The sequence below is a fragment of the Mytilus edulis genome, chromosome 7, assembly GCF_963676685.1.
Source record: "Mytilus edulis chromosome 7, xbMytEdul2.2, whole genome shotgun sequence".
Taxonomy (NCBI): domain Eukaryota; kingdom Metazoa; phylum Mollusca; class Bivalvia; order Mytilida; family Mytilidae; genus Mytilus; species Mytilus edulis.
The window spans coordinates 5,672,940-5,806,494 of record NC_092350.1 but is presented as its reverse complement, the minus strand read 5'-3'; the positions used below and the strand labels follow the sequence as shown (position 1 = coordinate 5,806,494).

General features: G+C 33.2%; 7 protein-coding genes across 11 annotated transcripts; 4 read left to right on the top strand and 3 right to left on the bottom strand.

Moving 5' to 3' along the window:
- The first annotated feature begins 13,607 nt into the window (after positions 1-13,607).
- On the top strand, positions 13,608-14,903 carry LOC139482917 (toll-like receptor 3). The gene has a single exon (XM_071266943.1). It carries the CDS (start codon positions 13,608-13,610, stop codon positions 14,901-14,903), a length of 1,296 nt encoding a protein of 431 aa, XP_071123044.1.
- Positions 14,904-27,882: 12,979 nt separating this feature from the next.
- Positions 27,883-30,532, bottom strand: LOC139529795 (toll-like receptor 3). The gene has a single exon (XM_071325695.1). It carries the CDS (start codon positions 30,520-30,522, stop codon positions 28,018-28,020), a length of 2,505 nt encoding a protein of 834 aa, XP_071181796.1. The 5' UTR covers positions 30,523-30,532; the 3' UTR covers positions 27,883-28,017.
- A 3,837-nt stretch (positions 30,533-34,369) lies between these two features.
- On the top strand, positions 34,370-46,074 carry LOC139482754 (peroxidase-like protein). Of its 2 annotated transcripts, none has more exons than XM_071266823.1 (13): positions 34,370-34,562; positions 35,981-36,228; positions 37,604-37,748; positions 38,754-38,971; positions 39,414-39,602; positions 40,131-40,182; positions 40,726-40,826; positions 41,607-41,708; positions 42,014-42,100; positions 42,827-43,547; positions 44,190-44,362; positions 45,398-45,500; positions 45,962-46,074. In XM_071266823.1, exons 2-13 carry the CDS (start codon positions 36,078-36,080, stop codon positions 46,029-46,031), a joined length of 2,112 nt encoding a protein of 703 aa, XP_071122924.1. In that variant the 5' UTR covers positions 34,370-34,562; positions 35,981-36,077; the 3' UTR covers positions 46,032-46,074. The 2 variants fall into 2 exon arrangements, with proteins under 2 accessions (XP_071122924.1, XP_071122925.1); XM_071266824.1 differs by having other exon boundaries at positions 34,403-34,562; positions 36,036-36,228.
- Positions 46,075-52,260: 6,186 nt separating this feature from the next.
- On the bottom strand, positions 52,261-77,823 carry LOC139529804 (salivary peroxidase/catechol oxidase-like). Of its 3 annotated transcripts, XM_071325719.1 has the most exons (14): positions 77,714-77,771; positions 75,139-75,280; positions 74,377-74,400; positions 74,160-74,334; positions 71,737-71,957; positions 70,573-70,761; positions 69,283-69,334; positions 64,341-64,441; positions 63,718-63,822; positions 62,825-62,917; positions 56,655-57,378; positions 54,937-55,118; positions 54,480-54,582; positions 52,261-52,591 (listed from the first exon to the last, which is right to left on the bottom strand). In XM_071325719.1, the coding sequence occupies exons 2-14, from the start codon at positions 75,272-75,274 to the stop codon at positions 52,528-52,530; spliced, it is 2,169 nt and encodes a 722-aa protein (XP_071181820.1). In that variant the 5' UTR covers positions 75,275-75,280; positions 77,714-77,771; the 3' UTR covers positions 52,261-52,527. The 3 variants fall into 3 exon arrangements, with proteins under 3 accessions (XP_071181820.1, XP_071181818.1, XP_071181819.1); XM_071325717.1 differs by having other exon boundaries at positions 74,160-74,400; positions 77,714-77,823; XM_071325718.1 differs by having other exon boundaries at positions 62,825-62,918; positions 63,722-63,822; positions 74,160-74,400.
- An 8,234-nt stretch (positions 77,824-86,057) lies between these two features.
- Positions 86,058-91,940, bottom strand: LOC139529793 (pyridoxal 5'-phosphate synthase subunit SNZERR-like). Its single transcript, XM_071325692.1, has 6 exons — positions 91,787-91,940; positions 89,753-89,812; positions 89,051-89,232; positions 88,353-88,473; positions 86,994-87,323; positions 86,058-86,435 (listed from the first exon to the last, which is right to left on the bottom strand). The coding sequence occupies exons 1-6, from the start codon at positions 91,800-91,802 to the stop codon at positions 86,128-86,130; spliced, it is 1,017 nt and encodes a 338-aa protein (XP_071181793.1). The 5' UTR covers positions 91,803-91,940; the 3' UTR covers positions 86,058-86,127.
- An 84-nt stretch (positions 91,941-92,024) lies between these two features.
- Positions 92,025-97,255, top strand: LOC139529794 (pyridoxal 5'-phosphate synthase subunit PdxT-like). Of its 2 annotated transcripts, none has more exons than XM_071325693.1 (3): positions 92,025-92,139; positions 96,015-96,378; positions 96,833-97,255. In XM_071325693.1, exons 2-3 carry the CDS (start codon positions 96,016-96,018, stop codon positions 97,193-97,195), a joined length of 726 nt encoding a protein of 241 aa, XP_071181794.1. In that variant the 5' UTR covers positions 92,025-92,139; position 96,015; the 3' UTR covers positions 97,196-97,255. The 2 variants fall into 2 exon arrangements, with proteins under 2 accessions (XP_071181794.1, XP_071181795.1); XM_071325694.1 differs by having other exon boundaries at positions 92,127-92,377.
- A 30,541-nt stretch (positions 97,256-127,796) lies between these two features.
- Positions 127,797-128,528, top strand: LOC139482916 (uncharacterized). The gene has a single exon (XM_071266941.1). The coding sequence runs from the start codon at positions 127,797-127,799 to the stop codon at positions 128,526-128,528; it is 732 nt and encodes a 243-aa protein (XP_071123042.1).
- The last annotated feature ends 5,027 nt before the right edge of the window (positions 128,529-133,555 follow it).

Genomic DNA, 133,555 nt, shown 5'->3' with positions numbered 1-133,555 from the left:
AATATGAAGAAAAGATTAACCCATTTTAAATTTCAATTTCACAAGCTTCATATGCAATTATCTTTATAAGCATCGTGTATTCTCATGTATATTTCTAATACCGCAGTTACAAACTGTTTCTTTGAAATGTGCGAATTGTGTTTAGAAATAACTTTTGATCATTCGACTTTTTTCAAAAGAAGAGTGACTTTGCTTTTGTTCTCGATCGTCGGTTTTTCCACTGGTTAATCACTGATTAATTACAGACCAATCAATGAAAGTTTACGTTTGGTATAATAAAAATCACACAAGAACAGGTAAAAAGCTAATGTCATTTTCCCCGGAGTTCTTTTAATTCGATTATATAGGAAAATCTTGGTCTTGCAGTGGCATCGACCCAGTGGTGTAAATAGTTATCAAAAGTACCAGGATTATAATTTAGTACGCCAGACGCGCGTTTCGTCTACATAAAACTCATCAGTGACGCTCATATCAAAATATTTATAAAGCGAAACAAGTACAAAGTTGAAGAGCATTGAGGATCCAAAATTCAAAAAAAGTTGTGTCAAATACGGCTTAGGTTACCTATGACTGGGATAAGAAAATCCGTAGTGTTTTGTAAACAGGAAATTTATAAAAATGACCACATTATTAATATTCATGTCAATATACTTCTGGCAACAATAGTAATAAATATTTATTTACTCCTAAGAACATTCCAAATGTTAAATATCATATTATGAATACCCGTCATAAACGGCCACTCGCCGCCCAGGAAAACCCAACTTATATAGTTTAGAAACCTGTGTCACGGAGCAATGCACGAACCGTTTCTTGGTAATGATGCCGTACTTCATCATGATCATAGTTATCATGGTTATATAAAAAGACCATATCCAACTATATGAGTCCTATTCAGGACCGCTAACTCTGTCGATAGATATTAGAATGTAGGAAAAAAAGTCACAGGAAAAAAAGTCACGGAAAAAAAGTCATGGAAAAAAAGTCACAGGAAAAAAGGTCACAGGAAAAAAAGTCACAGGAAAAAAAGTCACAAAATATAATTTTTGTATGAAATAGTCATATGGTCTGCACATACATGTTTGAATAGGAGAAACTTTCCAAATATTTTTTTTTATGGAAATGGTCATATGGTCGCACATACATGACATATATATATATAAATATATTGGAAAACATTCCCAATAAATATTTTGTATGGAAATGGACATTTTTTAATTCATTTTATACGACTGGCTTTGGAAATTGAGATATAAATCGCAAAACATTAAAATGAAACGTGTACATGCTGGTGTACCATTGATACATGCATGTTTTCAAGGATTTGTTATCTACGATAGTAGAGGGGCATTATGTTTTCTGGTATGTGCGTCCGTTCGTTCGTATGTCTGTCTGTCCGTTCGTTCGTTCGTCCGTCTGTCCCGCTTCAGGTTAAAGTTTTTGGTCAAGGTAGTTTTTGATGAAGCTGAAGTCCAATCAACTTGAAACTTAGTACACATGTTCCTTTTGATATGATCTTTCTTATTTTAAAGCCAAATTAGACTTTTGACCCCAATTTCACGGTCCACTGAACATAGAAAACGAAAGTGTTAGTTTCAGGTTAAAGTTTTTGGTCAAGGTAGTTTTTGATGATGTTGAAGTCCAATCAACTTGAAACTTAGTACACATGTTCCCTATGGTATGATCTTTCTAATTTTAATGCCACATTAGACTTTTTACCCAATTTCACGGTCCAATGAACATGGAAAATTATAGTGCGAGTGGGGCATCCGTGTACTTTGGACACATTCTTGTTGTAATTATTTTTGTTTTATATCTCTTATGAAATGAAAGAGATGTGAGTTAAACAGCAACAATATTGTGACTTTTTGTCCCGTGACTTTTTTTCTTGTGACTTTTTTTTCCTGTGACTTTTTTTCCTAGTAATTTTGTGACTTTTTTTCCTGTGACTTTTTTTCCGTTTACCAGATATTATAGGGTATACAATATTGTTGAAATCAGAGCAATCGTATTATACGACGTCTCTGTTTTAATGTAGACAATAACATTTGTTTACACGAGTTAAACTTTATACCGATTCACTGAATGCAGGGATTTAGCTTAAAATATTGAATTAAAAATAATAATAATAAAATCTCGTTGAATTTCCTATAAAATAATTTAAAAAAAATCCATTTATATTGAATTTAAATTAGAATTATAATATTTCTTTAAAATTATGAAAACATAAATATTTGAATATCTTTTATATGTTCTTAAAGTTTATTATGATACATACGTCTTCTGATTTGACACGGGAAATTAAAAGAAGGTATTTATTTGTACATTTATTAAAACTTTTGTATATCACAAAATTTAAACTCTGGTAATACATGTATACACACTGACAGGATGTTTAATGTCACCTGGTTGCTTTTGGTTTGCACGTCTACCTGACAATATATTGTTACGTAACATTATAACCCAAGTCCGAGTTCACCTGTTCTGTAAAGGGATGGAATTTTAAAGGTATAGAATATTTATCTATAATAATTGTTGGGCATTGGGTTTTTTTCTCATCGGATGAAAACATTTTTTTTGTTCTATAAGGAATGTATAAATATATTTCTACAGAAAGATGAAATATACAGAAAACAGGAAAAACACCTTTAAAAAAAGAAGAGAAAAAATGTATTATGAATTTTATTTTAAAATATTTTCCGGTAACAGTAAATACTGAAAATCTGTCAAAATAGATGTTCCCGTGTCACATTTAAATAATATTTTCTTTATCAAGGCATTTTGAAATCAATCATATCGAAATGTCACCAAAGAAAACAACAGAAATATCAGAGATTCTGAATGAAAATTTAAATATAATCTAGAAAAGTCTTACTATATAAATCCTTTATTTGATGCAACATTTCCATAAACATCACCCGCCACTTTGAAAAATCCCGAAAATTTCCCTTTTTTAAATCGATGTTTGACCGAATTTGCCCTAAATTTAAGTAGTATTCCCCGCCAGATATATGTTTCAATATACTATGTAATTGCAGTAATTCCGAATATATTTATGGACCCATTTCCCATGTTATAACAGGAGATCTTAACATCGTTAAAGAGGCAGCAGTCTGTTTGCGCCAATTACTGTTTTTCAGGGGTATCATTTGCGCCAAAAGTTTTTTTCCAAATGTATCAATTGCGCCAATATTCGGAACTCATTTGCGCCAGTTTACCTGTACACATTTCTATCATAAATATTAATGATGAATGTGTATTCTTATTTTTGGCTTAAAAAATATCATATGTTCGGAGATATTTCAGCATTGAAGATGAACATCTGGAGAGAAATGACTTGACATGCATTATACAGATTGCTGAGTATGTTTTAGCCACATACATGTATGTTGATGACACAGTGCTTTGTTATTGGCTGAAACTCTATCTACCGCAAGACGTACCAGTAATGGAGCAGAAGCATTCCACGGGAATTATTATGATCTGTTTTCTGCATTTCATCCTTCAATCTTTGTCTTTTTGACAATAAAGTGAAGTTACAAGCTACTACATACATTAAATTTGGAAGTACCCATGCAGCAGTAGTAAGAAGAAAGTATGTTTCAGAAAAGGAAAAATTTGCCGTGTAAACTGCTAGTTCCAAGCCCAAATAAAGCGAGAGGAGGGAAGTCATTTTTCTTCGAATTGGCACATTCGTATGTTTTATTTTTGGCGCAAATGATACCATGTAATTTTAAAACAGGTGGCGCAAACGTAGCATTAGAGAAAAAAAGTTGTGGCGCAAAAGGACGCATTTTTGGCGCAAACGGATCTCTCCCGTTAAAGACCGAGAGTTAAAATCATTCCTCAGTAAAGGACCTACATATCGTCCCCCGTCTATTATTAATTGGAATGAGTGTCGTAATATCATCCACGACTCACTCCATACTTACTGTATGAAATGGATAAAACGGGAAAAAGCTGACACAAAATCTTTGGACTCTTTTTTTAATTCAGTAATGAAGATAGTTGATATACGTATTCAACATTTTAAAGAACATTTTACTATTAACAATAACCACAATAAACCTATTTCTCGTATCAAACATAAACTAAAAGAACTAGCCAAGGAATTTGTTTTTGTCCCGGCCGATAAAGCTGCTAATAATATTATTATTGTTTGACGTAAATTTTACATTGAGGTTCTGAAAAAAGAAATCACCAATTCACCAACATTCCAACTGACTCCATTTTCAGAAAACGAAATCTGTAACAAACATAAACTTTTAGCCACCGCTTTACACGCAGAGCCAAATACAATGAAAGTCCCAACTATGTATTGGCTTCCGAAGCTACACAAAACCCCTTACAAATATAGATTTATTTCGTCTTCAAGCCATTGTTCAACTACTAAATTGTCTATTCTTCTTACCAGCACACTTGGTACAATTAAAAACCTGATAATAAATTGTTCAAATAAGGCCTTCGAAAATAGTGGAATAAATTACTTTCGGAGTGTCAAGAACTCGTTGGAAGTACTTGATAAATTGCATGCATATATTGGTGATTTTGAATCTGTTCAAAGTTTTGATTTTTCTACCCTGTATACCACATTGCCTCACATTCTCATTAAGAAAAAATTCACACACCTAATTAAATGGGCATTCAAAAAATCAGAATGTGAATATATATGTTCAAACTCTTTTAGGTCATTTTTTAGTAGCAATAAACAAAAAAACTATGTTAGTTGGACATGCTTTGATACTATATATGCCCTTGAATTTTTACTAGATAACATTTTTGTTCGCTTTTGGGATTCCGTATATCGTCAGATTGTCGGAATTCCAATGGGGACTAACTGTGCACCACTTATTGCGGACCTGTTTTTGTATTGTTATGAGTTACAATTTATGACAAAAATCAGCAAAGACCCATCGAAACAACATCTGATAAACAAATTTAATAATACTTTTAGATATTTGGATGATATTTTGGCTCTCAATAATGACGACTTCAGTATGTATATTAATGAAATTTATCCTGTTGAACTTACTTTAAATAAAGCTAGTACTAACAATGACCACTGCCCTTTTCTCGATCTTGATATCTATATCACTAATGGAAAGCTTAATACTAAAATTTATGATAAAAGGGATGATTTTTCATTTCCTATCGTTAATTATCCGTTTTTAAATGGTGACGTTCCCTTGTCGCCATCTTACGGTGTTTATATATCTCAACTTGTACGATTCGCTCGTGTATGTAACAATGTTTTAGATTTTAAAGAGAGAAATTTATGTATTACTGAAAAATTATTACACCAGGGTTTTCGATATCACAAACTAGTCAAAACATTTACTAAATTTTATCATCGGTATAAAGACATCATTCGTAAATATACCTCAACATGCAGACTTCTAATACGTTCAGGTATTTCACATCCAATTTTTTATGGAAATATTCTTTATAAAGCACAAAGGTGTCAGTATTCACCTCAGAAACTTACAAAACCTTTGAATAGACTTATTAAGAAGGGATATAATTACGATACTGTTGTCAAGTCATTAAAGATTGCATATTTTGGTGTTAATATTGAGTCACTGATAGGGTCTTTGCATCGGAACTAAACACATTTATTCTAAAAACAGTTGTTGGCATGACACGGGTTATGTTCTTCTCATATATGTTATGATGGTATGCATGATACTAAACTCCTAACGGGAAGGATTGTGCCTGATGTTCATATGATGAAATCATAATCTTTCAGTCAGTTTAATTGAAGTCTGGAGCTGGCATGTCAGTTAACTGCTAGTAGTCTGTTGTTATTTATGTATTATTGTCATTTTGTTTATTTTCTTTGGTTACATCATCAGACTCGGACTTCTCTTGAACTGAATTTTAATGTGCGTATTGTTATGCGTTTACTTTTCTACATTGGTTAGAGGTATAGGGGGAGGGTTGAGATCTCACAAACATGTTTAACCCCGCCGCATTTTTGCGTCTGTCCCAAGTCAGGAGCCTCTGGCCTTTGTTAGTCTTGTATTATTTTAATTTTAGTTTCTTGTGTACAATTTGGAAATTAGTATGGCGTTCATTATCACTGGACTAGTATATATTTGTTTAGGGGCCAGCTGAAGGACGCCTCCGGGTGCGGGAATTTCTCGCTACATTGAAGACCTGTTGGTGACCCTCTGCTGTTGTTTTTTATTTGGTCGGGTTGTTGTCTCTTTGACACATTCCCCATTTCCATTCTTAATTTTATTAATCGATTTGCAAAGTTTGTTTTTTATTTACGGAATGTCTTTATTTGTTGTACATGTAGACATGGGTATCGGTAATTTAGCATTGAGTCAACAGAGAAATGACGAGAAAAAGTGCATGTTTTACAACTCTAAAATGACTGACTTTAATAAAAAATTAAACTGTAAAGAACCAAAATTGATAGAAATATGTTTGAATATCAAGGATTGATTTGCAAAATTTAGAAAACGGGTCAGGTTTATGAGAAAATTGAACTTTATTGAAGCATCTATACATTTTATATGGGGAAATAAAAAATGGCGGCTAGTATACATCACAGAAGTCGAGTGATGTCTAACTCAGTTGGATATGCAATTTCTATACAAAAAGAAAGTTTTAACTGTACGATGTCTACGGCTAGAATGACTAACTAGACAATTTTTTCACGAACCCGCGAAAAACAAATAAGCATAACAAAACACATCTTCGCTAGCCAAGGGTTACGATCCACTCCCGCTCTCTTCACCCTTGGCAGGTTGAGGCAACATTTGTGATATCAATGTTACGCCATCGATCGTAAGATTAAAGTCACGCCCATTCCGAATACATTATTCTTGACCAATGGTAGCACTTGAACTCTTCAATTTGGAGATAAAAACACGGTAGCGTCTAGATTCTACCCACTTGGTAAAGCCGGAAACGAAAATATACGTCAACATTCATGCATTTGTGCATGAAACATACACAGGAACTTCTATTAGTTGATTAAAAACATTCCAGTTGCCACTAAATATAGTCGTATGTTTAGTGATGTAAAAACTTGTTGCACAATAAACACGTGGCAATTGTTTACAAACACTTTCTACATTTACACGTGATCATGTTATAGGACCTTTTTGATTGGATGCAGCGAGTTTCTACTGCAACCAATAAAAATCCTTACCTTGTGTCTCCAAAATATTATCTCAATCTGCCAAGGGTGAAGAGAGCAGGAGTGAATCGTTACCCTTGGCTAACGAAGATGAACAAAACATTATGTCAACTGACCTATCAAATCATACATCATTGACCCATACAAAATATTATAGAAACTTTAAGACAGTATTTTTCCGCTATACTGCGAAACGCTGAAAAATATATGTCATAACTACACAATAATTTTGGCCAACAAAATTAATCTCAACTCAAATATGCATGTTGCCGTGCAAACAGACTAGAAAAAACAAAGAACGGGCGTGAAAAATGCAATATGAATACAATGCAAGATATTAATCAAATCATAAATCATAACAAAGAATAAAATTCAAACCCTAAACATTCACAAGCCAAAGTTTTCGTAACCTGAAGCCGATGATCAAGTGAATCAGCCACGTAACCATCTTTAGCAGTGTCGCTTTTCCTACGACAGTGTCGTTTCCAACAACGTTCGTTTACATCTGAATTGGCGGCTGCAGTAGCCCAATATGCTCTTAAAGAACGCAAACTAATGTTTAAATCAGGACAAATACTGTTTAACCTAGAAACTATTCATTCTCTAGCTCCGGTATAGCTAACCGTTTATTTTTATATATTAATGAACACACTTTGTTTTGATCTGAAAATTAGTCTAAATATAAAATTATCTGATTCAGAATTAATCTTAGCTAATTGAAAATACTATTTCAATAATAAATATAGACAGACTCCTTTACAGATGACAATTTCGTCACCTAATCTATATAGATCAGTTTTACTCTTAAATATATTGATTGAAAATGATCATCCTTGAAGACTATATCCTTACAACGAATAGCGCTTGCTTCGTCATAACGAAGAAAACCAGCAAAACATAAAATTATCAAAATTAAATCCCGTATAACAAGTAAATCATTACAATCTTTGTAATTAGAACATAACTTTATCAAAACATCTACTGTAATGTGATCTTTTTCACTTTCGGTCTGTGTGGTTGTCGTTTTGCAGCTTCCGTTAAATTCACAACGAAAGAATTTGTTGTGGGATCTTGAGTTCCTTGAATATTATGCACCCACTTGATCCGTTAACGGCAGATTGAACTACACTTTTAGTCGCGCAACGTGAATTGGAGAAGCGTGAATAGATTGTTCTCCTTCTTTGGATGAAACGTAAAAAGAATAAAAATATTTACTATTGGTGTTGCTGCTATGTGAATGTATCAAAAATTCATCCATTTTCTCACCAAGTTTATTGAAATTTTTTGAAATCGCTTCACACTGTGAAATCTCTTTCTGAATGGTACATGTTACCCCGATCACTAAAAAAATTTAAAACAATAAATATCGTACAGCTAATTTTAAGCGCCAACATAGTGAAATTTGTATCTTTCTTTCCTCCCTCTTCCTTTTATAACTACACTTGATGACAATAATCTGCTGTGTCCTACAAAACTCACAAATGTTTGCGAACCTACAACACCAACGTTTATAATTGGCCAAAAAAGAGCCGACCTCCAGTAAAGAATAATTAGTGTACCGATAGATTTTTCTTGTTTCATTTTTTGAATACATTTGGATACAAGTGACGGTGGTGGTACAATCTAATTAATTTCGCTTTTCCAATGTTGATCGAGAGCATTAATATCAGAAGTATTAGGACACCAGTGCTCAGAGTTGAAGACCAGACATTTTGTATTATAATCTGACGCAAATCGATCTACCGTACGAGGACCCCACAAATTATCTAGAACTGAATACACTTCTGGGTCTATTCCACAGTCATCAAAGTCTACACTTTTACTGATCTGATCAGCCTTAACGTTTTTGTCTCTTGGTACCCACTGTGGTAACAATACAATATTGTTAAGCTTACATACATTGGCTGATTGAACGATTAATTGTAGATCGCCCTTTCTACTACCTTGCTAAATAATGTAAACGATATTTTGATTATCAGTATACCATTTAATAGTTTCACATGTAATGTTACTAGTAATGACAGCAAAACTCTATATACAACTTTTTTCATGTGGAGCTTTTTAAACTTTCTACAGAGTTCCAACTACCCATAACATCAGTGTCACTGATACTGACAGCATACCCTCAAAAACCTATACCGGAGGCATCACTGGAAACAATGCAAGAGTACTGTTCCACTATACTCAAATCTCTGTCATTCAGTATGGCTACGTTTTCCTTCCAGAAAACAATTTCATCTAATGCTTTGATATTCAGAAGCACAAGAGCGTTGCTTTATACAATAAACAACCGTACACCCTCCTTGTACGCAACCGTACTACTGTGCCCATTGCCCCTTGCATAGAAATAATATGTCCAACAATGGACGCCAAAAACCTGGCTGTTACTTTTATTTCACCTTTTCCCAACCTGTGAATAATCACATTCAGCGTATCTTTCAACTTATTCAATCTAGTTTCTGTAACAGAAACAATACCATTTTTCATGTCCCACACCAAACCTAGTCAAGTAACTGATTGACTTAGTTCTCAACTACACTTTACTTCGGCAATTAAAAAACCAGCGGATCTTAAAGCATAACGTACAGTTAAGCTACAGAAATAACCCTTACTAATTTCACTTGCCACACCTATGCCATCATCAAGATACATTATAATCTGTAATTCTTGATCTCTTAAATATTTTACAATGCAATTACAACCTTAGTAAATATGTATCCTCCTGTACTTATACCAAAAGGTAATACGCTAAAAACGTAGTATTTTGTTATTTTTTCATGTTCATGAAACCCACCGAAACCTAAGTAGGTTTTGTGATATTCGAATATTTCAATACGATGATATGCTTAGCGAAGACCGTATGCAAATAGATAGTCCCCATTTTCGAACATATGACTAGCTTCAACAAAATATTCATATTTGAACCTAAATTTGTATATGTGGGGGTTTATATGCCTGCACTCAAGAACTTATCTGACTTTTCTTTATTCCTCGCAACTGTGAGAGGATTGACTACTTTAGGTAACTCAGGTACTTGAGATATACACCCGACTAATTAACTGAGTGATCTCGGATTTAACAAACTCTGAATTATCAAATTCTGCCTTATTGTTACTTAAGTTACAGCTTTCAGGTTATGTATAAAACGGAATAACGGCTGCATTTCTTTCTAACACAAACGATGCAAACGACCAAGCGCGCACATGTTTTGATCATTTGTCAAACTATGCACTCGCTAAAAATGCGTTTACAGTTTGTCGTTCGTTGTTTGTTAGTACAAACGCTACATTTGTTTCTAACTTGAACTTGAGTAAACGATATTTGTTGTCTACGTTTGTAAAAAGTCTGTTAATCAACAACATGTGCATGCATTATTGAAAGTTAAGAAAAGGTCAGAAAAGGCTTATTAAACGATGTATTTGTTTTTACTTTTATTGCGTTTAGAAAACAACAACAAACACGACACACCGTTTACAAAATATTGGTTAGAAAGAAATGCGGCAATAGTAACCATTTCTAATAATACTTAGAATATAGTCGTTTGCATTTATACTTTGCCAATAAGTGTACGCGTTGCCTGTTTACCGGTGAATGGTTAAACTTCACCTCCCTACCTGTACTTTTAAATGTGTTATCAAGCTTAACGAACTGTGAATGTGTCTCTTTTGCAAATGTGCTTTTGTCAAAACTATCAAAGTTTTCAACAGTTTTATCAAAACTATTTACATTTTTACTTATCTCGTCATTCTTGTTTCTTTGCATTGTTGCACCAAATGCACCAGTTGATGGTCGACCCTCCAGTGTCGGGGAATACCACATTCATAACATTTCCCTGGGCGTTGAACTGGAACATTATTTCCAGGTGCGTTGGAATTAAATCTCGACGATTGAGAGGTACTGTAAGAGGTTGATCTATGCTGTGTACTTTGTTTCTCGTTTTTGATTTTCCGTGCAGCTTTGTTTTCGGCTCTGATGATTCGTTTTTTCTCTTACAATCGTCGGCCAGACTATGCGTTTCGCATTCTGTCACTATTTTCCAGCCACCCTCGGATTGATCTGCTAGTTTAACTATTTTTTGTCTATGACGTAATATATCCAAACCTTCACTGATACTTTGTGCTGCCTTTTGTGTCTGTTCGGTTTGCTTATGGTCTTCCTTCAGAAAACATCTACCTTTCTTCATCTTGTTGGCAACTTTGGAATTAACTTTAAATTGTTCTTCATCCCCCTTTCTCTTGAACACGTAATTGTCCGAATTCATCTTTTCAATCTTGGCAAATTGTGTTTTTGATGATTGTCGTTAATTTTCGTTCGTCCACTTTCGGAACGCGTCAAAACTGCTATCAATAATCCTGTCCATGTAATGTACGATATCATTCTGCGCGGTTAGAACAACTTCTTGCAAACGTTGTTTTATCAAAGAATCTAACTGTACCGGCTCCGACATTTTAACTGTACGATGTCTACGGCTAGAATGACAAACTAGACAATTTTTTTCACGAATCCGCGAAAAATAAATTAGCGTAACAAAACATTAGGTCACCTGACCTATCAAATCATACATAATTTACCCATACAAAATATATTAGAACTATAAGACAGAATTTTTCCACTATACTGTGGAACGCTGAAAAATCTATTTTTAAATAGCCTGATAGATGTTTAGGACATGAAAATACGTCACATCATCTATTTTTCTTTCCTTGAACAGTGTGGAGTTTCCCGTGTAAACCTTAAATATCTGTCAAATGATTTATTATTTAAATGCAATTTAGACGGATCTTTACTGAGTTTTATCATAAAATGTGATTCATAACAAAATAAAGTCTGCTATTAAAGGGTCGCAATTAGTGGTCTTTTGACTGTGACGCATGAGGTCAAGTTAGTCATGTATGTAGATTAGATGGGGTGTTAACTTAAAAATTAATGTTATCTGAAAGGAAATATAGTGTTACATAATAACCATCAAACCATAGTTGTCACTGCAAATAAAACTGTAACCAGATCTGCTGTTTTATGTTACAATAAATAAAATATATGTAGTTTTGTAGGTTATTTTTTTGCTTATTCATTCGGCTTATTGTATTCCGCTGCAACAATATACTAGGATACTGCTCTAGATACAGTGTAAACTCGTGACATAAAATTCCGATAATGTTTTATGTGACAACTTGAGAAAAGAAATTGTACTTAAGTAAACACTTTTATGTATTCCTTACAAGTCCATACAATGAAGCTTTATGTTAGAATATTGTTTAGTTATTCATTTATTTACCATCTTATATCGGTTTTGTGTTCAACACATTGCAAGATAAAAGAGACAAATAGTGGAAAACATGCGATTATAACGGCAGACTGTACAAATATGGGACTAGTACATGTTCCTCAAAATTTACCGCGAAACATTACTGCACTGGATCTTAGTAGGAACGACATAACAAGTGTTACAAATTATGCATTCGTCAATTACAAAAACTTATTGGAACTTAATCTGAATTCAAACAAAATAAGTCATATATCAAACTCGTCATTTAAAGGATTAGGAAATCTTCAATCGTTGGAAATGGCTGATAATTGTCTTGATCTTTCAAAAGTGTATATCATAGATTTGTTCGTACCCCTGAAGAAATTAAATATTCTAAACATCATGAGAAACATGGATCAGCCGACTAACTTTTCCACCATAATGACGTATCCAGACAAGGCATTAGGTGTTTTACATCAATTGACAAACTTATCGATTGACTTAATGCCAAAACCAAAGTTTGGACAAGACTTTAAACAATTAAAAAGTCTCAAGAGGATAGAATTCCAGTCCTGTTATGTTGTAAGCCTTACAAACGAAACATTTAAGTTTATCTCGTCTAGTGTTGAAACACTTATAATGCAAAATTGTAGATTGAATTTTGTTTATGCTGAAACAGGTACTCTATTGCCGTTTCCAGAGCTAAAAGTGGTCGATTTTTCTGACACATTCATGCATTTAAAGCAGGCACTGTTTTTGCTTAATCCATACACAAATAAAAACATGTCAATTATAAATTTTCATCACGTGAGCGACGCTGTTATTGACAGCAAGGAATTTCCTTATTCTTTTATCGTAACAACTGAGATGACAAAGTATTTACAGACTATTTGCGTTGAAAACTTGGATTTGTCACAAAATGGTATTGTTGATTATGAACCTGGATCTTTATTTACATTTCGTTATCCTGAATGTATACAACATCTGTCGGTAAGGGCAAATAGGTTTACTATAATATCTAATAAAATACAACTGCAATATCTTAACAACTTTACCCGGGATGCCAGTCGTTTTAAGACGTGGGATATTTCCTATAACGTTGTAAGCTATCCCGTGTCTAAAGAAAATACCGTTTCTGCAGGTTTCGATAATCCTTCCAATTTTATTTTAAATTTTTCAAAATCTGTAGAAAGATTGGATGCTAGTTACGTGATGGCAAATGATTTACCTATTATATATCTTGTGCCTATTAATAATAGATTGAAGTATATTGACTTGTCATACTCGATATCGTCGGGGATTATACTTTTCGAATCTGATTCTCTGCATCATCCCCCAAATTTGGAAACACTGATTGATAGTGGAGGAGATTATTCCTTTATTTGGCAGGAATTTGGTAGATTTTCTCACAACAATCTGAAAACAGTTGTTTGGAAGAATCGCAATTTGAATGAGGGCATACAAGCGCATCCGAAAAACCTTTTCAGAAACTTGAATTCAGTGGAAACCCTTGATATATCGGAAAACAACATTTGGTACTTCTCAGACAATTTGTTAGACCCAATGAAAAATCTATCTCGATTAAATTTATCAAAAAATTTACTGCATAGTATCCCGATACAGATGATTAATCATTTAAAGATTAAAACACTTGATGTTCGAAATAATCTTTTAACAGGAATCAGTTTAGAAATAAGGAATTGGCTCGATCATATGCAAAACATGCATTCAATGTCACTGTTCTTAGCAGGAAATGCATTTGAATGTTCGTGTTATAATATTGACCTGATAAGATGGCTGCAGACAACAGATGTAAAGTTAGACAGTCGCTCGTATAAATGTGTTCTACCTAACGGAAGTAACAGCAATACATTAGATGCATATAACTCTTTATCCGATCTGTTTGCTCATTGTGAAAATTTTATGTGGTTAACATTAGCAACAACATTACTGTCAACTGCCTTTATAATAGCGATATTGCTAGTGTTGTATAATAAACGTTGGAAAATCATATTTACCCTCCAGGGAATAATAAATCGTGTAGTTGAACAGAAAATCAAAAGGCAGTACACTTACGATGTGTATATTTCTTATGAAGGTAATGCGGTTTATTGGATCAAAGAAACGCTTGTCTCAAAACTGGAAGGGGAATGGGGTTTAAACATGTGTATAAGGGAGAGGGATTTCCTTGCCGGGATTTCTCACGCTGATAACGAGGCAGAAGCTATTAAAGAAAGTAGATGCATTATATTTGTGATAACTCCAGGGTATAGACTATCACCTGATCGTACATTCGAGATAGACAGGGCTCAATACGAGAGAACTAGGAGCAATTTAGAAACAGTGATAGTTCTTACAAAGGACATCAAAATTACAGATGTACCTCGTAAATTTTCTTATATCTGGAACTATGTGTACTTGATAGAATGGGTGGATCACAAACAGTTTAATTCGGATAATATTTGGGAGAAATTGAAATTGTTGCTCACACAAAAGAGGTTTTATTAAAAAGCCGCCTTGCTCAAACAAACTCGCTTCAATGAAAGAGGAAATTAATAGGGTTTTGTTTTAATAAGTGAAAATGTAGTTGTATAGTTATAATAAATACCAATACCTAAATGGGAAATACTTTAGATCAACTAAGTCTGTATAGCTGGTTTGTACACGACCGGCAAAATTACCGAAAATCATAAATGAATATCATATGATATGCCAAATCACAAATAGACCTATTCAGTATATTAAGTCCCGTGTATAGATATCAATCATTTCTGATCTATGTGTGTGTTGTCTTTAATTTCCATTCATTTATTATTCATATCTGTTGCCGTGTTTTTTGTTTCTTTTCGGCGGATTGACATAAAGTAGCCGATAAAGAATTCATACATAAACGAAGGCAATGTAGGATGCATGACATCCATGGCAGTTGTTTTTCAATTTATGTGCTTTGTCTATATGCCATTTTGATTATCTTTCTTGATAGATTTGTCTGAATAGTGATTAAGATTATAACATGATGTCGTCTGTTGTATCCCTGTTTTGGTCAATTTAACTTATTATGCCTGTTTGTTTTGTTAAAACATTGTTGCCAATATAATTAAATATATGCAACTGTCATACAAATTAGAGTTTGAGCTTGATATGAAACGACGTTTGGTGGGGTTCGTGTTGCTTATTGTTTTCTTTTATATATTGTGTCATGTGTACTATTGTTTGTCTGTTAGTCTGTTTGTCTTTTTCATTTTGAGCCATGACTTTGCCAGCTTATTTTCGATTTATGAGTTTGACTGTCCCTCTGTGATCTTTCGTCTCTCTTTTAATGCATCGTTTTCAAATAAGGAAATATCTTTATCAAGTCTTGAATATGACAGTTGTTTCCAGTCTTTTACTGTGTTTGAGATTTTGATTTTACCATTTTACCAAGGAACGTTAACATTCCGATTTGAATTTTACATTTATTTATATTATTAAATTTACATAATATTTATACATTTTCCTGACTTGGTGCAGAAGAAAAAAATGGTGGGTTGAACCTGGTTTTGTGGCATGCGAAACCTACCGCTTTTATGGCAATGTTAATTATAAAATTAAAATGACAATATTACATAACAGGACTACAATAAAAATAAATTGTAGAACATATGGAACAGAGAAACACACAATAATAGCTAACAAATAGGCTACAATAGGTTCCAAATTTAAAATTCAACACGCCAGACGTGCGCCTCGTACACTCAATACCAACCAGTGACAATCAGATGAGCAAAGTTCGAAAAAGTAAAAAGTTGAAGAGCACAGAGGACCAAAAAGCTCAAAAACGTTACGACCAATACGGCTATGGATTTCTGCCTGGGTTTAGAACATCCTCATTATTTAGAATAATTTATACTTATGCAAAAAATTAATTTTATAAAATGACTATATAATAGATATACATGATAAAGCTGAAGCGTTGACTAACGACAGAATAAAAACGGATACATTACATAAAACAACCTAAACTAGCACAGGAAAATATCAGTCGAGTTAGCCAAAGTTATCAACGCAATGACGTCACATTTAAATTTCTAAAAGTTTCCCAAAAATTACAATACTAATTAATATCAAATTGTGGTAGTAACTACAAACGTTAAGACATTTAACAAAATCCGATGAGAATAACAAATATAACATCAAAACTAAGTACATGAATTTGGGATAGAAAAGTACCGTGACACATCCTATAGCAATGCGAATTCACACTCTGCAAAACAGTCACAATCGGGAATAAGTGACGTTAGGTAATTAAAAGATGAGATGACATAATGACAAACCACAATCTAACAATTGGTAAAAATGTCCTTAGTTAGTTTGGACAAAGACACATCGTATGGATCAATCAGTTCGCGATGGTGTCCGTAAAATTTACGGAGTGTCAATTTTAATCTATCCTCCTCATAGCTTTGTTGGAGCAGTTTATGTGTTAGGAGCACACTCCTGTATATGAAGTCCGTAAAGTGTGAATATGCACGAGAATAACGTATCAGTTGAGATATGTAAACACTATACGAAGGAGCAGAGGGTATGTTGCTGCTGAGAAAGGGGAAATTGATAACTGGGAAGTTGAAATCGTCCCGTCTATCATAGATTTTCGTGTGAAATCGTCCATCTGTGTCAATATTGAGGAAAATATCAAGATATGAGGCAGTCCTTCTAGTATCAGTAGTATCCTTAATTTCAAATTTACTGAGACATAAGAGATGTTAATATTGGCTGAAATATGAGAAATTCAATGATAGGACATCATCAACATATCACAAAGTAAAACTAAAGAATTTTGCAAAGTGCTTTTTCATTTTATCTCATAGAAGGTTCTGAATGAATTCCGCTACATACGAGTACAAAAACAAATCGGCCAGTAGGGGTGCACAAATAGTACCCATTGGAATACCGACTGTTTGTTGAAATATAAATCCCCCAAACTCAACAAATATATTGTCGATAAAAAAGTCAAGCATTTTGATAGTATTATCCTCAGTATATTTTCTGGTAGATTCAGTGTGGTTCTTTACAAAATATGAATTATTGTAACCCAAAACAAGAAATTTGTATCTACGATTCCCATTTTTATAGAAAAAGGTCTGTTTAATGAGAAGGTGAAGTCGACCTTTCAACTGAGCATGGGGAATAGTAGTATAAAGCGTAGAAAAATCAAAAGTCTTGATTCCAAGAATTATTCGTCTGATTCTGAAACCAATATTAATGTTGTTCTTGTCCATAATATTTGCATCAAAGATCTAGACTGGAGGACCTTTCTTGAACAGACTTTTCTGAACATTTTTTCATTTAATTTTATTATTTCAAAGATCCAGATAAGTCAATGTCAGACAAAATATCAACCTTTGTGTGTGAGGCTTGAATAACTTCGCCTTTCAACAGTTTGAAGCCGAACACAAAACGTTGATATTTATTTATACATTGATGTATTATTGTTATTTCACTGGCACTAAAATGGCACCTGCGGGTTCTGGTTTTTCTTGCTGTGTTGAAAAGTTGAAGATCCCTGGAGACCCTGTGATGAGAGAAACAGGATTTAAAAATTGGTGGGATAAGGAACTGCAAATATACAGGTTCCAAATTCAGATAACATAACCACCTTCGAATCAAATTCCCGTCAATTGATACAAAATATCCATAAAAACCCGGGTGGAGACCATGATGGCTGGATCAATATTTGAATGAATAATCAGAATTGGAACGTTTTAACTTTAAAGATAAGTTCTGTATTGTGCATCAATCGGAATGAATGATGGTAAATTTAGACTCTCACTAAAATATACATTAGTTGTTAGCATGGTTAGTGGCTTTGAACTAGCTGTCAGTAACTGCGAATATTGTCAGATATGTACTTAATGTCTTTTTGTTGTTGTGATATACAAGTACCCGGCCAAGGTAACTCGTTTTTTGTAAAACGTATATTTGTATCCATCAGACGAGGTAAGCCTTTTTGAACTGATTTTTATAATTCATTTTTATGTTCTTATGTAGTACTGTTTCACCACTGTCCCAGGTTAGGGAAGAGTTGGGCTTCCGCCTACATGTTTAACCCCGAAACATTCGGTGTAAAAGTGGCTGCCCCGAGTCAGGAGCCTGTTATTCAGTGGTTGACGTTTGTTGTTGGGTTACATTAATTTTTCTCGTTTGAATTGTTTTACGTTTGTCATTTCGTGGCGTTTTACGCTGACTATGGACTTTTCTATTCAATAGTTATGGAAAAAATAAAAGGTTGCGAGTTGTCTCATTGACAATCATACCGCATCTTCTGTTTATGTGGTTTGTTAAGGATAAACTTTTTAAAATTTTGTCTTGTGACAGACTACCTATAGTCATTTCAAATTACTACAATTGTTCCAATTTTGACTAGACGTGACTGCGTATTTATACATACTTATAAACCGAACACCCTTCTTTAAAGCATGTGTTTATTTTCAGTAATCATATTTTAATACAATACTGCTGTTTATCCTTGAATATAGAAATTGACGGCTATATTTCACATAGACATCTAGTATAAACAAATAGAATGAAATAGTAAATTAAGTTAAGATAAAGGAATGGATCTGATATGGTGAATACCTAAAGTTTGAAAGACATTAACAGTAAAAATGGTGGTCATTGAAGTATGTAAAGAATGTAAAGAATGTTTCTGATACGTGAGTTGATGTTCTATCTGAACATAAAGTTCCCAGACATGTACAGTGTAACAGTATACAGTGTTTTGTTTTAAAAGAACTAAGTGTACTCTGCCATTAATAGCAACTTTTGTTTGCTTTACATATCATACTCTGAATGGGTTTGTTCCACTTTAGATTTGATGTCCTTGATACTTTGAGATATAAGGCAGTTCCAACCGAAACTGATGATATAGGATTAAGCAGATGAGGTATGGTTGCCAATGAGACATCTCTCCATAAGTGACTAAAGGACACAGAGACTAACGGTCTTCAACAGTAAACAAAGACAAGACCGTATAGTCAGTTGCTTTAAAAGGCCTCGAAATGACAAATGTTACACTATTCAAATGAGAAAACTAACGGACTAATTTGTGTACAAAATAATGAACTAAAAACAAATGCATTACATAGCAACAAACGACAAACACTGAATAACAGGCTCCCGCTGACTTTGGACAGGCACATACAAAATGGGGCGTTGTTAAACTAGCTTGTTGGCACCAAACCCTCCCCTAAACTGATACTGTGGTATAGCATTTCAATATAAGAACAAACAATAAAAATCAGTTGAAAAAGGCCTAACTCGTAAGATGGATACACATAGAAACACATCTAACAAAAACACGACTGGACGTGGATGGGATCTTATACGTTCTCGTGCACACAACAGAAATCGATATGTCCAGATTTGAGAGTACTCGCAGTTACTGACAGCTAGTTTAAAACCAACAACAACAGTTTTCTAATGGAAAAAAATATGCATCTAAGACTAAAATATCAATCAGTACACATCCAACATCCATTGCATTTAGTTTTTTTCAAAAAAGTCATAAATAGTCAGAGAAAATATGACATTGTGAAATGCCAAGATACAGTTATCGACATATTGTAGAGCCATGAATGTGCATATGTATATAATGATTAATATATGTAGTTTGATTTTAATTTACTGATAACAAAATAATTATCAGGACCAGTATAAACAATATGCAAAGATCTAATTACAGGGTTAAATTTGTAACCTTTAAGAATAAGTTTATTCATAAAAAATAAATTTACAAAATTACTGAACTCCGAGGAAAATTCAAAACGGAAAGTCCCATTATGAAATGGCAATATCAAATGATAAAACACATCAAACGAATGGACAAACACTGTCATATTCCTGACTTGGTACAGACATGTTCAAATGTATAAAAATAGTAGATTGAACCTGATTTTATAGCGCTTAACCTCGTATTTGTATGAAAGTCGCATCAAATTCAATTATATTTATAAAGGATCGATAAGTTTACCTTGATTGTTTCAAATTTACGGGCTCAGTAAACAACATCTCCGTAAAAATGAGGATCTGCTATCCCGTTTCAAATTTCGACAGTTACAACCAAGCTTCAAATCAAATTTTTAACTAAGGAGGATATTGTAAATGTTTTAAGTAATTTGTGGAAACAAAATCCCTGACTTAATAATTTACCAGTAATTACATAGATTACGTTTATCGAAATCGTCCCTTTTGCAATAAACTTTAGTGTAGAGAACCCCATGAAAAACTGATATATTTGAATCTAGACAAATACATTTATAACTGATTATATTTGATTTATTTAAAGTAAGTTCATTTGGATAAATGTTAGCAGTATATTTAGAAAATTCATGATTATTTAACAAAACAAATCATCAAAATAATGATAAGTGTTGTCAAATTTAGCATTTATATACAATTTTCCCTGGTCTTTAATATGTTTTTTTTGGCATAAACTGTGAATCATAATAGGACAAGAAGTACGAGAAGGGGCACACTTGATGCCGATAGCAATATCTACCTGGCGATAAACGTAATTGCTGAAATGTACATAAATATCATCAAGGAGAAAATTAACAGCTTTAATCATCTAATCTCACCTGCAGTAAGTATATATCTATAAAACAATTAGATGTGGTATGATTGCCAATGAGACCAAATATCTCAGAAATTAACAATTACAGGTCACTGCAAAGCCTTCAACAATGAGCAAAGTCAAATATAAAAGACCCAGTAAAGACCAATGTAAAATAGTTCAAACGATTAAAACTAACAGCATAATTAAGGTACAAAATATGATAGAAAAACTAATATGAAACACTTCAACAGACGATAGCTACCAAATTACAGCCTCCTGACTTGGGACAGGCACATACACACAAGTATTGATCTAGCATATGTTTCTGTCTCAATAGAGAAGAAAGCTTTGAATTAGTTGCAGCAAATATATATGCATTCATATTTATCAAAAGACCGTTTAATCAAATATGAAAACTTTTGTTTGGTAAGATGCAGATCATTATAGCAATTAATATGTGTTTTCCTAGTTACATGTGTAAGGCTGTAACTGCATTGGTCAGTCTTGTTTCAATTTGTTTACCCCTTATAATAATCTTTCTGATATGTAGATTTTATTTGTCAATAAATGATACTGTCGCCAACAAAGAGCTTTGAATTAGGTTGGTTGTTGACGTGAAATTAATATCATTTGAGACGGAAGATAGTTGTACATAACGTAAAACCATCATAACAATAGTGTAATATTTATCGTGTCGATTCACTGCAAATAAACATGTAACCAGATCTGCTATAATTTATGTTGCAATGAAATATTTATGTAGGTTTGTAGGTTGACTTTTCTACTGATTCATTTGGCGTATTGTATTTCAGTGCAACAATATATATGATACCAATCTAGAATACAGTGTTTACTCGTGACAGGGAATTCCGATAATGTTTTATGTGAAAAAGTGAAAAAAGAAACAGTTTTTAGTAAACACTTTCATATATCCTTAAAACAATCATACGATGGAGCTGTATGTTAGAATGTTGTTTATTTATTCATTTATTTACCATCTTATAACGGTTTTGTGTTCATCTAATTGCAAGTTAAAAGAGACAAATACAAATACAACTGCAGACTGTAGTAACATGGGAATAATACATGTTCCTCAAAATTTACCGCGAAACATAAATGCACTGGATCTAAGTAGGAACGACATAAAAGGCGTTACAAATGATGCATTCGTCAATTACCAAAGCTAATTGTAACTTAATCTGAACTCATACAAAATTAATCATTTACCAAACTCGTCATTTAATGGATTAGGAAATCTTCAATCGTTGGAAATGGCTGACAATTGTCTTGATCTGTCTGATGTGTATACAATGGATCTGTTTGTGCCTTTAAAGAAATTAATGTCTAAAGATCACGAGAATCATGGGTCAGCCGACTATATTTTCCACCATATTTATGTATCCAGACCAGGCATTTGGTGTTTTAAATCAATTGACACAATTATCGATTGACTTAATGCCAAAACCAAAGTTTGGACAAGGATTTAAACTACAAAGGCTTCAAAGGATAGAATTCCAGTCGTGCTATGTTGTAAGCCTAACCAATGAAACATTTAAGTTTTTCTCGTCTAGTGTTGAAACACTATCAATGCAAAATTGTAGATTGAATTTTGTTTGTGCTGAAACTGGTGCTCTATTGCCGTTTCCAAAGCTGAAGGTCGTAGATTTTTCTGACACACTTATGCATTTAAAGCAGGCACTGTTATTGCTAAATCCCATACCCCAATAAAAACATGACAATTATAAATTTTTATCACGTGAGCGACGTTGTCATTGACAACAAGGAATTTCCTTATTCTTTGACTGTAACAACTGAGATGACAAAGTATTTACAAACTATTTGTGTTGAAAACTTAGATTTGTCAGAAAATGGTATTGTTGATTATGAACCTGGATCTTTATTTACATTTCGTTATCCTGAAAGAGGGACGAAAGATACCAAAGGACCAGTCATTCTCATAAATCTAAAACAAACTGACAACGCCATGGCTAAAAATGAAAAAAACAAACATGAATGTATACAGAGTCTGTCGGTAAGGGCGAATAGATTTACAATAATATCTAATAAAATACAACTGCAATATCTCAACAACTTTACCCGGCAAGCTAGCCGTTTGAAAACTTGGGATATTTCCTATAAAGTTGTAAGCTATCCCGTTCAAAACACAATTTCAGTAGGTTCCGATAACCCTTCCGATTCTATTTTTTATTTTTTGAAATCTGTAGAAACATTTGATGCCAGTTACGTGATGATAAATGATTTACCCATTAAATATCTAGTTCCTCTTAATAGTAGTTTCAAGTATCTTGACATTTCATATGTATTGTCGTCAGGGTTGTTGTTTTTCGAATCAGATTCTCAGAATCATCCCCCAAATTTAGAAACACTTATTGATAGTGGAAGTGATTATTCTTTTTTCTGGAATACATTCAGAGAGTTTACTCACAATAATCTGAAAAAAGTTGTCTGGAAGGATCGCAATTTACATGAAGGCATAAAAGCGCATCCAAAAGAACTTTTTAGAAACATGAATTCAGTGGAAACCTTTTATATATCAGAAAATAACATTTGGAACTTCTCTGACAATATGTTAGACCCACTGAAAAATCTATCTCATTTAAATTTATCAAAAAATGTATTGCGAAGTATTCCAAACCAATTGATTAATCATTTGAAAATCAAAGAACTTGATGTTCGCAATAATCTTTTAACAGAAATCAATTTAGAAATAAGGAATTGGCTTGATCAAATGCAAACCATGCATTCAATGTCACTGTTCTTAGCAGGAAATGCGTTTGAATGTTCGTGTGATAATATTGACTTGATAAGATGGTTGCAGAAAACAGATGTAACGTTAGATAGCCGCTCGTATAACTGTGTACTAAAAACGGAAGCATCAGCAATACATTTGATGCATATAAGTCTTTATCCGAACTGTTTGCTCCCTGTGAAAGTTCTATGTGGTTAACATTAGCAACAACATTACTGTCAACTGCCTTCATAATAGCGATATTGCTCGTGTTGTATAATAAACGATGGAAAATCATGTTTACCTTGCAAGGAATAATAAATCGTGTAGTAGAAAAAAAAAATCAAAAGGCAGTACACTTACGATGTGTATATTTCTTATGAAGGTAATGCGGTTTATTGGATCAAAGAAACACTAGTCTCAAAACTTCAAGGGGAATGGGGTTTAAACATGTGTATAAGGGAAAGGGATTTCCTTGCTGGGATTTCTCTTGCGGATAACGAGGCAGAAGCTATTAAAGAAAGTAGATGCATTATCTTTGTAATAACTCCAGGGTATACACTATCCCCTGATCGTACATTCGAGATAGACAGGGCTCAATACGAAAGAATTAGAAGCAATTTAGAATCAGTAATAGTTCTTACAAAGGACATTAAAATAACAGAGTACCTCGTAAATTTTCTTATATCTGGAAATATGTGTACGTTATGGAATTTGTGGAGGGAAATCAGTGTAATTCGGATGTTATTTGGAAGAAATTGAAATTGTTGCTTACACCCAGGAGGTTTTACTAGACAGTTGTCTTGCTGAAACCAGCTCTTATAAAAAAAGAAATTAGTAATGTTATGTTTAAATAAGTGAAAATGTACTTGTATAGTTTTAATAAAGAATGTAAATACCTCAATGGGAAATACTTTAAGTCCACTAAGTATAAACGGTTTGTACACGACCGGCCTAATTTCAGAAAAACATAAATGAATACCATATGCCAAAACACAAATGGACCTACACAGTATATTGAGTCCTATGTAAAGATATGAATCAATTTTGACCGATGTGTGTGTTGTCTTTAATTTCCATTTATTTATCATTCATATCTATTGTAGTTTTCTTTGCTGCCTCTTTCTGCAGAGTGACATACAGTAGCCTATAAAGAATTCATACATAAACGTAGTCAATGTAGGATGCATGATATCCATGTCAGTTGATTTTTTAATCTATATGCTTTGTTTATAGAAAGATATAGGAAGATGTGGTAGGGGTTCCAACGAAACAACTCTCCATCCAAGTAACAATTTATAAAAAGTAAACCATTATAGGTCAAGGTACATGGAGCCTTGACTCAAACCGAACATCAAGCTATAAAGGGCCCCCATAAATACTAGTGTTAAACCATTCCAACGCGGAAACCAACGGTCTAATCTACCTAAAACGAGAAATGTTAAGCACATATGAACTACATAAACAGAGGACAACTACTGTACATATTTGCCATTTTGATTATCTTTCTTGATATATTTGTTTGTTTTGATAGTGTTTAAGATTATAACATAATGTCGTCTTTTGTACCCCTTTTTTTGACAATTTCACCTATTATGCCTGTTTGTTTTATTAACACATTGATATCAATACGTTTTTTTTGCCAATTTTATTTGTCTTTCTTGAGAAAAGTAATTTATAAAGAAAAAAAATCAACGCCTTAAATGACCAGCGAGGCAAAATTTACACAATTGAACAGAAAGAAAATTCATGTACAACATGTACAATCCTTTTTACAGAAAAAACGCTAACGTTAAAATTATACTGATATTGACAATTTTCGTACCTCCAAAGATTTGTCGGGATATGATTAGTTAACTAATGATTAGGTGGCTATATATATTTCGTATAGGGTGCTCTAAAAAATTAGTGGGGCGCTGTCTTCTTTTGGATAGCGTACCAGTGTACTAGCACTATAAAGTCATGCATTTACGGTAGGCTAGCACAAAGCAGTCAAAATTTTTCATACACCCTTTGGTTTCTTATTTATTTTATTTTATTTTACTTCTCTTTTTTTTAGTACATACAAAACACCTCACTAATTATTATTGCAAAACTCACATACACAAATTTAGGCTTATTTCGGTTTATAAAAAATATTTAGCATATAAATTCACATGTACCAGGACAACGTTGCTGCCGTTCACTGCTGTTTTCCTGGCCTAGCTTTCCTCCTGTTCCTACTTCTGGTGGCTCAGTGTTTATTAATTATTTTTTTTATGCATATATTGTTTTTTTATTAAATTTGTATTGTATCATTCTAAATTATTTCAATTACCATATAGTAAAAATTAAACTATTGAACTATCCAGAGCCGACCGTGCAAGGCTGTATAGCCAGTCAATGTCGTTAAAAACTTCCATTTGTTCTCAAAAAAGTACATGGTAAGTTACCATATACATGTAGAGTTAGCAACCATATGGGGGTAAGTAAGGAGTTACCGATCTTTCAACACAAAAAAGATGCCAAAACCCTTTATAAAAACAACACAGTGTTGAGGAAAAGTCTGAAAGGATTTAACAGACGAAGAAATTGATGATGAAAGGTTGAAATAATTTCATTAAACATAATTTAAGCTAACAAGTTGTTATTGTTGGCATAACGGAGTAAATTCCCTTTCAAAGTAAAAAAAACAAGAAATCTGAAAGGATTCAAAAAACGAAGAAATTGATACATGTAACGAACGATTGAAATTAAGTCATAAAACAAATTTAAAGCTCAAAAGTTGATACTGTTGGCATTGATTTCTGTATAGACAAATGGAAGGAGGATCTTAGTACTAAGTATTGAAGACTTGATCACTTTGATAGGCCACTAGTTTAAATACCACACAAGTATTTCTGCACACCATATACGAATGTTTGCACATAATATAGGAATGTTTGAACATCATGTAAGAATGTTTGCACGTCATGTAAGTACATTTGCACATCATATAAGTAGTTTTAGAAATCATATAAGGATGTTTGCACATCATATAAGGATATTTGAGTATCATATAATGGCAAGTGCACATCATATAATGAAAAGTGTAAATCATATAAGGACAAGTGCACATCATATAATGAAATGGTCATAACAAGACAGCTTTGGCGTTCAGTTAGTATAGTTTTAATTTTTGTGTCATTAGATCTCTTGTTAAGAGTTGTCTCATTGGCAATCATAGCACATTTTTTAATGTGTTTTTTAAAGTTGAACCTTTTTTAAATTGATCTTGTGACAGACTAACAATAGCCGTTAAATTACTGCAATTTTTACAATTTTGACGTGGTTGCGGTTTTATACATCCCACTAAACCGAAATCCAATCGTAAAAAGAATGTGTTTTTTTTTCTTCAGTGAACATATTTTTCTTCTTTACTGCAGTTTACCCTTGAATATAGAAGTTGACGGATATACTTACTTAGAAATCTAGTATAAAACCAACTTTGTGTTTGACAATTTTGAAAATATTTGTCTTGAAGATGATATAAGCAACAAGAAACGGCTTATAATGGGTATAAAGAAACAATTTTTTTGTGAATGACAATGATTTTGAAAAATATATTTAAATAACCTAAACTAATATATTGTTAAATATAATCTGAATGTTGATATTTTGAATCATAGTAAATATTAACCTTTACATGACCTTGGACTATCATAGTGACTAGTCTAGATATCACAGTCCAATACATGATGTTTGTGATAATTTAAACTTCCCTAAATTGTGATAGAACCAACATTTTTTGTAAAATACGAATAAAAACATCATTATAAGTAAATGTTCTACTAACCAATGAAAAGACAATGTGTGAATGCACTCAACACTACAACAGGTGTAGTGATTGTCATCTCAGATAAATGTATACAAATGATGGAAAAAATGTCATAACAAAATATACCCTATTCACCTTTAAAAATAAGATTTTCTACAAAGAATACTCTCATACATGAATAGAAATTTGAGAAAAACCATTCACCGTTTACATATGTTATATTCTTGTTACACAAAACAAGGAAATGTTAAAACTTTGGGAAACAATATAAAAAAAAAAAACGACCGAGGAAAATTATTTCTATAAAATCATATATAGGATTTTTGGATTATTATCTTAATATTAATATTATAGCTTTTAAATGAGTCAAAGATTATAAAAATCCAATGATTGGTTAAGGAGAAAATTAATCTTCAAAGACTGTTGGTTAGAGTCAAAAACTGTAGTGATTCCTTAAACCAGTTTGTTTGAGCAAGGCGGATATCTAATATTGACTCCTTGGAATGAGAAGCAATTTTAATTTCTCCCAAATAACATCAGAACTAAACTGTTCTTCATCCTCCCATTCTATCAGGTACACATAGTTCCAAATATAAGACAAATTACGAGGTACATCTGTTATTTTAATGTCCTTTGTAAGAACAATTACTGTTTCTAAATTGCTCCTAATTCTTTCGTATTGAGCTCTGTTTATCTCGAATGTACGATCAGGGGATAGCGTATACCCTGGAGTTATTACAAAGATAATGCATCTACTTTCCTTAATAGCCGCTGCTTCGTTATCAGCATGAGAAATCCCAGCAAGGAAATCCCTCTCCCTTATGCACATGTTTAATCCCCATTCCCCTTCCAGTTTTGAGACAAGCGTTTCTTTGATCCAATAAACCGCATTACCTTCATAAGAAATATACACATCGTAAGTGTACTGCCTTTTGAATTTTTGTTCAACTACACGATTTATTATTCCCTGGAGGGTAAACATGATTTTCCATCGTTTATTATACAACACTAGCAATATCGCTATTATGAATCCAGTTGACAGAAGCGTAGTTGCTAATGTTAGCCACATAGAACTTTCACAATAAGCAAATAGATCGGAGATAGAGTTATATGCTTCCAATGTATTGCTGTTGCTTCCGTTAGGTAAAACACAATTATACGAGCGACTGTCTAACTTTACATCTGTTGTCTGCAGCCATCTTATCAAGTGAATATTATTACACGAACATTCAAATGCATTTCCTGCTAAGAACAGTGACATTAAATGCATGGTTTGCATCTGATCAAGCCAATTCCTTATTTCTAGATTGATTCCTGTTAAAAGATTATTGCGAACATCAAGTGTTTTAATTTTCAAATGATTTATCAACTGTATCGGAATACTTTGCAGTAAATTTTTTGATACATCTAAAAAAGACAGATTTTGTATTGGATCTAACAAATTATCCGAGAAGTACCAAATGTTATTTTCAGATATATTAAGGGTTTCCACTGAATTCAAGTGTCTGAAAAGGTCTTTCGGGTGCGCTTTTATGCCCTCATTTAAATTGCAGTCTGTCCAGACAAATGTTTTTAGATTGTTATAAGGAAATCTACCGAATTCTTGCCAGATATAAGAATAATCACATCCACTATCAATAAGTGTTTCCAAATTTGGGGGATGATTCTTAGAATCTGATTCAAAAAGCATGAACCCTGACACCAATGCATATGAAATATCAATATACTTCAAACTACTATTAAAAGGGACTAGATATATAATCGGTAAATCATTTGTCATCAAGTAACTGTTATCCACTTTTTCTACCGATTTTGGAAAATAAAAAATAAAATCGGAAGGATTATCGAAATCTGCTGAAATGGGGTTTTCCTTAGGAATGGGATAGCTCACAACATTATATGAATTATCCCAGGTTTTCAAACGACTAGCTTGCCGGGTAAAGTTGTTGAGATATTGCAACTGTATTTTATTAGATATTATTGTAAATCTATTTGCCCTTACCGACAGATGCTGTATACATTCAGGAAAACGAAAATTAAATAAAGATCCAGGAACATAATCAACTATACCATTTTGTGACAAATCCAAGTTTTCAACACAAATAGTTTGTAAATACTTTGTCATTTCGGTTGTTACAATCAAAGAATAAGGAAATTCCTTGTTGTCAATAACAACGTCGCTCACGTGATGAAAATTTATAGTTGACATGTTTTTATTAGTGTATGGATTTAGCAATAACAGTGCCTGCTTTAAATGCATAAATGTGTCAGAAAAATCTACCACCTTCAGCTCTGGAAACGGCAATAGAGAACCTGTTTCAACACGCACAAAATTCAATCTACAATTTTGCATTAACAGTGTTTCAACACTAGACGAGAAAAACTTAAATGTTTCATTGGTTAGGCTTACAACATAACACGACTGGAATTCTATCCTTTGAAGCCTTTGTAATAGTTTAAATCCTTGTCCAAACTTTGGTTTTGGCATTAAGTCAATCGATAATTGTGTCAATTGTTGTAAAACACCCAATGCCTGGTCTGGATACATAAATATGGTAGAAAACTTAGTCGGCTGATCCATGTTCCTCCTGATGTTTAGAATATTTAATTTCTTCAGGGGCATGAACAGATCTATGGTATACATTTCAGAAGGATTAAGACAATTGTCAGCCATTTCTAACGACTGAAGATTTCCTAATCCTTTAAATGACGAGTTTGATATAAGACTAATTTTGTTTGAATTCAGATTAAGTTCCAGTAAGTTTTTGTAATTGACGAATGCCTCATTTGTAATACCTGTTATGTCGTTTCTACTAAGATCCAGTGCAGTAATGTTTCGCGGTAAATTTTGAGGAACATGTACTAGTCCCATATTACTACAGTCTGCCGTTATAGTCGTATGGTTTCCCATATTTGTCTCTTTTATCTTACAATTAGATGAACATAAAACCGGTAAAAGATAGTAAATAAATGAATAAATGAACAACATTTTAACATGAACCTCCATCGTATGATTGCGTTAAGAATATATGAAAGTGTTTACTGAAAGACAGTTTCTTTCCTCAATTTGTAACATTATAGGAATTACCTGTAACGAGTTAACACTGTATTCTAGATCGTTATCATATATTTTTGTAGTTGGGTACAATAAGCAGAATGAATCAGCAAAAATCACCTTTAAAACTACATAAAATGATCATTGAACCTTCCTTGTTCGAATATCTTTCGTTCACACTATATCACAGTGTCGTTAAACATTTGAGCTGCGTCGGATAGAAATCGACCTTATGCAAACGAAAATTAATACCTCTGTTAACTTATTTTGGGTTGAAATAATTTTTACGGAAAGTCTGTAATTGTTCAAAAGGTAGATTTGCAGAAGAATACAACCCTTTAAAACAGACCAAAATGCATCTTTTATATCTAAAATTATTCCAAAATCGATCAAAGTCTTATACATGAACCTGTGTACTTCCACTTGCATAAGGTCGATTTCTATCCGACACAGCTCATTTATTGTAGAAGATTGGGATTTAACTTTTATTTGCAGTTTTTATGACACGATACATATTACGCTTTTGGTTATATATTATGTAACACTATCTGAAGATATTGACCACAAATTGTTACTGAATTGATATTTGCTATAGTTCGTAACATACATGATCAATAATCATCATTCAGTTATGGAAGAAATCCTTGTATATTTTGATAATAAATGAACTTCTACTTGTGACGTTTTAACATATTGTATCTGTTGGATTTGTTCACGCTGTTTTGTTAACGCATCATTATGGATTTTATTAAATTTGATTCGACTGTCCTACAAGTGAGAAGTGTAGCTAAAAAAACAATCGTTGTCAACATAATGAAACTGTTTCCATTTGTCAAATAAGTGAGAGGTTCAGCTAGCTATAAAACCGTGTTTAATCCACCATTTTCTGCATAAGCAAAACCCTGTATCAAGGTAGGGATATGACAGTTGTTATCCATTCGTTTGATGCGTTTTATCATTTGATTTTGCCATTTGATTCGGGACTTTCCGTTTTGAAGTTTACTCGGGGTTCAGTATTTTTATAATCTTACTTTTCATTTTCTTACGTTTATGAAAATTCAACCCGGAAATATGTGTTTAATTTTAAAGCGTGTTAAAATGCCACCTCAGTGACAATACACTCACGTCACTAAATTGCAGTAGTTCCGAAAACATTTAAGACCCACAGTTCCAATGTTATAACAGGAGTCCTTAACATAGTTCATGACCAAGAGTTGAAAGTATTTCTCAATAAAGAACCTACGGAAGCGTATTAGGGACATAGAAAAAATAAAAGTAGTAGTGAACTTTTTTTCAAAGTCGAAATTTTGACATTTCAAATCTTAAAATTTCGACTTTAACTCGAAATTTAAACTTTTCTTATCTTGAAATTTTGACTTTCTAAAATCTTGAAATATCGACTTTTCAAAGAGTCAAAATTTCGACTTTTTTAAAACTGGAAATTTCGGTTTTTTTCTAAACTCGAAATTTCGACTTCTTTTTAACTCAAAATTTCGACTTGTTTTAAACTCAAAATTTCGAATTTTCCTAAGTATTTATACGTTTGCGATTACCACATTCACAGTCATTTATATCAGCAAGCGGATATATAATATATAATTCATAAACTTAATAAGCACATTTTAATAAACTAAACCATTTTAAAGAGGTTATTTTCGATAGAAAATCTTGTTCTTGCCGAAGAATAAGTAAAATATGTTTCACGTTCAAATAAATATTTCAAGTCTGGACTTCAGATATGTGTATCAAGACAACCCCGTTATTCCGATACACCCATGTTACGACATACTTTTATTCAACAGTCTGATATATAAAGACAAGGGTTAATAGTACTGTCATAAGAATGTCAACTTGTAGAGTTTAATCAATATTCCAGAAAAAAGAACCATTTATTTATTTCAAAATTCCAAAACTAGAAAACCGAGCAGCTCATTTGTCGTCCTGAATATGCATGGCATTTTTGGCTACTTGATTTACCATTGTTCAAACAAGGCAAAGTCAGTGACTTGCTATTGGGAAACCAAACAGGCCTTTAAAACTGCGATGCTATATGTTCTCAGATATGACGATTCTATGACAGTGTCGTGGGAACTAAAACATGGAACAAAACCTATTTCAAAATATAAATTGCCAAAATGTGTTGATGACGCTTTAACAATTTGCGTCCATGTCTACTCCTTCTAAAATTGTAATAACTGTGTTTGAATACTAACATCAAAGTTTTAAAAGAGATCAAAGTCGAAATTTCGATTGTAAAAAAAAATCGAAATTTTGAGTTTACAAAAAGTCGAAATTTTGAGTTTAAATAAGTTGAAATTTTGAGTTTAAAATAAGTTGAAATTTCGAGTTTAAAATTAGTCAAAATTTCGAGTTTTAAAAAAGTCGAAATTTTGAGTTTACAAAAAGTCGAAATTTTGAATTTAAAATAAGTTGAAATTTCTAGTTTAAAATAAGTCGAAATTTTGAGTTTTATAAAAGTCGAAATTTTGAGTTTAAAAAAGTAGAAATTTCGAGTTTCAAAAAAGTCAATATTTCGAGGATTTGAAAAGTCAAAATTTCAAGTTAAAGTCAAAATTTCGAGATTTGAAAAGTCAAAATTTCGACTTTGAAAAAAAAAATTCACTGCCAATTTTATTTTTTCTATGTCCCTAATACGCTTCCGTAAGAACCTATATGTCGTCCCCCGTCAATTATTGATTGGAATGAACGATGATCCAAGACTAACTCAATACTTACTGCTTAAATGAATAAAACGAGAAAAAGATGATAAGAAATCCTAATTAGACTGTATGTTTTAATTCAGATATAACATAATTGATGTACGTATTCAACATTTTAAAGAAGTTTTACTCTTAACAACCACCATATTAACCCTTTTTCCCGTACTAAACATACGTTTGTGAACTCGCGAAAGATTTTATTTTGTTCCAGCTGATAAGGCTGCTAATAATATAAATATTGCTTGACGTATATTTTACATTTAGGTTCTGCAAAAGGAAATTACCAATTCACTTACTATCCAACTGACACCATTCTCGGAAAATGACATTTGTAACAAACAAAAACTGTTAGCTACTTCTTTACAAGCAGAACCAAATACAATGACAGACCTAGTTATGTACCGGATCCCACGACCCACTAGAAAACAATTGAGTACCTGTACACATATTATCGGGAACAATGTAGATGTGTTGCTTACATATTTAAAACAGTATTGGTCACAAAGACAGTGCTCACTCCGACAAAAAGGGAATCATAGGACATAGAGAAATGAGTTATCATGATAGATGAATCGGAAGTATTCGGAGAGGACCACCGAGCTACTAGGCGTAAATAGAAAAAAAGAAAAGATTTCAGCAGCTTCATTTCCTGATCAGAGTCAGGAGCAACTTTGACCAACGCCACCAAAGTATTCATGTAAGTTTAAAATGTGTAAAAAGTAAAATCACAAAAAAACTAAACTCCGATAAGGGAAGGTGAGTATCATCCTTTTGCTGTACAGAAATTCCCATTGTCCCGAGATAAAACCGATCATGGGACCTTCAGCAATGTAGTCATCGGTCTTTTATTGTTCCAATAAAGACAATGTATGTGTGTTCATTTTTTCGAATTGTCTATTGATTTGTGTAACATATGTATTTTTTTTATTATTCTGTTTAAGCCAATATAGTACATAGTATTTTCTATAAAAAATGTTATAAAATATGTTTAACAACTTGGATCACTTTCATAAGTTACTTATCTTTAGAGATTATATATGTTAAACATGGTTTATTCAAATATGGTTATAAACATTGGTTGCATTTTAAAGGTTGAATTTTTTATGGTATAGAAACATGGGTTGAATTGAAAATGTGTTTCTTGTAACTTTCTAGTGCAGGTGTGGGGATTTGAACTATTCATTTTACCTTGCATGACGATGTAAAGTAAATTTGCTTTTTGACATATCTATACTTTTTCGTAGAATATTATCGGTAAGTATTCTTCTAAATTTAAAATAATATTATGATCGGAAATTAATTGTTTTGGTTTGAAATTGCTACATGTGTAAAAAAAATTATTCGTCTTTGTCACGATGAATTTGCAAATGAAAAACATCTGCCTACATCTATTTATTATTTAATTTGATAACTTGATAAAAACAAATCGTTTGTGAAAAGGAATCATACATAAAAGATTGATTCACTCAAACTGAGTATTAATTTGGGTACTAACTAAACCTCCCTATTTTCATATTAACAACACACTAGTCTTTTATCAGCTGATGCCGTTCATCAAGGGGAGTAACAGATTTATCGGATATTGCTGATTGATCAATAAAAATCGTCAATGCTCTTCAACCTCGTCATTATTGTAACCCCCTTTCCTTTTGTTTACCGATTAGGAAGTCTTTGGTAGACGAAACCAGTTTTTGACGAACAAAAAATTTAAGCTTGTTTTTAAACTGACAAAATTAAGAATGAAACTGGGGAATGTGTCAGAAACCCGAGCAAAGAGGAGAGAATAGCCCAAGGGCCACCAATTGGTCTTCATCACAGCGAGAAAATCCCACACCCTGAGCGTGTTTCAGCTAACTTGATTTATATGCAAAGCTCGCCTGTCATTATCAAATAAAACACATATAGAATCTTATTTTAGCTGACAGATAAACATTAGGTAGTAACAATTTAAAGATTATTCGATAGTTGATTTGCCCGCATGATGTAGAGTACTGCACACAAAACGTATGTATTTTTCTTTGGGCACAACAGAGATAGAATTTGTGGTATCGGTCATAACTACTTTATTATAGATGATAAAACATCACGAGTCATCTCTTTTGGTCTTTCTAAATGAGCTGTGTTTACCTTATCAACATTGAGATATCTTAATACCATACATCTGTTCCTCATTTGGACAATAGATATAGGAAGATGTGTTATGAGTGCCAATGAGACAACTATCCATCCAAATAACAATTTATATAAGGTAAACCATTTTAGGTAAATATACGGCCTCCAACACGGAGCCTTTGCTCACACCGAACAACAAGCTATAAAGGGCTCCAAAATTACTCGACGTGTAAAACCATTCAAACAGGAAAACCAACGGTCAAATCAATATAAACATACAGAAACGAGAAAGACGTATAAATTACATAAACAACTACTGTACTTCAGATTCCTGACTTAGGGCAGGTGCAAACATTTGCAGCGGGATTAAACGTTTTAATGGTACCAAACCTTCTCCCTTTTTCTGAAAAAATAGCATAACAGTATATCACAGAATAGAAAAAAAACGCACGATAGATTATCAATTGGAAGGCTTACATCAATCAAAAAACATAAATTAGCAAAACACATATTTAGATAAGTCAAAGTTGTCATGTTGTTTATACCTTTTTAAAAAATAGTCGAAGCCGAGGGTTGCAAGACACACTAGTTTAAGCTATCTCCTGACTTTTATAGTGTAAACAGTCGTCACTTTAAATCCGTAAAGAATCCAACAAGATGCTTGAGAACGTAAAGTGTCTGTCTATACTGTATCTTCTACTGTTATGTAACCATGGAAATGCCCAATCAATAGTAAAAACACTTGTAAATGAAGCGGTCGCATCAGCAGCAAATAGCATTCCGAACACAACCAATCAAAGGGTACCACGTAAGTGTAGCATATTTATATTATAATTGAAATGTTTATGTAATAACTGACGGATTAATGATTAATTAAATTGAAAATGGAAATGGGGAATGTGTCAAACAACAGCCGAAGGCCACCAATGGGTCTTCAATACAGCGAGAAACTTCCGCACCCGGAGGCGTACTTCAGCTGGTCCCTAAACAAAAATTAATAGTTCAGTGATAATAGACGCCATACTAAAATCCGAAATATACACACTTAACTAAAATTTGAAATTATGCAAGACTAAAAAAAGGCCAGAGGCTCCTGACTTGGGACAGGCGCAACAATTCGTAGCATAGAGAATGGGCACGGAGAAAAAGTATCATAAAAACTACCAAATGTCACCAATTAGTCTTCAACACAGCAAGAAAAACCCACTCCGGGAGGTGGGCATCAACTGAACAATATTTTATACTAGTTCAGCAAAATGGACACCACATTAAATTCAAAAACATGCAAATAAACCAAAATTAACTGTCAGTTTATATTTTCTTCATGTTTAATATACCATGAGTGTGAAAAATACAGAGAAGTTTTACCCCCTAACTTCCTTCAATTTTACTAACTAATAACATGTGGTACACAAAGATAACAATATACATACATGTTCTGTGTCCGTAAGTAGTGGTCTACTCTTGATTTCCGTTTTCTGTGAGAACCATGTTTACAGAACTTTCGTTTATTTATGTATGATCAGTATAATCCTTACAAAAACAAATGAAACACCTAAGAAGTAATTGTATCAATAAAAGACAAACAACATTCATCAAAATAATAAACAGATAACTATTTTTTAAGCAAACCGTTTCCCGATTAAATTGACTGATCCGGTAGTGCAACATTTTCTGCTTAAATAAAATAGCATCCAATATTTACCTTTTCTTCTTTAAAACTAACTCCTTCTCAGTGAATGATCATCAAAGATTCATATAACACTTTTAGAAATCCTCAGTCATATAATGGTTTTATTGTAAAACAAATGTAAGCATAGCAACAAATTCATGTATTTGGTTTTGATGTTATATTTGTTATTCTCGTGGGATTTTGTCTAATGCTTAGTCCGTTTCTGTGTGTGTGTTACATTTTAGTGTTGTGTCGTTGTTCTCCTCTTATATTTAATGCGTTTCCCTCGGTTTTAGTTTGTTACCCCGATTTAGTTTTTTGTCCATGGAATTATGAGTTTTGAACAGCGGTATACTACTGTTGCCTTTATTTACTGCCAGTATTTCATTGAGCACAAAACTTAAAATTCACTAGCAAAGAAGTTGTTAAAATTGGGTGACTAGCTTCACAATGTATACATTAGTTGTAAATATTTGTAAACCTACTACTGTAATTAGCTTTCCTCTCTTAGAAATAGGAAGAAGGGGACCAAAACCGGCAAAATCATCAATAGATTTGTTAAACTTGTTCAGTTCATCGCAGAATCAACAACAACTACGAAGGTCATCAAGGGTGGTGCTTATTACCGAAAAAGCTGTCTCCTCTGTGAATCAACGGTAATTGTAACCTGGTTTTAAATTACTCATGCCACATCGGTGGTTTGTTCTTTTAAATAGTTATCAAAGGTACCAGTATTACAATTTAATACGCCAGACGCACGTTTCGTCTACATAAGACTTATCAGTGACGCTCAATCTAAATAGTTATAAAGCCAAACAAGTACTAAGTTGAAAACTCCAAATTCGATATGAATACACATTAAAGTCAAACCTAAATTTCAAACAAATTATGACAGTACAAAAAATCACAAACACCAAACTCCGCCAGTGAAGGGACGCAATATTAGATAAAACAATCGCAATAACACCCGCTACATGTACATTCTGTATGTGCCTGTCGCAAAGTCATGAGTCTGTTATTTCAGGTTTTTTTTCGTTAGCTGCTATTTATTTTAATTTGTTTTCTTGTTTTGTTTAAGAACGAAGCGGGCCATTGGTTTTCTTTACATATTGTTACTACGGATTTTTTTAAGCTAATGCACGATATGATTTAACTGGTTTGTAACGAGTAAGGTTACCAATAGTTTTTAACATCAGCGTCCATAGCTGTTACATTGCTAATCAATCATGCACGCATTTATGAGATTAAAAAATTGTTAAAATCATACATATCAAAACTTATTACCAATAAAACATCAGTGAATGTCCAAAGGGCGATTCTACAAGCATTTATATGTCATTGTTTGACCTTCAATAATTACAAAAGTCATCTACGAAAAGGTAGAAATTGTAGGAAAAATGGGAAACAAATCCAACGAAAAAATAACGTTCTTAATTAGACAATTTAATAAAAATGAGAATGGACACGGGAAAAGTATCAAAGAGACATATCCCTACCAAGGAGCAGATTTACTGTTAGCCTACACAATTAAATTAGGTTTACTGTATATTATGATAGAAACTTAATAGTTTATTTTTTTAAATGGTTTGCCATCGAAGACATCGAACATCCCTATAGAAATGTTTATATGATATAGTAAAATTGGTGTGTTAATATTGTAGTTTACGGAAAATGCGGGCACCTGCAGTACAACCGACAGCTATTTATGATCTTGTCGAAAAAGCGGTCGAGTCGTTTTGTGATGAGCGCGAACAAATTTCCTGTGATAAAGACGCCTCCTATCGGACTATAGACGGTACATGTAATAACCTACAGAACAAACTTACGGGTGCAGCTTTTACTCCACAATCCAGATTTTTGGAACCAACGTATGGGGACCGTAAGTTGATGTTAAATTTGAATAAAATTATTTCTTTGCTTTAACTTCTTTCAACTATATTCTCTTTTCCCTGTTGCTAAAAATATTGAACTGTCTGAAGAAAGAAGAAAGAAGGGGTTGTTGGGTTTTTTAAAAGACAGTAACTTTAATAAATTGAAAACCATTTAGTCGACAATCCTTTAATCTTCGTCGATTTTTCAAGGAGTTAATATGTTAGTCGGATACTATCAATGATCCGAAATTAAAACCCGATTTCTGCAGAACTGAGAAAAAACCCAAAGAATTTCCCTTTTAAGCACTATCTTCAGATCAATAAAATGTAAAAAAAAACATCGTAGTCTTGGTTTAAACCAACATTTCAAACCTCTGGTGATTTTATTTGTATTCAGATACTTAGTATTCACTGCCAAATGTTCATCCGGGTATTAACGTATATTTACAGCTAATAATTTTGGTTCTGTTCCACGCATAAAAGGGAAGAATGGAGAGGTTTTAAAAAGTCCCCGTGTGATCTCTAATGCTGTGTTGAAAAGTGAACAATCTGCACCTCAAAGCAACAGATTCACAGTGGCATTGACACACTTCGGACAGTTTGTTGACCATGATATTGTAGCAACACCGATATTTTCAGGTTTCCATTATTTAAGATACATTTTTCATGAGAATTCTGCATTAGAAAATACGCAAACTGTACGTTAAAACCAATTTACAATATTAATGCAAATGTTCTGTTTCACTGTACTTTTTTTCGTATACATTAAAGAATCATCTAACGTGTTTATAATATTCTACATGCAACAGATACTTATTGATTATAATGATATACACTATTCTCTGATATTTTTGTGAAATGATTTAATTTATGTCAAGCCTATTGATATAAAGGAAAAAATCACTGTCACTTTTATTCTTTGTATTTGTATGTATATTTTGAGGTTTGTTTTATGAGATATCTAACTGAAACGGTATCCATTTGTTATACCTACTATCAGCATTGACTGTTATAAATACGTTTTTTTTTTAATATGAATTAGAGTATTTTATTCGTCATAAGAGAACACAAATGATTATTCCGGCTTTTATTTAGAGCTTTGATGATGTATTCAAAAATCAAGCTGACAGAGCAACTGATCCTTCTATTAATGTGGTTTTGTTTTAGAGCCAGATGGTACAAGTATTTCTTGTTGTAACGGAAACGAACCAGTCAAAAGGTACGGTATGTCATTAATATTTCCATGAATTTGAACAAAAACATTCAATGGACAACAAATGAAAAATTATTCAACCCAGTTAATTTTTTTATTCACATTGTTTTTAAGACAGAAAATATCAAAACGATAAAATAATTGAATAGATAATTTTGTAAGATATTTATGATGTAAAGTATCATTAAGTACGTAAAAAATCATTAAGTACGTAAAATATCATTAAGTTCGTAAAATAGCATTAAGTACGTAAAATAACGTAAGATATCATTAAGTACGTAAAGTGTCATTTTAAAAGTACGTAAAATGTCAGTAAGTACGGAAAATATCATTAAGTACTTCATGGAACTTTCGATCATGAACCATCAATCTGAACTTTAAGAATGCTATCTTTCAATGGTTTGATTGTTTATCGATATTTTTTTTCTATTTATATGTTTCATCATTTAGGAAGAAAGTTATTTTGATGGACACTTCAATACAATTTTAGATTGAAATTTGATATGTGTTTGGAGAGAATATGGCATTATGTTTTGCTTTAATTTTTAGGGATGAATGTTTTTCATTTTCTACACCAAAAGATGAGTTTAAGTTCACGTGCATGCATTTTGTTCGCTCACTGCCTGCCTCGTCACCTGGATGCTCCCCTGGTATGTACAAATGACAACTGATATCACTACATCGATTTCTTTATCATTCGGTTTGGTCAATCGTTTCGTTGAAGTTTGTTCACTTCGATTGTCTTTAAGATGCATGCTTGTCTTATTAGTCTAGGAGACCACAGTTAGTGTTCACCCATCGGTTGGCTCGAAGTTATGCTCTTTAATGTGGTGATGAAGAAAACAAAAGCCGACTCAGAGACTCGGTTTGATCAAAACTGGAATTATATCGCTGTATCAGCATATAATTGTTCTAGATGAGGATGCAATATTAGTCACTAGACTTCAAATAGCAAATAATTAATCAAGTTATGTTACATATCTATGCTTAATTTAGAAAATGTAAAAGTTTGTCCAGCACGATATTAACAGAGTATTACAAATCTAAGCATAGCAAACTGAAATTTCACTGGATAGTTTGTATAGACAGTGTCTAAATATAATCGCATTGCAAGGGTAAATTTCGAATTAATAATTCTACCTTGTGTTCGTTTAAATTGTATATTTCCCGTGATAGGAATGTGTTTAGTTTTAGACTTTGAAGTTGTTGGCAGACCAGATGTTTGTAGGAAACTTGTATTATCCCAGAAGCTTAGATTTACACCATAATATTGTGTGCCTATCAACTGAATGAATATGTTAATAAAAAATCGATTAATAAACTAATTAAATATACTATTGTAATAAAAACGAAGAGGAATACAAGAATCCAATTCATAAGAATGATGTGAACATTATAATTATCTAACAAATTAATTTCTATTGTGTTAGGCCCGAGAAATCAAATGAACGTCATTACATCATATCTAGATTTATCAAGTGTGTATGGCAGCAGTAAAGAGAGATTGGACCAGCTAAGGAAACACGAAAATGGTAAAAATCCTTTTATATTTTGATTAGGAAAGTTTTAATTCGATGTCTCATTTTTTAGCAATTCAGTTTGACACTAAAAACAAGCGTACTCTTTTTTTTCTTAGACAAACCTGACTATAATGATTTGTTCACTTTTCAACATATCATGTATTTCGCGAAAATCAACTTGACAAATGCAATGTTGGTTTCCTCTATAAGAATAAAGAAAATAAGTCATATACATATACATTTCTTATTCTAGGTTTATACTTATGTTAATATATTTACTCAAACAATGAGCTACACCATTTCGTTTTGTCTTACAGGTGAGCTAGCGGTTGGAGATAATGATTTACTTCCAAACACGCCACCTGGTGCTCCTGAAGAGTGTAAACGGAAGTGTTTCATTGCTGGTATACATTATAGTTCATTTATGTTGTTATCCAACTTCAAACTATTTTACTTAGGGGTAGAAGTTAAGATTGGAATCCGGGTATGAAATACGTACACAGTTGTAAAAGAAAAAGCACACCAAACATCAGATACGTGTCTATTACTTTAAATCTTTAATCATAACATTACAATTTTATAGTTTTTATAGTCAATTTTTGTTTTTATTTCTCTAAGATCTATACTGCTATACCTTCTGTTTAATTGAAAGATCTCATTTAAAGGGTTTTTTTTCTACAGAAGTGGAAATTGTAAATACAATTTTCCAGTTATATAAAACGAAGAACCTCATTGACTATTACGTCATCAAAGTGCAGGACTTTATCAGCGACAGTATTCAGAGAGCGAATAAAGTTCCGTACATGAGTACCAGATAAGACATTCAGAATCCGGTCGAACGTGACTGTGTACTGATCAACCCTAAACAGCTCACGCAGATGCATGTTTCCTCATATGTTATTCCCAAAACGTTATTAAAAAAATCACCTTGAAAACAAATACACTTAAAAAAAGAGCTTACTTTTATGTTCGCTAGATGCGCGTTTAGTCAACAAATGACTCAGTGATGCTAAAAAATGGCAATATAAAGTATGCAATGGAAAAGTATAAAACAAAACACTTCAGACGGACATTTTTATAATTTCAGAATCATAACATCCAATTTATTCTAGAAACATTACTCATTTTAGGTGACAAAAGACATTCTGAGGTACCATTACTTGCGATGTTTCACATCATATTTGTAAGAGAGCATAACAGAATAGCAAAGAAATTATCAGATTTGAACACTGAATGGAAAGATGAGAAGTTGTTTCAAGAAACTAGAAAAATTCTGACAGGAGTCTACCAACACATCGTGTTTAATGAATTTGTAACCGCACTGGTTGGACCAAAATATGCTAACATAATTAGCCTAACTAGTAGTTCTAAAGGCTACCAAACTTTCTATTCTCCTTATCTGGATGGATCCTCCCGCAATGAGTTTGGTGCCACTGCTTTTCGATATGGACATTCACAAGTAGGAAACCACGTGGGTGCATCAGGTGATGATTTCAAGGAACTTCGAAGATCTTTAATGCAGAATGAATCCTTTGATGTCAAAACAATACGTGATCCCGAAAATAAATTTGGCGTCAAGCGTATGGGTAGGTGGATGTCTGCTACACTAGGGGACAAAACAGATCGATTTATTTCAGACCAGATGCGTAATCATCTGTTTGAAGTTCAACCAGGGGAAGCATTTGACCTTGGTGCACTCAATACACAACGTGGACGCGATCATGGGATAGCTGGGTACAATGAATATAGAGAATACTGTGGTCTGTATCGTGCGAAACATTTTGGTAATGCATATGGTGGACTGGTTGATCATGACAAATCTACTGCACGTGCTTTATCGGAAGTATACAGGTATATTAGACGGAGATCTATTTTGCAAAACATTACACTAAATTGTATTTTGGATTGTTACCACATTTTCTCGTGGAATAGAAGTTCTTATATATAATACCAAAATTTTCTAAATGGAAGGCATGTTCATCGGTAATAGTTTCACATGCAATATGTACAAGAAAACGTTGAATATATATAATCCATAGTTAAATTATGATGTTGTACTTTCACATAAATCATTGATTTGTTTTACATATAACAACTTATAATGTATTTATACTGTTAGATGCTAATAAATAGTTGGACACTCTGCTCATTAGGGTGAATGTGCGTTTTTAAGCACAATATTTGTTGCCAAAGTACATGCGTGATATAGTTTGGATATATTTTATATGTGCAATACAATGAGGAGGGAGGGTAGGAGGGGTCCTGATCCCGAAATCCGGGCTTAAAAACACGACATCCCGAAGTCCCGAAATTCGAAGAAAGAATTCCCGGATCCCGAAAGGGTCAATCCCGAAATCCCGAGCTTAAAAACACCCGATCCCGGAGTCCCGATAAAGGTCATATCCCCCCTCAATGAGACTAACGAATTACAACACAGGACACTGATAACCCTAATTAACATTTATAACCGACTTCTAACTATATATTTTGCAGTCATCCTGATGATATTGATTTATTTGTTGGTGGAATATCAGAAAAACCTGCATCAGGAGAATCTATCCTAGGACCAACATTCAGATGTCTTATAGCTCTGCAGTTCCTCAATTATAAACACGGAGACAGATTCTTTTACGAAAATAAATTCCCAGCGACAGGTTTTACACTAGGTAAGATAATGACCATGAGTTGTCTGAAGTACCATTCCCTCAGTTGATTTAGTTGCAAAAAAGGTTGTGTGTATTTGAAATTATTCACGTGTTAAGATCACCTGTTAACCTCTGTTGTCTGTTTTATTTGTCTGTTATTTACATTTAGTACCTCATTTATTGAAGAAAAATATTCTTAGAACCAAAAAATAGAAATATTAGTTATTCATAACATCCACTAAATATTTAACTTTTGGGGATCCTAGTAGTTGTCTCATTGGCAAGCATGCCACATCTCTCATATGTTTCTGCATCAATGGTCTTTCAAACTCGGGGGGGGGGGGTCTTTTTTCCCACATTACATCTCAAGGCGGTCGACCTTCGATGAAGTCGTTGTTTAGAAACACCCTGTCCTTTAAAATACCGATCGACAATCTATATTAATAGCATAGGATAATGAGTTCCACAAAAAGTACACACGGTAAAACTCCAATCGGATGAGTTCAGTTTGTACACTGAAAGGGGTTGTCACTAAAGATTCATTACTTCTGTGCCGACATGAATTATCATTGATATGGTCATATTTATAAATTAATTGTTGACAAAACTTCTGAATTTTCAAAAAATACTAAGGTTTGTCTACCTCAGGAAAAGATTACTATAGCTGTATTTGGCAAAACTTTTAGGAATTTTGTTCCTCAATGCTCTTCGACGTCGAACATTTTTCGCCTTTTTAACTTTTTTGAACTCGAGCTGAAGAGTCTTTTGTAGACGAAACGCGCGTCTGTCGTAAATACAACATTTAATCCTGGTATCTATGACGAGTGTATATTCAAAACATTATTAAGTTTTCTGAGTTATGTTTTAAATCTAGATGTTTTTTTCTTTCTTTTGGTCAGTATCAGTTTTACCATGGCATTGTTAGTTCTTGACCACATTTTGAATCCTTGGTATCTTTCGTCCCTCTTCATCTACCAGTGTGACTTTCTATATATTTGGAACATCACGTTGAGGAAGAAACATGATGAATTGTTAAACTGATGTCTTTTATTTAAGATCAATTGAATGAGATAAAACGACAGACGTTTGCGGGAATTTATTGTCGGACATTAAGCCTGGAGTATATACAACCAAATATATTCATTAATCCGGATAGTCAGTAAGTATATTTAGTCAGATAACGATATATAACGATATATATTGTGAGAGATAAAGTAGTCTACAATATGACAAATCTGTATACCATTAAGCCCTCAAAAACCATATAAATTAATTCCTGCCTCTGAAAAAAAAATGAATTATTTTTTCCCAGTGATGTCGTAAAAAACAGTTTTATATATTCCTGTATGAATATGGGCGATATGAAGAACAAATCAACGAGTCAGAAAGAAACGACATGAATTAGTGGGCGACAACAGTTTACTGCAGGATGTCTTTGTGTAGGTGGTTTCATTTGGTAGTAGCTGTTTAAAGAACTGTATATATTATAAAACATATATTTGTTTATTTTATTACGGACATTTTATCGTATCTAAATATAATAAACGCATCTGTTTCAACATTTTAATACAGTTAGTATTTTAACGAATTTGAAATTATAAGAAAATTTTATAATTTCAGAAAACCTCCGGTCAAAAGAATACGTTGTGACGAATTGCCAAGATTAAATCTTGATTACTGGAAGACTTAAAAGTCTATATAAAAATATATAAAAAAATTATCAGATTGAAAAAGACTTTTCTTTATATTTTCAAAAATTTAAATATCAGTCAGTCTTGTCTATCTAAAATAGCTAAGCAAAGTTTGTAACTATTTGAAAATGGAGTTGATATAACCCTACAGCATATACCAAATTCATCTTTTATTTCTAATTTTTCAATTAACCACTTACACATGTACAACCATACGTGCAATACTTTAGGTCGATTATTATACGACGCAGTTCATATGATAAATTTTTAAGGATTTTGAAATGGTTACAATTGGAGCATATCCGTGATCTCATTTTAGCACCAACACTTCATATGCAAGCTAAGGGATATCAACAAGTACATACATACTTCACATGAAAAAATGTAATTACAAAATACTGAATCTAAAGGTACATTCAAAATGGGTAAATCTATCAAAACTGACAAAATCTAGCTTACTAGATATATCAACCAACAGAATGGCGCTACTGGAATGTTGCTTTAAAGAAATGAGAAGGTTACAATTGAACAGCTGAAATATGCTCTTTTGTCGTACAGATGTGTTCTCAAATAACCTTAATTGTAAACAGTTATCAAAGGTACCAGGATTATGTTTTAGTACGCCAGACGCACGTTTTGTCTACACAAGACTCATCAGTAACGCTCATATCAAAATATTTATAGTGCCAAACAAGTACAAACTTTCTAGATCTAAGTCCAGATATATGGCTGCCCTTATTCTTTTTAAGCCTTTTTTACGTTAGTTGTGACAGATTTGATTTAGCTTTTAATCAATAATCCTGATAGGCTTTGTATGAACTCTGCTTCTAATGAATAAAGAAAACATTCGAGGAGCACGCCTTGTGTCTATTTGAATCCCGATTCTCTGTTAAATATCTGTCCTCCAAACGTAAATAGTATTTTCATTTCCCAAGTCAGGTACCTCTTATACGGTTCCCGTTCTATTGTATTAGTTACTTGTTAAGACTAGGTACCATTGCCTCATCGTAATTGTGCTCTAGTAATTGTAATTGTAATAGGTTTATTGCAAATCAGCATATAATATAATGCTATAGCATCAACAAAATATATAATATAGTAAGCGACATAATATAAATGACAACAACAAGCAAAATAATAACAAAAACAACATATTCAACAAATAGTACTATATATAATCTACTTTTTCAGTTGTGACCGTAGTTCCCAGTTTTCATTTAACAAACAACAAAGTTTTAATACCAAAGTTCTTGAACATGTTTGAATAGGTGATAAACATTTTGACATATTAGGCCATGAACAATAATATTTAGGCAAAAATCTTAAACGCAAAGATGTGTACAACCATATGACATCTCTGTTTTCCTTACAAAGTCTGGAATATGGCAGGTTTTTTTTCCCGCTGTTCAAATAATTGATTCACTATTTCACGTGAACAAAATTCCTGTGATTTTCACGTGGACAAAATTCATGTGATTTTCACGTGAAATTCGCGTGAATTTCACATGATATTTACGTGAAACTCACCTAAACTGATTTCACATGAGTTTCACGTATCAGCTCGTTAGGGATGAAATTCACGTGAAATTGATGTTAATGAAATTTGCCTATGTACTGTCGTTTATCGTTAGTCAGTCGTAACAAAATCTAAACCAATTAGACGGCAGAGAATATAAATATGAAATGCAAAAGTCGAAATAAATAAAGGCAACAGTAGTATACCGCTGTTCAAAACTCATAAATCCATGGACAAAAAACAAAATCGGGATAACAAACTAAAACCGAGGGAAACGCATTAAATATAAGAGAACAACGACATAACACTAAAATGTAACACATATAGACAAAATCCCACGAGAATAACAAATATAACATATATAAAATTGAGAATGGAAATGGGGAATGTGTCAAAGAGACAACAACCCGACCAAATAAAAAACAACAGCAGAGGGTCACCAACAGGTCTCCAATGTAGCGAGAAATTCCCGCACCCGGAGGCGTCCTTCAGCTGGCCCCTAAACAAATATATACTAGTCCAGCGATAATGAACGCCATACTTATTTCCAAATTGTACACAAGAAACTAAAATTAAAATAATACAAGACTAACAAAGGCCAGCGGCTCCTGACTTGGGACAGGCGCAAAAATGCGGCGGGGTTAAACATGTTTGTGAGATCTCAACCCTCCTCCTATACCTCTAACCAATGTAGAAAAGTAAACGCATAACAATACGCACATTAAAATTCAGTTCAAGAGAAGTCCGAGTCTGATGTCAGAAGATGTAACCAAAGAAAATAAACAAAATACCAATAATACATAAATAACAACAGACTACTAGCAGTTAACTGACATGCCAGCTCCAGACTTCAATTAAACTGACTGAAATATTATGATTTCATCATATGAACATCAGGCACAATCCTTCCCGTTAGGGGTTTAGTATCATACCATCATAACATATATGAGAAGAACATAACCCGTGTCATGCCAACAACTGTTTTTAGAATAAATGTCTTAAGTTCCGATGCAAAGACCTTATCAGTGACTCAATATTAACGCCAAAATATGCAATCTTTAATGACTTGACAACAGTATCATAATTATATCCCTTCTTAATAAGTCTATTCAAAGGTTTTGTAAGTTTCTGAGGTGAATACTGACACCTTTGTGCTTTATAAAGAATATTTCCATAAAAAATTGGATGTGAAATACCTGAACGTATTAAGAGTCTGCATGTTGAGCTATATTTACGAATGATGTCTTTATACCGATGATAAAATTTAGTAAATGTTTTGACTAGTTTGTGATATCGAAAACCCTGGTGTAATAATTTTTCAGTAATACATAAATTTCTCTCGTTAAAATCTAAAAAATTGTTACATACACGAGCGAATCGTACAAGTTGAGATATATAAACACCGTAAGATGGTGACAAGGGAACGTCACCATCTAAAAACGGATAATTAACGATAGGAAATGAAAAATCATCCCTTTTATCATAAATTTTAGTATTCAGCTTTCCATTAGTGATAAAGATATCAAGATCGAGAAAAGGGCAGTGGTCATTGTTAGTATTAGCTTTATTTAAAGTAAGTTCAACAGGATAAATTTCATTAATATACATACTGAAGTCGTCATTATTGAGAGCCAAAATATCATCCAAATATCTAAAAGTATTATTAAACTTATTTATCAGATGTTGTTTCGATGGGTCTTTGCTTATTTTTGTCATAAATTGTAACTCATAACAATACAAAAACAGGTCCGCAATAAGTGGTGCACAGTTAGTCCCCATTGGAATTCCGATAATCTGACGATATACGGAATCTCCAAAGCGAACAAAAATGTTATCTAGTAAAAATTCAAGGGCATATATAGTATCAAAGCATGTCCAATTAACATAGTTTTTTTGTTTATTGCTACTAAAAAATGACCTAAAAGAGTTTGAACATATATATTCACATTCTGATTTTTTGAATGCCCATTTAATTAGGTGTGTGAATTTTTTCTTAATGAGAATGTGAGGCAATGTGGTATACAGGGTAGAAAAATCAAAACTTTGAACAGATTCAAAATCACCAATATAAGCATGCAATTTATCAAGTACTTACAACGAGTTCTTGACACTCCAAAAGTAATTTATTCCACTATTTTCGAAGGCCTTATTTGAACAATTTATTATCAGGTTTTTAATTGTACCAAGTGTGCTGGTAAGAAGAATAGACAATTTAGTAGTTGAACAATGGCTTGAAGACGAAATAAATCTATATTTGTAAGGGGTTTTGTGTAGCTTCGGAAGCCAATACATAGTTGCGACTTTCATTGTATTTGGCTCTGCTTGTAAAGCGGTTGCTAAAAGTTTATGTTTGTTACAGATTTCGTTTTCTGAAAATGGAGTCAGTTGGAATGTTGGTGAATTGGTGATTTCCTTTTTCAAAACCTCAATGTAAAATTTACGTCAAACAATAATAATATTATTAGCAGCTTTATCGGCCGGGACAAAAACAAATTCCTTGGCTAGTTCTTTTAGTTTATGTTTGATACGAGAAATAGGATTATTGTGGTTATTGTTTATAGTAAAATGTTCTTTAAAATGTTGAATACGTATATCAACTATCTTCATTACGGAATTAAAAAAAGAGTCCAAAGATTTTTTATCAGCTTTTTCCCGTTTTATCCATTTCATACAGTAAGTATGGAGTGAGTCGTGGATGATATTACGACACTCATTCCAATTAATAATTGACGGGGGACGATATTTAGGCCCTTTACTGAGGAATGATTTTAACTCTCGGTCTTGAACGGTGTTAAGATCTCCTGTTATAACATGGGAAATGGGTCCATAAATATATTCGGAATTGCTGCAATTACATGAAGTAGGTGTATTTTCACTGATATTAACATCTTTACACAATTGACTGTAATTAAACACAAATTTCTGGGTAGATTTCTTGTAAATATAACAAATAAGAGGTAGCTCAGTATTGTCAAAATATCCAGGAATTTGTTCTTTAACAGAATGGTCGTTAAATATACCGGCAATATTTACAAAATCAAAGCCTTTATTGACATACTTAATTTTAATAAAATGTTTTATATGATCTTCAGGGCGATCAATTTTGGGAAATAATTTAGAATAACAATATGCCATAATAATTTGAACAATTTCATACTTAGGACTGCTATATGAAATTGTGTTGCAATCCTCCAAAATTTTATTTAACTTATTAACCAGTAATGAACAGAGTTTTGTTAACAGATAATGCCTGCCGTTGTTTTTTGAAATAGAAATTAGGTCCGAAATATTGGTATGATTGGCCCGAAATTTTCTTTGATTGCGATTTGTTCTACGAACGTGAGAACGTTTTTTACGAACAGTTTTAGAAACTATATCCAAAATGTTAACGGAATTGGTTCTAGATATATTACAAATTCCCATGATATTATCATTTAGACCGAGAGGGTAGACTGTCTGTAATTTTTTAATCCAATTTAATTCAATTATTTTCCGTGAACGTACAAACTTTGAATGCGATTCACCAGGCTGCTTATTTACTACTTCTAAAGGTTGAACTGCTAAATATTTAAAAGGATGGTTGTGCTTCTTAAGGTGTTGGTAAATGATACTTTTGAATTTATTGGGTCTTTTAAAACGATACAGATGTTCTTGAGTGCGTTTAGATAAATATCGTCCAGTTTCTCCTACGTACTGAATACCACACCCCGGTTTGTTTCATGTGAGTAAATAAATAATACTGTTTGTTCAGTTTCAAAATTTAAAGAAAATGTGCTACCATTAAACGTGGACCTTACCGTATTGTTGGTGGAAAGACGGGGACATGTTAGTCATTTTTTGGAATGACACTTATCGATAGAAGGGTAAACACGATTTTTATTGTTAAAAATGTTAGCGATGGTAGTATTTTTAGATAACCGATTTTGAAGATTGAGACGTGTAGATACCCTTTGAACAAGTTTAGTATTTAGTAATTTTCCATTTCTAAGCTTCATAATTGTTTTGTTAGTGAATTATATAATAAAGGAGCAAAGATTGGCGTCCAGAATATGAACCAGCATACAATAATTTAAGTTATATGAAATGGATAAATTTGTTCGGCTAAAAATGTCAAACGCTATCAGTATTAATTACCCGAAAAAGATAGGGTATATCAGGGTAGGACTGATGGCTGACTGAATAGTAGAAAGCAGGTCTAGTAACCTATCAACACCCTCCGTCAAAAAGAAAACTTTCGCCAAAGTTTCGCCAAAGTTTTCTTGGTCTCTATGAAAGGGATTTTACTATTTAGTCAATAAGGTTGAGTTGTAGAGATTGCAAATTTTACATCTGCCATGGAGTCATTTCTTGTTTGTCGATCTTTTGAAACAAACTCGTCAAACTTTTCTTGAAGTGAATGATTTTCATATTTAGTCTGGAACGATCAGTTTTTCTCCCGTATACATGTTAACTCTGTCGATTGCAAGCAGCGACACAGCTCCAGAACAAAATTTAGATTTGTTTATATGTAACATTACAGTAATTGGAAGTATGATAAAGAGCTTTTATCTTCTATTATTAGTTGGTGCATATACGGGAATGACAAGCTAGACGAAGACAAGTTATATAGCAAAATTAAACATAAAGCTCGTAAATTATATTTAATTATTTTTCAACAAATCAAAATGTTAAATTGAGAATTTTGCATACATAAATGCATAACTCAAACGATATAATTTTTACCATTTTTTATTTACCAATAGCCTCTAACCAATAATATACAAAAGCAAAGAATGTTTTTAATAAGTTCAATGTTTCCTTGTCTTCATTAATCCACAGTAATTCTCCTCCAACTCAACGATATAGAATAAGATTTCCCCAATAATTTAAAACATAAAAAGAAACACTAAACCATTCACAAACTAATATCAACATAATATAACCATAACATATGTGGATTATTGACATGCATTTTACCACTGCAGAGTAATCACTATTTTCTAATAAATATCAAAATCCAAGTCGGGTAAATATTTACAATCAATGCGATTCGTTGGATCTTGCCTAAAAATAAAAGCAAAGTCAATTTTGAAACATATCTGAAGAATCTATTTCCTTTTTATTTCTCAATATAATTAAAATCATAAATCAAACACTATTTCGTCATATGCTTACCCTTCCGGAGAACCTGCAATAACCTCGGAGTTTTGATGGGATTACTTTTACTAAGTATAGTTTGCTATGTTGTGTTTTGTAGACGTTCTTTTGTCTTTTGATATATTTTTCGGTTTTGCTGCGGTATTGCTAGTGTGTCATTGTCTTATGACTTGTGTCTTTTTTTTTAAAGGAAAATGATATGTTCACATTTGTGCTGTAATTCCCCAAATATGCTTTAGGCCATAAAAAATACACTAAAATAACCACAATTCAGAATAATATTCCCTAAATACAAAAAGAAACACTAAAGCAACTCATATCACCATAACATAACAATGAAATATGTAGATTAGTGACATACATTTTGCTTCCCGTCACATTTTGAATATGCCTGATCAAAGTCAGGAGCCTTAAAATAAAACAGTAGTATACCATTGTTCAAAAGTCATAAATCGTTTGAGAGAAAACAAATCCGGGTTGCAAACTAAAACTGAGGAAACACACCAACTATAAGAGGAAAATAACAAAACAACAGAAACACTGACGTGTGTAACATAATTGTTTTCCTTCATTATTTTCTACATTTTAAAATAAGGCAATTTGTTTTGTTTAAATTTTTTAAATTGTTTTACATTCTGTTGTTTATAGCTGGCTATGCGATGTGGGCATTGCTCATTGTTGTAAGCCTTTCGATGACCTGCAGTTTTTAATTTGTGTGTTATTTGGTCTCTTGTGCAAAGTTGTCTCGTTGGCAAACATACCATAATTTTGTTATCGGTCGTGACCAAAGATTGAGTATTAAGGACGTGTACCAGTAAAGTATGACCATCTTTGATCATAACTTTTGTATTTTGTTGTTTTGAAGTTTCTCTTTTGGAATTATTGTTATCTTATTACTACGACAAAAGATATGATTTCAGCTTTCCAATTGTGAACTTTTCATCTCTAAGTAGCAACATTCCAGCAGCACCTGCATACGGGGTATATATCTATTGAGACGATATTCCCGTGTTTGCATTTCATATCATGATTTTCTTGATAGAGGGTTGCTGCTCACAAGGAAGCTTTTAAACCAAGAGTTGCAAATAGTGAAGTTGAAATCATCCCTTCGTAAATTTTACGGACGCCATCACGAGTTGGTTGACCGTTATGGAATAACCGTTTCAGAAATGATATCGGATATGTTCCTTACGTCGTAACTACAATCCCCTTCCCTTTCATGAACGTGACCTACCGAATTGTACTATTTACCGGATTTGTTATCACATTAGCAACACGGGTGCCACATTTTGAGCAGGATCTGCTTACCCTTCGTAGAGCAAAACAGGTCCATGTCCAATTTTCGTCCCACGACACACGACAGCGCCACGATGCTCAAAATATCGTGCGAATGTCGTACGATGATCACAAATGACCCACGATTTGACCAATTTTCATGTCGTGACGCTGTATAGAAGTGTCGTGGGTTCGTTGTAACTACAATCCCCTTCCTTTTCATGAACGTGACCTACCGAATTATACTATTTACCGGATTTGTTATCACATAAGCAACACAACGGGTGCCACATGCGGAGCAGGATCTGCTTATCCTTTCGGAGCACCTGAGATCACCCCAAGTTTTTTGGTGGGTTTCGTGTTGTTTATTCTTTAGTTTTCGATGTTGTGTCATGTGTACTATTGTTTGTCTGTTTGTCTTTTTTCATTTTTAGCCATGGCGTTGTCAGTTTATTTTCGATTTATGAGTTTGACTGTCCCTTTGGTATCTTTCGTCCCTCTTTTATTAATATAAACTTACGTGTTATCTGGGTTCAAAAATATTTTTGGTTGAATATTTTTTATTTGCAGATTTCTGCAATATATTCCAGCAAGGGTCTGCTTTTTTATATCATTGACTTGAGCTGAAATAAATTAAAGAAGTTTCTTAATATATCGATATTACTATCAATTGGAAACAATTAATTTACATTACTGACATACAAGAGGACGGTTTCCCCTAAAAGTATTTATATTCTATGTGTGTTTATTTTAACCAAGGTCAGTATAGGGTAACTTTAAGATATGTGCGATATTACTCAAAACTGATCACCCCAGATGCAATACAAGTTATTCCAGGGTCGGTACTGATGTTAATAAATGACTGAATGAACGATTATTAATGATAAATATATGTAAATTATTATACAATTCAATCTTTTCCATTCTCTAAAACTCGTGATGATCTAAATACAAACCTGAATGGCGAATAAACATACCTAGAGTGAATCCAGTTACTGGGGAAAAATTTTCATAAAAAAATCTATCTGCATATTTATAGTAGAGGAATTGTACAGCAATTAGACATCTAAATGTTGGACCAACAACTGTATCAGGCGATTCTGGTCTCTCAGATAAAGCCCCGACGTATAGATCAACGTCATCTACATCCGAATTTGCCCTAGAAAATAAATTTATCTTTTAATTACATCACATTATCTTTTTAGAATTGCCTCCTAATGAAAGGTAAATCAGAAATACAAAATGTCTTGGTCTTAAGTGACAAGGTTTTCGTGTGTTTTATCACATAAGCCTACACGTTCAAGACGCGTACAACAGGATCTACATGTTAATGTAAGAAATGCTTAGCCTTTTGGACTACCCGAGTTCACCCTAAGTCAGTATTCAGATTTCTGTTGAATTTTGTTTTATTGGTGAATGTCTTTTCGACACATGGGTGTTGCCGTCAATCCGTCGTCAACATGTCGGACAATAGATATAAAATTCTAAAAGCAATTTTATGAAACTTTTTTTTAATTGTTTAAATCTTTTGACGTGAGCACCCTTTCAATTTTAATTACTAGTTGTAGATTCACTTTTCAAATTTTCGAATTTTAGTCATAAAAATGGGTGATTTCTCAATGTTCATGATCAGACAATCATACCTCAAAAATGGTTTGAGCTTGGATGACTAGTTTATAATCATTTGGATAGGCTCCCTTTAGTTAGGTATTTTTTCGTTTTATTTTGAAATAAAATTATTTTTTATGACATTGAGTAGTTATGGAACTTTATTCTTCTAAAAAAACAACGGAAGGATCATGAGCTCATGGCAAAGCTATTATTTTCTTTTCGTTCGTGGTTTGTTTTTTTTATTGTAATTGGACTTAGTTGTCCCCACTCCCGATACCTTCTCTCTCGTTTTAAGTATTTTTTAAAAACACCAGAAAAGAAAAATTACTCTGATTTTAAAAGTTACCATTTGGATCTACTTTCTTTGTAAATAAACTCATCATAGATACCAGGACTAAATCATGTATATACGCCAGACGCGCGTTTCGTCTGCAAAAGACTCATCAGTGACACACGAATCCAAAAAAGTTTAGTTTAAAAGGCCAAATAAAGTACGAAGTTGAAGAGCATTGAGGGCCAAAATTCCTAAAGGTTTTGCCAAATACTGTTTTTGCAACGGTTTGATTAAGTGCGAATTTGTGAAAATGACGAGAAGACGTATACCTAGTAGACACATCCGTTTTTGTTCCGTTCTGGAGTTAACATAACTATTTCTGCCTCTAGTTTGATTTATTTATATATGAATATACGGAATTTGAAATAAATGGTATCGTGGTAGAGTGCTTGCCTCTGGGGTGGGAGTCAAAACAAATATTTTTAAATTGGCATTTGCTAGGCATGCGTCATTAAAGAGTAAAGCAAAGACTGATCGGCTAGTAGTCAGAATAATTAATGTGTTCAGGTTAGGTGAACTCTTTTTCTGTGGACTTTTACCTTGTTAACTATCACGCTAAAGACTAGCTCAGCATGTCGATCTAGTACAAAATAGGGTTAATATTCAACGTACATTAACAGATTCTCGTCCTGAATAGCATTTGCCGCAGGACGTTAAGCAGCCATTCATGCACCGTCCAGCTTTTTCATTGACATAAATCGATATTCTTATTCTGGTTTTTTTTGTTGTTTTTGAAGCAAAAGAACATACCCGTAAACCGCTTTTAACTTTTCTACAATGACGGCCTCATGGTCTATAAATCCCCCTGGTGTGTTTGTCCAAAATACAGCTGGAAAACGACCACAAAACTGTCTGAATCTATTATATCCTGGTAAACCATGATCTCGACCTCGTTGAATATTAAGTGCTCCAAGGTCAAGTGCATCTAAGGGGTTAATTGTATCTTGAAACAAATGATCCCGTACTTCTTTAGACAAAAATCTATCCATCTTGCTATCATATTGTGAAGACATCCATCTTCCAATCCTTGTTGGACCAAATTGAGCACTGTCTCGAATAGTTTCCGTGTTAAAAAATGTTTCATGAAGATTTTTAACCTTAACCTCGGTAAAAAATGAATTTGAAGCACCAACGGAATTACCGACGAGAGAGTGTCCCATCCGATACGCCGCTGCCCCAAAAGCATTACGAGTTGCACCGTCCAAAAAACTGCTATACAGATTTGTATGACCTTGTGGTTGACTCATTAAACCAACAGCTATTGACCAATCAAAACCAAGAAGAGCTGGGAGAAATTCGTTGTATACTATATGTTGATAGACTCCTGTTAAAATCTTCCGCGCTTCATTTAATAGTTTGTCATCGTTCCACCCTTTGTAACGACTTCTGAGTTCAGTTGCTATTCTATTATGTTCCCGTAGGAAGATAGTATGCATGACAGTAAGGAGAGGTACTTCGGAGTTTCTATGGTCACCTGAAAACAGTGAGTACATCATACATAACATTTTCCCATATTCACCAAACAGTCTTTAATATTAACAATATTGATTTATTGATAATCAATTGTAGTCATAAACACAGACTTAAAGTAATCTACTTATTTTATGTAAATTGTTTTTTTAGACAAAAACAGAGATACCATTGAAATGTAAAAGAAAATTAGACAATGAAAGAATGGGCGTACATGTAAAAATAAAACAGGCAACAACCACAAGAAAAATAAAACAACGACAATCCCGCAACTGTAATACTTTTTAATTTCAAGGCACAAAAAAAAAATGTTTTCGCATAAAAAAAAATTAATATTGATTCACTCATAAAAGAGGGACGAAGGATACCAAAGGGACCGTCAAACTAATAAATTGAAAATAAACTGACAACGTCATGGCTAAAAATGAAAAAGACAAACAGACAAACAATAGTACACATGACACAGCATAGAAAACTAAAGAATAAACAACACGATCCCCACCAAAAACTAGGGGTGATCTCTGGTGTTTCGGAAGGGTAAGAAGATCCTGCTCCACATGTGGCACCCGTCGTGTTGCTTATGTGATAACAAATCCGGTAAAGAGTCTTATTCGGTAGGTCACATTCATGAAAGGGGAAGGGGATTGATTGTTACGACATAAAGACCTGGTCACAACGAACCCACGACACATCTATACAGCGCCAAGACATGAAAATTGGTCAAATCGTGAGTCATTTGTGATCATCGGATGACAGTCGCACGATAATTTGAGGATCGTGGCGCAGTCGTGTGTCGTGGGACAAAAATTGGACATGCACCTTTGTTGCTCTACGATTGTTTATCATGTCACTGTCTTGTGGCTGTCGTGATAGTGTCTTACCACTTTCGTGCGATAAGCTAGGTTCACACTGCCGATCAGATCAACTCGATGATCCCGATTGTCCAAATTTCCACGACCAAGCGTGACCAAATTCCTGATCGTTCCTGTTTACGACTTCTTCCCAACTGCTATCCGACTGTACACGACCTTAACCCGACCATTCACGACCCCTTAACAACTCCATCACGACTCAAAACCGACCACTAATTGAATGTATATTCGATAATTCCGACAATTCCGATAATTCACGATCTCTACACGATCTTTACTCGACTAGCTAGACCAAATCGACTAGACTAGACTCGATATCAGCCTGATCTCGGCCAGACTAGATCGACTTGATCGTATAGTGGTCGTAAGGATAGTTGGGCATTGGTCGGGTATGTACAATTATAGTTTATATTAATTTTATATCACCCCGGGTACTGCAGCGGATGAGGCATTAAGTGTTACCCCTGTCCGTCCGTGAGTACGTATACGAACGTTCCAACAATTACTTTCCGTTCTCTAATTTTATTTTGCCTAAACCAAATTTTATGAAACGCAATACCATAATACACAGATCAAGTGCGAATTTGGGTGACGTCACTTTTACCATTCTTGAGTAATAAAATAAAATTGAGAAAGGAAATGGGGAATGTGTCAAAGCGACAACAACCCGACCATAGAGCAGACAACAGTCTTCAATTTAGCTAGAATTCCCGTACCCGTAGGTGTCATTCAGCTGGCCTCTAAAAAATGACTCTTTATAACGTTATATATGCAAGCTGGGTCATTATCGGCTGTGTAGAATGGACACGTTCCCCGTTTCTTTGATTAGATTCAGTAATTCACAGAAGGTCTGATTGAAATTTTACATTTAAAATAATTATCTACATGGAAATCAAGCAGTTGGATTGTTTGGCAAGTTGGTAAGGGCTCGGATAGACAGGTTTATAGCTGTGACTGGGTAGACAGCTGGGTAGACAGCAAAGGGTGCCGACAAATCTAGATATGCAGTTGCCGACAAGACGACCACTGCGTGGGCAGTATTAAAAGTAATCAGAAAAATACTAACTCCGGGGGAAAACTTAAAATGGCAAGTCCCTAATCAAATTGCAAAATCATAAGTATGAGAGACTTGCGGGAGCTGAACAAAGAGGACCCAATTGTTATAAAACTTCCTGAAAGTAGAATCGGACGCTGATTTGTTATAAGAGTTTTACTGCTCTTTTCTTCAAAATCAGATTTGTCACTGGATAAGAACTGATGTAAGATAGCAATATACATAAATATTACCATCCCCTTTTCCTTGCTTTCTTACAAATTAAGCCTACTGTTTGTGTCATATATGTGCATATGTATGTATTCAGTATTTTCCATAGATCTGATACCCAGTAGTTGAATGGTTCAAGATATTTATATTTGGTGTATCCTTGGCAATAATCTGCCTTTTTTACTAATAATATTGCAAAAAGGAGGCAAAGATGTCACATATTTTCCCAAAATTTGACCAAAAATAGAATTTCAATCTCATTGAGGATACCTTTTCTGAAACAGTTTACATATATCTATCACAATTTCAAATACAAATCATTTGTTATTCGTCTTTTTTTTAATAAAACTGTTTCAAAAAGCGAATGAAAAAAAGTGTTTGTAAACATTCGATGGTACGGTGACATATATAATAGTTGTTAATTTCTGTATCATTTGGTGTCTGTGGAGTTTGTGTCATTGGCAATTATACCACATCTTTTTATTTTTATACTAGAAAAATTTCTGGACATACGGAAAATAGAGACAGTCAAACAAAAAGAGCCCATTAGCCCAAAAACTAACTTTGAAGGCTAAATTAGTCATCAGCTGTCTAATAATGAATTTTAATGCACAAGTTCTTTCATATTTTGAAAAATCCTCTGGGGCCAAAATGCAGAATCTACTTCCCTTCCAAAACACCTGATATCATCCCAGGTTTTATTGGGTTTCGTGTTGCTATGTTTTTATTTTTGTGTGTTTTGTGTTATGTTCACTTTTGTTTGTCTTCTCGTCGGCTTTCGTTTATCGCTATGGCTGTGTCGGTTTGAGCTTTGGGTTTTATTGTTACTTTAATATCGGTGTTCTATCTTTTAAACTTTTACAACCTCCCCTGCAAAAGTACAGACGCGTACTGTATATGGAGGAATGTGTGTACAGTTAAAAATAAATAGTGACAAGATATTTTTGCAGAAGCAAAGTTATGAGAGTTAATCAGAGCTGCACAATTTTTTAGAGAACCGTGTAGCAGTCATGTATACTCGTGTATGGCCGAGAGGAGATCGAAGAGTGGTCGAATGTGATCGCTAAGAGATCGGGTATTGGTCGAGTTTATCTGGGATGAAAAATATATAGAAGTCGCAGTGATCATGAAGCGATCGGGCATTAGTCGAGTTAATCTTTATCACATATCATACAGGTTGTCGTTGATCGGGAATTGATCGGATATTAGTCGAGTTAAGATCGAAATGATCGAGTACTTATCAGTAAACTATTTGTATGCCGACCAAACTCGATCTCTACACGATCCTTTCTCGACCAATTCGACCGTTACTCGACGAATTCTCGATCTCTTCTCGAGTGACTGGCTTCTCGATCCTTACTCGAATGTTTTTGACATGTCAAAAACTCTCGAGTAGAAAGTCAGATCGATTACGACCAAGGTAGTAGACCATCCCGAACATTCTTGTCGATTGAGACAGACCAGTCTCCCGATCGCGTAATTTGTCATGATCAAGATTGATCGAGTTGGTATAATCGGCAGTGTGAACCTAGCTATAAACACACTGTTGTGGGTACCAACATAAACCATTTTAATGAAGAAAAATCGTACAACTGTTGCACGACTGCCGTCCGACAATCCTATGACTGTCGCAAGACAATCGCAAGACAATCGCAAGACAATCGCAATACAGTCGCACGGTTGCCTCAAGAATACCAAATTGTATACGATGCACGCACAACATTGATTGTCTGTCGTACGACAGTGGTACGTTCGTCGTGCAACATATTGTTGTTTTATTCAGAAGAATACAATTCAAAGGGAATAAATGTTTGGAAAATCGTACCGTATGTTGTTTAAAGAGGACGACTATTCCACCAGAACGATTACGCTTGGTCCTGCGGAATAGGCATCTTGCCGGACTCGAACAAGAGCAAAATATGGTCCTGTTAGCGTTAATTCGAGCCCGTGAAAAGTATAGGAATCAGCGAAACGCCCGACGTTGGTGGATTAGGCCATAGATCAAACGGCGCCTAATGATTGGGCCGAATAGTATACACTGATGCAAGAGTTGGAGCGGGAATCTGCCGGTGATGTCGTTGGATTCATGAGGATGGAACCTTGCATGTTTCAAGACAGTGGCACGACAGTCCTACGACAATGACAGGACAGTGACACGACAGTAGCATGCCCATCCCATGACATGAAAACCTGACAAATAGCGCCAAACAACTCACGTTTGTCGTACGACTGTCGCACGACCGACTTGCGAATTACCTACGACAGTACAATTACAATTCTGTTTTCTCTGTCGTGTACCTATTTTGTACATGTCGTAGCTGATGTGACCACTCAAAATGTTTTTTTTTTTTACATTTTGCACAATAGTGCCACGACAACTTTAGTTATAGATCTTCCACGACAAAAAATTGTACGATCTGTTGTGACCGGGGCTTAAGGAACATATTCGATATCATTTGTGAAACGATTATTGCATAACAGTCAACCAACTCGTGATGGCGTCCATAATGTATTAGCATCGGAAATAAAACCAGTTGTTAGCATGATATGGGTTATGTTTTACTCATATAAATTTTTTTTATAATGGGATACAATACTTAACACCCTTATGAAAGGGATTGTGCTTCATATTAATAAGTTGAAAGTATAATCTTTCTGTGAGTTTTATTAAGGTCTAGAGCTGATATGTGAATATAACCATTTGTTAAATTATGTATCATTCTCATTTTGCTTAGTTTCTTTTGTTACCTATTCTGACATTTGACTTGGAATTCTTTTAAACCGAGTTTTATTGTGCGACAACTTAAGAGTAGTGTCTATTCATAATTGTTTCATTTTCAACAAGTAATTTAAAAAAATTAAAAGCATGGTTGTATAACGTGCACTCTTAACGTACATCCATTGAATATTAATCAAAATCCGATACTAATTCAACAACCACATGCACACATATTATCTTAGAAGCAGTCCATAGCTTTCAAGAGAGCTCAAACTTGTACGATTTTTAATTTTAGTTCATGTATATGTTTGGGAGTTTCGTTTGACGTCTGTTATTACTAAACTAGTATATATATATTTGTTTATGGGTCAGCTAAAGCACGCTCCAGATCCGGGGTTTTCTCACTGTGATGAAGACCCATTGGTGGCCTTCGGTTGTTTTCTGCTCTGTGACACTTTCCCCATTTTCATTCTCAATTGTATTACCCACTTTATCTTAAACAATCTATTTTTTTAAGAAGTGATGCTTCACTTTACAGAAATATATCATTGGGGATTATAACAGTGTTTAACCAGTTGAACCAATCATCACCTACCTGCATGAAAACATTCTGATTGCGATGCTTCGAAACACGAATCATCATCTGGGTTGTCGGGCAGTAAATCGTTGTTACCTACTTTCATCTTACCTAAAGACAAACAGATAACGATTAAGTTTTACAGACAGCTATTTACATTTGCTTTTGTGTCTAGTTCTAAGACACATGTATCTAACTAATTTTACAGATCTTATGTTGTTGTGTTAAAACACTGTCCTTGACATGGGGGCAGATTTTACTACTCAAATAAGAGTTTAAGGAAGTTCGCTTGTCATGTTTTGGGATTTTTGACAGATTTTCGAAATCTTCTTGTTTTATCGATTTGAATGCCTTAAAAAATCAGTCCATTGCCCCCCATTTTTCTTTTTATAAATCTTATACATGTATAATGATAAGCCATCTGTAAAAGTCTTATATAATTTTACTTATTTTTTTAATAGTTTAATAATAAGAACTTAAACTTGTCAATGATAAAGCTATGAAAAGTCAAGAAAAAATATTTTCCCGCCAAAATTTCAAAGGCTTATATCTCGAAACACCTGTACAATTTGTTTTGCTTCTTTGCTTCCATTATTAATCCCCTATCAATATAAACTAGTGTTTTGAAAAGTTAATTATTTTGAAACTGAGAAGCGAACTCCCTAGACCCAAACTCATTCTTTATTTGCCTGGTTCAGGTCAAACGCTTAAAATGAGATTGTTGACTGTTGTAGTTCGATTTCTGTCCACAAAACACTGTTTTACATGTACTGGTGTTGTATGATAAAAATAACACTTTACAAATTTTCTGTTTTCGAAGAAAACAAGCCATTAAATGTTTTCTGTATGATCTCAATTTTAACTTCATATGTCCATTTTTTCAAAGTATATTTGGGCAAAATGATATTTACCGTCGTTCCCGCTTGAGCGTAGGTTTTGCAATTCCTCATCACTGCTTCCATAGACACTTGACAGATCTAACCAAGAAGTTATTGCATTCTCCTGCTGTCGTGGACCTTCAATTTTACATTGACACATTAAGTACTGTATGTAAAAATTCAAAACCTAATACAAATGTACAAATAAAGATATATCCCTATAATATCTGCACATGAAATTAAAATACAATCAGTGGATAGTCTTCTGTCAGCCAGCATCAAAACTGACCATTTCGTACATATGCAATTCTATGAAATCTGCACATGCTCAATTTTTGATAACTTGATATAGCTTTGTTTTGTTGAAAAGAAAGCACAATGCTTAGAGAAAACTCAGTTTATGAATATTGCATTGAGAAAGTAAGATTCAAAAAGCTGTATCAAACAATTCGTACAAATCGACATAATAATACACGATTTGGAACACTAAATCTCAAACGTTTCTTCCGCAACCATGATCAACGGAACACAACGGGCTTTTTTACTATGTAATTTTATTCATCCGAGTACCGCCATAAATGACGAAACAAAATGAGTTAAGAAAGATGAACATCATAATAATCAATCTAAAAATGAAATCAAAAAGCAAAAAATACCTGGATAAGGGGGGTACGTCACTGTTGGTGCTGAACGAACAAAATTCATACAGGTGTATAAAAACTCTCCCGGTGGTGTTGAAAACGGAAAACATTGAGATCTGAAATCAATATTGAAATATCAAGATTAGGTGTTTCTAGTTTCTAGTTTCTCGTATCTTATATAGATTAGACCGTTGATTTTCCTGTTTGAATTGGTTAACACTAATCATTTTTCGCACGCTTTATAGGTTGCAATTCGGATAAAGCCAAGGCCCCGTGTTGAAAGTTTGGCCTATAATTGCTTAAATTTTATGCATAGTGACTTGGATAGAGAGTTACCACATCTTCTTATTAATTCATGTTTGTACATTTTAATTTGATAATTCTCAATAAGGTTAAACTAATGTGATACCTTTTAATTTGGAAAATATTGAAATCTTAACAAGTTTTTGTAAATTAATATGAAATCAGATTTAAGAATAACTCTGATCGTATAGATATTCATAAATATATCATATTTTTAACTAAAAACAAAATATACCTCTTTCAAGTAAGTCTGTATGTAAAAGTGAAATCATTTTAGGAAATAAAAGTTCCGGAATATCGTAACAAATGGGATGTATGTACTCTATATGCAGGCGCTGCAGGAAAGTTGAAACATAGAAACTTTTAAATAAAAAAGGGGACGATTTGCTTAATTATAAAATGACATAAACTAAAAAAAATGTAGCAGCTAACTTAGTGAGTAAAAAAGCCGACCTTTATTTGTTTTGCTGCGATGCCACCAACTCCTCGAAACATAAATTCGCTATTTGAGAGAATATTTAATTAATGCGTATCCCAGTCAAATAAAAAATACAGATACGCTTATCTATAACAACTTTTGATATCATGACATTTTGGTTTTAGTTCTGATTGATGATGAAAAACATTTTTTTTTTCGTGTACATCATCTCAATATAAGAAAAATTGTTTAAATTCCACTATTAACTCACTATGCCCAAACGTTACGCATTTTATTCCTAGCCAAAAACTGATATGGCTTCTTAAGGGCATACGATACAGTTTTGATCCCGTATTTACAGTTTGATGAAAATTTCCATATAGGTTATTTTTGCTTGATTAAATCAAATATGTAATAACAAATATACCTCCATGTGCTACTTTTTGAGTTAAATGAGGTCGAAATTTTGTATATTTCCTCAAAATTCGGATTTGTGGCCGTATTTTTGCTTTCGAAAGAAAGACATAACTTTTTTGTTTTAAAAGATAAACACAAATTGTTTTTTGTTCAATAATTTGTAATTTCTGTATTTTATAAGTATCATAAAAATTTATGCTTTTAAATTAAGGAATAACTCATATTTATCAAATGGACATGAAATGAGAAAAAAACGTCATTTTTTGCTGTATATTTATCAAAATTAAAAAAAAAATTGACTATTTACAGTTTTATAAAATTTGGTCCACATAATCTTCCTGCAAAATGAAACAAAATGTCGTTTTAAAAAATAGGGGTCCATGCAGTCGTTTTCAAATTAAATCAGTTTGAATCAGTTAAAAATGCATCTTTTCCCGATATGTCACAGTTTGACGTCGCGAAAATAACATTTTACGTTAGCAACGTCATTACCTTTCTGTAACTGTATCGTATGCCCTTAATGTAGAGAATCTTGATATCTTGATATCTGTCTTTGAGTTAGTTAATGAAGACAAAATATAACTTTAAAGATAAATATTTAAATCAGGCTTTCTGCACTAGGCACGAGGTTGGCATGGTGGGATACAAGACACATCGTATAAGTTCTATTAACTTTCTGTTTGTGATATTTTTTATTAAACTGGTAATATTTTATCTTTTTCGTAATATGTGCACTTTGGCATGTCAATTAGCATTGTCCCTTGGTGTCTTTTGCAGTTGTGTCACTTTAAATAGTACTGACTCATCTGCGCTAGGCACGAGAATGACATACCAGTTATGTGCAACTTCTTACAATATAGTATATAATATCATTAATGTCCCGATACACATTTTAATACACATCCACCATGCCATATAGCACCGTTCCTTGGTGCCTCCTGCAGTTCAGCTGGATATATTTTACAGAATTCTTTTTTGTTTCTTTCTAGAGGTGTGCCTGAGACGAAGGTTTTATATATACTCCTATAGATACGAATATACGGTTGTTTCTTATTTGTGTTTGTAACTATGTATACTTGTTGTTTATCATATACTTGTATCAAATAATACTTAAATTTTACAGTTCAATAACATTTAAAAATATTAAAAGGCTATGAAAGGATTACAAGATTTATTAACCAGATTCCTACAAATTTCCTCAGCGGGCTGATAAAGGCACCTTTATTAACTGCTTCCAGAATAGAATGTTATCGCATGCCTTTCCGTTATTGTCCGGGGGGTTTATCACATGCAACTTCGGGTATTTCCGTATTTCCGGACAGTTATTTGTAAACATGGCAGACGACACGGACATTGCTGCTTTTGTTCAATCGTTGATAAACGATAATACAGTTAGAACAACTGCTAGTGACATGAGACTTTTTAACAAATGGTTGAGATGCAATAACGAGATGAGGTTAGCGGAAGAAATTCCTGTTACGGAACTTGATAAATGTTTGGCTCATTTCTTCATGACAGTTAAAAAAAGACGACGAGTCAAACTATGAACCTCAATCTGTCAGATCAATGCAGAGCAGCATTTCAAGATATCTAACAAAGAAATGTGCAATAAATATAATGGTTGACAAAGAATTTCATCACTCTAGAGATGGGATGTCTGCCAAACTGAAACAGCTTAATTCCATGGGAATGAGCGCCAAAAACAGGAAAGCAGACCCCTTCAGAAGAAGTTAATTTACTATACGAAAAAGAGATGCTTGGTGCAGGTAACAATTCTTTGCATAATTATTATTTATGTTTTTGATATTTTAAGTAGCTTTGTCTTGTTATTTGACTCTTTGTGACGTCACAATTTTCTCAAAAATGAACACATCATGCACATTGATATGATAATGATGAAATTAAAAAAATGATTTGACAAAACTTGAATGATCTTCACCTGATTTTGTACAGTCGTAAGAATGTATATTATTTTAACCTAATTGTATACACAAGTCTAAATCAAATATTTTTTACTCAAATTCCTTAAATTTATTTGCAGGAAATCCTCAATCTCAAGTAAGAACAGTATGGATGAATAACACTCTACATTTTGGTTTGCGCTCCCGGGAAGAGCACACAACTTTGAGATGGGGAGACATTCAAATGAAGGCAAGTAATAATGGTCAGCAGTATCTAGAACGTACTGAAAGGATAACCAAAACAAGAAATGGTGCTAATTGGACACACGTGCCTTTCAAGCCAAGATGTTTGCTGACACAGATAATGTTTCAGGAAAAGTTTTTTAGGGGGACAAGATTCAAAATAATTATTTCATTTTTTAATTGAACTACAGAAAAAGTCAATTAAAAAGCGCAAAACATAGTATACATGTAGTGTAAATATGTATTAAACAAGATATTAAGATATTGCTATCACAAAATAACAGCCAGATATTACAAGTGTAGCTATATATATATTATAATGTAAACATGTGTATAATAATGTCATTTTAGCAATCAATATTGAACTGGTTTATCTTCTTTCAGGTACTCCTAGATGTCCTATACAGACATATAAACAGTTTCTTAGAAGACGACCAGAAGATATGGTTGCAGATGATTGTCCCTTTTATTTGGAGTTTTCCAGGCAAATTAAGGATGACGGTGTCTGGTTTTCAAGACAAGCTTTAGGAAAGAACACTTTAAGTACTTTTGTTAAAAAAATGTGTGACGACGGTAGTACAAATGTATTCAGGGTAGAAAAACTAATCATAGTGTCAGAAAAACTACTATCACTGCCTTGGTACATGATCACATGTATACCAGATACACGCATAATGCAGCTGAGTGGACATAAAAATGTTCAATCCATAAACTCCTATAGCTCAGCATCAATTGAACAACAGAAGGAAATGTCTAATATTTGGAGTAAAATTGGTACAGAGAAAATAACTTTGGATAAAAACCCAGGGCCTTTGGATGATAACAACAATGATATACCATCAGATGATGATGCAGAACTTTTGTCTGCTTCCCAAGAAGCCGAACTTTCTTTTGTATTGAAAGACATTTCAAATTTCGAATCTAATTCTAAACCAGTTTCAGCAACAACAACTACAGGAATAAATTAAATGCCAGAAATAGTACATGAAAATCACAAAGGAAAAGCAATGCATATGTTCGCAGGGGCAACTATTACAGGAAATGTGACAATTAATTTTTCCAACTAAGAACATTAATATCATGAATATACGAGTCATGTAATTGTTTTCATACATTTATGTCACCCTGATGCTTGTTATATTGTTTAATAACAACAATTAAAGTTCAGAAATTTGTATTTGGTTAATTATAAATTATCAAAGAAAAACAAAATTTTAATGGTTTTTGTCTGTATTTCTTCTGTTGAAGTATATGATAAAAAGATTATTACATGGCATTTTTCATATCATACCCTTTATCGGCCCTAGGTCATGATATCAGCCCAAGAGCCGCAGATCTTTGTAATGACTTGTTGTTTATTATATATGTGAAAATAATATTATAATGATATTAAATTATGTTTCCTTGTGGGCCCATTTGATGGAAATAAAGCATCTTCTTCTTCTTCTTCTTCTTCTTCTTCTTCTTCTTCTTCTTCTTCTTCTTCTTCTTCTTCTTCTTCTTCTTCTTCTTCTTCTTCTTCTTCTTCTTCTTCTTCTTTTTCTTCTTCTGGTAATCTCATATGTTCCAATTGACAAATAACGCCTCGAAGCTAAGAAACCCCATATTTTACTGTATTTGCCGATTATCTTCGACAACTACTCATAATTTTATGAATCAATATTTTCGAACTCACCTGATGACAGGGAAGTTTCCATTGCAGCATTCTATATCGTTTCCATCATTATCTATAAGTAGGTTAAAGTGACCAAATTGAATAAAAAAGTAAGAAAAATTATTTAAAATTATCGTGCGACTCTTATAATGTTCCATGTCAATTTTTAATAACAGAACGGAGAGCTATACATAAAATTGAGAATGGAAATGGGGAATATGTCAAAGAGACAACAACCCATCCATAGAACAAACAACAACAGAAGGTCAACAACAGGTCTTCAATGCAGCGAGAAACTCCCGCACCCGGAGGCGTCCTTCAGCTGTCCCCCAAACAAATATATATACTAGTTCAGCGATAATGAACGCCATACTAAACTACAAATTGTATATATTTATCAGATTCAAATGCAATGGTAATACCTCCCTATACACCTCTAATCATATACTTCAACATTGTGTTTCAAAGTATAATGCATCTTATTCATCTGGTTGAACTACAGTTATTTAGAGAAAACAATTATAATGTAACTCATATGACGGGATATCTAACATGCTAAAACTTCGTTCGATAAATATTTTCGGATGATCAAGAATTAAAGTGTTAAATATCTTGAAGTTCTTGAAATCACAATGCTAAGGAATTTCAAGTTTGTTTTTGCTTTTTTGTGTTGTTCTTTTTGTGCCTCGTTCACACGGACATTTAAATCGAATTGAATGCGAATCGAATTCTCTAATTGCGTTCACACACTCTTCTTTTACAATTCGAATTGATTCGAATTGGCTAATTCGAATTATCCAATTCGCATCAGAAATACGCTTGTGTGAATACGAATTAAACGTTAACGTCGTTTGGACAGTAAATCTAATTTGACACGCATTGTAATTCGTATTAGAATTGACGTTAGCACGTAAAACGTTTCGAATGCGATTAAACTAATGCGAATTAGTTAATGCAAATCGAATTCGAATTACGTGTGAACTCAGCATGATATTAATATAAACCTTTATTCATAACAAAAAGTACAAAATAATATTCATTTTCTTTTTCTTTTTTTTTACTGAGGAGTTACAAATAGACATCAATGTCAAAATGATTGTATAAATATAAAAATTAAGATATAATTTATAAAATAAATGTTATAAATAATATGCAGTGAAATGAACTACGTCCTAAACTTTTTTTTTTAAAACTTTTATTTACTATTTTGGAAGCAATTTTTTTAGTTTCCATTTGAAAACACTAAGATCTAATTTTCTGCGTCCAACATCTCTTAACATCTTCGTTTTGTTCACCTTAGATTTGACTTACCAATTTCAATCGGAGTTGCGACAACGTCGTGGTCAACGAATTGACCAAAATGTGTCAAAGCAACATTAAACTTTCCACTTTTTGGTGAAGATGGTATACTCTTAAAAATCTTGTTTGATATGTCTCTTGGGTTTGGCAGTTGATTCCCATTTTTCCCAAGTGTACGCGGATACAACCCTAGATTCCATACTGTAAATATATTTAAGATGGACTTTAAATGCCTATAAATGCCTATATCAATGAAAACAATTGCATCAATGTAAAGTCATAAAAAACGAGTGACCGGTGAAAAATAATGTTCTTCCAATTCTTGAACCAATGCATACAAACATCATAAACTTAGTCTTCTGTGCACGAATTTATCATTTTTTTCGTGTAAATTTCGTATAATCGTCAATTTTTTTTTTTTCAATCGGTCAGTGTTGTTGTGAAAATATGGCAGGGAAGTAAAGTTCGTTTTTTGAAGACGAAGTTTAACGATTGTCGCCTGTTTGTCAACAATCGACAAAAAATCAACAAAAAGCACGGGAATTGAGCACGTGTTTAACATGTAAATACAGATAATAGTTTATTTTAAGGACATCCATGCATATTGTGATCACCGGATTTTTACGAGATGGGTCACACTGAGGTCACTTTGCATACGGAAAATATGTCGGGGGAATTGCTTCCTGGAAGGAAGCAATTAAAATAAAGTAAACTTCTTCTAAATATGAATAACTTAAAGAATTGTCTTCAGAAAAAAGTATATGTAGATACGTTTTATAATGAAAACTATCATTGAGTTTTAAAAAAACATATGCATTATTTTTTTTGATTTGAGGTTTCTTATGACTTTAAACATATACATGTGTATGAACAAAAACAAATGTAATATGTCGATAAGTATGATATTTTCAATTCTTTTAGTCAATGTCATCTGAAATCCATCCATCCTTAATTCTAACCGAAATTTTAAGTACAGTACATTCACTTTAACTATTTATGAACTGTAAAGAGATTTTAGTGTAAACTGCATTATTCATAAAGTATTTTTATTACAATACCTATTAGGAAGACTTGATCAGGGTTTTTTCTTATAACTTAGATTATTACTTTTATTAAAATATAACAGATGTTCTTTTCTGTGATCGCTTCGAACGTTTTTTATATTGGTCTACTTACTGTCACCATACTCTGGTGGTACAAATCTAGACTGTGGCGTCCCTGCTGCTCCCATGTTTGTCCGATACAAGTTATTGCATGTACCATCCATCGTCCGGTATTTATCAAAAGGATTACAAACAATACTTTTAGCAATAAATAGCTCAGGTTCAACGGCTTTAACTCCATCGGAGATTCTTTTACTTAAATTTTCGTTTAACGATGGTCGTGCTGTTCTTGACCTACAAAAGTTTAATAATGAATTGACCAGTAACACAGTTGGAATAGTGTCCTGTTGGAACTGTGTTTTTTTCGAAAGGGACCATTTTTGATCCAACAGATAGGTACAAGGCCCATAAAACCAAACAAATACAAATACAATACACACAAAGCATCGATATAGGAGTACTTGCAGTAAATGATGAATTACATGTATGTAGTTCAAAACCATTAAATTGACGCGGGTGGATGTTAAGCCCTTTCCACCTTTTTCATATTCAGATATTTATTACAGAGCATGCCAGTATTTATATTTATGTATTGTTGAATAAGTGTATAATTTTTCAAAAAGGAGACAGATTTGTAAAAGCAAATTACTTGTTTCTAAATCCTTAATATTATTTTATTTGTATAATATTTTTTAAAGTTGATTTATCTAAATAACTATTGTTAACACCAAGCTATACCCATGCAGGTCTTACACGGTCGGCAAAAAAATACTATTGAAATAAAATAAGGTAAGAAACTTGCGATCTGATTGGTTAATTACCTAGGTGTTAATACCACAGCATCCAAGTTCATCAGGGGATTTTTCCAAATTACAAAAAGAAGAAATTTTCCAAAATAAATAAAATATGATAAAAATTTCCACAAATTGTGTTTCTCAAAAATTCATCCAAAATCAGTTTGTTTTCAAAAAAGTATTATTTTACAAAGTGCTCAAACTTCGCTGTTGAAAATGTGTGTTGTAGGAATTCCTCGTAATAGTTTTCAACATAAGACCCTGGTATAAAAATCTGTAAAGGAACGCTTCATAAAAAAATACATTCGTTATCTTGGTTTAAAGTCATAAAAAACCTCAAATTAAAAAAAAATAATGCATATTTTTTTTATAAGTCAATGGATAGTTTTCATTATAAAACTTATAAATATATACTTTTTTCTGAAGAAAATTCTTAAATATATTCATATTTAGAAGAAATTTACTTTATTTTAATTGCTTTCAGGAAGCAATTCCCCGACATATCTTCCGTATGCAAAGCGACCTCAGTGTGACCCATCTCGTAAAAATCCGGTGATCGCAATACGCATGGAAGTCCTTAGAATAAACTATTATCTAATTGTACATGTTAAACACGTGCTTAATATTCATACCTTTTTGCTTATTGTTGACAAACAGGTAACAATCGTTTAACTTCGTCTTCAAAACACGAACTTTAATTACCTGTCATATTTTCACAACAACAGTCACCGATTGAAAACAAATTGACGATTATACGAAATTTTATGCAAAAAAAATGATAAAATCGGGCACAGAAGACTAATTTTTTGATGTTTGTATGCATTGGTTCAAGTATAAGAATAACATTATTTTTCAGCGGTCACTCGTTTATTATGACTTTAATTAAGGGTGTACATAAATGTAAACGGTGGTGAAAATGTACCTCAGAAGGTATGAATTTTCAACACCGGTGTTAAAAGTAAAATAACAAAAATACCTAACACCAAGCAAAGTTCAAAACGGAAAGTTCCTTATCGAATGGCAAAATCAAAGGCAAATACATGAAATGAATGGAAAACTACTTGCATATACCTAAATGGGTACATGATTTTCTTTATGTGCACATAATTGAGTAAACCTGGTTTTATAGATAGCTAAATATCTCAAACAATACTGTACACCCCTGATTACACCAAAATAACGTATATTCTTCAAGACTTAATTACTTTGTTTTATCTAATTGACATCTAGATATGTCAAAGTTCTATCTGGCTATGATGCTCTAGAAAGGGGTATTGTTCTCTGTAATTTCAAAAATTGTTTACAGTCCCAACTTTCTAACTTTAACAGCAAATTTTATAAAATTGTCAAAACAAACCCAACCAAATAAAGAGAAAAGAGGGCTGGTTGTGTAAGCTGTTACTCTAACATGTATGAATTTGACGAATAAAAACTTAGAATATAGTAAATATAAAAAAGAAGATGTGGTATGATTGCCAATGAGACAACTATCCACAAAAAACCAAAATGACAAAGACATTAACAACTATAGGTCAACGTACGGCCTTCAACAATGAGCAAAGCCCATACCGCAAAGTCAGCTATAAAAGGCCCCGACAAGACACTGTAAAACAATTCAAACGAGAAAACTAACGGCCTTATCTATGTTAAAAAAAAAGTACATATAACAACTTTATAATGATTTTATGGGGTAAATAATTACCTGTTTTGTACATTAGCAGCTGTTTTCTCAATTAGAGTAGCAGCTCTTGTTCTTGTCAGGCCTTCCTGCCTTACTGGTCTGCGTCTTCCGAACAAGTTAGCACGTCGTGTGGACCCTCGTCGTGGAACTCCGGATGCCGTCTGTGATACTTGTGGTGACTGTGCTGCGATTCCTGGTGCTACTGCTCCTCCACCTGGACTACCTGCTGCTCCTCCTGCTCCTTGTTGGGAATTCCTAAAGTCTGCAATATAGAATAAAACGCTTATATGTGTACTGATCCTTCGCTATGTGTTTGTTTTGTTATACCTTTTCATTTTGTTCACTGACGCATGTTTGATATTTTCTATACACTTTAAAATCATGATTTATTTTAATCTTTTCAAATTCTTACAACTTCTTAAAAAAATCAATATATAGACATGTACGTAATAGCAGAATGCCCGTTTTTTCATCCCTAAAGTACAAACGTACAAACTGATATCTACTGCGATACAGAGATTATATCGATTACAAAACAGTGATATATGGAATTTAAAAACATGATCACCCCATGCAGATATATGTCTTGTATGTAAATGAGTGTATGAGGTTTCAACTTCCCCAGGCAACGTTAACTTTAGAATGATTTGGCTATTTGTCCTTGGTATATAGATCTACAACAGGTAAGGCTCTTTTAGATGCTTAGCTTTCAAATATTCGGCTTTGAACGTTCCTAATGATAGTATATAAAAAAAACGAATCGGACGCATAAAAGTTTTGATAAACTTTGATAGTTGACCAAGAGCATCGGTAGGCATTATCATAGGATAAATAATACATGACCAAAAAGAACATGAAGATATCACATAAACATAAAATATTGGGCTCCAGTTCGAAGAAAAATTGAGCTTAAACACAACAGGTAGCAAATGAGCAAGTCGATGCCTCCACCTCTTCAAAAAAGCTTATTTGATTGCAGACACATGTTTTCCATACTTACTGGTATTAATTTGTTGCGAACTTGTTTTAGGAGTGTCTTGTATTGCAGCATCAACTGCTCCTCTAATAATATCGTCAATGTTTTGAGCATAACATGTAAAAAATCCCAAGAAAGCTGAAATAAGTAACAATCTCATCTCGATCTACAACATAAAATTTGATCTAGATGTAAATGATTTAATCAGTGAATTGATGATTGATGCCAATTTAGTTACGATTTGCTTGTGAATTGCTTGAGCTAGGAATATATGATTTACTTCTGATTTGTTAAAGATTTGAAAACAGTTTGTTTATAACTTCTCCATAATTTGAAAACAATTTGTTTATGATTTGCTTGAAGTATAAAAGCAATTACTTCTGATTTGTTTATGATTTCCATTCAATTTCTTACAATTTGTTTATGATTTGCTTATGAATTGTAAGCAATTAGTTCGTGATTTGTTCTTGTGATTTGTTAGCTCATTTGCATGTAATATTTTATCACTTACAAATCACAAAGAAATCATACGATTTGTATATCATTTGTTACCATGATTTGTTCCTCAATTTTGTTTGTTTGTTTGGGTTTTGTTTTTTTTTTGTTTTTTTTTTTATCGCAGATCAAATTAATTCGTTCATAGTGTGTTAACTTACGTTTTTTTTAATGGAATTAAGCCCTCAAATTGATAGTTTATCGTGTGTTTTTGTAGGTTGTGATGTTATGCTATTGTTTCAGTAAAGGGAGAAGGTTTGGTATCATAAAAACGTTTAATCCCGCTGCAAATGTTTGCACCTGTCCTATGTCAGGAATCTGATGTACTGTAGTGGTCGTTTGTTTATGTAATTTATACGTGTTTCTCGTTTTTCGTTTTTCTTATAAAGATTAGACCGATGGTTTTCTCGTTTGAATGGTTTTACACGTGTAATTTTTGGGGCCCTTTATAGCTTGTTGTTCGGTGTGAGCCAAGGCTCCGTGTTGAAGGCCGTACCTTGACTTATAAAGGTTTACTATTATAAATTGTTATTTTGATGGAGAGTTGTCTCTTTGGCACTCATACCACATCTTCCTATATCTATTTGGTTTTTTTTCCTTCATCTTTATGTTTCATAACGATTTAGAATAGAACATCAGTTGATATAAAGTAGATTTCAGTCAAATTTCAAAATTAAAGTCATCACTCAAGAAATTTTACGGTGGCCATCATGAGCTCATTGGCCATAATGACAAAAGTGTGTCAGAAATCATATCTGATATTCTTCCTCAGTCATAATAACCTTCCATCATTACCGAACTGAATAAAGAAATAACACGACGGGTGTCGTATACCATGCAGGAAATACTTACACTTCCGGAGCACCTGATTTCATTCTTGCTTTTTAGTGGAGTTCGGAATGTTTCTTATTTATTATTTATAACTGTTGATGTAAATGTCTTTTGGATTTGGGAGTCTTTGTTAACTCCTTGGTTTGGATTGTTATTGTCTTCAATACAATAATAACCAGCCGTCAAAAGGCTGTAATCACTGTGTTTAATATTAAAATCATCCTGTACGAATCTAGATATCTACTAGTAAATATAGTAGCTAAGGTGTCTAAATGTCTAGATTTTTCTTAAACTTCTATGAAAGCTTAGGAGAATCTGGATCAATATACATTCAAATTTCAATATAAGAACTGGGGGTCTCGGACCATGTTTTTTTTTATTAAAATACTTTGAAACCAACGAAATTGCACTTAATTTGTATGAGTTATATTGGAGAAACTTTATATTTTCTTATTGATTAATCATTGAACGAAAGAATCGGTTTAAATTTTATGTGATAAATGCTTTCCATTGATAGTTTCGAAATTGATTAGGGTTACGAGCAATATTTCATGAAAAATACTGTCCTATCAGGTTCAGTATATTTGTCCCTTTATTTTAAAACATGTTTTCTGAAAAGTTTTAAGTAAACTTAACGACACTTAATTTCCTGAGTAGTTTAATATCTAAATTTCAAGTAATACATGTTTCTGTTGTAAACATGTATCTAATGATATTTGGTATTCTATTTTTAATGATGCAGTTTTGAAAAGATTGGCTTGAGAGACCAGTGCGTGTCTATGCCAATTGAGAATATACATTTAGGACAATTCATCCAGCCAACTACCTGTCACTTGGTTTGGCTAAAAAACATAACTACTCCCTACTCGACCAAACAATCATTCGCGCAAAAAAAATGAAATCAATGTTAAGAGTTCGTTTTCTGTATAGACAAAGAGAACTACCAAACGAAGATCGTGATTCTAAAAATCTGAGATAAATCATTTGTATTGAAGACTTTAATACTGTAGTGAAGTGTATTGTAAATCTATATCAATACAGAGTTAGCAGTTATATTAAATCTACCAAAATCTGATGAACAAAATAGAAAGTAAAAGAGAACATGATACATCGAAACCTAAAACTGAGCAGCACGTTATCCCTCATATCATTTTCATGTGTTCCTGCTATGACCTTGCGAGAAAAAGAGCCCGGTATTAGTCATGCATTCACAGCATATTATTGGTAGCGTGATAATAATTTATTTGATTATAAACACAGTTATTTTACGTACCTACTTCTCTCTCGATGAACGCTTTTGCAGTGCAATTTTCGTAAGGATACGATTTAACAGTTGCTCAATATGTTGCATGTAAATTATCATAATACTATAAGTACTTATACAAATATTATAATATTTAATGTTCACAATACAAAACTAATTTAGTAAACCACTTTTTACTTCAATCAAAGTGTTATATATTTATCAATACATTCATATTATATGTGTTATAGAACATCTTATAGGGAAAACGGTGGTATTTATTATTTCAGTTTTTTAAATGATTTTTACATTTTTGTTCCTATATAGATATAAGATGATGTGGTATGAATCATTGCGTGCCAATGAGACAACTACTCATCCAAGTCATATTTTATAAAAGTTAACCATTATAGGTACAACCTTCAACATGGAGCTTTGACTCACATTGATTAAAAAGCTGTAAAGGGTCCAAAAAAATGACAAGTGTAAAACCATTCAAACAGGAAAACAAACGGTCTAATCTATGTAATAAACGAGAAACGAGAAGCACTTATGAACTACATCAACAAACGACAACCACTGAACAACAGGTTTCTGACTTAGGATAGGTGCAGACAAATTCAGTGGGTTCAAACGTTTAAACAATTTAGCAGGCACCATCTTCACCCTAACCTAACAATAGTGGAACATCATAATCTAGAAAGACACACTATAAAATAGCAATTAGGGATTTTGTCGCTGCGTTAAAGACCTAACAAGTTTGACCTTCAGTTGTCGTAAAAATAGTTTTGTTGTACGGAGTATATGAAGTAATGAATTATTGTTTACAAAAAATATATAGATTTGCTGTTCAAAGTACGAGAAAAAAGTAAACATTTGTAATCATACTTAATACTTAGGTATAGGGGCATCGGTGGCCAATTTGCAAGTGGTCTCAGTAGTTCTACTACTGTAATAACTAGCCAGCCGAAGTTAGTACAAACTTATTATGAAAGCTTATGAAAAAAGATGGAAAGAGTTTTGGTAGTGAACAGAATTAGAATAAAGAAGAAAACAGTTGTTCCACCTCTTAGCTTAAAAATAGTTTATATGGAAATTGATCACACCCCAACAGATGATATAATCATTCAGCCGAAATCTAATTTAAAAGGTCTATTGTCCCCGAACGCTTTAATTTCTAAAGATGAAACAATGAAGGCTGTATTTCGAAACGACAGAGACACTGTTATTACTTTAATTACATTACATAGTGACAGATTTTCTGTCAATGTCGATAATCCATATTCGTACAAAACATCAGAAAACATAAGCGACAGATTTTCTGTCAATTCGCCATCTTGTTATTTTGAGACGGCGGATAAGGTACGTGTACGTGACAGGGTTTCTGTCAGTCCGTTCACAAAATATAATGTATAAAGTTTTTCGGAAATCAAAGTTTCACTTAACAAACTTATTTATGTACTTTAAAATCGAAAGCTTTGATTCGTACTTTACAAAATGATGGAAATTCTGTAAAAACTTATCAAATTGAAAGAAATCAATTCTAGGATTCCAGAACACCTTCAATATTGGTTACTCATCTATCTCAGATTGGTGTTCCTGTCCTGTTTTAGTAAGAAAGAAGGACGGCAGTCAGCTGCGATACTGTATTGATTTTCGTCCGTTAAATAAAGTAACGACTAAAGATGTTTTTCCTTTGCCAAATATTGAGTCTTGCACGGATACCTTGAGAGGAAGCCTATATGAGTACGTTAGACATTGCTGCGGCATACTGGCAAATAGAGATCGATGAGAAAGATCGACATCAAACAGCTTTCGTAACGAAATATGGAATTTTGGAACATGTCCGACTGCCGTTTGGATTATGTAACTCACCAGCAACTTTCAGCCGAGTTGTTCAATTGTTTTGAAAGGTGCTTACATGGAAAGAATGCCTTGCATATTTGGATGATGTCATCGTTTTAGGTCACATATTTGGTGATCATTTGATTAAACTTGTACACATCTTAAAAATATTTCAGTACTACAATTTAAAACTTAAACCGTCCAAATGCTACTTATTTCAAAAAGAAGTCAAGTTTTTATGAAAAATTGAAAATAAAGAAGGTATTTCGGTAAATCCAGAGAATAAAGTTGGTCAAGACCAAAGAAAAAAAAAGTTCGAATCTGTTCTCGGATTAATAAACTACCACAAGGAACACATAAAGAATTATGATGTTACATCAATTAACAGGAGAAAAATCAAAGTTTGTATGGACTGCAGAACAGGAAAATGCTTTTAAACAATTAAAAATGACACTAATAAATTCTTCAGTTTTAGCCTATCCTGATCCAGAAGCTACCATTATACTCGATACTGATGCCTCGGACAAAACCATTGGTGCTGAACTTGGCCAACTACAAAATGGACCAGCTCAAAAAAAAATTGCGCAAATCGAAAGGAGTTATTAGCTATTGTCACTTTTACAAGGCAGTATAGGCATTATCTTCTAGGTAACCAGTTTGCTGTCCGTACAGATCATAAAAGCCTAACTTGGTTGTTAAATTTCAAGAATATCGAAGGTCAACTAGCTCGGTGGATTGAGGAATTATCACAATACAACATGATAGTTCAACATAGACCAGCTAAAATCATGTAAACGCAGACGCGCTTTCACGAATCTCATATACACTTAATGAATGCAATTCATACTTTCAAAGTATTCCACTTAATAATCTTTTATGTGGAGGGTGTAAATACTGTACAAGAGCACGGAATCTGTAGTCCACATTTAAAGAAAAAGTAGACTTTGTCAAACCATTAACAGTACGTGCTGTAAGCAATAAAGAGGTTCCATCAACAAAAGAGAAGATATTACAGCCTTATACTGAAACGGAATTGAGAGATGCACAACAAAACAAGATCTATACAGATGAATAGTCCATTTGTAAGACATTTGTAGCAGTCAAAATCTCAACTTAAATTTAGAAACGGTATACTTTACTATTTTTTGGGACGATTCTGTGGCACCAAGACTCTTGTTTATAACACCAAGGAAATTAAGACTGGAAATTCCTCATCTTTGTCATGATTTACGACCAGCAGGACATTTAGGACTAAACCTTGGCAGAATTAAGACACACAGTTTATTGGTATTGAATGACAATGGACTGTGAACTTAATGTTTCGACATGCCAGATATGCAATAGATATAAAAAAAAACTTTGAAGAGAACCAAAGCAAAATTGGGTAGGTACCACTCGGGCGTTCCTTTTGAACGTATTCATTTGGATATACGTGGACCATTGCCAGCCACTAAACAAAATAATAAGTAAGTTCTAGTCATCATAGATCAATTTACCAAGTGGTTGCAATATTGTCCCTTGCCAAACCTAAACGCTGAAATAGTAGCCAAAGCTTAAATGGTTAGCATTATATCCATATTCGGTTGTCCCATGGAGCTACATACAGATCAAGGCAAGAATGTAGATGTGACGTTAATTAGACAACTATGTGATATTCTTGAAGTTTTCAAGACAAGAACATCTGCTTATCATCCAGTTTCCAACGGTCAGGTAGAGAGTTATTACAAAATAATCACTCAAATAATCCGTTGTTTCTTAAAGAAGACTCAAAACAGATGGAATATACACCTAAAACAGTTAGCAGGTGCTATCAGAGCAACAGAGAATCGACAAACTGGTTTTACACCAAATTTCAGGATAAATCAGCCTATTGATCTGGTTTTAAGACAAATAAAGGAACGCTCTCCAGATCAAGATAATTGTAAGTATGTTCAAAGTTTAAGAAATTCATTAGAGGACGCTCGTGATATTGCCAGGGAGAATTTGAAATCTGCACAGAAACGTCAAAAGCAAGATTATTATTTAAATCTTAACTTTGGGAAATAGTGTGTAGGTAATATTGTATTAAAATTAGATATAGCCAGGAAAGTAGGGACATCTCAAAAATTCAAAGCTCCATGGAAAGGTTCATATGTGGTTACTGAAGTTAAGTCTTCGGCATTGCTAAAGATTAAAGACATGAGAAGAGAGGAAGTCGTGCATCATGATAAACTTAACCTGTGCATTGACAGAGAAATGCCTCTATGGTTTCAGAGACTTAGAAATGATATTCGACAATAAATTGGAGAAAGACACCAATGTGGAGCTGGAAGATTTATATCTAGATATATTATTTAGTGATGAGAATCAGAATAATCAAAATGATTTGAACTCTTTGTCCGAATCTCTGACTGACGGTTTCAATTACAATGATCCCTTCTTTGTGTCAGATTCTCTGACAACCGATTCAAAAAATGAACGGATAATTCTTAAAGGTCTTCATTCACTAGTTGACATCCCTTTGAATTTAGACGCGACATTCGATTATGACTTGAGTCAAAATTCGCTGTTTCCGAACCAGGATAAGATAAATCGTGATACAGATACATTAGATAATGGGTACAAACGGGGACAAGCAGGTAGGCGCAAAAGACAAATGCCATCCTATTTGCATGATTATTTACAGTAGATATTTGAAATAGTGTAAATAGGATTATAATGTATATATTTACATGTTTGTTTATTTGTTTTATTATGGATGATGAGCTTGATTATGGTCCATTTGATAGTGAAATTCCTGAAAGATTGGAGGAAGATACAAGGATTAAAGGCAGTAGTAGAAATCTGAGTTAGGCATGTATTTCACCAACATTTGCCCTGGTACACTAATCCACTTACTGCATTTTGACTTGCCATAAGCAATTTGGTCAGAGCAAATTGTTAGAAAATCATTGCCTTGAACTCCACAACTGTAATATTGCTGACAATATATTCAAAGACGAACACCAGTCAGTATGGACAGAATTGATGAATGGTCTCCTTTTGGAACTCTGCCAGCGCTATTACAAAAAGACCCTTGACCATCTACTAGATTATGTACAAACGGAAGCTGTCTTTAAACAATGCCTATCAGCTGTATTCCGTTGAACAGGTATACCTTTATTGAATTTCTACAATAAGAAAAAATGATTTGATGTGGAGGTAACTCATGCTGTATTTCCTCCATCTGCAAAATATTATTTGGTACATTGGAAACTGTTGGCCTTTTTATTAAAAGGAACTGAGAATGCAGAAAACCTCATTAAATATCCCTTTATCAATGCAATATTCAAAAGGTTATTATGGTGACTGATTCTCATTTCCATTTGGACAAGATGTAACAACAAGCCAGATTTTCTGTCTTACTGATCTATAAATGGAATGATGGGGAATCAGTATACCAAATAAGACACCTGGTAGCAAACTATGCATTACCAAGACGTTGGCTAACAATAGAAGAGATGGAAGAAATCAGGTTGGATAGACAGATAAGAACTACTGCTGGAATACATCCACGGATAGTAAAAGTGGAGGAGATGAGTGTCCTGAATTCGTGGATTACAGATTTAAAGATGCCTATCTGTGTGAACAGAATGATGGCAGTTGGGGATGTAGGTTAGACTTTTTTGATAATCCAAATAGCAAAGAACTTAAGAAACAGGTCCACGTATTCGAAGAACAGCTGAGAATAGCAAAAAGGCAACATCTTCCCGTGGTTATTCATTGCAAAAAAGTCAAGAAGATAAAGAATATGTGCAGAGATTCATTAACCAATTTCCTATAGGAAGACCATCCAATCCATTGGCATTGTTTTAATGGTGACATGGAGGAATACCGGCAATGCAAAACTATGTTTCCAAACGGTTAATTTGGCATCTCTCCTTTTCTGCTAATGGATTACAAACACCCAGTAAAAAGATCAACTGTTTGTGAAATGGATTTAGACGATTTAGTTTTGGAGACTGACACGCATTATCTCCACCCTCAAGGAACCCCGAGGCATCTCCAGAACTACGAAAAGAAATTATCTGGAAGCTTGCATCTATGTCCGATGTTCCGTCTGCAGATATAGCTAGGGTGAAAACAAGAAATGCAAGGCAACTTTAAAACATAGATAAGACGCTGGAGGAGGAGATCTGTATATATTTTTTAACCTGATTAACTCCAGCCCTGGGATTCCTGCCCCTACAGTGTATTATATACTAAGACTGCAACTGATACTAGGAAAGATATATCAAATTATTGCACCTTTGCAACATTGGTGTCAGAAGTCGGTTCGAATCTACTTTAAACCAACTCGAGACATTCAGTGTTTATTGACATTTTGCGGCAAATAAAATTGAAAACAAGAGAATTAATCAGAACAAAAAAAAATATAGATATTGTACCTATTACACATTTAATGAGTATAATAACCATTGGAATTTAATGTCAGAATTTCTGACAACCGATTGATCATATACCCATTTGTTTTCATAGACAATACCTGCTTTGATAATTTTCAATTTTGAAAACAACATAATTCCTGGTGTCAGTTTTACTGACAATCCGCAATACGGCTAATCATTGAAAAAGAAACCTGCATATTTATAAACTTGTGTCAGTGTTACTGACAACCCACAACACGGTTATTCAGTAAATAATAAACCGCATGTTTATAAACATTGCGGAAGTAGTCTAAGTAGTTCTACTAGAAAAGAGGGACGAAAGATACCAAAGGGACAGTCAAACTCATAAATCTAAAACAAACTGACAACGCCATGGCTAAAAATGAAAAGGACAAACAAACAAGAGCACACACGACATTGGCCAGACATAAGCATACAATTAACTTCCGGTGCTGTGAATTTTGAGAAACCGTAAAATCAAATCTACATGTCTACAAAAATGTTTTAATATAAGCTTTTTATTAGACCTCGGAAACCACATTATATACATTTCTATAACTGTTGTTTTGCCATTGGTATCAAAGAAAGTATTTACTAATTATTTAAGCCAGCTGATTTGAATACACTAAGTTACGTGAAGTGACCTTATTTATCTCTCTCCTCCTAAAAATATACCTTAGTTAATAGAAGTTTCATAGCTTGCTACAAACATAACACAAAGTTCTTTAACATGACATAATCTACCTATTCATTCAATAGATATTATACATGTAACAGAAAATTAAAACACATGTAAAACTGAATGTGTTTGAACACTGAGAAAATAAACCTTATATAATTGGAAAGCGTTTAAGTCATAAATATACAGAAAAAGAGTTGGCAATCATACCACATTTTATTTCTTTTTAATTATATACTAAAATATAATCGTTTATATATCGACATTAACATAAAATATATATTTATTTGTATTTCGATCCCCATACAAGGAAACATTAAGGAAGTGCTTAAATGTCGGCTTTACCTATATCATTCTAATGTAAAAATCAACTGGTTCGTCACAAAATACGATTAGAATACAATCAATATGGTATAAATACTTGGATGACGTTAGAGATCGTAAACTGTTAACTTCTAGACGCCTTTTCTGCGTGTCGTGAACGCTACATTGTAGATACAATATCTGGATTTTGTTAACGGATTGTGGTAGTTCAATCGCCGTCAAACTACGGATGTTTCAAATTTGTTTTCGCTAAAAAAAGGTGAAAAAAATAACTATGTATTTACATTATTTATGCAGTCTCTGTTGTACATGGCTATATAATCTACGTTATTTTTATACTCATTGAAGAACAAAATGTTGCTTCCGCAAATTTCCAAACCTATTATGTTTGGGCTGTTATCTAGACCAATTGTATGTACAGAATGCGTTTTCAGCTTTGAATTACCATCACTGGTGACTCAATAGATAAAATCTGTCATTGAGTTGTCACTGGTTCAGACGTACTTTTTTCACTAGTCATTTTTGGGTTCTTTATAGCTTGCTGTACTGTGTGAGCAGGCTCCGTGTTGAAGACCGTACTTGTTTCTGTTTTACAAATTGTGATGAAGAGTTGTCTCATTGGCACTAATACTACATCGACTTATATCTATTATATATGTGAACTAGCAAACTCCAAATCAATGGGCTTTTTACAATCCCCAGTTACTTGTATAGTTAATTTCAAATTACCATCTGAAACCATTTATCAGTGTTTTTCTTTTTTTCTTACAGTGACTTTTGACCTATTGACCTCAAAATCAATCGACTTTTTCCGTAGTGTTAGTTTTCTTTGTATAAGTTACATTTCAATCAAGTAAGAATTCCTGAATTCACCAGCTGAAACCATGCCACACACGGACAGACAGACTGACAGACAAAAACAATTACGACATGCCCTGGTTGTTTCTCAGGCACTATAATAACAGGAGAAACAAAACAAAATAGAAAACAGGTCTAGTAAACAATACGACACAAAATAAATCACTGATTCTTTCAGGGAAAAAACAATCAAACAAACACAACATCAATAAAGACCGCGATTACCCACATGCATACACTTTATAAATAACAGAGCAACTCATTTTTCAATCAGGATTTTAATGTACATGCAATGACTGGTTAAAATGCAAACTGAACAACTATGAATTATTTCATGACTGGGCCTGATTTACAGGAAATTTGGCAGGATCACCCAAAGTAGCATCCCAAATATTGTTTGTATCACTTTTCTGCTTTGAGTAAGTCGGGAATTTGTTCATTTGGTTCACAGGTACACCAAACATGGCGGCACCAAGGTCAGAACTTAGCTCTGATAATATTTTAGGGTCTTTGTAATGAGTAACGGCTTGTGCCATGGCAACTGCTCGGTCTGGAGGATTAGAACTTTTGAATATACCAGATCCCACAAATACGCCATCTACTCCTAATTGCATCAGTAAAGACACATCAGCGGGAGTTGCTGTAAATAATAAAAAAACAAAACATGACAATCATCTTTCCGCAAAACATGATATTTTAAATCTGACAAAAACAATATAAATTGTGATCTTAAATTGCAACTGTTATACACCTACCATACGGTTGTAATTGTAGGAGTTTCGCGCTCAATGTTGGAAATTACCAGTAAATTAAAGAAGTTTCGATAAATCCCCCTTTAAACCTCTCCCGTTTAAACCCCTCCCGTTTAGTGCGGTCTGTATCGCTCGTTCTTTAGTTTCTATACAGTGTTTTGCGAATAATTCGACATTTCGTCGTCTCTTGTGTTTTTGCCATGGCACTGCCAGTTTCTTTGGACTTTTTAAGTTTTAATGTGCCCTTATCATGCTTTTAATTCAATCTACTGATAATAACACCTCCAGTAATACATACCTAATCTACTGATAATAACACCTCCAGTAATACATACATAATCTACTGATAATAACACCTCCAGTAATAAATACCTAATCTACTGATAATAACACCTCCAGTAATACATACCTAATCTACTGATAATAACACCTCCAGTTATACATACCTAATCCACCAGCAGCAAAGTTTACAACTGGCAATCGACCAAGTTCAGAAGTCTTTTGTAGTAAATCAATTGGGACGCGGAGTTCTTTTGCATAAAGGTACAGTTCTGTAGAGTCCATTGCCTGGGCAATTTTAATTTGTTTTCTGATTGTCCTTGCATGTCTTACTGCTTCTGAAACGTCCCCTGTACCTGCTTCACCTTTCGTTCTGATCATTGCTGCACCTTCAGATATTCTTCTTAAAGCTTCACCTAGATCTCTTGCTCCACAAACGAATGGCACTTTAAAATCGTGTTTGTTCACGTGATTCTCCTCATCTGCTGGTGTCAAAACTGTAAAATATTATGACAGCGTTATGAAGCGCTCCAAATATTTGTATTTATAGTTAACAATTAATCCAAACCGAGATTGTTTTTGTATAATATGCATTAGGTAGCAATACACAGTTAGGAAAAAAACTTAAAATTGACACTCAAAATTTTTAAACACCCTCTTTCCCCTCCTGTCTAACAAAGAAGGCTTTATATGTGTGTTATGCATGTATCTACTTATAGAAAGAGAATCTTCCATAGATTTGATTTCTAATGGTCATAAGGGTGAAATATAATCCCTCTTGGGTGTAACCATGGCAACAATCTGCATTTCTTAGATACAAAATATAGCAAAAAAGGGGTGAACATGTCACAAAAGTCTCCAAAATTTGGTCTAAAGGAAACTTTCAATCAATTACAGTGATACCTTTCCTGAATCCATAGGTTTATATCTATCAATTGGTCCCAAAAAAATCATATGCTTATCTGCTCGTTTTTCCATAAAATTGAATTGAAAAGATCGAGCGCAAAATCTTTGTTGATAAACACTACAATAATGTATGGACCTATGAACGGTACGGATAGGAAAATACGGACTGTCAATCATATAAATGGCCTATAAAACATGTTTAAAACAATCTTAATGTTCATATAAACCCACTAAGAAGGCTATATTATTCTTCAATTATCTAAAAATCAATTTTATTGTACAAAAACTTTCATATTCAAAAAATTCACAGGGGCCATAATGCGAAACTAAACTTCTAACTGTGTATTGCTACCTTAGATATTTCAAGGGGTTGGCGGTTTCATTAGCATTTACACGTCTAATAATCCATTTGCATTCATATTATATATGTAAGCTTTAAATAATTCCATTTCCATGACAAAATATGTACGGATATTTAACGAACTGTTTCAGTAAAAATTAATTTTGGTAATTTTTGGGTTTTTTTGGGTTTGGTTTTTTTTTTGGCTGACCGATGCAAGTGATTTTTTAAAAATCATAGCTAGGAGTCATTTAATAATTTTGCCATCACAAACAGGTACCTTCTGACTCGTCAATCATATCAACTCCTAAAGCCTCTAAGATCTGTCCTTCAGCGAAATGTCCTATTCTACACTTGGCCATTACTGGTATCGTTACCGCTGCCATTATTCCTTTGATTTTCTGAAAAAAAAAATATATAACTAACACTTAAGATTGGATTAAACGCAACAGTTATGGCAATATTGACAAAACCATCTGCAAAATTAGTTAGCAAGCTTCAAAGTTGTTACCATTAACCCCTATCACACACACATTATGTTGCTTCAAAGACATTTATATAGTGGCTATCGACAAGAGTAAAAAAGAAACTGTTGAGTTAAAGTTAATGGGCTAGCAAACCAGTTAATAAAAAAAATTTGATATGTGCAAGTAAAATTCTGTCTTATAATCACTTTAGCATTTTATTAATAGAAAGAGGGCTATGATGTGTACAATAGTCAAACACTCATTACAACCTCAAATGATTAAAGCTAGTCCCTATATAATTCTTTTAAGAAAATATAATGTATCTCATGCTAAAAGAAACTAACATCATTTGCTGTTTTGTAAAATATATCTAAGTGCTGTCACAATTTCAAGAACTATGTATTAGGTTTTGAGATAATTCAACTCATAAGTGTTTGTATCGTAATATTATGATTGTGACATTGCAGACAGTGTACGATTTACAAATCAGAGTTTTTATATATTATATAACCTTTGGATCCGTCATTCTTGCAACTCCGCCTTCTCGTCGTATATCTGCAGGAACTCTCTCTAATGCCATTACAGCGCATGCTCCGGCTTCTTCTGCAATCCGTGCCTCCTCTGGTGTTGTGACATCCATGATTATCCCACCCTTTGTCATTTGAGCCAGGCCTGCTTTGACTTTAAAGGTTCCTAAAATACAAATATTATAAATGTCATAGACAATGATTTTGTATTTGGAAGATTTCTTTGTTAATATTAGCCAAGTGTGTTTGAGTACAAACGTCAGAAGTATAATTGTTTGTTATAACATGATCGATGACACCAATTCACAGCAGTAAAAGTATGCGGGAGATATCAAGGGGACTTTCAAAACTCATAACCGAAGAATAACTGACAATGCCATTGCAAAAACAAAAAAGTTAAACAATGCCACAAAACACTGCATACAAGAAAAAAAAATAGAACAACACGCTTCCACCACAATACCAGGGGCGAACTCTCCAGGTCTTCAGAAATGAAAGATAGCGACCAAATTATAATTATAATACATCCATTGCGCTGTTCCTTGACACATCGTACATATAACGACTTGTGATAAGTAAACTGAGATATGTATTAAATCATTAGAAAGATCCACTCAAAATGTTTAAATCTTAAACCGGTTTGGAACAAACCCTCTATATGGTGTTAAAATCTTCATTGTACTTACCTGTATGGCCGTTAGATGTACTTCCATCCTTCAGCGTTAAATTCATAACGTCTAAAATATCTGTTCGGAAAGAAAAAGAAAACAGTGTAAAAGAACATAAGGTTAAGTCTAGAAAACGGAACGCACATTTTGTTCCAAGCATGAGTAGTTCAATTAACCTTTATTTCAATCGTGTTGGGTTTCATTTTTTCAGAAATTCAAAAAAAAAAAATTTGAACAAACAAAAACAAAATATATCAAGACACACGTGAACATATAATTCAAATGGGGTCTAAAGATAGGCGTGATATAATGAATTTCTGTGCTTTTGTTTTTCTCAAGAAGATTATAGGATTAATACTTGTAAAGATTGATCCATTTAATACTGGAAAACATGAATTTAGTTACGATAAAAAAAAAAATACATGTCTTAGATAGTATAAGTCTCAGAATACAGAACAAATTATTTCCTTTATCATTATTTATGCATAAAAAACAGAATTGATGTTTGTAACATTCACGACGTGAGGTGATAATTAATAACACAACCATAAACAGTTAAAGGACTTGTTTTCGTTACATTTATCGTAAAGACATACATGTTTAAAGCTCGTATAACTGTTAAAACATGCAATAAAGAGTTGTCACTATTAAAATTACATAATACATGTTATTGTCATCAAAAGATGCATTTTTAAGATAAATTCGTCTACACACTTGTCAACATGTAGTTTATTTAAGAAATTAAGATGTGTTATTCATTTGTTATATAACAATTAAAGCCTTGATATCTTTTTCAAAATATCTTTCCCAAATTGTATTTATATGCAACGAAAACTAAGCAAAATATTTCTTATATTATGAATCCTAAGCTATCAAAATAACGTTTAATGATGAATGAGTTTTTTTTTTATTTTGCCCTGTACTTTATATTCGATTATTATAGTAAATTTGCTTAACATCCAGTGGCAAATATTTCATGCATATTTAGGACGAGAGAGGGAGAGAAAAATTACATCTCTGCAAATTATTTAGTTTGATGAAAAAAGGGTTTGTTTGAAATGTTTTTGTTGGAAAAAATGGTGACGAGCAATCTTTAACTTGAGAGCACAAAACTGAAAATAACGCTAAAAAAGTTTTTACATTTGGTTCATTCGAAGGTTTTTTTTCTACATTTACCTTCATTAGGAACACCCCAAAAATAAGCATTTGAAAAACAAGAATGTATTAACAGCTATTAGACCAAAAGGAACATATATTATTTTTTTTATAAAAATCCATAGCAACTTAAGCCTATTTACAGAAAGGAAGTGGAATCTCAATTTCTTAATAATATCTTAATTCATCACCGGAGAACGGAGAAGGTTTAAAAAAGTGTATAATATATATCATTTCAAATTAGAATTCTAAACAGCAAATGTAGAATTCCAAATCAGACCGGACATGACTACGTGTTAGTAGTCAAACAGCTTGAACAAAACCCCTAGATGTACATGTAGCATGGGTATTAGTCTCTAGTGTGAGCAATCATGCCCGAACTTGGAAGTAAAATCCGTTGACTAGAATCTGGGAACAGTATATCTATGTCAATGTATATGTTCCTGCTAGAATACATATGATTTTTTTTACATAAATAAATATTAACTTCAGCAGCGGCTATTTACAATTTACATAATAATGTAGCGTTGCAAATATATATAGCAGCCAGAAGAATTCAAGAAAATTGATGTTCCTGTGGACCATAGTCTAGTGGAAGAACCCCCCCCCCCCTTTTTTGTCTCTTTTTTTTTTTGGCGGAATAAGAGATCTAGGCCATATTTATTTGTGAATAATGTTTGAAATCAATTAACATTATAAGATAATTAAATTCCAAATAAAGAACCCACTATATGAAAATTAATAGATAATTCATACTTTTAGAAGAAAAACGCCATCCCATGTCCCCGTTAAAACATAAAAAAAAATCAAAACTAAAGAGAGAGAGGGAGGGCGTTATCAAAACTATTTTCATACTGAGAGAATTGTAAAAAAATAAAACCGTATTATTTAACTTACCACGTTTCTGCGACATAGTTTTTGTTATTCTGTCCACACAACTCCTATTTCAGATTAATTATATATATATGAACTAAACTCATCCGGTTTAATACAAGTTTGGTCCGACACTAACATCTGATTGTGGGTTCAATGGAGGGTTAATAAATACAACAATTATTTAACAGATTAATCGGCCATACAGTACACTGACTTGTTAGGAGATAAGTAATTTGTTTACGGATATGCCCTTAATAAGCCTCTAATATTATCTTGTTTATGTTTAAAGAGTTTTAAGCCATTGACTTATGCAACGTGTTGTTTATAACTTATACAACTAATTTATATAACTCTAATTTATGTAAACGAAAAAGGTAAGAAATTGCGTTGTACATTTTTAATTTATATTTCAATTCTGCATGATAAAAAAAGGAAGTGTGCCTTTTCAAGTAAATGATATATTGACGAATGAATGTAAACAATATAAATAATTCATTTATTTATTAACATATGACATAGGCAAAGCTCTTTTTAACCGTGCTATTTCACTGTTTGGACTTGAAGATATCTAAAGTCCGGTACGGTGACGGAACATCAAAAGACAAGCAAAAAGTAGGTTTATGTTTATATATTTGTTATTTTTATGATATCGAAGAATACAAATACATAAAAAATAGTTTCTAAACATTGTTATCCGGGGTAGTTTATACAGAGTTTATATCATATCGAATTATGAATAAAGTAAAGGTTTTTAATGTTTTAGCGAGGGGAGACTGGTTCCTTGAGCTCTCTTAACATGGAACCTTTTAAAATTTTATCTCAATAATAAAGATATGATTTTGGTAAACAGAATTAATTAGGATTTAGAATATTTTGTCCTGTTTATGTACTATTACAAGAATAATGTAATGTTGGTCATATTTTAAGTGTGTGCATCAACACGAAAACTGAATTAGACGCATATCAATAAACCTCGTTCAATTGGTCGTCGAATACAGTTGATGAAAAAGGGTCCAAACTATGAAAAATACTACTTTTTTCTTTTCAAGTACCTTGTTCATTAAATTTTGGCTAAGCTTTTAGATTTTTAAACTGAAGAAAAAAACACTTAATTTAAACACATTATCTCTTTATATCTATGATTTTCTCATGGTCCGATTATTTTGAAGTACATCAGGCGGAACTAAAACTGTTTGACTGAAAGGAGATGTTGACATTCGATAATGATACAGGAACCTAACGACACATATAACCAAAGAAAATCATCTAGAGGTCAACGTACAGCTTTCAACAATGGACAGGAGACGTATAGATGATTGGGTTTAAGGTCCATCGAGCAACAATGTGAACGGTTTTGTCGAGTGGGCACAGCGAACGAACTAAAATGATTCACTGTGTCGAGCATCTGATATTTTGAGATATTTATACGAAGAAAGTCCGATAATATGTTCATGTTTTACTGTTTCTGTTCGACTCCTACATATATACATGTAGTTTTACACTGAACTTGTTGATGTTTAGGATGTTTGGTCAAATGTTCCGGGACTTTACGATACACAGTTAAATATTTTCCTCGTAAACCAAATTTTTCTTTTCATATAAACTACAATATCTCATAAAAGGTCATGTTCCAAATTTTAAGAAGATTCTAGATTTTTTTTCTTTCGATTTGGCACCCAATTAATACCAATGCAAGTATAAGGTAGGCGTCCTAATTAGTCTTTTCCCGCCATGGTTTAAAAATTACATATCTCGAAAAAAAAGAGCTCCATAACCTGTCGATATTTTCATAGCTTATCTTGTTCCTTAACTAATGCTCTTCTGTATAGTATAAGTTTTAAATTCTAGAATTTCACCTAAATACATCAAAACTTGATAACGCCTACTCAAACACACGTCCACTTGCATGTTTGTCCATCTGATGAGTATAGTCTTTTTCAACTGATTTGTATAGTTCGTTCTTATGTTGTACTGTTATACCACTGTCCCAGGTTAGGGCAGTGTTGGGATCCGCCTTACATGTTTAACATCGCCACATTATAAATGTATGTGCCTGTCCCAAGTCAGGAGCCTGTAATTCAATGGTTGTCGTTTGTTTATGGTTTACATATTTGTTTTTCGTTCATTTTTTAAAATAAATAAGGCCGTTAGTTTTCTCGTTTGAATTGTTTTACATTGTCATTTCGGGGCACTTTATGGCTCAATATGCGGTATGGGATTTGCTTATTGTTGAAGGCCGTACGGTGACCTATAGTTGATAATTTCTGTGTCATTTTGGTCTCTTGTGGAGAGTTGTCTCATTGGCAATCATACCACATCTTCTTTTTAATATCGTGACGTCGCTGATAATGTCGTATCGTATCTCAAAGCCATGATACCATAAAAACGGAGCGATTGAGCAGAGTGATATATAGGTGAAGTGAAGGACGATGATTTACACAATATGTGAAGTTGTTCGGGTTGAGTAGGGTCACTTTAGCTCTATAACTAGCAGTATAACTAACTTGTTCAATAACTATAGCATCAATGCATTTTTAAGAATTTTAACTATTTCTGAATGTTTTTAAATGTTCACCTGAGAATTTGCTAGAAAATAATATCCCGTCACGATAAGTTTTATTTTGTTGCAAGAACATTTATGTAAAGCAAAATTATATCCGGGTGAAATTTGATCCGGAGGAAAAAATGTCACAGTAGTTGTTGTTATTTTTTTATCCGGAGGAAACTATTTCCCTGGGATATTTTATCCTTTGCCGTGAAATTCTATCTGGGTAGTTAACTTATTGAATAGTTATTAGAAAAAAATTATCCTTTAAAAATACAATAAAATATTAATAGTGTATTTGAAATAAAGCGAAATTGTTAAAAAAAAATATATATTATAATGGGAAATAATTTCACAAATTATCCTTGAAAAAATTTCCTGAAATAATCAAGTCAATATCATCCTTTTAAAAAGAAAATTATCATGAAACATAGGGAAGAAAATCAGAAGTAATTTCAAAGATCGTAATTGTGAAAATAATATCATGATTAAATAAGGTTAGTGAAATTCATGTAAAAGTGAGTTGTTTTCAGATCTCAGTACAAATATAAATTTAAAAGTAAGGTTGAAATATAGTTGCATATTGCTACTGTTAACAGTAATAGAAGAATTTGATTATGATGATATATTTAGCTATATAAATATTATAGTTTTGTCTGGGGACAGAGATGTAGTTGTTGATTATATGTAAATCAGATAAATCATAGCATAACAATATATTGGAACAATAGCATGTTTAACAACTGGATAGTTTTTACCTGTGAAATGTTATCTGTCTTCTTAAATCAAGTTGTAAGTCATCTTTTTATATAAATGAATATACAAAAAATAAGATTCAAATAAAAATTTCGCTATAAAAAGATTCAGAAATATATTATATTTATGTCTTTAAAATATAAATTGCTCATAATTACCTCCCTTTGATAAATTATGCAAATTTAGTCTACCTTTGTGAAACCTTTTATAATTATAGTCAGGTATATATTGATTTTGAGTAACTTACATAGTAGTTAATGGGACTCTATTTCACACAGTACTGTGAAATATAGTACGGCAAATATATACCGGTACATACTATCCGCATAACACAGATAGATTTTCACTCCTCTGGAAAACATCAACCTGTGAAATACCATGCCTGGAAAAAAATTACCGGGACACATTATCCTCAGGATAAAATATCACAGAGGAAGAAATAAACCGTTACATTTATACAGCATTTTACCCATCGTTCTTCAATTTCACCTCTCCTTGAATTTCATACATAACTCGACTGCAATGGCGATAACTTGCTCAAATATATTAGTACACTCGAGACTTGACAGTTTATTGAGGCACAATTTTATACTTTTTTGCAAATTTTGTCAGAAGCTTTTGGTCAATAAATAGCATTATATGAGCCAGATATTGGTGTATAGCTAGAACAGCAGTTTTGTGCATTTCCTAAGGTATAAGGGGACTTACATGTATTAAGAGGTTGACATATGAAGCATGCGTCTGTCTATTTTTGTTTAAGACCGTGAGTTGTTTTTATTGCATTGTTTTGCTTTTTCATTGACAAATATTACTCTTCAAACATTATTTTAATTTACTTAATATATTTGTAAAATCTTAACAGGAATCATAATTATAGATCTAAACATCTCCAGTAAATAAGCTCTGTTCACTTCCAGATCACAAATTACTACTTTATATACATTACAGAATGCCATCTGCACTGCCAGTGGACTCCTCCAAAAAAGATAAATTAGTAATTGGTATCTTAGAAGTACAAGGAGCATTCAATGAACATCACGTGGCACTGCGTAAAGCACAAAAATGCTTAAATATTCCTGACTTAGAAATTATTGGTGTAAGACATCCGGACCACATATCTGACAACATGGACGGCCTTATAATTCCTGGTGGTGAAAGTACAACCATTAGCTTATTTCTGAAACGTAATAAAATGGATGAACCTTTGCGGAAGTGGATAAATTCAAAAGGTCATGTGACCTGGGGTACATGTGCTGGAATGATACTGTTATCCAAGCAGACAGAAAACCAAAAGATAGGCGGACAACCCTCGGTATAACGATAAGTAAAACTTCTTTATATTACAGTATAAAATCTCACCAACCTGAAGACTAAATTTGCGACAGTCAAACTACCAATGAACGTTTCAAAGCTTCAAACACAAAACAGTTATTTCCTGAAATTCTATATTGTAAGGGAGCAACCATTTAACACCAAGGAGGGGGTGCTTTATGGTTGAGTCGGACAGTTTTAAACACTATAAGGTATGGAGGGAATCATCATCTAGAAAAAATATGTTTGGTCATCTGCTTGAAATTTGTTTTAGAAAAAAAAAATATTATTTAATCTTATAAAGTATAAGTTTTAAAAAAATATTGGATTAGTTACAGCACAGACAAAAAAGTCTTAAAACTAGTAATATACTAGCGACAACACAGTGTGTAATCCAATGTCTATAACACTGTCAAATATACACTAAATATCATTTTTGTTATTTATTTCAACAGCTGGCTGAAATGGACATAGACGTTTCCAGAAACTTCTTCGGTCGTCAGATCAACAGCTTTGAAGCACCAGTAAAATTAAAGCAAACACTTTTTGTTCCCGCGGATTTTAAGAATTGCGATACAGATGATATTTATCATGGTGTTTTTATCCGGGCACCTGCAGTTGTGGAAATATGTAGTCCGGAAGTAATAGCTTTAGCGACACTCGACAGATCCGGTGGTGGACAGACTGAAGTTATTGTTGCAGTGCAACAGGGTAATATGTTAGCTACCGCATTTCACCCGGAACTGACAGATGATGTCAGATGGCATACACACTTCATAGAGATGACATGTATGGCAAAGAGAAATAGTAATGTGTGATAAATCATTTTTAACATTTGTATTTTATAATCATTCATTTTAATTAAATTTTCAAATTAATATTTATATTGAGATGATTGGGCATTCGAAGGAAATGCGGATCTTATATATATCTTTGGTGAGCTTATTTATGTAAATGTACGAGTGTACTATTGTCGGTTTCAATGATGTTTTACTATTATGAATTCCTAATATAAAAAAGAAGATGTGGTATGATTGCCAATGAGACAACTATCCACAAAAGACCAAAATGACACAGACATTAACAACTATAGGTCACCTTACGGCTTTCAACAATGAGCAAAGCCCATACTGCATAGTCAGCTATAATATGCCCCGATAAGACAATGTAAAACAATTTAAACGAGAAAACTAACGGCCTTATTTATGTAAAAAAAATGAGGCCAGTTATAAATTTAGATCTCTTTTCTTTGAATTAATTGGTTAAAGTTTATATGTTCCGGCGAATATACTCATATAGTCATGACCATACACGTATGGTCAAAATACTTATATGGTCCGAAACATATACAACTTTTAATTTTATAATTCTTAACTGTTAAATAATCAAATGTTTCTTGTTAAAATTCTAGGAACGCGGCGCTCTGAATCTTTTATTTATCTTAAACTGATACAAATAAAAACAATTTGGTAGACAAACCACATAGTTTTTAAACCAACCCTGTCATTTATATCCATTTATACTATAGATAAAGTGCAACATTAGTATACCGAATTTTGATCATCGTACATTTATTTTCAACATTCAATTTAAATTCAAAACAACTAAAGGAATGAACTCCAATTGAGAGAGGGGGTCGTCAATAGGTTACTAATAGTTTCTCAATCTAAAAAAAAGAAGACGAGACATGATTTCAAATGAGACATCTATCCTGCAGAGTCCATAGGACGTGGTCACAACATACATTGTACATGTACAGCATTGAACGGAGAGCAATAACCCCATCGGATAGTCAGCAAAAGACTACACACAGCAGATAGTGCTTCCAGATAAATGACAGTACAGTTACCGAAAAATATTCTTACATCAGCTTCAACCACTACTTTACAAACCATTGACTTGGAACAGAGATATTAAAATTAACACACACTTGTTTAAAACGCCATTAATATCAGTAAATAAATCATGTTCTACAGTATCAATCGGCCACATCCAACGGTTTAATGTAAAGACGTCATAAGCAGTCTTTGAAAAATACAACAGTTTGCAATGACAAAATATAAATACTTGGTCCCATATTCAATTAGATATATGGGATACCACAATTCGCTAAAACATGTGTTATTGTTCCCTTAGATATATGGGATAAAACAACTCGCTGAAACATGTGTTATTTAGTTTGTAACCAGCATCGATTTAAGGGTTTCGAACAGCGGTATAATACTGTTGCCTTTATTTATTGAGTGACAGAACATCTTACATATATAAAAGTGTAATAAAGAACTTGGTCAGATGCTTTTACTTTTCCAGGAGCTATTGTAATAAGAAAATTAAATTTATTTATTTCATGCAGTTAATCAATTAATACATGGAGGATCTCCCGTGAAAAGTGTTTTATATGCAATTATTGCTTAACTGTTCTATACTTGAAACGACAAGCTTTTTTCTTTCGATTTTAAAAGAGGGAAGAAAGATACTAGAGGCACAGTACAGCTCATAGATTGAAAATAAACCGACAACGCCATGGTTAAAAATGATTAAGACAATCAGACAAATAATAGTACATAAGACACAACATAGAAAACTAAAGACTAAACAAAACGAACCCAACCAAACACTGGGGGTGTTTTCAGATCCTGCTCCACATGTGGCACCCGTCGTGTAGCTCATGTTATGCGTGATATACATTATCTTAAAATATCTATCTGTCAACTTAACTTCAAGGTAGTCAAATTGATCTTCTGATAATACAAATATTACTTAAATGTTGACCTTCTGATAATTCAAATATTACAATATATTTGCCTTACAAAGTTTAACAAAATATGCCATAAAGTTTGAACAGCGGTCAACCTACGTCAGCAACCGTATTTGTATCAAGACATAGGGCGCAAACTATTATTTTTGGTTAAAAACAAATATATATAAATTGCATTTACTGTTATATTTTATTTTATGTTATAAATAATATGATAATTTTAAAATAAGAAATTGGAGAAATTAAAGATTTTTTTTTTATGTAACTTGTAGTTTTACCCTGGTTCTGGATCATAACTATAAATATGCGTTCTAATTCTGTTAAATACCAAAAAATCTTTTGTTTTGATAGTCAATTTAGTGTAGTTAGTATATATGAACTGATCAAGCCGCTATATGATATTAATAGCGAGTTTCTTGATATTCTAGTAGGTTTTTCTTTCCTATTGTTTTTTCCGGCCTCCTGACACGAGCCTACCTTTAGATTGTGTTACAATGCTAAAAATAAATATCAGGTTAAAATACATCGAAAATACCAATATAAACGAGCTTTTGTATGAGAAAATATCACATGAGAACAAAAACAAGTCCACGTGCAGTTAATACTTATTGATACCGACTCAGCATATCCACCGTGTAGAATGCCACATGCGGGGTGTCGGCTATGCTTGACACGGGTGGTGGTTTTCAAGTATTATTATTTTTTGAGAATTGTTAGTAATTAATAATGTATTGTACGGATGAAACCGTGACATAACTTATTTCCTGCAAAAAGAAGTAGACGTTTTCAGTGCTCATTTTCTGAAACACATCTCCCTAGTTTTACATTTTGCAGATTTTGAGGCTTCATATGTAACTTTCTGGATAAAAAACAACTTTTGACGAAATGCCCCCGTATGATTTATATAGAATTGAATTCCTATCATGGAATTTAAGCAAATACCAGCTTCTTAGATAAAATGTAATGGTTTTATTACTAATTTTTCATCAAAATATAAAGTGTCGTAGGGGTGTCAGATTTTGCGTCACCCGGCACCCACATGTGGCGTTCTACACGGTGAGCTTAATCCATTAATAAATAAATCAGAATTAAAAAAAAAACTTTTTGTCAAACTAAAAGGCCAGTCGAACCAGGAAAGATGCACGGTTAAAAGAGATGTAGTCGATTTTTGAATAAGCACTTTTTTTTGCTGTAGTTCATTGTACTGTACATTAACTACCTTGATTATAGTTATTGATTTTCGAAAGCAAAAATGTAATGAAGAAACATTAGAAAATCAAACATTTATGCATAAATATAACTATTAATATTGTTATGGTTATACATTGTTTTTTTTTTTTTTTGTCATTTTCAGATATTCCGGAGAGAATACTTTACATTGGTTGACATGTTATTCTTGCAAATCCTAGCTCGGTATTTTGTAAACACCTACATGTATGACATGATTAAACTGGACCCTTGTTGTGGTCACTTCTCCGTACACTTCGATGCGGAGATTTAGATGGAATGGCCCTACACCTTTACACATCGGACATAGAAATTACCGTAATTGCCCTACCAGAATCGAAATAGTTGATGCAATTTATACTTTATTGGTATATATTCTCTATCGCTCGGGCATAAATATTCACGAATATAATGCCTACCCCATGTTAAAGCTAAATAAAGTATAGGTTACATCAAATAATTCAATTTAACTACATTTGGGCAAATTATTTAATCTTTCTATATATTTAAGTTTGAGCCCCATTGACATTACCTCAAAAATTAGAAAAAATTTAACTTTAAACTTTAAAACATTTAAACAAATGAGCAAATATCAAAATGTTATTCGCAATTATGTAAAGCAATATCAAAGACCGTAGTGTCTGATAAGTAAGTTGAAACACATTAAACATGTGAAAGCATACATACTAAAAGAAACTTTTAAACTAAAATAATTACATTAGATGTATGTTTCATTATAATACTTTATTCTGACTGGCTAACAGCACATCACGTGTTATTCCGTAAGCAATTACATCACTCAATAAAACTTTTCATTTATGATAACACGTGGTCCCACAATAAAGTGCACATATGAATTGAATAAAAACAAAATAAAATTCGTTTTTTCTTGATCAAAAAAGCTAAAAAATGTAATTATAAGTATTGACTGCTTCTTTTTGTAACTTCATAGGGTTGTAAAAGCGTTGACCGTGCGCACATTTTTAGAATGAAGCGCTTACGCGCTTCATACAAAATGTACTTCGGTCAACGCTTTTACACCCCAATGAATTTACAAAAAGAAGCATTCAATTCTTAAATGCGAAACTGTCGGCAGTTAAATTTGTATAAAATCGTTTCAAATATTTTAACACGAGTTCATTGTTAGAACATAAAGGGTAATTTAAATGATGCCAAGGCCGGAACTTTGTATACCTAGGGATGGATGGTTGTATCGTGGACAGATACAGAATAATAGATAATGAATAGTAATATAAAGGAATCGACATAAAAGATCTTTAGCATAAACACATTATGACAGTGGCATATAACTTAATTAGGTCGTTGATTATTTATGTCATTTTGATTTAAATTTGGTTTTTTTTCTTGCTGCTGGTTATAATTATATCAATTTATTTAAGCACAATACAAGCATTTCCATGGACAACACAATGATTATATTGTAAATTGTTTATTGAAAATGTTGCAAGTTTTACTTGTCTACTATGTTAAAGCAGCGGTATATATATCTTGCATCGTAGTATAGACTTAATTCTTACATCCAATACATTTGATATGTGGTGGTGCAATTATACCATATCTCCTTCTTTTAAGATAGACGCAATTAAAGGCAACAGTAGTATACCGCTATTCAAAAGCCATAAATCGATTTAGAGAAAACTAATCCAGGTAATAAACTAAAACCGATGGAAACACATGAAATATAAGAGGAAAACAACGAAACAATTAAAACACCGAAGTGCAACCAAAAGAACAAACGGTAATGCCACACACACAGACACGAAATATCTGATAACAACTGCCATTTTCCTGACTTGGTACAGAATATTTTAAGAAAAAAATGGCAAATCTAAAATAAATGAAAAATACCAACAATTTTAACACGTGGTGAAGCAGCTAAAACATAATTATGAAATACAAAAGTGCAACGTCCAGTATACGAGTTTAAAGCATAATATGAGATAAGTACCGTGGATTCATTAGTTTTCGTTGTTTACCAATATTCGTAGACTTTGTGGTCACAGGTGAACCACGAAATTGAATGATCAAAGAATGACACAACTTTTTATAGGCGGATCAAGTATAGAATTAGGAGATAACTGTATTGTATTTTAAGCTCCGACGGCATCAATTGGGGATTTGATGGTCGCAAATTAGGTTTACTGGCGACGCGTTAGCGGAGACAGTAAACGGGTATTTGCGACCATCAAATCCCCAATTGATGCCGTCGGAGCTTAAGATACAATATTGTTATCTCCATTCTAATGAAACTGACAGAAAACAACGTTAAAACATGTATTTAAAATCTGTCATATGCCGTCTGCGCTTGCGCGTACGTCCCATAGCATCAATTGTCAATTGATGCCATGTAAGAAAGTGACGTTATCCAATCAAAATGAACGTTACAAACGTTGTTGCATTAGAATACGTGATTGTAGTACCATCGGACTTATATTTAAGTCAAATGAAGTAAATCGGTTCTTATACAAATTACATAATTGTAGTTCCATCGGACTTATATTTAGGTCAAATGAAGTAAATCGGTTTTTATACAAGTTAAATTATTTTCCAGGTTTATTATTTGAAGATTGTAGTTATGTTTAATCGCCATATTAAGTTGGGATTGACAGGTCGACAGGACGACAGGTCGACAGGCCGATAGGTCGACAGGTCGACAGGTTGACAGATTGACAGGCCGACAGGTCGATAGGTCGACAGCGACATGTCAACAATTAGCTTGATTGACAGTCCGACAAGTCGAAAATGTAGCTATTTCTTTTTTTATAATTTTTAAAAGTTTAGGCAAACGGGTCTACAGATAAAAAAAACATAAGCATCAACACATCCAGTAACTTTTAATAGAAAAGTGAAAAGCAATGGTGACTGTTTAAAAAAGAAACTAACACCCAACAAGCAGTAACACAATACGATACAGTTCAATTGCTGACTTATCGACTTGCTGACTATTTTTTTTGAGTACTCAACTTCCCCCTACACAACATCCTGACTTAATGACAAATAATCTATGGATAACATGAAACATCTGCTGACCTGTCGACCTGTCGTCCTGCTGACCTGTCGACCTGTCGACCTGCTGACCTGTTGACCTGCTGACCTGTCGACCTGTCGTCCTGCTGACCTGTCGACCTGCTGACCTGTTGACCTGCTGACCTGTCGACCTGCTGACCTGTCGACCTGTCGTCCTGCTGACATGTCGACCTGCTGACATGTCGACCTGTTGACCTGTTGACCTGTTGACCTGTAGACCTGCTGACCTGTTGACCCGTCGACCTGCTGACCTGTCGCCCTGCTGACCTGTCGACATGTTGACATGTCGACCTGTCGACCTGCTGACCTGTCGACTTGCTGACTATTTAACTGAGTACCAAACCTTCCCTCTACACAACATCCTGACTTAATGACTAATAATCTATGGATAACATAAAACATCTTCTGACCTGTTGTCCTGCTGACCTGTCGATCTGCTGACCTGTCGACTTGCTGACCTGTCGACCTGCTGACCTATCGACCTGCTGACCTGTTGACCTGCTGACCTGTCGACCTGCTGACCTGTAAACTTGCTGACTATTTAATTGAGTATCCAACCTCATGCTAGTCCCTATCCACATTGACATATTAACAGCTGTTATGTTAACCCCCAAAAACACCGACCCACAAGAACATATTTAATGTTTCAGCGAATGAATATTTCGATTATTGCCGGAACTAGGCCTTCAGATTGTTGCGCGCCTAAACATATTTAAAGTATTGGCGTATGGATATTTCGAATATTGCCGGAACTACTTAAACGTATTCTATACTTGGGCCTTATAGGCTTGTATGTAGACTATGTAATACTATGTAGACTTCATCAAAACCACGAAATTAAATATTCACAAACATGCACGTTTTCCCTAACCCCCGATAATTGGTATCCCGAAAATAAATGAATCCACAGTACTTCCTTTGTTTTAAGGTGATTAATATAAGAGTATTATATATATTATAGTCTCATAAAGGCTTGGATGCCATTACTACTTTAAATGTTTTCGGTCTTGTAACAAAAGAGTATAAAATATTAAAAACCAAATCTACATGCATGTATATGTGCTCTTTTGCATCGTCTCAATGCAATTATAGTGACGCTGGTTATACTCTTAACTAGAGACCATGACATTATCTTGAATCGTTAACTTTTAACTACTTAGAGAGTTGTAAGACATAGGCCCAAAACATATTATTCCTCAGACTCGTGATGGCGTCCGTAAAATTTACGAACGGACAATTTCAATTTCATCAAAGAGGGATGAAATATACCAGAGGGACAGTCAAACTCATAAATCGAAAAAAAACTGACAACGCCATGGCTAAAATTGAAAAAGGCAAAAAGAAAAACAGAAAAAAAACAATAGTACACATGACACAACATAGAAAACTAAAGAATAAGCAACACGAACCCCACCAAAAACCCCGTATGCAGGTGCTGCTGGAATGTTGATACTTAGAAATGGAAAGTTCACAATTGGAACGCTGAAATCATCGCTTTTGTCGTAAAGTTTTGTTTTGTCAATTTCTATATGTAAGTCAAGATATGAGGCCGACTTAACTGTATCTTAAGTATCCTTTATCTTTAGTTCGATCGGATAGATGCGTTCAACATATAGTCACCAAATTTTGAATTATTTAGTGAAAGAACTTCATCTATATAACGGAAAGAAGAGTTAAAAGATATTGATACATGTAACTTCTTATCTTTCTTCCTTGGAAGTTCCTGTATGAAGTCAGCCTCATAATAATTAAGAAACAAGACGGCAAGTAGAGGGGCACAATTTGTTCCCATTGAAATGCCGACAATCTGGTGAAAAACACGTCCTCTGAACGTAACAAATATGTTGTCAATCAAGAAATCAAGCATCTTGATAATGTCAGTTTCAGATAATTTTTTGTTTGAGTCAGAATGATCCTTTACAAAGTAGGATTTATCCCTCCCTAAGACAAGATACTTGTATCTACATTGGCCATTCTTTTTTCTGAAACATAGCAATACCAACTCTTTCAATTTGTCTTTTAGTTTAGAATGTGGAATACTTGTGTTAAGTGTAAAAAAGTCAAATGTTTTGATACTATTACAAGATGAAAGAGAGTTAGATAGTATGTATTCAAAAGATCTTTGGAATTTTGAAGTATCCACATCTGATTCACGCCATATCTAGAATAGACAGTTTCACAATAATTTTGAAGCCCGTCTTTAATTGCTGATCAAATAGATATTAATAATTTAGAAAGAGGTTTTGTGGAGCACTTGAAAGACCCAGCAATCTACCGTTGTTTGTAAGGACACTTAGGTAGTTTAGGTATCTAATACAGTGATGGAAGATCCAGTACTTCAACTTTGGTCGAAATTATAAAGGAACATAGAACAGACCTATGATTATCCAGGATTTCCTCTTTGGTAAGTGTCGTGAGGAGGGTATATGTTGAGTTTCCAAGTGAATCGTCAATACCTAATTCGTTTATCAAGCAGTTAATGTAATGAGTTTTGCACACAAAAACGATGTTTTGGGGGCTTTATCTGCGGGGACAACATCATATTTGTCATGGAGGTAGGATAAGTGTTTTACAACATTAGGGTCTGTAAAGATTGACGTAGCATGGGCATTGACATTCAGTTTCTTAATTCTGATTTGTATCAACGACTTCACTGCCTTAATCAATTTGAAAGAGTGTGTACGTCTTCCTTCTCGCGCTTAGCCCATTGCCTGGCATAATCCTCGACTGAATCCATCAAGATTTTAAAGTTGTATTTCCAATTGATGGATTAAGGCTCACGATATTTCAGACCTTTTGATAACACATTTCGTAGGGAAGTGTTTTTAACAATGTTGAGGTCACCGGTAATAACGTGATCAGACAGATTATATGTGAATTGGGAACTAGCACAAGTGCAATCAGGAGATTTAGACTTGAAGTCGTCAAAGATCCTGCAAAAAATGTTTGTAATTGACAATTTTAGTTCCAATAGGTTTGTTATAGGTATAAGAAATGATTGGTACAGACTGATCTTTGAAATAAGGAGGTATTTTCGATTGAACGAATTTACGAGGAAGGATATTGCCCAAGTTGTACCTCTTGGTTTATTAGCTTTCTTGTGAGCAGCAGTCCTCTATATAGGAAAGCATGATAGGATACACAAGCACGGGAATATCGTAGCAATTGGGAGATATATACTCCGTATGCAGGCGCTGCTGGATTTACGACAAAAGAGATGATTTCAGATTTCCAATTATGAACTTTCCATTTCTAAGTAGCAACATTCCAGCAGCACCTGCATACGGGGTATATATCTCCCAACGGATACGATATTCCCGTGCTTGCATTTCCTATCATGATTTTCTTGATAGAGGGTTGCTGCTCACAAGGAATCTATTAAACCAAGCAAGATTTCCAAATGGTGAAATCATCCCTCCGTAAATTTTACGGACGCCATCACGAGTTGGTTGACCGTTATAGAATAACCGTTTCACAAATGATATCGGATATGATTCTTACGTTGTAACTACAATCCCCTTCCCTTTCATGAATGTGACCTACCGAATTAGACTATTTACCGGATTTGTTATCACATAAGCAACACGACGGGTGACACATGTGGAGCAGGATCTGCTTACCCTTCCGAAGCACCTGAGATCACTCCTAGTTTTTTGGTGGGGTTCGTGTTGTTTATTCTTTAGTTTTCTATGTTGTGTCGTGTGTGCTGTTGTTTGTTTGTCCTTTTCATTTTTAGCCATGGCGTTGTCAGTTTGTTTTAGATTTATGAGTTTGACTGTCCCTTTGGTATCTTTCGTCCCTCTTTTTTCCTCTACAAAAGACTCATCAGTGACGCTCAAATCAAAACATGTTTCAAAGGTCAAATAAAGAACGAGGTTGAAGAGCATTTAGGACCAAGCTCCGGTAATCTATTCCTGAGGTAGAAAAGCCTTAGTATTTCAAAAATTCAAAGTTTTATTAACAGTCAATTTATTATTATGAACATATCAGTTATAACTCAGGTCAACGCAAAAGTGCAGACTACTGGGCTGGTGATACCCTCGGGGAAATAAATCTCCACAATTTGTAACGAAAGAGAAAGATAGTTTTAATGCTGTGTAAGAATTATTATTAAGTTTAAGTTTTATTTGTTTTATCGCACAATGTGGTTATTTTTTCTTTCTGTAATTTTGGACAATTTGAATACAAGTCTCTCTTATACTGGAGTAGCCTCTATAGTGTAGCGGCATGTGCTGCTCATTTTCAATTTCGCCACTTTTACAGATATCACAAATTCTTTGATCTCTAGGCATTTTTAAATATCTTCCTCTTTCAATGGCAAGGTTATAAGCACTAACACTTAATTTGCACAATCATCATATAAGCTGCCCGTTCACTCATTTTGTAAACACTCTGGAAAAATGTTAATTTTGGAGATGCTGAAATATTTGCATATTGTTCCTGAAATCCCTGGTCAATTAGTCTTTGTTTTATAAAATCAAGAAACTCATGGGTTGCTTTTTTGAAGCATTATCTATTTGGTGAAATAAAAAGTGATTAAATGGTCCCAGAATTTAGTACTAGATAACATTATCATATTTTTCAATGGCAGTTCGGAACGACATGCACCATTCGAGGCCTTACAATGTACTCCAAAGATTTCTTTAATAAGTATTCTATGCAACTTTTAATAGCCATCACTGTCTTTAAACGCCAAAAAGTCCCCATATTTCGCTACAATAATTAAACATAGATATTGATAGAGACATTCGTAAACATGAACCTTATTTACTCATGATTACACAATTGTCTAATTTCCATGCTTGTTAAACGTCTCATTTAAGAATGACACCCACAACCATGGTCAACCACTGCCACATGTGATGTCTATATTTCTGTAGTGTTTACTTCCCGGGAACACATGGTAAAGGTCATTAAAAAGATTAAAACACCATCTAGGGACGAAATCCAAAGATACAAAAATACAGACGTTGTAGTCATAATGCGTCTGGGTGATCGAGACTAAATATTTTATTAATGTTGTGCAGGTAAACGAATAGAAAATGACTTCAGGGTTTTATCACGATAAACTCACTTTATAAATTGATTGCTTATAAAAATAATACTGGTGAAGGATAGACACACTATAATACAACATGATAACAAAATTACAATGAGCAGCTTTGCACATTATATACGAATATCGAAACTTCTATTCCATTCAGTGGTTCCTGAAACTTAATATTGTCGATGTGCTCAAATGTCTTAGTGATGTCTTCGTTCATTGTCGATGCCAATAGGTATTTATTGGATATGTATATTGGCGGATGTGCTATATCGTATGTATCTATGCTATTTAACAGTTTAGTGTTTGGTCTACTGTTTCGAAGAAACCTACTGTCTCCTGCAACTATACTTATGCAAGGGTTAGCTTTAGCGGATTTTCTTACAGCGTTATCAACATATGGATTTGAACCGTTAATGCAGTTACATTATGATTGTTACTATGAAGATGTTGACTTTACCCACTGTTATTTTTTCAAACCATACTGTAACATTGCTTCACATATGTCATTGCTGTCTGTGACTTTCCATGCCGTATCCGTTCTCATCACGACGTGTCTAGGGTATACAGAAGGTGGTAGCAATTAAGTTTCCTATTTGGACTAAATGTCATCTGACAAACACAAAATCAACTATGTGTTGTGTTATGTGTTTTTTGTTCTCTCTTACTATAAGCTTCCCACGTCATTTTGTTTTCAATAACATTAATAATCAGTCGTTGTACATGTGTTCCGTTAATGAGAAGGCACAACTCTTGTTAACATATTCTTCATTCTATTACTTTATAATTCAAACTATCCTTGTTTTATGTTGTTGCATTATCATGCTGTTGTCTACGGCTTTTATAACCTACAAATTAGTGATTAATAAGTTCAGAACCCGGATGACACAGCAGAGAATACGTGAAAAGAGATCGGTTATTATGATAGCTATAGTTCTTGTTGTGTTCCTTAAATCAGAAGTTCCGAGATTGATGTTAAATATATGTTTTTTTGTGCAGTATGTCGATGATGATCCAAAATATAAACTTATACAAGTTCATTATTCTGGAGACATGATGATTAAGTACGAACAAGGAATGGCATGGATTCTGACTGAAATGACGGGTGAATATAACTACAACACGATGTTTAGCGATATCATTCTGTTTTTATTTTTGATAGAAAGTATAAAATATTTTAATTTGATTGGATGTCTTTCAAACTTTATAATTTACATTATAATGAGCAAAAAGATGAGACTCGAAATAAGTTCTCTATTTCGAAGAGACGATACAGGTCGAGGTTGAACAAATATTGAGATGCATTCATAAGATTTTTGAAATACGGGATTGGATTTTGCCTGCCAATACGAAAAATTTATCGATTCATATATTTACAACTAAACGTTTCGATTGTTTAATGAATGAAAAGTGTTATACTGAAATGAATGTTTAAGAGGACATCAACATTTAGATGACACAATAAAAATGTTGATTGATCAAATGTTCGATAACATTGTTGTGTATATCATTGCCTGTATAGTGTATGAACATTAATAACACGTGCATACAGGTAAGTGCAGGCCTAACTTGTACAGCAAGTTAACTTGACGAACAAATACTTTTAGTGGTCAATGATAACCTAATACAAGTTAAAGGAATGTTCCGATTGGTCCTATAATTAAAATCAAGAAAGCTGGTACTTAAAAGCCATCTTCGCCACATCTTCCCATCTAAATTGTTCGTAGGACTAGCCATTGGAGATGTTTACTTTAGACAGATCTGCTATTGAAGTTTACTTTGACCTTGACTACTGTGATTGAACAAGACCTGTTCTAAAGTAACTATTGTGATGGGCTGTTCAACCCTTACTTCACTTGTGACCAGGACCGACTTATATCAAGAGAGGGACGAAAGATACCAAAGGGACAGTCAAACTCATAAATCTAAAACAAACTGACAACGCCATGGCTAAAAATGAAAAAGACAAACAGAAAAACAATAGTACACATGACACAACATAGAAAACTAAAGAATAAACAACACGAACCCCACCAAAAACTAGGGGTGATCTCAGGTGCTCCGGAAGGGTAAGCAGATCCTGCTCCACATGCGGCACCCGTCGTGTTGCTTATGTGATTACAAATCCTGTAAATAGTCTAATTCGGTAGGTCAAATTCATGAAAGGGAAGGGGATTGTAGTTACGACGTGAGGAACATATCCGATATCATTTGTGAAATGGTTATTCCATAACGGTCAACCAACTCGTGATGGCGTCCGTAAAATTTACGAAGGGATGATTTCAACTTCACCATTTGGAACTCTTGATTTAATAGCTTCCTTGTGAGCAGTAACCCTCTATCAAGAAAATCATGATAGGAAATGCAAGCACGGGAATATCGTATCAATTGAGAGATATATACCCCGTATGCAGGTGCTGCTGGAATGTTGCTACTTAGAAATGGAAAGTTCACAATTGGAAAGCTGAAATCATCTCTTTTGTCGTAAAGTTTTGTCTTCAACCGACCCTCATTGTCAATTTCTAGATGTAAGTCAAGATATGAAGCTGACTTAACTGTATCTGTAGTATCCTTTATCTCCAATTCGATGGGATAGATGCGTTCAACATAGTCACCAAATTTTGAATTGTTTAGTGAAAGAACGTCATCTATATAGCGGAAAGTAGAGTTAAAGGATATTGCTAACTTCTTATCTTTCTTCCTAAGAAGTTCCTGCATGAAGTCAGCCTCATAATAATAAAGAAACAAGTCAGCAAGTAGAGGGGCACAGTTTGTTCCCATTGGTATGCCGACAGTCTGTTGAAAAACACGTCCTCCGAACGTAACAAATATGTTGTCAATCAAGAAATCAAGCATCTTGATAATATCGGTTTCAGAGAATTTTTTGTTTGAATCAGAGTGATTCTTTACAAAGTAGGATTTATCCCTCCCTAAGACAAGATACTTGTATCTACGTTGGCCATTCTTTTTTATGAAGCAAAGTAATACCAACTCTTTTAATTTGTCTTTAAGTTTGGAATGTGGAATACTTGTGTAAAGAGTAGAGAAGTCAAATGTTTTAATACTGTTACAAGATGAAAGAGAGTTAGATTGTATGTACTCTAAAAGATCTTTGGAATTTTTAAGTATCCACATCTGATTCACGCCACCTCTAGAATAGGCAGTTTCACAATAACTTTGAAGCCCGTCTTTGATTGCTGATAAAATGGATGTTAATAATTTAGAAAGAGGTTTTGTGGAGCACTTGGAAGACCCAGCAATATACCGCTGTTTGTAAGGACACTTATGTAGTTTAGGTATCCAATACAGTGATGGAAGATCCAGTTCTTCATCTTTGGTTGAAATACCAAAGGAACAAAGAACAGACCTATGATTATCCAGGATTTCCTCTTTGGTAAGTGTCGTGAGGGTATATGTTGAATTTCCAAGTGAATTGTCTATACCTAATTCGTTTATCAAGCAATTAATGTAATGACTTTTACAGACAAAAACGATGTTATTTGGGGCTTTGTCTGCGGGGACAACAACATATTTATCATGGAGGTCGGATAGGTGTTTAGCAACATTTGGGTCTTTAAAAATTGACGTAGCATGGGCATTGATGGACCCATTCAGTTTCTTAATTCTGATTTGTATTAAGGACCGCACTGCCTTTATCCATTCGGATAGAGTGTCTACGTCTTCCTTCTCGCGCTTAGCCCATTGCCTGGCATAATCCTCGACTGAATCCATCAAAATTTTAAAGTTGTATTTCCAATTGATGGATTTAGGCTCACGATATTTCGGACCTTTCGATAACACGTTTCGTAGAGAAGTGTTATTAACAATGTTAAGGTCACCGGTAATAACGTGGCCAGCGGGATTATATGTGAATAGGGAACTAGCACAAGTGCAATCAGGAGGTTTAGACTTGAAGTCGTCAATATCGAGATCCTGCAAAACGCGTTTGTAATTGAAAATTTTAGTTGCAATAGGTTTGGTATAGGTATAAGAAATTATTGGTACAGACTGGTCTTTAAAATAAGGAGGTATTTTCGATTGAACTAATTTATGATGAAGGATATTGCCAAGGTTGACGCCATCGAGACCTTTGTTGGCAAAGGAAAGATTTAGAAAATATCTTTTCTCTTTTTCATCTTTTCCAATGCGAACTGGCTTGAAAAGTCTGTGACTTGCAATATCCGAAATTATAGCTTGAAGTTTGTATTGGTTTGAATGAGGGTTTGTAACAGTGGATTCCAAACATAAATTGAACAGAGAATGAAGTTTTGAAAGGGGTAATGAATAAAGTTTCGTGCGAATGTGATGAATACCTAACGGTTTTTGTATGAATGGCAGCAAGTCATTAATAGAGACATCATGCAGAGAGGGTGATGTATAATGACGATGACCATGACTGCGTCTACGTCGAGGAGTCGAGTTGAAAATATTCATCACATTCACCGAGTTACACGAAGGACTAGATAGAATACCTATACCATCAATTTTGTCATTGCAGCCATACGGTGTTGCAGTTCCCAATTGTCTAATCCAGTAGTCTTCTTTTTGTCTACGGAGAGTCGTTGAAAGATTAGGATTGTTAGAGCTATGGTATATCTTTTCGATAATGCGAACTGTCATAGAAACGATGGAATGATCGGGCTGATTGAAATGCTGGTATAGAATGTCGTTAGCATTGAGGTTAATGTCTGATCTATGACCGCACATCCGTTTGTTTAGCCTTCCTTTCGTTTCACCGACGTATACCAATCCGCAAAGGTTGCACTCTAATCCGTAAACGACATTTATCGATTTACAATTCAGATCATCGTAACTTCTGGTAAAATATGACTTCTTGGTCAAATTGCTAGTGAATTCAGCATCTGTAATTAAAATAGCACAAGTTTTGCAGCCTTTGGTCTCACATTTTGAAATGCGACAGTGTTGTACTGTGTCATCAAAAACCAAAATGTCTTTAAGGAGAACTGAACATGGCTGTATATGTGTAATGTTGCTGCTGTCACTAGGACGATGATCTGAATGAGTCGTGTTTGGGATATTTGTCATGTCTGGTGATGAGGGGACACCTGCCGTATCAGACGACACCGTGTCCATGGTGACGTCTGTTTCGGACCTTTTTATACTGGGCGACGTCCGAGCCAGTTTCCTGTTAGTTCTTCGTAATAGATACAATTTACTTATATCTTATGTTGCTGTATTTTTGAATAATTGAACAATAAAATGGAGCAGACATAGTAATACGTATGTAACTGTCCTTAAAAGGCAAACATAAGTCTGATGTACTAACGATGACGTTAACCAGCTTGTTTCAAGGTTAACTTAATTATAGATAAAATGCAAACGTAGTATAGCGATTTTTTTATCATTCTAAAATTTTCAACATATAACTTAAATTCAAAACAACTAAAGGAATGAACTCCAATTGATAGAGGGTTTGGTCAACAGGGTAATAAGCGTCTCTCAATATAAAAACAAATAAGAAGACAGACATGATTTCAAATAACACATTTATCCTGAAGTGTCCATCGGACGTGGTCACTACATATACTTTTGATTAATATCTAAATTGATAAATACAATGTTAATTCATATTATGTTATATATATATATGTTGATGTTTAGACGAGTTGTATATACATTATATACACAGCCATGTATCACCATCATTGATGGGGATCCGATGGATACATCTGTTGTAGGGTTGTCACTGACTCAGACGTACTTATAAATATAATTATTTTCTGTGACTGTATCTTACATTAATTTGTAGGATCCTTTACTATAGATAATTTAGCTGATCTGTAACAATTACATCTTCATGCCTTATGTATCATGTACTGCAGTACGCCGCTAGATTAAAACTGACGTGGAATGGTAACACACGGCCAGCGAAAGCTCTATTTTTAAGAGCCCAGGTGGTCGTGTGGTCTAGCGGGACGGCTGCAGTGCAGGCGATTTGGTGTCACGATATCACAGTAGCATGGGTTCGAATCCCGGCGAGGGAAGAACCAAAAATTTGCGAAAGCAAATTTACAGATCTAACATTGTTGGGTTGATGTTTAGACGAGTTGTATATACATTATATACACAGCCATGTATCACCATCATTGATGGCGATCCGAAGGATACATCTGTTGTAGGATTGTCACTGACTCAGACGTACTTATAAATATAATTATTTTCTGTGACTGTATCTTACATTAATTTGTAGGATCCTTTACTATAGATAATTTAGCTGATCTGTAACAAAAACATCTTCATGCCTTATATATCATGTACTGTAGTACGCTACTAGGTGGTCGTGTGGTCTAGCGGGACGGCTGCAGTGCATGTGATTTGGTGTCACGATATCACAGTAGCATGGGTTCGAATCCCGGCGAGGGAAGAACCAAAAATTGGCGAAAGCAAATTTACAGATCTAACATTGTATATATATATACAACTCGTCTAAACATCAACCCAACAATGTTAGATCTGTAAATTTGCTTTCGCCAATTTTTGGTTCTTCCCTCGCCGGGATTCGAACCCATGCTACTGTGATATCGTGACACCAAATCACCTGCACTGCAGCCGTCCCGCTAGACCACACGACCACCTGGGCTCTCAAAAAAAGAGCTTTCGCTGGCCATGTGTTACCTTTCCACGTCAGTTTTAATCTAGCGGCGTACTACAGTACATGATATATAAGGCATGAAGATGTTATTGTTACAGATCAGATAAAAAGATCAGCTTTTGAAATATATTTGAAACATAATTTGATAATTTTTTTTAAAGAAAACTAAGGAAAAGACATTTTTAAGTCACTTGCAGTTTTAGCTTCGGTTCTAGATCATTACGTATGATAGATAATTAAGGGTTACTAGGTCAGTCAGAATTTAGTATATAAACTGATCTAACCGCTAATATATTAATAGCACGTTTCTTGATATTTTAGTTTGGTTTCATTTCCTTTTGTTGTTTCCGCACTCCTACCGTAAGCCTCCCCCTAGATTGTGCTACAGTGCTTTACAATTATAGGGTTACAAATCATCGAAAATACCAAAACAATAAAACTTTTGTATGAGAACATATCACACGAAAAGCAGTGTTCTACATGCAGATAATACTAATTGCAATACCGGCTTAGCATATCAATTCTGCAATAAATAAATAGAAGAAAAAAAGATAAATAAACCCAATACGTTGTCAAACTAAATGGCCAGCGACACCAGCTAAAATGCACTCAGTCTGTGAAACAGTCATCCTTTTCGTTAATTGTCTTTCGTTCATTGCGTTGTACATTAGCTACCTTGATTAGAGTTATTGATTAACAAAAGCAAACATATAAACAAAATGAAAAAATATCTGATATTTATATCTATTAAGATGGTATGGGAGTCTAAAATAAAAATGATAGAATTTGTTCATACTTTGTTAAAACGTAGTATCTATTGATACAATGTACATGTCGAAAAATATAATAAAAATGATAGGTCACCGCGCATTTTCTCAAGCTACAGAACGGGACAAAATGACACATTTTGTATGGATTATACAGGAAAAAACACCATTTTGTGATTAGAAACTAAACAAAATGATAGAATTGTTAAATACTTCAGAAAAAGAGAGCTTTCAGACAATGCTTTGAGAATATCAAAAGAAAAGATAGGGTCACCGTACGTTTTTTCCGGCTAAAATACAAAATAGGAAAATTCCATGTAGAATCCTTCAGAAAATGCACTGTTTTAGAGTTACCTCCCCTTAAAATGCCAATTTAAAATAAAAATAAAAACAACCAAAAATAGTTAACATTTGGAAAAATATTAATATTAATAAGTTATATTCTTATAAATTGGTTCTTATAAATGAAAGTTCACATTAAATATCTGCATTCCTGCATCAAATTTTGCTAACTTGATGGAAAAAGTGGACCTTTGGTTCTCTGTTTTCTACAATCCAAGATGGAGGAAGACACCCATACCACCTTAATATATTGATATGGTTTATAAATTATTTTTTAAGCGTATCAAATATTCCGAAGACAATACCAAACATTAGTTAACATATTAATATCCGAACTCAGTATTTGTTAACACGTACATGTATAACATGATTAAACTGAACGCTATACGTCGGTATTTAGATACAATGACGGATCAGTTTATCACGTGATATGCCTATGAACCCTGAGCTTGGACATAACACTGAGAAAACCTTTGTTCAAGCTACAATTAAATACATTTGGGCAAATTGATAAAACTTTCTATTTATTTTAAGATAGAGTCCCATCTACCTTAATTCTAAAACAATGACAAACAATAACTTAAAGCAATAAAACAAATATACAATATCGAAAGAATACTTGCAATTATTTAAAACAATGTCAAAGACCGTAGCGTTTGTTAAGAAAGTTGTAAGAAACAAATTAAACATTTGAAAGCACACATACAAAAAGAACTTTAAATAAAATGCAAAACTGTCGAAGGTCATCTCTGGATGAAGGCGTCTCTAACACGTATTTTATCACTAGTTCATTGTATCAATATAAAGGGTTATTTACATTATGTCAAGACAGGTGCATTGGCGACTATGACATGAATTGTAGTCTCGTGGACAGATTCAGAATAATGAATAGTAATATCTATGAATCTACACACAAGGTCTTTATCATGAACACATAATGACAATGGAGTACAACTTAGGTCGTTGATTATTTATATTTTTTTTTATTTTAATCGTTTTATTTTCTTGATGCTGGTGATATTAATTTCAATTTGCTTATGTACATTACAAGTATTTCCCTGGACAATATAAATGATTACATTGTAAATTGTTTACTGGAAAATTTACAAGTTTTATTTGTCTTCTTTTTTAAAGAAGCGGTATATATATCTTACATCTTAGTGAAGATTCATCCTACATCCAATTCAGTTGAACTGTGGTGGATAGTTGTGTCATTGGCAATCATACAACATCTCCTTATTTGCAAAAAACTGGCAAATATAAAAAAAAATGAAGAAAAAAAACATCAACTCATTCACATAGTAAAGCAGCTTAATTAAAAGTATACAAATACACGTGCGATATACTTGTCACTATCTTACACGTTGCATACGCCCAGTATAACTACATTTACAACTATAAAGACTATTCATAAGATGAGTAGAAAGCATACGATGATTAAATTATTTCTTTTATACTAAGGTGGTTGATATAAGGGTATCAGATATAACTGAGCTATAGAAGTCCATCGTAACTATTGGTACATCAATACTTAGTACTGTTTTTCGTGTAGATTTCTTTCTGTCGTGTAATTACGATGTCATCGAACTCAGTTCTCTTCAATATTCATTGGTGCATATTGGGACCCCGCCCCATTTTTAAAATGACTGGATCCGCCCATGGTGTCTTCATCGGTTCTTCATCCGAACGTTTTTTTACCTGAAACTAATATTTCTAAAGTATCAATAACCAACATATTCCATCAGCAAATATAATTAATTCTCATTTATCAATTATTCAATTTAATAAAATACACTCGTTATGAAAATCGAAAGCTAAACATTTCGAAATTTGAGTTCACATGACTACCAATTTCTATACCTTTTTTGTAAAACTGTGATTGATATAAACAATTATAAAAACCTTTGAGATTTCGCTATATCCGAAGTGAACTGTATTTCAAATCATAATCAAAGTTCAATTTCCTAAAGTATACATGTAATCTTCCATTTTCTACATAAGAAAAAAATGAATGTACCAAATCAGAAATATGACAGTTGTCCGTTCGTTTGGTGTGTTTGAGGTTTTAATTTTGCCATTTGATTAGGTACTTTCCGTTTTGAATTTTCCTCGAAGTTCTGTTTTTTTTTGTGTGTGATTTTACTTTTTCCATCTTCTCAATAAAAATATAGTGCCGCTGGTCTTAGTCTTAACTGGAGACCTTGACATTATCTTGGATCGTAAACTTTGAACTACTTAGAGAGTTGTAAGAACAAGGCCCCACACAACTTCTTCCTGAGAACCTTAGGTTATTTATAGAAATACACGACAAGGACAAAAATAGCCAAATCGCTTTCCAAATGAACGACAACTGGATACCGAACTGAGTTTTCTTCTATAACACAATGGATGGCTGTTTAATCATGCATTCAGATGCGCATTCCAAAGCACTATGAGCACACGGGTTGCTCTTGACCCTTTCATGAAACTCGAGTTTGTTGATGGTTTATCCGCTTTTCGCGACACATATGGTGTGTTCCAGCATTAAAAGCCTAAACAAATATTGATTTTATTGGCAATTTTCATTATATGGAAAAGTGGGGTTCACATAACTAAGTTTAAACGTTACATTGAACGTGTTTACATTATTCTAATTTAATTGACAGTAGTTTGCTCTACACACTAAATCTACTTCACAGATTTATGAAGAAGAACGAAATTGCATAAGAATTAAAGACGTCAACCCAGTCGTTGACGCGTTTTTGGTTACACTTGCAGCAAAAACTGTCCAAATAAGAAAAAAAAACACAAAAAAACACAAAAAAAAAACACTCACACAAAACAAACCATACAGTTGAAGACTGTGGTTTATTAGAAACTACAAATTATTTTCAAAATCAGGAAAATACATAAATCATGAAAAAACATTTTATTAGGCTGATGATATGGTATCACAACAATAGTTCAATTCAATAAACAATTCTAAGAATTATCAAGGTAGAAGTTCTAAAAATGTAATTGCATAAAATTAACCCTAAACTAGAAGATCATAATATAACACACTATATTTAGGGTACGGGTGGGCGGGTTGGATTTTTTTCTCTTTAATCTATCGAAATTGTTGATCGACTCTTCAACTCGAAATAACATACATTGTATATAAAAGAACTAAGTGTTTATCGTGTGAAAACCAATCTTGAAGTGAATATTGCAGGTATGTAATTTACAGCCACATGCAGGTTGGTAGATTTCAACTGATGATCCAATTAGAAAATGTATAACAAAACTTTGGTAAACAATTGAAATAGTGAAGTAGAATAAATCTTTCTCAAAACATTTCCAAATAAGAAAACACAGATTTCAATGTAATAATGTTGCGACAACTAAATATTCGAAAATGGTTCTGCAGAACCTTGTTCCGTGCTAGCGACTTATTGTGTCAGTGTCTGTAATGTTGACAGCCAAATTTCCATATATCAGCAAATACACAAACACATTAAAAATATTGTAACACTTTTAGGAATGTAAATTAGGTCCTCATCTGTAATGAACATATATATTCTTTAACCTTTTTGAGACCGATTTTTAATTCGCTATTCAAAACAATTACAATTTTATCATCGATCTCAATAAAAGCCCCATTTAAAGAAGAGTAAGTACAAAGAGTTAATATACATATAAAAGAGACGTTTACCTTTAATAAAGATCTACCAGGAAATTTAATCCACAGATCAAAGTCCGATTCATATTTGAGAAAATGCTTATATCTGATTAGAAATGTATTTTTAAAAGTAAACAATTATTCTCCCTGATTCGATCTTTGTGTAAATAATATCATTTATTTTACCAATATATTCATGAAAATAAAACCTCTTCCTTTTAATTCTGGTGAATATTTGTCTCATTGGCAATCATACCCCGTCTCCTCATTTTTATTTCTATATCAGAAAGTTTTGTCCAATGGGTCTTCCTATCAGTTTTGTATTTAACAACAATATTGCATACGCTGTTTAAAAGTACTATACTATAAGTCCAGAAAATCATCATGTAGATAAACTGCATATTGTTAGTTTTTACAAAAATATCAAAGCACCGAAAAATAAATGTTAGATATTGTCATTATTTCAATGTATTTTTATCATTTTGAAAAGCAAGAGATGATCGGAATTTCATAGCTCATCCGATATCGGGCTTGTTGTTTATATGGAAAACGGTAGTATTTATTCTTCCGTAGGCAAAAATACTAACATTTTGTAAATTTACAACTTTTTATAATAAAAACCTGGACAAAACAGTTATGTGTGATATATGAACTTTATTAATCTGTTTTAGAAAGTAAAATGGTAGCATGACCATCTTCCAAGGGAGATTGTTTATGGTGTCCATTCCCATCGTCATTTTACATCAGCTTTATGTAAATTAGAAGCCTTTTGGAATAATTCTCAAGAAATTAGTTCAATGTGTTTCAAAATTCATATACACGTCTAAATTGAAAACAACGTTCAAACCCATGATTGTGTTGGATAAAAACCGCAATTTTTATACGTGTGCATGCAAAACAAATGTCTTGGAAGAGGGGTCTAAATATAGCACTAACTACATTTTCCAAAAGACACAAAAATTTATAGTGGTTAGACACACTGCAGTTGTTCATGAATAAAAATAAAACAAATATAATGCTCTTACATCTAATCAAAGCGCTAACTCTATACTGTGACATAATGATATACATAATGTTTATGATACCACCAATGCAATACTGAGTTAGTTGTGAAATTACATGCCATAAGAAAACTTGTCTGTCTCCATTACTTATAGAAACATGGATTATTCCCCACCCATACAAGTTAGTTTACCTCTTTCTGTACATATTGCAGATAAGTCATGATAAACTACCTATATCCAGTCACATCTTATCTTTTTTTAAAGAATAGTAAACAATACAATTTAAGCAGATAACAATGAGCTTTGTATTCAATTTGACATGAGCACACATTCATGATTTTCCATCCTCATTTTCATTCCATTATTCAGGTATGTCAGTAATAATTTGAATGATTGATAGTCATACTGTAACTGAAAAGATATATGTTATGTCCTTGCCAGGTTATAACTATTGCAATGTACATGTATTTTAAATAAATACACAAAATTTTATATAAATCAAACAATATACAAAGTTTGCAATGCTAACAAATCATAGAATGTAAATACATCTAAATATCTTTTCTTATGTATATTTTATTTTAGTCCTATCTTTTTTAGGTTTTCCGTGAATTCTTGTTTGCTTGTCTTCACAAAATATCACACCATCGACATATTACTTGTTAAAAACAGGAGTGACATTGTTTGCTGTCGTTCTTACATTCATGGGTACATCTAGTATTCAGATTTAAGTGAGTGTGCATCTCGTCTTCTGACTCTATCGTGGTCGTATATCAAGTGAAGAGCACAATGATGATGCTTACTTCTTAAATATCATTTGTGGTGTTACATTGTCTAGCGGTTAGTGGTCACTCATCCATTACCACTATAACTATTATACTGTTATATGTAAATGTGTGAACTAAACAGAATGAAAAAAAATGATATAAGTATCATAAAGACAAGGGATGCAAGCTAAATTTAGGATCTCATTTGAAAAAGCAAAGCTATTTCCTTTCTGAGTTTAGAACTCATAATAATATAAATAATAAAATTTGACAAACACCCAATAACTGTTAACACTTTGATCATTTCCATGCTGTAGAAAAAAATCGCTACTTTTTTGTAGATATTAGTAAAATTTATATTTTTCCATGAAATATATTCATCATCATATTTCATAACATATCTGGCAGCATCGTCCGTGAAAAAGCCCATAAACTGTGCTACACCATGTTCATACTTTACCAGTAGCTGTATGGACCAGCTTATATCATTGACAAACTGACTTGTAAACCCACCACTTACATACGTTATACAAAACCACAGGTTCGAACATAGCTTGGGGATTTCTGTTATAAGGAATACCCCTAGTACTATAACAACCATAACAACGGACCTTCTTTCTTGTCTTCTATGTTCTGTCATCCGCCCATGGAATTTATTGTTGACTAATTTGTATATGATAAAAGAAGTAGACATGAACATTATAATACAACAGCCTGTCACCAACAGTGTCTGGATGAATATGTAATACAATGAGGAGTATTTTAGTAACACTATGTTTATTGGTTGCATTGTACATTTCAGAATTGGATCATATTGGAAATCGAGTACGAAATGCCGTGGAATACTAAAAGATATACATAAAAGAAAAGTTAAAACACAACAATGAATTGCTTTACGATTTGAAAGATGAGTTCTAGTCCAAATTGGAAACATAATTGCTATTACTTTTTGTATTCCAAGAAATGTCGTCAGTAGGTTTGACACTGTGTGAAACATGGCTGATAGTACTGACAGATGGGTGGCAACAAAACAGTACGGATAAGGTAAAAAACACGAATAATTTTTGTCAATGTCTGAGTAACTACACTCATATCTATATTGAAACAAAGGTTCAAGTCCATATGATGATAATGCAGTTAAAAAGTCAGCTACTGCTAAACCCTGCATTAGTATTGTTGCAGGTGAAATCAGGTTTTTCCGACACAATATACAAAACGCTAGGAGATTAAACAACATGGAAATGTAGGATATAACATCACCAACAGTGAATACATTAAATATATCATTGTTCTTATCTGATAATATGTTATAAATCCACTTGCGATTTCCCATTTTAGTGAAATAACAATTCGTCTTTTATCCTGCAACACTCTTTTTAGTATGATGCAATTGATATTTAAGTTACTGGTGCCCTTTTCACAACAAAATAACAAAAACATATAAACGATCCCATGTTTTTAACTAAAATTCAAATTTGTCATAAATAAACTGCGTTTAATTGATTGTTATTACAAATCAACCAGCTTGATATTAATATTTCATCATGTGATCTTACATACTTCATATGAACTTAAAGCTAGAACCTAGCTCTCCAGATACAATTATTTATTTTATGAACAGATAATAGATAATTATCAGTCTGGAGAGATAGCATAATTGTCTGGGGGTAAACATTAACGTAGTAACGAAGTTTGCCTTTGATTGTTGTTCAAACCAGTACATGTATTCCAAGATTAGTTGATTGATTGATTAATAAAAACAATATGAACTTCAATTATTTAAAAAAAAAAGATTTTACCTTTAATTACCGAAGTGTAAAAGATAGATAATATACCTCAAAATTACACGAGGAAAATATCTACACTCGGGTGGATTAAATTGTATTTATCATAAATCAAATCTGAACTTCAAAGTTTATTCAAAGTGCATAAGTTCTCCTAACATGAAATTATGCCACAGATAAATGGATTGATTACCTAGAATAAGCATTAATAATTGGTTTCTTAATGGAGGGACTATATATGGTTCAATATGTAGAATCTTGACAAATTCAGTACTTGTGTAAACGTCATTACTGAAGAACCGTGCTCCACATACTGGTAGTTAATGTATGCAACTGTTTTCTTTATATACAATATACAATATAGAATTGAATGGAACCAGGGAATGTGTCATAGAGAAAAACAATCCGACCAACGAGCAGAAAACAGCACACCAATGGATCTTCAACGCAGCAAATAAAAATCCCGCACCTGAAATTGGCTTCAGCTGGTCTCTAAGCAATAATGAATACTAGTTTCGCGAAATGGTCGCCACATTAAAGTCATAAACATACAAATTAATATAAATCAAAAACACATACAAGACTAACAAAGACTATAGGTTATTGACTGGGGAAATGCGTGTAAAACTGATAAAAACTGTGGTAAACAAATTTATTTAATGCTTAATAAATTCAATTGTTTATTCATGAGATGAAAGTTATCAGGTAGGTCTATATATAAGGCTAGGAATTTAGCACAAATTCTTTTTGGTTGTTTCGCAGTTCATGAGAACAGTTAAAAAAAATGCCGCATATTATTACACCAGATGATGATATAAATGAAAAATATACGAAAGCTTTTGATTTCTTACTGAAAAAAGTCATTAAAGATAAAAGGCAAAACATCTGGTACGCCAAAACTGCGTTTCTTCTGTACAGGCTCCTACCTTGGGACAGATACATTCAGAATTTTGTGGCATTATGCATGTTTTCATAAAACAAACCCTCAAAGAAGGGCGAAAGATACCAGTGGGACATTCAAACTCATAGATCAAAAATAAACTGCCATGACTTATAAAGAAAAAGACAAACAAAGGTATACAATACACAAACTAAAGAGTAAGCAACACGAACCCTAACTAACATTCGACAGTGAAGTAACAGTAAAACATTAGAACGAACTATGAATATAAATTCAAAAGGTTTGTAATCGATGCAAAACAATTAAAATAACCAATAAAGACATGAAGTACCGAATTGAGAGTACTCGCAGTTACTGAACATTAGTTTGAAGCAAATAGCAAGTATTTTTAAAATCATGTATTCAAGACAAAATATCAATTAGAATAAAACTAATTTGATATGTGGTGGATAGTTGTCTCATAGCAATTATACCATATCTCCTTATTTTAAGATAGACGCAATTAAAGGCAGCAGAAGTATACCGGTCCGTGTATATCTGCTTCCAATCGTTTTTTGTTTTGAAATATCAAAAACAAAAAAACAAAAAACGAAAGTATTTTCATTTTTCAATTTTGATTTCTCAAAAACTAAAATCGAAAAATCGGTATTATGCATGTTTTCACAAACCAAACCCTCAAAGAAGGGCGAAAGATACAAGAGGGACATTCAAACTCATAGATCAAAAATAAACTAACAACGCCATGGCTTATAAAGAAAAAGACAAACAACAGTATACAAGACACAACATAAAAACTAAAAACCCTATCTAACATTCGACAGTGAAGTAACAGTAAAACATTAGAACGAACTATGAATATAAATTCAAAAGGTTTTTAATCGATGCAAAACAATCAAAATAACCAATAAAGACATGAAGTACCGAATTGAGAGTACTCGCAGTTACTGAACTTTAGTTTGAAGCAAATAGCAAGTATTTTTAAAATCATGTATTCAAGACAAAATATCTATTAGAAGATGTCCAATGGGTTAAGTGTCAAAACGTCATAACCAATGCAAAACGACAAGACCTTATGCAATACCAAAATATAAGTATCGACGTGATGTAGAACCCTAATTACTTATTACTAAATAGTAAGACATATTAACTTATGTTGAGTTTATTGATAAGAAAATCAGTGTTAATATCCATATAAACAAATTTTAAAGATATTATGTCAATGTTTTTTCAAGTTGAATGGGATATCTGACATCCCCACTGTATTTGCATGTCTTTGAGAAGATGTTGTATGAATTCTGCTTTATATCAGTTAAATAAGAAGTCGGCAAGTAATTGTGCATAGTAAGTAAGTATCCTTTAGAATACCGAATGTCTGTTGACATATATCATGTATATCAAAACAAAAGTTGAATAAAAATATGGTCGATCAAAAAGTCCAGCATTTTTATCATATCATCCCCGGTGTATTTGCTTTCTTGGGAATGCGTTCGGTTCTTCAAAGAATAAGATTTTTTTTCATGACAAAAACAAGAAACTGGTACCAACAAACTCTTTTCTCTTAGAGCAAAGACAGTCTTATTTGATCTTTCAAATGAGTATGATGAATAGTAGTGAATTACAAAGAAAAATAAAAAAAAAATATATAGAATTTGGAAATAAATTATTACACTTGCTCAAACACACCAACTAAGTCTGACATATCAGATCTATGACACATTTTAAAAGTATTACTATATTTGAAATTGAATTAAGAAAAATTATGATTTAGATGGACTTAACGTCGAGTGTTATAGGCAGGTTTTATGAAAAATTACAGACCTAAAGGTATACGTATTTATTTGTTAACTTACCAAAAGTTATAAAAAAGTCTATAAAAAACACATATCTCTCTTGGAAACTATAGACCTATCACTAAGCTGAATTATGACATTTAGTTTTTAATCGATGTTTTGACTCAAAGAATAAAATTAATACGTTAAAAATCATTCATTCAGATCAAAAAGGTTTATATCAAAAACATATACATATAATTCAGGACATTATTGATCATGTTGATTACAACTGAAAAACATATACTCGTAAGAACATTTGACAGATTTTTACTTTACGAAATCGCTATATCATTTTTTGTAAGAATGCAATTTTAATATATAAAAAAAAAAAGATGTGGTGTGATAGCCAATGAGACAACTCTTCACAAGAGACCTAATGATCTAGTTCACTGTACTACCTTCAACAATGACAAATTTAAAACTATTCAAACGAGAAAACTAACGGCGTAATTTATGTACTAAAACATGAACGAAAAACAAATATGTAACAAAGCAACAAACGACAACCCCTAAATTAATGGCTCTTGACTTTAGACAGGCACATACATACAGAATGTGGTGGGGTTAAACATGTTAGCGGGATCCTAACCATCTCCCTTAACTGGGACAGTAGTGTAACATTACAACATAAGAACGAACTATAAAAATCAGTTGAAAAAGCTTAACTCATCAGATACAAATAGAATAACATCTACCAACAACACAGAGTTGGCGTGGCGGTTACCTGTAAATCCAAACAACAAAAAGACACGAAGTACAGATCTGAGAGTACTCTCAGTTTCTGACAGCTAGTTCTAAAACACTGATAACTAATAAAAAAAACACATGTTTAATGTTTAGATGATGAGATTTAAACTTTAGAGAAATTAAGTTCCTTTATCTTTCTTTTTTTGCGAATGATTTAGGGGTATAAATTGGATTCCTTGGTTTGCTGTGAATTCCAAGTTATTGGTAAAAACATTCCAAATAATCGTTTTAGTGTTTTAAAAAATTGGAAACGGCTTTACCTGCTTGAACAACAAACACGATTTTGTGTTTATATATGACTATATATACGATATGTTATTGGTTTTATTAGTTTATAATGAGTTTTGGATGTTCCTATATAAAAGGTCTGACGAATACGCTTATCTCTATTGAAGTTCTTATAATACCACAGATTGCTTATCCGATACATACAAACGCAAGGAACCAGTCGAGTTTTCCGCATTTTAATAAATTGAAGTTAGCCCACCAAGCTTTACAGGACGAGGATTTTGAGATATCAGTCTTAATTGGCGCCGATTATTATTGGGATATAGAAGAAGACAGAGTTATTAGAGGACCCGGACCAACTGCTGTACAGTCCAAAGTCGGATACGTGCTATCATGACCTATATAATTGAACTCTAACAGTACTAATCAATCAACATCATCTATCATGAATATTTTGACTCCACACAGACTAGAAGAATGTGAAATACATACATTTTGGGAAATCGAATCCATATAAATAGAAAAAGTCAGCGAAGTGAAAGCGAAAAATGACTTACAAGAAATGACCACTTACCAAGATAATAACATTTATTTGAAAGATAATAGGTACATCACCAAGTTTCCATGAAAACCAGAACATCCGGAGTTGCCTAGCAACGAGATGATCGCAAGAAAGAGAACACACAACTTGATAAACCGACTTGCTAAAGAACAGAGATGCTTAAGAAATACGGCAACATTATCATCGATCAAGAAAATCGAGGTTTTATGGAGAAGGTGGAAACATGGGAATCACACAGCTTAAATGATTGCCTTTCTTCTACACCGCCACAGCTTAATAAGCTAACATATATACTTACAAGATTCCGCAACGGGAAATACGCCTTAACAACTGATATTGAGCAAACATTCCTCCAGATTGGACTAGACGAAGAAGATCGCGATTCCACCCGAATTTTCATGCTAAAAGATCCATATAACCCCAAGAGTGAACTTGAAACTTACAGATTCAAGGTAATTTTATTCGGAGCGACATGTTCGCCATTTATTCTTAACGCTACATTATTGAAACAATTATCAGCGGTTAAAAGTGCTACTGCTGAAGTAATCGAGCGTGATTTGTATGTAGACAACGTACTTACGAGTGTTAATACAAAAGCCGCCTTAAATTTCTTTGAAGAATCTAGAGAACTCATGACAAATGCAGGATTCAATTTGAGAACATGGAAGTTTAATAGCAATCAACTTAGCGATGAAGCTACAAAGGCAAACGTACTTGATAAGGATAGCGAGACGAAAATTCTTGGAATGCGTTGGGATGCAAAGTCAGACATATTGACATTTGCGAAACTTAATGAAGATCGTATAGATATTGACATTTCACAACCGACAAAGAGAAAAGTATTGCGAAAATCATCGTCAATTTACGACTCACTCGGAATTCTTTGACCAGTGACTGTAAGAGCTAAGCTACTGATACAAACATTATGGAAAGAGGGATACGATTGGGACCAGGTGTTACCTAGCAACATAGTCAAATCATGGTGCGAAATTATAGATGACATCCAAGATGTAACTGTTAATACGAAAATCGCGCGACATTATTTTAAAGATCAAAAATGAGAACGAAAGCAACGAAAAAATAACATTGCATGTCTTTGTTGATACCAGCCAACGCGCTTATGGAGCCAGTGCCTACTTATGTTAAGGAAACACTTTTTCTCTCGTAATTGCAAAAAAACGGATCGCTCCGCTCGTCAAAATGACATTACCAAAGCTATAATTGATGGCTGCAGTAATAGGAGCTCGAATGGCTAAACATCTCAGGAAACCATAGAACCACAACGCACAGTATTATGGAGTGACAGTCAGATCGTTCTGCACTGGATTTCGTCTTTAAAATCAGTTGGAAGATTTGTTCAAAATCGTGAGCTAGAAATTGAAAAACGGCACAAGATTATGACTGGAAATACGTACCAACAGAATCAAATCCAGAAGACCTTCAAACTTGAGGAATATTATCAGCGCAATTCAAAGAATCGACTTTGTGGACATATTCCGATATTCTGGAGAGAATACTTAACATTGTTTGACACAGTATTATGGCAAATCCAAACTCGGTATTTTGTTAACACCTACATGTATGACATGATTAAACTGGATCCCTGTTGTGGTCACTTATTGCTACAAGTCGGTGCGCAGATTTAGATGGAATGGCGAACCTGTTTATGACATGATGTGTACATGAACACTGAGCTTAGAAATAAAATAATATAAAAGCTACATTTAACAACATTTGGGCAAATTATTCAAACTTTCTAGATATTTTAAGTTAGAGCCTGGCCCCCATTGACATTAGCACAAAAATAGGAAAAAATTTAATTTGAAACATTAAAACAAAAAAGCAAATATCAAAGTAATGCTCGCAATTATTTAAAGAAAGTTGAAAAACATTAAACATGTGAAAGCATACATACGAAAATAAACTACTCAAATGAGAAACTGTCGGAAGTTAAATTTGCATGAATGCGTTTCAAACACGAATTTTAACACAGTTCATTTTATGAACATACGGGGTCATTTAAATGATGCCAAGACCGAAACTTTGTCGACCTAGGAATGGATGGTAGACTCGGGGACAAATACAGAATAATAAATAATGAATATCAATATATACACAGAAGGTCATTAACATGAATACACTATGACAATGGATTACAACAACGGTCGTTTATTATTTATATTATTTTGATTTAAATCGGGGTTATTTTTCTTGCTGCTGGCAATATTGATATTAATTTTTTTAATGTATAATACAAGCATTTCCATAGACAACACAAATGATAATATTGTAAATTCTTCTTTGAAAAATATCGCCAGTTTTTAAAGAAGCGGTATATATATCTTACATCGTAGTGTAGATTGATGCTTTCATCCAATACATTTGAATATGTTAGGGATATTTGTCTCATTAACAAGTATACCATATCTATTTATTTTAAGATAGAGGCAAATAAAGGCAGCAGTAGTAAACCGCTGTTCAAAAGTCATAAATCGATTGAGAGAAAACTAATCCGCGTTACAAACTAAAACAGAGGGAAACACAAGAATTAAAAGAGGAAAACAACGAAACAACAGAAAGACTGAAGTGCAACAAAAACTAAACGACAATGAAACATACACAGAAAAGAATTATAAGATAACAGCTGCCATTTTCCTGACTTGGTACAGGATATTTTAAGAAAATTGACAAAACTCAAATAAATTAAAAATACTAACAACTTAAACACGCGGTGAAGCAGCTTAAATATAATTATAATAATATAAAAATGCAACATGTTGTTTGTCACTATTTTACACATCGCGTATACTCGCTATATGAGTATAAAGCATGACATGAGATTAGTATTTCTTTTATTTTAATAACCAACACTCATTAAGCAAATACAATTAGTTCCCTTGTGATATTATTCAATTTAATAATATACAGTAGATATGAAAATAAAATTCTAAGAATATTGAAATAAGGGTTCACATGTCGACCAATTTTTATACTTTGTTTGGTATATCTGTGATTGATATGAACAATTGTAAAAAAAAACCTTTTGGGTGTCACTTTTTTCGAAGTAAACTGTTTCTCCAACCATTATTTATGTCCATTTCCCTAAGATATGACCAAAACTCACTCGTAGTTTATACAAATTCTAATAATATACATTAGTTGCAATAACTTAAAACATTGCTAACAACTACGTTATAAGATTATTATAAATGTAGTTTTTTTTCAAATAGAATAAGCTGGTAAAGGTTTGGATGCCATCACTACTGGTAATGTTTTCGATCATAAATCTGTACAGAAAATAGTACCTGATAACCTCAACGATAAAAGCACAACTATCATTTCATATACCTTCACCCAACATATTGCATTCAAAATGTCTAATAGCAAATAAACTAGTATTAAATATCAAAATCAAAACCTACATGTATGTGCTCTTTTGCATCGTCTCAATACAATCATAGTGCCTCTGGTCAAACTCTCAAAAGAGGGGCGAAAGAAACCAAAGCGTCTGTCAAACTCATAGATTGAAAATAAACTGACAACGCCATAGCTAAAAAATAACAGACAAGTGATTCTAAACAACCCGACCAAAATGCAGATGAAAGCCGAAAACCACCAATGGGTCTTCAACTTATCGAGAAAATCCCACAACCGGGGCTTGGCCTCATCTTGCTAATAAAATGAATAATGCAAATAGCTGAAACTATCGGAAAACTTGACTGTCCGAATTACTTATAGAAACCCTACATTCTGGTTCACCTTTTTCTGTACTTTTTTCAAATAAGGCCTAATAAACTATCTGTTTTCAATTAATTAACTTATTAAAAAAGAATATTAAACAGTACGATTTAAACAGATAACAATGACTTTTGTTTTTAATTTGTATTCAGTTTATCAAACATTTACAACATAAATACACATTCATGATTTGCACCCTTATCACCATTCCATATGCATGATTCAGGTATGTCATTTATACTTTGAATGATTGATAGTCATAATGTAATTGAATAGATGATAAGTGTTATGTCCTTGTACAGTACAAACATCGTGCAAGCTTAGATGACTATTGCAATGTACATCTATCTTAAACAAGTAAACAGAACTTAAAAACAAAATTGAGTTTTGCAAAAAGTAGTATTAACACATCGATATCATTTAATTCAAATCCATCTAAATATGTTTTATTATATAACTTTATTTTCGTCCTATCTTTTTTAGATTGTCCGTGATTTCTGGCATGCTTCGACTCCACAGTACAGTATAGCGTCAACATATGCCTTGTTATAAACAGGTGTGACATTGAGTCTTTTTTTGCAGTCGTTATTTTGTTTCTTATGGGTACGTTAAGTATTCAGAATGTTTTTGTTTTATGTTAAGTGTGTGACCATCTCAGGTAAAAACATGAATATGTTCTGTCAAGTTCTGAGTAGCTACACTCATTTCTATATTGAGACAAAGGTTCAAGTCCGTATGATGATTATGCGGTTAAAAAGTCAGCTAGAGCCAAACCCTGCATTAGTATTGTTGCTGGTGAACGCAAATTTTTCCGACACAATATACAAAACACTAGGAGATTAAATAACATAGAAATGTATGATATAAGAACACCAACAATGAATACATTAAATATATCATTGTTTTTATCTGATAATCTTTTATAAATCCACTTGCAATTTCCCATTTTAGATAAATAACATTTAGTCTTTTATCATGCAACACTCTTTTCAGTATTATGTGACTGATATTTTAAGTTACAGATGCCTTTTTCACAACTTAAAAAAAACACAGAAATATATAAACGATCCCATGGTTTATAACTATATAACTAAAATTCAAATTTGTCATGAATATACTGCGTTCATCGGATTGTTATTTCAAAAACTCTCAACATTAAGTTTGCTAGTGTGTTTAGAAAAGGCTATGATAACAGTACAAAAAATGACGCATATTATTGCAAAAGATGAGGTTACAAATACCAATGAAAGATATATGAAAATTTTATCGTCTTCAAATGTAGCAGACAAAACATTTGGTTCGCCAGACCTGCGTTTCGTCTGAATAATGGGTATATATAAGTCTGAACTATGGGTATATATAAGTATTCTGTCACGTATATGTTTAAAGGCCAATACTATAATGTGTACTCATAAGGCCATTCCTTGAATACATAAACGTAGTTCAATCAAAAATAAGAAGATGCAGTATGATTGACTAAAATATGATTAAAAATTCCAGCTATTGAACATTAAATAATACTGTACAGTAAGGAGCCAATAAAACTTTCTCAACAGGTTTGGCAACAGTTAAATGGGTTTTATATTATCATGTTCAATAAATCGCAATCAAAGGCGTAGAAACTGAAGGATTGTATGATTTCTGGATTCTTTTCACCATTTGAGTCTGGCTATTTAACAGATTATTGCATTTTGCTCATATTTTAATCAACATATTTGATCCCTATCTTTTACATCTTGATTTTAATGAAAAGTATATACTAAGAATTTACCTCGGAGGTCAGTTGCTAATGTTTTAAGTTTTGTTCTTGTGCCCTCGAACATATGTGATGGTTAAGATTTTCAAATCAAAAATGCATTAAATTAATAGCTGTGTTCCAATGAGATGCACGTAGTAAATTTTTGTAAAATAATCTCGCACACAATTTAAAAAGTTATTAAGACAACACAAAAATAATGATGTTATTGGAAATTTTGAAACAGATTTACTTTATCATAGCTGATTTACGATATATTTACAAGTGTACATGAATAGTAATAGATAATTCTTTTATTCATTAAACAGGAAGTTGAAGTTTTGTTAATGGGCACACTATTTCATTAATGTTTTAACTTGTTAGCAAATAGAAAATGCTCAGTTTATATCTTGACTGATTATACAAATAAAACTGATAAAA

What these genes read in the sequence shown, in the direction of transcription:
- LOC139482916 (XM_071266941.1), top strand. Translation starts at nt 127,797, where the DNA reads ATGCTTAAGAAATACGGCAACATTATCATCGATCAAGAAAATCGAGGT.
- LOC139529794 (XM_071325693.1), top strand. Translation starts at nt 96,016, where the DNA reads ATGCCATCTGCACTGCCAGTGGACTCCTCCAAAAAAGATAAATTAGTA. An exon ending in AGATAGGCGGACAACCCTCG is followed by an intron (nt 96,379 to 96,832) that starts GTATAACGATAA and finishes TTATTTCAACAG; the next exon opens with CTGGCTGAAATGGACATAGA.
- LOC139529795 (XM_071325695.1), bottom strand. Translation starts at nt 30,522, where the DNA reads ATGTTGTTCATTTATTCATTTATTTACTATCTTTTACCGGTTTTATGT.
- LOC139482917 (XM_071266943.1), top strand. Translation starts at nt 13,608, where the DNA reads ATGGCAAATGATTTACCTATTATATATCTTGTGCCTATTAATAATAGA.
- LOC139529804 (XM_071325717.1), bottom strand. Translation starts at nt 75,274, where the DNA reads ATGAGATTGTTACTTATTTCAGCTTTCTTGGGATTTTTTACATGTTAT. An exon ending in ACCACCAGAGTATGGTGACA is followed by an intron (nt 70,762 to 71,736) that starts GTAAGTAGACCA and finishes ATATATTTACAG; the next exon opens with TATGGAATCTAGGGTTGTAT. An exon ending in CGCAACTCCGATTGAAATTG is followed by an intron (nt 69,335 to 70,572) that starts GTAAGTCAAATC and finishes ACCTACTTATAG; the next exon opens with ATAATGATGGAAACGATATA.
- LOC139482754 (XM_071266823.1), top strand. Translation starts at nt 36,078, where the DNA reads ATGCTTGAGAACGTAAAGTGTCTGTCTATACTGTATCTTCTACTGTTA. An exon ending in GCTTTATCGGAAGTATACAG is followed by an intron (nt 43,548 to 44,189) that starts GTATATTAGACG and finishes TATATTTTGCAG; the next exon opens with TCATCCTGATGATATTGATT. An exon ending in TTCATTAATCCGGATAGTCA is followed by an intron (nt 45,501 to 45,961) that starts GTAAGTATATTT and finishes TTATAATTTCAG; the next exon opens with AAAACCTCCGGTCAAAAGAA.
- LOC139529793 (XM_071325692.1), bottom strand. An exon ending in TACATCTAACGGCCATACAG is followed by an intron (nt 89,233 to 89,752) that starts GTAAGTACAATG and finishes TTTGTATTTTAG; the next exon opens with GAACCTTTAAAGTCAAAGCA. An exon ending in TATGATTGACGAGTCAGAAG is followed by an intron (nt 87,324 to 88,352) that starts GTACCTGTTTGT and finishes AATATTTTACAG; the next exon opens with TTTTGACACCAGCAGATGAG.